The sequence below is a fragment of the Lichenostomus cassidix genome, chromosome 1Aa (assembly GCF_008360975.1).
Source record: "Lichenostomus cassidix isolate B80296 chromosome 1Aa, HeHo_3.0, whole genome shotgun sequence".
In the NCBI taxonomy this organism is placed as follows: domain Eukaryota; kingdom Metazoa; phylum Chordata; class Aves; order Passeriformes; family Meliphagidae; genus Lichenostomus; species Lichenostomus cassidix.
In genome coordinates, this window is record NC_139480.1 from 56,848,535 (window position 1) to 56,992,713 (window position 144,179).

Consider the following 144,179-nt stretch of genomic DNA (forward strand, 5'->3'; position numbering starts at 1 on the left):
ACTGTGCAAATGCAGTCAGGCTAGAAACTCACAAAATAAAACTGTTACTTCTTGATCATAAAATAACATAAAGCAAGGAATAAATGTAAAAGGTGGACTATGCAGTGGCGATGACAACATTCACTGAAAATTCATCACTCCCATATTGATTGCCAATTTGATCTCATGAGTAGTTTCACAAATCCAATTAATTTTAATTAATTGTGGGGCAAAATATATTCATGTGAGTCCCAGTGTCAGCATTTTGCCCCAAGGATGTGACGCAAAATACACAGAAGGCAGTGGAAAGATCACAGTTGACTTTAAGGGGCTTTGGCCTGGGTCCATAGCATGAAACTAATTCACCAAAATTAGCTCCAGTCAACTTTGTAAAGACTCTTTGGCTTTGAAGGAACTGCAGACCCAGCTCTAAAACTTGCTTTTGATTAATAACAAAGATGAAGACCTTACTGAAAAGCATGCCAAGAACATGCACACACACAAAAACCCTTGAAGAGGTTTGTCTCAGCTCCCCAGAGCGTGAGGAGCACTGCCAGGTTGCAGTGATAACTGCGGCACAATAAACGCATTTCACTCCAGCAATGCCGTGTGACACATGAACCTTCTCTTCCCACAGGTGTCCCCTGGAAACCAAGGAGTCCTTTTGACGTTTATTGACAGTCAGTCCAGCTTCTAAATGAAAATATGGGTTGTTAGGATTAATAAGTTTGCTCTGCCATAAATCTCCGGGTTATAGGTGAGAGAATGAAATGCCAAACAAACATTGAAAAGGTCAAAAGCCCAAACGGCTGAAACACATCTATCACTTACCTCTGGATTCACATTGTCAGCATCTCAGAGTAACTGTGGTAATCCTGTTAATATTTAGCAAAAAAATGGTATTTCGGTTTTCCTGTGTTGTAGCAAGAATTCTGTGAGTATTTACCTCCAGAACTGGCACTCCAGGCATTTTTGGGTTCTTTAGTTTCATTACTGCTTACCTTTTAAAAAACACAATGACCTTTCAGAAGCATGATTATGTCTTGCTCTAAGTCCAGGGACTTTTTTTTTTTTTTTTCTGGGGTACAGGAATACCTACAAAGCCCTTAATTAAACAACTCTTCTGCTATTGTATGGCACAAATACAGAAACCCTGTGGGCACTCACTTAAGAAAATGTGCACAATAGATTTCCTTGAAAGGAAAGTGATACTAGGAGCAGTCCTGCTTCCACTCAAATTTTTGTAAACAGGCAATTAAAGGCTGGATCAGGTATTTTGTTAGGAAATCCATGTTTTATTATATCCCAGTATGAATTTCATTTGGGAGAGTTCACATCCTGGAAAGGCACTCTTGACAGAATTCTTCAGAGTTCTCTTCCCCTTTACCTCTGCACAAGATTGTTCAAATTTTCATGTAACCAACCTTTACCCCGCTGTGTGAAGAAAAGTAATAGAGCAGCAAAGTGAAGCTTCTCTTTGGCATTGTAACATGGCTCTGTCACAGACAAATCTCTATTTTACAGTCACACACTTAATAGCTAACACATGTATCTTAGTGTCTTCCCATGTAACAAGTCACAAAGCAATTCAAAATTAGTAATTTGCCTAGTCCTGGCTGTCAGCTCTCTGTCCAGGTACTTGGTGTGCCATGTCTGAGCACCCCGCAAAGATTAATGAGGTCTTTCAACACCTCTGCTCAAGCGAGAGCTCATTTTCTAACTGCAGATGCAATCCAAGGAGAAGCAAATTGCTCACTCTGGGTCAAGACAGCTTGTCAGAGGTGAAAATTGAGCACAGGTCTCTGAGCTCCAGATGTGGTGCCTTGATGATTCTCTCTTGCTGGACATTTCTCTCAAACACATCCCTTTCCTTGTGTCAGCATGAAGGGTTGTGCTACATTCAACAAACAAACAAACAGAGAAACTAATTTAAAAATAAACACCTGCAGCCCCAACCAGTAAGTTCTGATCTAGGATTAGTACTTTCACATATTAATGCACTGTTAAATGTCTTGTCTTAGTTCTGAGTGCTACCATTGTCAATTATGTGGCTGTTAAATCACAGTGTAAACCATTTTTTCTATTTAGGAATGCCTTTGCCTTCCCCTAATCCCATCTCCTTCAAAAGTACCAGGTATTTAGAGAATTGATACCTTCACCTGTCCTGAGAATTCTCAGAATTGCCAGTTCAAACCTTCGCCATCCTAGATAACACTCAGGGAGAAGGAACTTACACTGATCAACTAAAAGGATGCATGACACAACACCCATGATGGTCAGACTCTGCTTTCATTAAAGAACGGAAGTTTCATTAAAATATCCAGTTTGATCCTTGGAGCAGTAGAGAAACAGCCCTCTCAGAAAGCTGTAATTCCTTACGGAGTCATTTCTTTTCTCCCAAAAGACACAAGAAGATAGGTTGTTGTGGTTGTGACGAGAAAAAATGGTGATGTATAGAAAACAGTAATATTGTGTTCTCACCACAGGTTTTCCAGAGCTGAACTTTTCAGGTGCCCATCCAGACTGCAGCTGCTGTGCTCATTCTGCACTACAATAAATTCTTTCTGGGATTTCAAGTAACACATCCTTGGGAGAAGCACATCTCTCCAGCGTGGAGCCCTCCAGCTAATCTAGGTTACCTGTGTGACTAATAGTGGGAGACGGAGAAATTTACCCCATCCCTATAATCTCCAAAATAATATGTGCAAGTTGCTCTCTGATAGGTTTTGGGTTTTTTTTCTTCTGCCTGGTCTTTTGACAAAGTTGAAATCATGGAGAGACACTCAGTTTAGACTGAGGCCTAATTTTAAGATGCCCAAAGTTAGGGATGGTAAAGCTGGTTCAAAGCCTTGGTATTTTGGAATTGCAGAAAAAATACCATCAAATTCAAGCTTCCAAGGCTTAGTGGGAATTGTGTCAGGGCTTAAGTGCCAGATTTGGGCTGGTTGAGAACATGGTGTAGGCAGGAGGAATGATCAACCTAGCCATGTTCACTGCACTGGGTATTTTACAGACATAACTAAGTGAAATCAGACTTGTTAAAATCTTCCTTCTGTCAGCTAAAACTGCTATAGCTAGGACATCCCACTAAAGCTGACCTCCCATGAATCATGACAGACAGAATGTGCTCCTTTTATCATGTCAGAATCACCATGTGTTCAAAGGTGACAGGAAAAATGAGACTTCATTACTACTTACTTAATTTTGTTAAAGATGCCAGTTCTCCTTATCCAGTCCCTATTTCTATAAATGTTTATTGGCACATCTTCTCAGGTAACATTTCATTCTGTGAGCATTTTAAGCACTAAAACTGTTTAGAGTTATAGAATGTGAATGACAAACCACTTAGCAGATAAGATGCACCTGTAAGTATTCTGGATTAATTAATTGTAGATCTTCATGTTTTTCTGCATCAGTTTGAAAGTAGGTTCTCCGTAAAATGCATCACAACCAGAATATGCTATACAGTTTTCAAGTCCCTCCTTTCCCAGGGGATTATTGCTTTTTGAGAAAACAGAATAATCTGCCATTTTCTATTACTCTCCTAAATTTTAAATGATTTGATGTTCTTTTAGAAGCCTAAAATTGATGGACTTGAAATTTAATTTTAGATTCAGCTCTGATCTAGTGATGACAATTATGTTCACTGGGACCTACAATACCATAACTTTTCCAAATACAATTTTTCTTTTTTTTATGAATACCAACTTTTTTTATTAAGTTCTAACACTGTACAATACATAAATAACATGTTCTTAATTCTGTCTATTATTTAAAGGAACAGAACAAGAATATAATATGCCTTACTGCACTTCTAGTTGTGCCTTTCAAGGTTTTCACAGATTCCCCTAGTGAAAATATGATGCATTACTTTTTAAATTTTTTCAAGTATTTCAGACCAGAAATAAGCAGGTAGAAAAGAGAAACTAAAGAATCTTTTGCTGATGAAGATCATTCTAAGCATTTTAGGATTCTTACATTGATAATTTCTGTCTCTCACATCAGCTCTTAGACACATTTTCCCTGCCCCTGGGCTTTGGTATGTTGAGATAAGCAAGAATAAATAGGAATGAAACTACATGAAAATGCACAAAATTTGTATGGTATGACTTAGCTGCCATTTGGGCAACTAATTCAATGCTTTTCTAAAGCCTGAGTTTACAAATAAATTTGTGATGGGAACAGTTTTATTGTTCCATCTCACCTCATACTCAAAAGCTGGTACCACATGGCAGCAAGAGGAAGATAGGAATTTAGAAGGCTTTTTGAAAATATAGGAATGGAATGGGCCTGCCCATGTCTCCCTTTCCCACTCTGCAATTAGAGGCAAACACACACATGATCCCTTCCATCAGCAGAAGCTCATGAAGCTCTGTGTTAACGAAATAAAATCCGTGCCTAACCAGATGAGTATTTTTGCTATTTCAATTGGAAACCTGTTCTGTTACGTTTTTCTTCACATTGCTACACATTGTCTTTTAATTTCCAGTTAAATTCTAATTATGGGCCACGTGCATTAATTTGTTTCTGTTATCACATTTCCTGGACTAGCAATTTTTCCTGGACAGACATTCCCAGTTACCAGCCCCAGTTCTAGTCCCACCAATGGCAGAATGCCTTGGACTTCAAATATCTGTCTTGTTGAAAGTTTTATTGAAACTGGAATAACATCTCAGAAAAAGAAAAAACTTGTGGTTCTGATGAGGTGCCACTTTCCAACACACATATAAACCATTTCAACAAATAATTCTTGACCACATTTATTACATAACTGAATTTTTAAAGGTACCTCAGAGAATAAGTTAAATAGAGTCCAGTTATGTTTCCTGAGAGATCTCCCAGTTTCCTGATTTTCCTGTGGTTATATTCCTAAGTAGTATGCAGTGTTATACGGGTTATGGTTTGCTAAGCAACTGAAAGCATTTTTGATTTCACTGTTATTTTTAGCCAGTTCATATGAGCAAGTTCAAACGTTTCTGCCATATTTTGACTGAAGTAGACTCAGTTCCCTAAGGGGCAGAGGAAACAGTGGGACCATAACCAAGAAACACATGCATTAGGAAAATGGAGAATAGCTCTGTAAGTAAAAGATCACATAGTTTTTTGGGTTTTTTTCATAAGAAAGAGCCAGAAGGTGGTGAAGACCCTATTAACTTTCCACACTAACTTCAACCAGACAGTGGGTTGGCTCTAGTGCCATATTTTGCTCCTCATCACTTTCAGTCACCAAGTAAAAAAACAAGAGTATCATGGCAATACTTCTACCTGGGAGGTTGGATTTGCTACCTGGGGAGAAAAAAAAACTTCCCCTTTCCCAGATGTGCTCACCGTTCCTTTTCTCAAGCCCAAGAGTGGTGCATCAGAAGAGCTGTGACCCCATGAGGTGAGGTCCAGTTCTCAAAAGTACAGTCCAGCCCCAAAAGGCCTGGTGAGTTACTAGAGAAGGGATGATGAATTTCTGCAGGAGTTCCTATGTGTTCAAGGGTTCAGGATTGTTACCTCCTTGCTAAAGGTCAGCTTTTTTCCCAAGCTGCTTGCACTGAGCTGCATTTGGAGCTGTGAGCAAGCGCAGCTCTCGTGCACCACAGGAGCAAACAGAAGTGTGCCCTCAGGGTGAGCACTTCACTGAGACAACAAGAAACCTTCAGCTAAACATTTACAAAGTTCCTATCCAGTAATTGCCTTTCAAAAAGATTTCACCATGAGCAGGGAACATCTAACCGGGGAGGAAGTTTGTTTTTACAAGCTGTTGAATGTGATAGGGTGTTTTTCTTTAAATCATAAATCTGCTGACTTTTGTGGAACCTTTTGGAAACTATGAAACATGCAATTGTTTCAGTGAGGGGTTTGTTGAAAAATGCCTGATGGTTATCTTTAAATTATTAGTTTAACTAAACAGGAGAAGTTGAATAGCTATAGATGGATAGGTACTTTACAGGGAAACACGGTTGTATCTGCACCATTCATCTACAGCTCTCAGATCTCCTCAAAGCCCAACAAATAAAGGTGCTCTGGGCATCACTAGTTAACAGCAAGGGATTTAAATGCATTTAAGAAACCATACTACGAGGAATCACTGCAAGTACAGGGTTAATATAAGCCCCTTGTCGGGTCCAAAACCTATGCAGTGAATAATAGCTTTGGCTTATCATTAGAAAAGCAATTCAGTGCTTGTCTCTGACTCCTAATATCCCTTAAATGGTGACAGCAAGACCACAAATGCCTTGAGCTTTTGATTGTTTAATAGCAGTCTTATGTAAAGGAAAAGTGGATACAGACTTAAGGAGAAAGGGACAGTGGATCTAAAGGGCATGCATGACTTTTTTCCCCCTGCATGTCATAAGAGTTTTCTTCAGTGTTACTGCTGGGATCAGGGGTTTTTTTCTCCTGAAGGATAAAATTCACATCATAAGAAAGATTCAGCAGAGGAACACATTACAGCCTCACAACTCTACATAAATCCAAAGCGTTAAATTTTATCTTCACCTTCAATTATTCCTATTATCAATTAAGCCAAAGAAATAACAATCACTAACCAGCCCTTATCTGACATTAGCATGTACCCAGCTTAACGTGCTTTATAAGCAGGAGCTTTGGCTCACAGCTGCTGAGGAACAGGCAGGCTGCATTTATGCTCCTTTTACTGACACAGAAGCTAAAGCAAAAGGGAAATTGTACCCCTGCTGATAATCCCCCTCAAACTCCAAAGGAACATTATCAGAGATCTGAGAAGGGAAGAAAAGCTGGGAAGGTGAAGGACAGTAAAGGTAAGACTGTGGGGTTTAATAAACCTCCCTGAAAGTGTGCAAAGGACTCTGAGATAAGCAGAGAAAAAGACACGTCACAAAGGGGTTATTCCTTTTTTTTTCAGAGAGCAGTCAGGTTGGGAAATCACACTTTGTGCTTTTCAGAAGAAAAAAATGAAGCTCAGTTCTGATTAAAGAAAATGAGTAGAAACTTGAATTTCATTTCAGAGTTGCCCCTTTTCTATGCAGATGAGCACAATGCTTATCTGTATTGTAAATTCATGCTAACAGATGAGAAAACTCAGGCTGAGCATGCCAAGGGCAGTTCCTGTAGGGAACAGCATGCAAAGGCCTCATAACTATCATCAGATCTGATCAATTTGAAGCCTCCAGCCCAACCACAGCAGGGTCATGTGAGGAGGCTGACAGTATCAGCCCAGGACAAGAACTGAATGGATGCCTCGGGATCTGCAGTGACAGCCTTTTGCCTGTTTGCTTGTCACACCTATAACATTCAGTTTCATCTCAATACAGATGGAAAATATCCTTCTCAAGACAAATAATCTGCCATTTCCCAGGCAACTCTTACCGTCAGTCACACACTGAAATAAACATTTATTAGTATCTACTAATGCTATTCCCAAATGACGTTTTATGAACTTTGGTATAAACTCTATTATTTTCAGCGTAGGCCAGCAATAAGTTCAAACTAGATGGATATTCAATGAATAATTTTATGATGTGACAAAAACAGTATGTTGTAATTAGTCAAATGAGTTCCTGTGAAGTGACCTGAAACTCTATCCAGGATTTATAATTTCTGTAAGTTGGCAGTGGTAGGAGTCAGCTGAAAAATATGAAACAATTGAATGCTTTTGTTAAAAACATTTAACACTATATTTTTCATTTCAATTAAACAATCTAGCTATAAATTTTCTACAGGAGGCATTATTTCCCACACAGTCCAGAAACAACCTCTGGGACTTAATTTCCCTCCAGACAAAGCATGAATTCTTTTGCAGTGTACGTGAATATCTGTGTGTGAGAGTGCTGTTTATAATGCAATAGATTGTTTAGCCTCCTGCAGTTTACAAATAATAGAAGGAAGTTCTTTTGCTTCACTACAATGGCATCTTTCTGCAGTAGAGAAATAAACCTATTTACAATTTGAAGTAGGGGCCAGCATTTCATTAACTACTTTCTCAGACCAGGACCAGGAACATTTACGGAGTTTTAAAAAATGGTGTCATGTCATGGAAGTGTCTTAATAATGAATCTAAATATTTCTAAATGGTAAAGAGATTGTGTCTGAGACAATGGTTTTATTCAATGTGGTGACCGTGAGTGTATTTCAGTATTAGTGCTACAGGTGGAAGGTGAAAATCATCATAAGGAAATAGACAGCCAATTGTTCAGTTTTTACTGCTTCTCACTTGCTGCCACCTATGGCAAAGCTCCTCAGTAAAAGAGGATATTATTGTGCTAAACGCAAGGACTGGGTCACAGGGTTCAGCTTCTGGCTCTGTCCCAGGGTTAATTGGTGACTTCAGAGTGTTTATCATAACTCCATTAGCAAAATGGTGACATTAACATTTCTACCCTTCTTTCTTTCTTTGTTTAGATTGCCAGCTCTTCCCAGCAGAGTGTTCCAGAGAAAAGACTTCTGTTAACATACCTAGAATTTCTTTTAAAAGCTGAGAGAAGTGGGAAAGGACTGGCTACAAAGTCAGGATGAAACTCCTCGTAAATACAATTTTTCCTAAATTTTCTTGCTCACCTATCAGAATACAGAAAAATTATGCAAAAACCTCTGCAAATCTTGCTAATGAAAAAACAATAATGACAATTTTAAAAGGATCACTTTCCCTGGGAGAAAGTATTAAAATTAACATGCCAATTCTGATACATTTTCAACAGGAAAAAATTTCAAATGAAACATTAGTTTCTTATGGCTTGGCATCCCCATTTCACTTTCCTAAAGAAAGCACATAGCTTAAACTCTGCAATTTTGATCCCTTTTATGCCACCACTCTTTAAAATACTATTATATTACATACAATACTATGTTTAAAAAAATATAATTTAAAAAAAACCATGATTTTTTTGTCATTTGGGGTATTTCTGCAATTTCACATTTCCCACCAGAAATTCTGTTTACTGGCCAAGATTTTAGCTTAACTTTGGCCCATGAGTACCAAACAATGGAAGACTTGAGGAACTGATAATTTGAGGACTGAAAAGTGAGAGAAGACTAACAAAACAATCCACAAAAAGATCCCAAACAAAAACTGCACTATAAATATATTGAGACATATGCAAATTTCCTGCATAACTGTCACTAATTCTTCTTGTTAAAGGCCTGCTGTGGATATTTGGGAATAGTGAAAGAGTATCCCTCAGTGTGAAGGTTCTTGGCAGAGAGCACAAACCCTGTGTGGAGGGAAAACAACAACGTTCAAGCCCTGTTAATGGTATGTGGACATCACCATTTTTTCACATTGGTGTGACCACTGTGTTATCACCTACCCATGTCAGATGAAAACTTTCCCAGGACATTGCTGCAACAAGGAATTACAGAAATGATGAAGGCACAGTCATAAATCCAGGCAGGGAACAACACTCTGCTCCTTTCCTAGCAGCTGTCAGAACCAACTGTTGGAGCAGATGAAATGTAAACTGCAGCTCTGTCACACATACTTTTGAGATGTGATGTCCTGACCAAAGAAAGATACAAATTTGTTTATCTTAAGAAAGAGACAAGAACACTGACCTTGAAGATCAGATCAAGTATAAAGTGGCCTAAAATAACAAACAAAATGTGTGTCATATCTCCAAGATTCATTCCTCAAGTTTACACACGAAATTCATAAGTGATTCTCGAGAGGCTGATCCTGTGAAATGCTCTTGAGAACTCAGAGGTCAAGAAACTGGCAGTGGAATTTTGGATGCTCAGCACCTTCCAGGATCACTCTGATGGGAAAAAAAAGAAAACCAAAATGCCCAGTTAGATTATAATCAAAGGGATTAATACTGATGGCAGGATGATGCTCTATCTTGCTTTTAATAGACTTATTTCTGGAAAAAGAAAGACTTGCCCTCAGTTGAGGAGGGCAAGGCTAGGAAACACTTAAACAAACTGGGCACACACAAATCCATGGGATCTGATGGGATGCAGCCATGAGAGCTGAGGGAGTTGGCTGACAGCCTCGTTTGATAATCTCCCAAAGGCCAATGGCAATTGGAAGAGCTTCCTTAGGAATGGAAGAAACCAAATGTCACCTCTATCTTCAAGAAGAGCAAGAAGGAGAATCTAAAGAACTATAAGTTGTTCAACTTTACCTCCTTCCCTGGGAAGCTGGAGAGACAAATAATCCTGGAATCCTTTTTCAGAACAATGAAGGATATAAAGGTTATCAGGAGCAGTCAAGATGAATTTCCACATCACGCCTGACCAAACTGATGTCCTGACCAGCTCGGTGGATGACAGGAGAGCAGAGGGTAGTATTTACCTGGCTGTAGCAAGGCCTTTGACACTCTCTCCCATAACATTCCCATGGATAAATAGTTTAAGGCTAGGTAAGCAACAGGGAGGGGGATTGAAAACCTGCTGAATGCTGAGCCCAGAAAAGTGCCATCAGCCCAGAAAGTCCAGCTGGAAGCCAGTCACAATGGTGCATCTCATGGGCTGATACCCTGTTCTTACCATCTAACCCCTTCTTTAATGTCCTGGAAAATGGGACAGAGTACATCTGCCATGAGTTTACAGATCACATGAAAATTAGAGGGGTGAGGTATATACAAGATAGTTACATTGGTGTTCAGAGGGACTTGAGCAGGTTTTGAATATATTGAAAACCTGACTACATCGGCATCAGGGTGGGCAACCTGCTCTAGGTGTCCCTTCTTGGCCTTTTCTAACTTTGCTGAGTCTGTGGCTCTTTAATCTGAGATAAGTTTGAATGTAAAATCCAGCTACAAACAAACAAACAAACAATCAACAACAAAATCCCAGATGACAGGGAAAGCAAAAAAATCAATGAGAATACCTTATTCTTCTAAATTGTCTGCAAGGTCCAGGCAAGTAATGTCTATTTGCTGAAGTATTTTCCTGGTGGGTTTTCTTTTAATGTATTTATTCCAGCCAGCTTGGTCATCCTGCCACATCCAGCTCCTAAGTAAAAGTGTGCATCTGCAATTCATTAGTGCAAATTTTAATCCCAAACTTAAACACTAATGCAAAACAAATTTTAAATCCTGCTTCCACAAGCAGTTTCTCTAGAAACATGGGACTAGAATTAAGTTTGCATAGTCATGGATATAACACCTTAGAGATTGTGATCAGTCGTAGACCATAAACACAGCTTGAATTCCAGAGCTTTAAGATTAAAACAGCTGACGTTGAGAAAATAGAATTCATCCCAAGTAGAGGTAGCTTTCTATGCCTTTAGGAAAAAACTCCATCAGAGCTGGTTTTGTCTATTACTTACACTTTATAAAGCTGTAGATGCAGTAACAAATAATAATTAATTACTAATATTACTTGATCTGCTGCCATACTAGGCACTAATATTTTTATGCATATTATTGTACATTTTCATACCTACAGAAGTTATGTGACTCAACTCAGCCTCACACAAACAATGGCAAATCTACACTAGCAGCAGCTCACGTCTAGTCTAAGAAGCCACATCTATTTTTTTTAACTTCTTTAACAAATCAGTGTCATGATCACTGGATAACAAAGACTGGATTATATCTGTACCTGCAGTGTTCTCTGCTTAATTGTAATTAAATTTGTAATGTAAATTAATTAAATTGTAATTAATTGTAATTAAAGTTCAGAGACCTTTCCAAACATCTGCACTCACTACAAGGTGTACCTTAAGTTAGGTAAAATGTATCCCTATAAAAAGAAAATTCATTTTTTCAAGATTTATGAGGCACTTACAGTCCTAAGGTTTGTGCTAAGCCCCTGCACAGGTGTGTGTTTGACCCTTGGTCTGCTTAAGGGTGGGTGTTATAATTCAGGAGCCACATGTCAGTGGTGAATTCAATTTAAGGCCTTATTTCCCTTGAAATCAATGGCAAAGTAAAATGAGCTATCTATTTTTTTTTAACTTATAGAAAAATCACATTTGGTCTTGTTGCAGACAAAGTGGAAGAAAAGATAAAGAATGCTTTTTTTCCATTGGAGGTTCCTTGGTATGATTATCAATGGCATAAGAAAGAGAGATGCACATGAAAAAAAACAGTGCATGGCAAGTTTTTGAGATTTTTAGATCAAGGAGTGCAAGCTCTGTATAAGTCATTCCATAGCCTCTGTTTTGAGGGGTACTAAACTTGCATATCTGCTTCACATTTCACATCCTATAATTCTACACTATAAGAATTCAGCACACAGGAAAGGAGTCACAATGAGAGAAGGGAACAGTGCTCAACGATTTCATTAGTATTGTGTTGATTTGATTTATGGAAGGCAATACAAAACCACATGTTCTGCTCATCAGTTCACAAAGGAAATAAGCAGTAAACCTGAACCACTGCTTTGTCAAAACCAAAAATCGAATGACAGAGGCACAAGAGTTTCGCAGTATAAAATGTTTGTAATGGAACTTGTGAATTTCCAAAGATATTAGTTTGCACATATTCCAAACAGAGACTCCACAGGAAGAGATACACCTTCCATCTTCAAAAATTTTCTATGATGAGACAAAAGCAACAGACTGCAAGGATCTATAGATTTCTGGGTAGAAAACATTCACTTGTAGCATTAAATCAGAATAATTAGCACAGAAATTCTTACTGAGACCAGTCTGGCAAACTGGGTTGTTGCAAATATATTTGTCCATTCATTCCCTAATAGCATAGAATTTGCCTCCTGAAATAATACCCTAAAAAGATTGAGTTTGAAAATGTAGCCTCTAATTCACTTATCACATTTTTCATTTAAAAAAAAAAAAAAGAAGGAAGTGGAAAACTGGACATGATTACTCGCTCTATCTTCTCTGGGTAATCAGGCTGACATATTACACAGCACAAAGGATCAGGAATTGCTTGTAGGGATTTAACTTTACACAGAAAGAAATAGTTAATCAGTATCATTTATCTTGTGGGAGAGAACAGTTAACTGTACACTTAATTCTAAACCAACACAAACCTCTATTGTGTTTTTATAACAAAGTGTACAAAAAACACACCACAAAGTTCAGGCAAAGACGTCAGCAGAACCACAGAGGTGTTATGTGCAATAGATCTGAAAATCAGGGAAGCTGAGAGCAGATTAAGCCTGTACTGAAGGAATTTTCTCAGAACTTATAGTCCAACTTTGAGTTGATCTAACAGTACAGCTGGTCAGAACTGATATAAAGTTCAAGGAAAACTGAGATATATTATAGAAAAGTTATTATTATGAATCCTATATTTTGAATGCATTTGTTGCTTCCAAAAGGAAACAAGTGATAGTTCAGGAACCATCCTAAAAAGTTTTGCTGGTAAGTATCTAAAGAGGCACCAAAAAAATCCTTACAGCACCTGGAAGAGTTGCAAGTGCTATTAGAACTGTGTGTCAGGTACAGTCAGTCCTACCGCTAATTTTTTTTCAAACCTTGAGTTAATGCTTAATTAATTTCAAACCTTGAGTTAATAAACCTTGCTTAATGCTTAATTTTTAATATATTTAGCCTTCTACTCCAAAAGATTCTAGTGTTTCTCTAATAATGTTTAACATCTCCTAGAAGGGAGTTCTACAGATGTAGGTAAGCTGTAATGAAGTAAAGACAGTGCCTTATTACAACAGAAAGCAGGGGCTGACTCCTACAAAAAAAAAAATGGACCCCAGGAACAAGACCTCTCAGTTCTAACACATTTATATTCAATGCTGGCGGTCTACAGAACATTTGTAAGGCACACAAAAGAGCCACAAATAATTCGTCTAAGTTCTGCACGTTTTTACCTCCACCATCAACTAAAATTTTAAAAGCTGACAATTGAAGAAGATTTAAAAATAGTTGGCTCCTTTTTGACTTTCTAAGTTATGGTGGCTTTTTTTTTAATGATCAATATTAAACTGCACAAAAAAGCTGATGTCTATCTGTTAAATCATTAGTTTAACTCCCAAATTTGGGGAAAAAAGTGTTTTATTTCTAGGACTTGATATAAAACTGAGCTAAATAAATATCTGCAAAGCACATAAAGGCAAATCTTTCAGACTGTTTAAGTTTACTGAGAGGAGAGAGAGACTTTCAGAATGAACCGTGACCAGCTGGCAAAAAACATATTCATTGTACTTGTGATTGGAAGATCTGGATTGAAGGCTATTTCTCTTCTCAGATGAGCAGAGACAAGATCAACTGCCTACTTGTAAGGAAAGAGAGAAGAGTCACAGTTCACAGCAGCTGTGAGCACAGACCTTGAAGACTTGTGCCTATTTAAGCTAAGAGCCTCATAAGTTTAAATGAGGTGCCTTAACATCTGACTACAGCAGACACAAGGGTATAGGGGGGAACCATAGCCTGTACAATTCAGTATGTTCAAAGACACCCAAAATCCCAAGGAAATGTACCGTGGTGTGTTTCATGGAAGTGTCACTGCTCTAGCAGTGTAGAAGCTTGTAAAAGAAAGTCTATACGTCAACAATCAGAAAAAAGCTCTACTCAAGTCAGCCTCAATGGTAAATCCTCCAGCTCAAAGCCCCACTGAAATCATGGACAAATGGTATTGTTAAATTGAAATTACTGTTGGACATGGTGGTCAATTATTCCCCAGCTTCACAGTAGATTAAAGCTTTCCAGTGAAACTGCTCTTTCTACAAAAGAGATGCTAGGAACATGCATTGTGCTGTTTAAATTCTATTGAAATTGATGCCAAGAAAAACAGTTGTGCCTGCCTGACATTGGAGATAATTTGGCAAGTTACCGAAAAGTTTTACTGTGTGCCCCAATTTATTGCTGTGTATACAAAGCCATCCCATAAGCCAAAAGCTATGTTAAACTAAAACAAGTTTGTATTTTCTGCAGAAGAATAAAAGGTGACAAGGAATGAGTACATTTTTCAGTATCAAAGCATATGATGAGAAACTATTTTCTACCAGAGTACAACCATCGGAATGCTTTTGTGGTAGAGAACTTTTGTTTTGGTAAGTTTTAAAGCCTGTAGGTCATCTGGAGACTGTTTCCAGCTCAGGAAGTTTTTGAGCATGTGGTTAGACCACAAAGTGATCTAAAACACTTTAAGAAAATGTGGTTTCTTTTTCCTCCTAAATTTCTTTATGTCACATTTGTCAACAAACACATCACGGCACAAATGGCATGTGATCCCACAGCAAACTGCCTTTCAGAGCTGAGATTCTGCCTGCTGAGTTTGTCTAAGACTCCCCTAAACCCCATAATCTTCTTGATGGCCAACACATACCTCATCATGAACCTACCTAAGATTGATTACCATACCACTCTGAAACAGTGTTATTAACCTAAGGGTCAAGGAAGCAAAAAAGGCAGGGCATTGTTTCATACAGTTCAAAATCATTGAATCCTTAACTCTCCCACCAGCAGAGAGATGCCAGGATTTTTTCATTAACACAAGGAAAAGTAGAATATTTGGTACTGCAGACAGTGTGAGGGGATTTTTTATTTATCCACTGACCAGAACACCTGAACTGCTCTAGGAAAAATTATCAGTGTTCTAAGCATCATAAGAAGCAGAAAGTGAGGAAACATATCCTCTGTTGTCAAAACAATTTGGACCTCAGAAATATTCTATAATCACTATCCCTGGTGAAAATCCATTTTGCTGAACTCAGCTATTCCCAAATTGCGATCAGGGCTTCAAAAAATTATGGGATTGAAAAATGGCAAGACTGCAAGAAAAGCAGCCCTGAATACTGAGGTCATGGAAGCTGGCATTACCGGTGTTGATGTATTGCTCTCAGTCTGAGGGAGGGCAGGCGGGATGAAGTCCCTGCTGCCGTGATCACCATCTGCTTCAGCTTGTGAGATCAAGTCTTCTCTACAATTAACTCCTCTATGAGAAGGAAAAAAGATTAAAAATGACTTGTCATTGAGCTGTAACATTAAAACTAGTGATGTTATATTTTGAAGCACAAATAAGATTTCTTTCCAATAATAGATAAACAGAACAATGTTAATTTGTCTTTGCATATCTATTTATACCTATAAGGTATATATGCATTATCTATTGCTTCTCATAAAGACTCAAATTAATGATAGATTTACTTTATACAATGCAACTTAATTTTCTCCATAAAAGAAATTTGCTTAGGATGATGGAAGTTACCAAACTCAGCTGTCCATACAATCCAAATATAGAGTATTAAAAATTTGCTTATTTGAAACAAAGAGAAAATAAAACACCATCAGTTCACAGAAACAGAAAACACAGGCACTGAATACACAAATGTATTTTACATCTAACCAGCTGTATAATAATTTGATGAATCCCAGATGGTGCAGTGAAGTAAGGCAAGAGCATAAGTATGCAACTTATTTGAAACAGATATATATTACTTAAATTAATTCCTGTAATAACAGTGAAATGGACAGGTTACAAGTTTCAGCCTGAATTTCCTACATACACCAGAAACCATAGCCCTGTCAGTAAGCCACCTCAGTGGTCAAAAATGAAAAGTGCTCTGATATTTACTGTGAGAAAGTAAGACTTTCCCAGATAGCTTACAAGAAAAGAAATACCTCTACTTTTCTTCTAAAGTACATCAGTCATAAAGGGTCCTGAAGGAGGAGCTGAACTCCTGTTTTCACTCAGGACACTGTGAGAACTTTCACAGAGTAATCTTCACATTGGAGGTATGTAAACAATCGAATCCATAAACCACTCCAGACCTGCCAGGACTACATGGCACAGCAAAAGGTATGGGTAAGGTTGGTCAGAGATTCACTCCCACTTAAAGCCTGGTCCAGCAGCAATAAGGCAGGGCAATGGTAAATAGGAAAACATGGAGAGTGGGAATGGGGAAGAAAGGACATCAGAATACTGAGAAGGGAAATGCTCCAGATTTTCTCCACGTGACAAAACTCAGAGACACCTGGCATGTTCTCCTCCAGATCATGAAATGGATTTACAGAAGGACCAGGTTTCCCTAATGTTTTGTGTTTACATGAAGTCATTTGTACTGCAATCTGCTTGCCTGTAGAAGGCCCAGCTATATGTAAAGTTCAGCAGCTTTATTAGAAAGGGGGGAAGGAGAGAGAAAGAAAAAAAGGCACTTTTTGTGTTACATTTCTCTCCAGATTCCATTGCTTTTTTTTTAAAAACTACACAGGAGAAAAGCATACAGCTAGGGAAAATCTTGTCAAGTCTGTCTTACCTTCAGTTTCGTGTATGAAAATGAGGGGGAGTCTTCTTTAGGTCACTTACCCTAGTTTTGGAATTGTGCTGGAAGCAGAGTTGGTAACACAGGGATGTTTTAGCTCTTGCTGAGCAGGACTCACACAGAGCCAAGGCCCTTCCCACCCCACCAGTGAGGAGGCTGGGGGTGCACAGGGAGCTGGGAGGGGACACACCCAGGACAGCTGACCCCAAGTGACCAAAGGGATGTCCCAGACCACAGGGATCATGCTCAGCATATAAAGCTGGGGGTAGAAAGAGGAAGAGGGGATGTTCAGAGTGATGCCTTTTGTCTCCCCAAGTAACCATTACACATGATGGAGTCCTGCTTTCCTGGAGGTTGCTGAACACCTGCCTGCCCTTGGGATATGGGGAAAGAATTCCGTGTACAGCATTTGCTTTAACTCTTAAATCCATGAATTTTCTCACTTTTACCCTTCCAATTCTCTCCTCTATCCCACTGGGAAGGAGTGAGCAAGCAGCCACGTGGTGTCTAGTGGCTGTCTGAGGTTAAACCATGATAGGTCTTTTCTCCTTTAGCCTATTTTATTAAATTAAATAATATCATATGACAAAAAAAACCTTAATACAGCACCTCCTTTAAGACTCCCTGGGGGAGCAATGCACTTTTAGTTGTGCTTCTTAGCAGATACCTGCAGAGTTGTCATTTCCTCAAGTGCAGCTCACAGATGTGCTCAAACCAACTTCAACCCCTTGCACCACATTTGGCATTGCGACAGACACAGAAGTCATCACTCCCAGCCTCCCACTTGCTCCTCTGCCAGAGGTTACCATAATCCCAGCAAGGATGGGGCTGAATAGGATGTGTTGTACTAGCAGAATCCAGGAATTATTAACTGAAAATCAAAAATCGTATCGATAAGTCAAAAAGCAAATTGCAGTCACACACCATGTGCTCCTGGCCAAAAATGCTGCGTAAGAACCCAAGCAGCTGGCACACACCAAGCCCTGCACCATCACCTCTGGATTGCTTGCTCTGCTCCAGGGTATAAAACAGCAACCAAATACCTCTGTGTACCTTCCCAAGAGCTGCTCAAACGATGTATTGCCCATTCAAAAAAAAAAAAAAAAAAAAGTGGGAAATTTAGGAGTAAAAATGTAGAGAACTGTAAAAAAATTAATTCAATTGAAATATAAATATTACAAATATATGGAAATGCCAGTGATTACTCATCATTGCTACATTTTCTGGTTTACTAGGTTTGCTAAAAAGTCTCTAGATAGTTGAAGAATTCATCTTCAAAAGATATAATACAAATCCTGCACATATATTTATAAGGTAATTTTGGTTGAGAATTTAAATCAAATTTGATTAAAAAGTCTAGAAATTCTCCCATAATCCAGGACTCAAAGATTCTTCTACTTTTTAGGTTTGGCATTTTAGATAGGAAACTCATATCATCCATTCTTGTCATAATTAATTAGACAGGTTCTTTAAATACTTTGTGTTGCTTCAATAAGTGGCCTATAAATAATTTCTAAACTAAACCATTTTAAATGCAAAGCCTTTACATACCTAAACCTGTCAATCTGCAGACTTACTCAGAGGCTGTCACAGGAGAGGCTGTGCCACAAGATCTGAAACCTCATTCGCTGTGCTTATCCCATCAGCAGGATTACCCCTTCTCAGGTGAGAATAACAAAAATTGATGGATTAGCTAAAAGGATCAGTGGCAGTCTACCATATATCCTACTGACCTAGTTTAAGAACTTATTCATGCTACCATTCCTCACAAAAAAAAAAAAAAAAAAAAAAAAAGTCACCTTTCCAGAAATGATTAATTTGGAGTCTTCAATGGAGAAGAAAATATTTGCATATCATTGGCCAATTTTACTGGAATTCTACCCATGAAATGTAAGATATTTTAATTCAGCCAGGGCACAGACACTAATCTTGCAGGGATTGATTAAGCTGTCAGTTTAAGAATACAATGTGAGGGTTTCACAGTTTTCTTTGCATTGTGGCATTTGGTTCAGTTCTGTATATGTGCAATTTTTAAAGACTTATATTGCTGACGAGTTGGATCTAGAATGTAAAGCACTGGTGGCTTTTATGAGCCTGCCTGGGCTATCCAAACAAAAAAATCCTTGTAGTAGGCAAGTTTAAGGCACTACTACTCATGAATTTTAATGAAAAGGCCAGCATGAATATATAACACAGCCCTGTGCTGAATGGACTCCTAAGTGTTTTAATGTGTTACCACTGGCTAAATTCTGAGCACAGACAGAGTGGTTGAGACATGTGCTTTAGATCAGAGTGACGTGCATTTTCTTCTCACATCTGCAGTAGCTTGCTCTGGCCACGCTATTGTGTGTGCAATACAGGGGACCAGGAAATCAAGATGGCCAAAAAATCTCACTATATGTAGAGACTTTATTTCACAGTCATTTTTCCCTTTTTTTATTTCCAGATTCCAAAATTCTAACTGAGCAGTGACTAATGAAAATATTCTTTTTGTGTGCTGCAGCCAAATTATCTCAAATGAAAATAAATGTCCATACACTGGATATCCCATTCATCTATTTCTTTCAAATACCAAGTCATCTCTTGTTCCAAAAAACAAACAAACAAAAAAAAATTAACCCACCCCCCCCCAAAAAAAAACTTCCAGCAAGACAAATAAGCTATAATCTGATAATTGTTTTTCAGGGTTTTCAAAAGTCCACAAGGGCATATTTCTAACATCTCCAAAAATACCATTTGTTATATATCCATTAAATCAGATATCTATGAAATACTGACTTCTGACTTAAACATGTGCTATATTGTTACAGAAAAAGTATTCCTTCCTTCCTTCCTTCCTTCCTTCCTTCCTTCCTTCCTTCCTTCCTTCCTTCCTTCCTTCCTTCCTTCCTTCCTTCCTTCCTTCCTTCCTTCCTTCCTTCCTTCCTTCCTCCTCCCTCCCTCCTTCCTTCCCTCCCTCCTTCCTTCCCTCCCTCCTTCCTTCCTTCCTTCCTTCCTTCCTTCTTCCTTCCCTCCTTCCTTCCTTCCCTCCTTCCTTCCTTCCTTCCCTCCTTCCCTTCTTCCCTCCTTCCCTTCTTCCTTCCCTCCTTCCCTTCTTCCCTCCTTCCCTTCTTCCTTCCCTCCTTCCCTTCTTCCCTCCTTCCCTTCTTCCCTCCTTCCCTTCTTCCCTCTTTCCTTCCCTCCTTCCTTCCCTCCCTCCCCCCTCTGCTGTCCTATTCTCTTCCCTAAAATGCTGCCTCACCTGTCACACATCTGGACTACTAAAGCTGTGCACATGCACATGCATTTTCATCACTCATAAAGGAATGATTTTCTTTATATGAAGAGGCCTGAGAATACAAGGCATGCCTCACAACTGACCCTGTGTCCTGTCTGTTGTGGTTTCTGAGCATGGTCACCAGCCAAACTTCTGAGTTTTAATTATGATCGTATCATAATTTTATGAGGTCAGTGCTGCTGACTGAGGGCTGGAACTCAGGAGTGCAGGCATGGGACCTCTCAGGAGTCAACATCATGCCATGCATGTGAAAGTCTCCTTCAGATCACTCTCCTTGAAACTCCAAAATTGTGTCTGCTGTCTTGACCATAGGGAAATGTGGACATGCAGCTGGGTGGAGGCTGTGGAAAGCTGGCCAAACGTGTGCACATCCTATGAACCTGTGTCCAAAGCTGGTTGTCCCAGAAATAGGCGAGGTGTTTCCTGAACTAGCTGTGAGTGAACGATCTTGGGTGTCATTAACAAACCAGTGACAACAGTACACAACAGAAGGTCATTTATCCTTTGAAGTCAATTCTTACACTGTTTCATCTCATCATTAACTGGTTTTGTTGCAGCTTTCCTCACTCCCTCATTTTCCTCTGGAAACAAAGTCAGGTACACATCTGACAGGTAAATTAGGCTTGCACAACTGTAGACATCATGGCAGAGATGTAAGTCAAGCTGAATATCTCAGGTGAGGGGGTACAAGAGAGAATATGTATCTTAGTAATTCATACATTGAACCCTAAGCACTGTATAATTTAGTCCACATGGCTCACTCCATCTCCCTGTGCCACTATCTGTCATGTTAATTAGTGGGGGAAGAAGACAAGAGAATGTATACAAAGGATGTCAGCAAAATGTATTTTTTTCCTGCTATCAGGTGGGAGCGTAGTGTGAGAAAAACTTCAGGGGATACAGACAAAGCTTCCTGGACAAACCCTCCAGGTTGCTGGTAAAATTGACTGAAAACAAGGCAGACATATGCTCACTAAACTGCCTACATTTTGTGATTAGGTTATTTTAAATCTCTCAGGAGATTCCATAGCACTTTAATGTAGCCTGATAGAGGACAATTACTGATTATCTGAGTGTCTGGAATAGAAAGCAACAATTGCTGTCATACTTATCTGGATACAGACCTCTGCTACAGAAGAAGGAAGAGAACCATACTTAGAAAAAGGAGGAATGACAAGTGGTTTTATTTCCCTTTGTCTCTGTGAAAGAGCGTATCTGCCCCAACCTAGGCTAGGAGAGCAATGTCAGGGGCATTACAGGGTTTCTGATGCTGGCAGGACTCCAAGGCATTATGCATGTACTGGACAAGATGAAGCTACAAAGCGTAGAGAACCATGAAACAAACTGTCCCTTAATAAATGAAAGCTTGCCCTGCAGATGCCTTGTCTGAGACATCTCAAAGTGTGGAGGAAGAGGTTGATGTTGAAGGAAAAGCATACAGGAAATGTGTGCCTAGAAATTCCTCAGTGTGCTTAGTTATAGAGGATGCCTCCAGCAGGTAGTATCCAGTTGCCTAGGTTGACTACAAGCTTTTTCAAAGAAAAAAAATTTGGTAGACAATCCAATCTACATGCATCCTTAACTGACTCAAATATTCTTTCCACCCTGCTGAACATTCAATATGTACTGAATTTAAGTCCTGCAATAAATCAAAGCAATTAAAAATAGTTAACAGTTGCGTTTACATGAGAACAAGAATTTTCATATAATTATTCTGAAAGTTGGAAGTGGAACCCAGCAATCTGTCTCATTAGCGCTAAACCTACTCCTGCTTTTTGGAGTCAGATCGGAAAGGATTTGAGGGATTTGAATTTCAGAAAGTGTTGCTCAAATACTCTAGCTTTAACGCTAGTCTGAAAGTTCAGTATGTGTCACAAACCACTGTAATAATAATGATGGTGATAATAAAACTTTGATATCAGCCATCTGCTCATTCCAGACAGCTGAATCATTTCCAGAGCTCCCTGAGAGCCAGCATTGACATGGATTTTTATACACTATATCACAGACAGTATATGCAGGGCTACAGCCGAGACCTTTCTGCAATGACGTCAAAGAGGCTGGGCAGCCAGCTTTTAAAATTGCTGCAGGCTCATCCTAATGACATTAGGATATAACAAATGGGGAAAGGAAGATATGTATATCAATGTTACAATAACAAGCAAGGACAGCACACTTAGCTCTGGAGGCAGCACTTAGGTTATCCTCCACAGAGCTGCTCTCCAAAGTTTGCGTCAGTGCAGGGGTTGGGGTGTGAATTCCATGACTAAGGGGCATAACTCAGCTGGAGAAGTGTGAGGTCTGGGAAAAAAATGAAAAGAAAAGTCATGGGAATTGTTAAGACAGAACTTAAACTAGAAACTAGAAAGAGAAGAGACTTTAGCAAGTCAGTTTAGTGGTCTGCTTGTAGATACAGGAATAAAGCAAACCATTTTAAATAGTCTATAAGACACAGCTAAGGAGTTTTCCCAAAAGCAAACAAAAAACCCATCAAAATAAATCAATGGAACAAAATATTCAATGATCACTCACAGGCTGCTGGCAGGGATGCACCATGAATCAGTTTGTTTCAGCCCTAGTGATAACCTACATAGAGCCAGGTTTGCATGTGACTATATCTGGGCTGGAGCATTGCTGATACATAAAAGAGGGACAAGATAGCCAGTTTTTTTCCCCTAGAATCTAAAACTGCATCTCCCCTGTGAGTCATCTGCACCTGTCAGCCCTATGGGTAAGCTGGGAAGCTCACATCAGGTATATTATAAAATGGCATGCTGAAGGCCTGTTTCTTAATCAGAGGGCAGAGAAATCTACCTGGACTTGTCACCTGTCTGGATTTCTGAAAAGCATTTGACACTGTCCCTCACAGCATCCTGGTCTCCATTCAGTAGGCAAGAAATTGGCTGGAGGGTAGTCCTCAAACAGGTTGTGCTGAACAGCTCAGCACAAATACAGGCTGGGCAGATCCAATGAAATAGTAGAGAGTGAGTCCAGCTGAATGTATTATAGGAATTAATTTAATACAGGATAGATTTTAGGAAGTTTTGATGGAAACCTTTTTATTTTTAAAGTTCAAATCAATAAGTGGTTGACAAACTTCTAAAAAAGAGTAAAAAGGTGAAAAACCCACAAAAATGTACTGAATCTCTACCAGTGCTTGAGAGGTAAGGTGCAGGTGAATTCCTAGTGCAAGGGGGTGCTCTGTTCATTGCATGAAATACAGTTTGTGGAATTTTGCTATTTACGCTCAATAGATATTCATATTTATGTAAATGAGACTACTGGTATTTGTATGGAACATGCTAATAAATCTATTTTCTTTACCTCTAAAATATCATGTGTTTTAGCCATTCATGCTAATAGCATACTGTGAACACTCCAAGTTTCTTTATGCTCTTGTTTAATTTTTCCTTCATATTTTCACTCCACTTAGCAGTACTTGTAGTATTCCAGCTGTACCTCTCAGAATAGGTATACAGTTCAGCATAATTACACTTGTCTATAATTATCACTATTCAAAAGCTTAAGTTTTACTCCCTGTACCTTTACTTCCATTCTATTCTCTAGAAGCCATTGAAGAGACCACCAATAGTTATATCTAATTGCATCATAAAAACACGCTTTTAAAAGTATTTTTACTTGCTGTGGATTATTAGTCTTGAAAGGAGCATTCTGGGGACTTTGAAAGGCTCTGGATCTTCAGATCTGAGGAAAAAAGAACAGAGGTATTACCACACTGGAAGGTACCAAGTGTCTCCAGATACTATATTCCAGTGTATGGTGCAATAAGACAGAAGTTTCAAAGGGATAGGGAATTATGAATATTCCCCTGAGATGAATTTAAGGGTGAAAAACTAAATAATCTGTCTTTTGAGGTAATTGCAGTAATCAAGGGCTATGATTACCTTTGATTTATTTCACTATAACAACTACGTTACCTGATGGAAAGATAATGTAAAAAGACCTGCAAAAATTCAGAAAATAAATAAGTAAATCAACCCAAAGGAAAACCTTCCTATGATCAAACTACTTCAGGTGTTTACCTGTCTCTTTCCAGTTATTACCAGCTGTTCTTTGCCTATAAAATCATCTCATTCAAACACTGCCATGCTGGTGGCAGGATTGTGTGCTACAAGACAAGCAGTAGAATGTCTTCCTTGCCTTGTGCTTTTTCTCTGTTTTGGCTGGGTTTAGTCATGATGTGCTAAAAGAGGCAATTCAGGAAAGGCTTAAACCCCCAGAGTCTGCTATTTTTTGTAAGGCAGTAAACTTAGGCTGATTTTTGAGATAGAGCAATGGCAAATTTACACTAAGCAAAGATTCTGATGGAAAACAATTTTACAAATCACATAAAGATGCAGAAGGATACAAACTAAAAGCATCGGACTTCAGATTTTATTTAGGCTTTTTTCTGGCAAGAGATTATGCCTACATAAGAACTAGCCCCAGAGCTGTGTGGGGCAATGAAGAGGAGCTGAGGATCAATGAACATATCCCACCTTTGGTGCCACTGCTGCCTCAGGCCTGGGGACAGAGTCACAGCCGGGCATGGCACAAACCAGAAAGTCTCCCTTGACAGCCTCTCCCTGAACCTCTTCCACTCCTTTTCTGAACTCTGCAAAGTGACCAAATGGATGAGCAAATGCTTCCATGATGATCCTTCTACCAATGCTCTTAAAAAGTGACTCACTCGGAATTGGTCTCCAAGGACAGAGAGAACTCAGCCATTGCAGTGCAGAGAACTCAGACAACAACTGCGGAGCTGCTGCACTCAACACCTCACTGCCAAGGTCCCAGATGCTCTCAGTGTGTCTGAAGCTTTTGCTCTCCCAACTGCCAGACATTTTTTCTCAAATAAAATAGGGAAAGGAACTGAAGGGATGAGGAATTCTGAACAGAGGAAACATCTGAGCAGGAATACAAACAGAGGGAGTGAATGGTGCAGTTGCTGACCTAAGGAACATTAGAAAAAAACATGATCACAGGCTTCAATTATATTGTTCACATGAAATGCCCTCAATTCGTTGCACAGAAGCCAAATATTATATCATGGGATATAACAGACTGGAAATACAGGGTAGGCACTATTTTCAAAATTTCCACAGGGGGGACAAAAAAAGAAAGAAAAATCTGATCTTTGAGATGCCCCAAACTAAGATTGAAAGGCTTATGCATTACTCAGAGGTCAATTTTTCCAAGTTAGAGAGAATGAGTTGAATATTTGACTACTCAGATCTTTGATCACTCAGTGGTCATATGGACACAGGTTACTCAAATGGATCAGGAGTAGTCTAAGTATCCCTTGAACCCAAAGTCTAATAAAAATGAAAGTGAGATAGTCTATGCAAGACTTTCAATTTTACAGAAGTTATCTGGCCTGTTAAGTGTTCATTCAGGGATACCTTGAGAATCATCTATAAATTTTTAAGAAATATGAATCAAGTTGTAAATTTTGTAACTAAAAGCTGCCTCTAATCATAATTGTCATAAATATTCATGTGATCAGTGTTCTTTCGTTTTTCTGCCCATTTAAGATTCTGATCTCTCTCCTGGAATCAACTACTTGCTGGAACGAATTCTAGAAAAGAAATCTGAAAACATTGATAATGTATAGGGATGGGATTGCTCAGATGACTTCATTCAGCACATTTCAATGTTACATGAGAAACATTTTTATGTTCACCCTTTTACTAAGTCCAAAAAAGTATGTTTTAATAAATGAAAGCTGATGAAAAACATAGCTAATTTCCAAATTTCAGAAAAACATTTATCATCTTCTATTATCCAAAAAAGTAATAAATACAAAAAAATGAAACTTCTATCAGATGGAGTTACAGCAATTCTTAAACAATCATTTATTTATGAACTTATATACCTCTTTTTACATGTTGCAACATTTTCCCATGAAAAACAACAGCCAAACCTCTCTTTTTTCACACATTTCCAATAAAAAACTCCTCTTTCTATTCAGTAACAACACCACATAACTGGCACAAATTTTTATGCTGAACCCATAATAGCAGGAATGATTCTAGTCTCATTATTTCTCCTTTTTTCAAGACCCATTTTCTTCTCCTTCTCCTGACCATCCATAAATCACTTCTGCTTGAATTTACTGTTTTCCCTGAGGAAAAAAAAAAAGGATATTGGATTGGATTTTTAAAAAGTACATTTCTGACACACACAGGACAGATTTCAACTCTTGCAAACAAACCGAACTTCTTAAAACTTAATTGCACTACAGTAACCTTGCTTTGGTGGGCTGAAGAATCCTGCAAAGGGAAAAGGAAACAAATGTCACCTAATATATTTTTTTCCAAACTTGTTCCAGCCAGGAGAGAGCCATATCATATTATTCCGTTAATTGGACACAAATTTTTGCATAGTAGAAGGCATGAGTTGTTTATTTTACTGGGAGGCTCTTCTGTACATTGCCATTTCACAGATCATTTCCAAAATCAAGACAAGTGTGAGTCCATTCAGTACCACCATTTAGGCTTTAAATACCCCCATGAAGTATAATTATCTAACTTTGCTTATGTATAAACCCAAATATAAGCCTATGCTAATCCTACCTAAAGGTAAGAGTTTCAATCTTAGTCATGTAGGCCCCTTCAATGCCCAAGAAAACAGAATAAGCTTATCCAGAGCAGAGTTTGTTCAGAAGTGACTGAGAAAGGACAGATGATCCTCTGGAGAGTTCCCTGGCTACAATGAGAATTTAGTCATGTAGCTGAAACTAGAGGCCCTTGGCTCCTGGGCAGCTGAACCCAGATGAAATGAGGAACGCCCACAGGAGAGCTGAAGCAGGAGGGAGAAAAGCTCCATTTCAGTTTAGGCACTCAGCTTGAGGCAGCCATGGTGCCAGTGGAGCCTCCCATGAGCTGAGCTCTCAGAATTAGCACTCAGGGCTCCACTCTCTGTGCAGATGTCACTAATGCAGACAGTATCTCGCACAACTAATGACAGTGTGGTGTCTCTTTTAATTAAGAGCTCTCTCTCCACTCCCAAAACCCAGAACAGGTCACATGCTAAGGCCTTCCAGAGGAGGCCTCTTGCCAAGATGTAATGCTTTGCATTACCAGCTCCCCAAAGGCTCAGCTGAACACCTACCTCACTTCTAGGATGTACAGAGATATATTCAGTTGCAATATTAAAAAGAAAATAAGGAGTGAATTCAAAAAAAGCCTTTCAAATTTTTGAACAAGGCTACAAAAAAAGGGGCATCATCATCTTCATCACCATAAGCAGCTGTAGAGTGATGGAGTACAAATTATTTCCAGAACAGGTTATCTTGAGAACTTCTGCCACTATGCTGGTGGAAAGGGCAGTTCAGAATGCCAAAGTGGAGAAATGAAGGTCTGAGAAGACAGGGTAATATTTCACAGGGTTTCACAGTTCCACACAAAATATTACACAGAGTTTTCATATTCTACATGACTCTTCTGCTGAAAAAGAGAACAGGAGGGAGGAAATGCTGGGTTCAACAGAGAAGACACAAAGGCTGTCCTTGCGCTTCCAGCTGCATGTCACCAGGGCACTCTGCTTTGAAACAGGAATGCAGTGTACCAAGGTGTGCAATCAGAGCAAAAGCACAATGACAATCCTTCTTCCCATGTTATTTAGCTACAGCAGCCTTTGTCCAGTGCTGAGCCCCACACTTCAAGAACAAAGTGGGCCAAGTGAGGAGGCTGTGGACAAAACACCAAATAAAAGCATAAGTGAAGAGAACATGTCATATGGGAAAAGGCTGAAGAAAATGTGTTTGCTCCACCTAACTAAAAAAAAAAATCCCCCAGGATTACTTTTTTCCATGGCTCTGATTTATTGGTTTGAATGATAGTGGAAAAAAATGGGAAAAATCAGGAAGTAGCATATAATTCTGTGTGGGGATTCCCACCTTCAGAGGTCTTTAAAGAACAAGTTATTTAACCTTGAGATGATAAAAAAGCCAGACAGATGAGACATATTTTGACAGCCCACCAAGTCCTTAAGATGCCTCTGCTTTCAAAATTTTGTAATATATAAGAGGAGCATCTGAAGTATGAGGATCAGGGATGGTGGGGTAAGGTCAGCACTAAACTGGACAGTGGGACAAAGTGGTTTTCTTTCCTTTACGTGTTGGTTTGGAGCTGACAGCAATGGGCTGACTGAAACTGCAGCTTTCAGGGCTCATTGCTTAGGGCTATTTTCCAGAATTACGGTACTGGAATATATCATATACCATGAAAATAATTAATTTTATCTTATCAAAGTCAATCTGTAGCTCATTTTTATCTCTTCACCAGCTAGTTATGAATAATTGGTTCTGGAAGTGCTTAAAAAACCCATTTAATATCTTGGCCCATATTATGATAAAACCGAGACGAATACCAACTTGTACTCAACTCCTTTACTCTTGGAGAAGGAGGAGAGGAAGAGAATGGTTGCTAATCCTGCTCCAGCTAACTTGGTAAAGCAAACAGTAGAACAAAAAAAAAAATTTATATAGAAATATCTTTCATTATAAGAAACTTTACATGACACACATCAAAATGAAAAAGGGTAAGAAGCTGGTTGTAACTCTAATTTCATTTTCTCATATAAAGACAAAATGAGTTCAGTGAACTTTCTGACATTATTATTTCTTTATTGCTTTCATATGGCCCAAATTCTATGGTCTGTTAAGAAGAAAAAACCACCATTTTATAATTAGAAGCAAAAATTTTAATAAGTTGTCTCCATGTTTGCAAAGGCAATAGGGATTTTCTAATATTTTCTGAGGACTTGTGGGCATGTAAGACTACATAAGCCAGATATTTACTATGGCATATGATATTCAGATGAAAATATTACACATTAATTTTCAAAACACTTCATAGATGAAGTTCTGTGAAAAGAAAAATATGATTAAGAGTTTTATTCTCTGTATACTGCATTCCCTGAAAGGCTACAGAGTGATACTTTTTCCCCCATCAAAAGAAATCACCAATATGAAATATCCTTTTATAAAAGCACATAATTATATCAGAAATAATTTTAAGTAGTTGCATTCTCTGTTTTTGATCAAGGGGCACTGAAGCAATAAGGATAAATTACCGATTACTGGGGCTGAATCATCAAGAATGAAACTGAGGGGATTTTCCTTCTAAAGAGGTAATACTAATTGTGGGCAGTTGATGGTAGAATTATGGGTTCATTTTGGTTTTATATAAAACTTTATTGAATTAATTGAACTGTGTGCACTGTGTCATCGATAAACTCTAAGGGAAATTTCATTTCATTTCTGCACTGAAGGTTGTTGTAAGAGCTCGTGTTATTCAGTCTAGATACAGCTGCACAGCACTTGGCTGTTTTGCCTGTGTTGTTAATCTTCTGCCAGGGAAAAGAGACCATAATCCGCTAACATTTTATAGGCTCTTTGTCTATATTCTAAAATACTCTGTGTCAAAAGTAATTTAGCACACTAAGTTCGGAGGGAGAAGAAGGTTAGTTCACAGTAGGAGCTGAGGAAGCCTCAGAAGTCTGTACAGGGCCAGGGACAATTGACAGGGGATTCTCAGAACCACCAAAATCATCCTCTTAGTGGGAACTGCTTCACTTCTGGGCTCTGGGCTGCTTCCCCCTTCCTGCAAGCCCTAGTAGGAGCCTGAACTGAAGAGTTCTGCTGATCCCGCCCTCTGCAAAACCTGTGGAAGGCATTAAATGATGAATTATATAATAATTGAATTATGGCAATATTTTCACATCATTACTTGTCCTGTTACATGCTCTCTCTCTTTCCCTATTGCACTTGAGCAATTTGACAGACTGAGGCAGTCCACAGCAAGTGAACATGGCCTTTGGAGCATCACCAACACAGCTCCAAAAACCTCCATGAATGAGGCCCTCCTGTACCTCGGGCTGCTGCAGCAGTAGAGATAGGGAAGAACACTCATTAGCTCATTAACCTTATCTTCATCAAGATAAAACACTCCTGCATGTATCAACAGAGCATCACAATTAGTCTCTTGTCCTGTGATCCCTCTATATGCATTTACCAAGAGATAACATAGCTATCTCTCAATGTGCACTCACTTCTGCTGTGATCTTTATAGTAATTGGCACTTTGAAAGTCTTCCTTCAGGTAAAGACTCCTCTAAGCTTGAACAAGGTTGTGTCTATAAGTGTCAAAGAAATTTCATTTGGCCCAGTTTCACAGATTCTTGCAAGTCTGAGTTGGTTTACTCTGCAAAGACAAAGGAAGTAAAATTATAGAGGTGACTCCACAGCTTATTTTTGTCTGTATCACAACCTTCAGGCAGAAAAGGTTGACAGAACTGTTGTTTGGCTTGACTTGTCCCAAGTTAACTCATCCGGGCTCACTCCAGTAATTGGACAAGAGTAACTACGCCAACAAATGAGGAGTAAGCCTATTGTAATCCTTTTTAAACATCTCTGACTGAGCCATTTGATCTAACTGTGTCCCTGGAAAGGGCATGATGCAGTAGGGACAGCTCAAACCACACTACTTTGGGGAAAGCCCTTTAACTTACCAGAAATTATGGCAGTTCTGGTATGAAATATAGCAGATTCAGTAGTTGTGACATGCAAATAGCTGTGAAAGTGCTGAGGCTCCTGAAATAAATATTTGTGGTGACAGTAAAAATCGGTTCAAGCCAATTTGTAACACTCAGAGATTCTTTCAAAAGGAGAGGCCAGTGAATTTGATTTGTGACCATATCGCAGGGAAACACTGTGCTTTTCAGTGGCTGACACATTCAGCTGTGACCATCAGCACTGATCCCAGAGCACCACATGCAACTTATAGGCAATATTTTCAGATGCACTTTTTCTGAATTTGCTACAGATTATGTAAGTAAAACAAAAATAAATGTTGATTTCCTGTAAGAACAGCAAAATAAAAGGCTTTCTTCATAAGCAGACAGATCAGATGGTTGGGATAAAAATTCCAGCTCTATTCATTCACTCTGTTGGCCAAACTCTTCCTCCCAACCCAGCCAAGGACTCATGCAAAGCTCTGGATAAAACGTTGGTGGCCATTTCCATGACATGGTTGGCTTGAAAAGGCCTGGGAAGAATTCCAGCACAGAGAATTCAGCTGCAGGTGGAGGACCACAATCTGGAATACACAGTGGCAGTCATCTCCACACACTGGCATTTGCAATCTATTTTTCTGGCTCACAAAAAGTTGTGCAATCATAAGCAGTTAGTGTAACACTCCATTACTGCTTACAAGCATCTCTGTCACTGCGTGCACAGCAATATGACTGAAGCTGTTGGCTTGACTTTGAAGTAAATCCTTAGAAGTGGCAAGCCCTTAATCAATTCATATTTTGTTCAGTTGGTGTCAGCATTCCTCAATAGAAAGAAAAAGGTTCTTCACTTCCATCTCTTAATGATCATCTGAGAATGGCTCCAAAACCACAAAAAGATGCATAGCTTGTAATCAGCAACAGCCTCTGTTCATTGTGATGGATGAATGTGGAGTTGGACAGCAGTTGCTCAATATTTTGGAATGTCTCTGTATGCTGGCAAACCCCTCTCCTAGGATCTTCCTTGCTAACAGGCAGCAAGGCATTTTAATGATTGCTGACTTTTCTAAAACAGCTTTTGCTGTAATAGTTGGAGCAAAAAGGGGAAGGCTCTCTCCCCTCAACCTGCTTCCACTCTGACCAATACAACCCAACCACAATGTATTTTACCTTTTTTGCAAGATTACACTGCTGATTCCTGTTCAGTTTTTTGTCTGCTAGGACCCACAGGGTTTGGTTTTTTTTGGTTTTAGGGTATTTTTGCAAAGCTCCACTGGCCTCCAACCTGTACAGCTGTGTGGAGCTATTCTATCTAGATGAAATCAGCATCTTTAAATCTGTAAAATCCTTGTTCCTCATGTCCTACACCATGATATTAAGCTCCTAATGTTCTAGTATGTTGGCAGATGGAGATCTTCCAGGTTTGAAAGGCAGCATTCATCTTTCTTCAGCGTGCATATCTTAATACATATTCAGGCTGATTCAGTGGTTAGGCCCTTTCCTCTGCAAACATAAACATCAGAGAACTGATTTAGCAAAGAGATGACACTGAAATGCTCTGTCTTGATTTTAGGCTCAAAGCACTTCAGTTAAAATGCTTAGCAAAAAAGGGAATGATGCTCCCTAATTTTCATTTGTGAAATGGAAAACTCTGGACAATGAAAAATGGTGTAAGCAATAAAGGAGCCTTCAGCAAGATTATGATTTTGTTCTTAAGCACAGCAGTATAATGGCAAATATATTGGCTTTATGGCTATTTTTTGTCTGGGATTGCCTTTTTTTGTTAGCTCCACGATAAAATGAGTGTCCTTATGGATAAGATTCCCACAATACTGGCTGACTTAAGGGACACTACTTAGCATGTCCCTGTCATTGCTACACGAACTGTCATTCAGATCACCCATGAGGGCTTTTTCCCAGAAATCTTACAGCTGCACTGAAGGTGATGACTTATGTCTAGAGTTCATCCACACACTTCCCATGACATGGAAACTGGGTGTTGAGTGTGTGCATCCAGCAGCAAAGGAGCCTGACTGTCTTATGACCACCAGTGTGATCAGTGGCATGGGACAGGGCCCTCCTGGGATGCCACAACTGCTGCTACCATGCAAAGAGACTGTGGGAGGACCTGGGTCTGCTCTGCTGTCCCCCCAGAGTGAGGCACAGCATCCTGAGGACACAGGGCTGCCTCCCCAGCAAGTTCATCCAGTGTGCACACCGAAAGCTCTCCAGTCCTTCGGCTCTTCTTTATTGAGGCTACAAACCAGCTGGGCTTCCCAAAGGAGCAGTAGCTCTGTTTCAGGCCTAGCTCTCTGAGGTGAAAGCCAAAATGTATCAGCTGGTTGTTCTGCAAAGCAAAAAATGTTTGCAGAAGGGCAAAAGTCTGCATTGGATCAAACCTTTCTGACCTTGGGTTTGTACTTGGGTTTGTACTCCCCATAGAAGCCCAGAAACCCAGCTGGTGAAGGAGTTGGTGGCGCATTTAGGTCTACATGGCCAAAAAGCCAAAGCCACTCGGTGGAAAAAGATCTAAACCCAGAAATCAGCCTTTATCATTAAGGTTTGTCTATATGAAAGAGGTCAGTGAGGAAAAAACTTGTCAGGTTGCTTCCCACCATCTCTAGCAGTGAGATTGTTGGGACAGAAATCATCAGCAGGGACCTGTCCTTGATTAGTCTCTACATGGAAACATAGTAGCAACAGTGGATGTTTTTCCTGTAGAAAAAGAAATGCTTGGGTTTATGTCTAGACAGATAGAAATACCTTAGAGTTTTTGGTTTTGTTTTTTTTTCCTGAATTTTAGAGGATTAAGATGTGTCGCTGTTAAGCCGCTAGCAGAGAAGAGATCCCGGATTCTCAGCGTGGCATAGAAAAAGCGCTTTATTATTTTGAATCCAACATATATATAGACTTTTCAGAGGTCACCCAGATGGGTCAGTCAGAAACCTCCCCCCAGGCCTGATTGGCCAGGCCTGAACCGTCCAAATCTCGAGACACTGTTTCAACGACATCCAAACTTTATCTTTGTTTATAAAACACAGCGGAATGTTCTCATGGGAAAGACCTGTGCTAGCCACAAAGATGGACTGTTTTCATGTCATTTTGGAAACAGCAAATCTCGTCAGATCTCATCTAGACTGCTGGCAAAATTTATAATGCTTGCTGTGCCTAATGTGTAACTTAAGAACTGAAAAAGGGGTATTAGTGTTTGAAAATGAATGCTAATCTAATAGTAAGGTAAAACTGAGTTAACATTAAACAATTTTCAAGTCTTACTAGCATCTCAGTCCTTAAAAAGTCTTTCAAATTAAAAGAAGTTTTCTTTCAAATTAAAAGAAGTTTAACTGCATTATGAAGTAAAATGCACAGGGATTTGCTTCTACAGTAAGAAAAGTAATTTTTAACTTTTAAAAGAAAATACCAAGACCTAGAAATTATATAGCAAAGAAAATATATTATCTCTGATAGGAAGAGCAATCCAAGAGAATGCCTTAGACACAGTTTATAATCACAACTAAAATAAGCAAAATAAAGGGAACATGAGAGATATAACAGTGCTTTTTCCTGCTATACATCCTACTCTGACACAAAATTGACATGACAGACTATAGTACAATTCACAAGAACTAAATCCTAGCTGCTAAAGAGTTATTATCTTTACAACAATTAATATTTTTATATCACCTGTTTGCCATAAACCATGACCTTAGCCCTTTTATTGCAATCTCTTACAATCTCCACCTGTGTATAAGTGATAATCATCTGCCTTCCCATGAAAAATGGACCCTGTCTTCTTAGGACCATGCAACAGAGGCCAAGGGACAGGTAGCAGTCAAAACACAAAGCAAAACCCCATATTCCTTGCCCCAGAGTGGGTCATGTATTTTTTGATTAGTTGTTATTTGTACTTCTCAAATATCTCATCAATGGAGAGAAATAAAACCAAGAAAACCAAGAAATAAAACCAAGTAAGTAGCTACAATAGGCCAAAACCAGAACTCCAAGAACAAATTCCCCCAGATTATTCAGATTCCAGTCCCTGAATCATAAAGCAGATTCATGGCTTTGGCCCTGGCCCCTAAGCAAACAATGTGGAGGCCCATCTTCCAGCGAAGTTCAGCTTTTGCCAAAATCTTTAAGGAACAGTATGTCACTTTCCTGAGACTGAGATGAGTGATGAAACTTTCACAAAGGAGCAGCTGACCCACATTGCTCAAGAGGAGCACTGTCCCTGGAGGAGATGGGCAGAGGAACGACACTGCATTTTGAATGAGAAATTTCTTCAAGAAATTTGCCAAGTTCTTTGACTCACACAAATCAGAATCTGTCCCTGGCCCTGACCTGGCCATCAAACCCACATTCCAACATATGTTTAATTCAGACCTGAGTGCTGCCCACTGGTTCTACCTTTATACAACACATTTATTGTTTCTGGTTAAACTATGGGAACATAGCTATGCTATTTCTTTCCCTTGTACATAAGGTAACAAACAAGGAGGATGGTGAGAAGAGTCAGAAATATGTTCTGGCTATAAATAGAACTCCTTAATTGCCTAGCATGCTTCAATTATTTCATTGCACAATTGCAGTTGTCAGCTCTTCTCTCCAAAGGATCCTTCTTAACTGCTAACTCAGAACTACAATTTAAACAACAGAGAACAAGAAATTTCTGCGTGCAGCAAAACACAACCAATTATAATCAACACTGGCAAATTCTAATTTGACATTAGGCATAATTACCTACATGAGAAATTACCCCTATAATAATATTTGACAGGAAGCAAAGGCGTCTTCAGTAACTCATGCTCAATATTAGGTGAAGTCACAAAGTTCCTGTTGGCTTCTTGATTAACTACCTGACACAGAGGCCCGGGATTTTTGGGTAGCCTAAGCATCTGTGGTACTAAATTCTTCCAAGTAAAAGACTTTTTCTCTTGTCTTCTACTGCTGCAGAGCCTAAGACAATCCAGAATATTCCTAGAATCCTCGGGAAAGACTGAAGAGAGCCTATGGCACAAAATAGACCTTTCATTCTGGACTCCTAAATCCTTGACATGAAAGAGAAAAGTTAATTGAAGTATGCTCTTGAAGTTCTGGTTGCCTTTTAGCTTAACATCAGGAATTGAGTGTTTTCTTAAGTTTTGAATATTCTTCTCCAATTTTAAGGCCATCTTGTGTCTTTCTTTACTTCTGGCAGAATGGTTTGATCTTGGCTATCTCTGCCTGAGGATGTGGTCACTCAGAGGCATCCTGTTAGAGCTGCTTGACAAATGGCAGCTTCTCAGCCTAGGCTGGTAAATGAGGAAATTGATTTTGCGGAGCAAATAGTTTCTCCTGTGTCTAGGTCTTCTCCCTGTTGTAATCTTAGCTATCCTTGCTACAGCAACATTAGGTTAGAGATCTTATTTGCGAAAAATATAGCATGAAACAGGAACTGTTCAATTGGTTCATGAAGCTTTGAAAATCAGATAACCCAAATCAAAGCTAATTGTTGTACTTTGTGGGTTATCCCAGCAAAACCAGAATAAGATGGAGAATTACATTAGAACAGGCAACAAAGAGGGAATGAGAAGGAATGCAAGTGGCAGTACTGAAACCTGATACACTAAATTTAGCAATTGTCATTGCTTCAAAGAGTTGAGTGTGACAGAGGAAATCACTCCCATGAGGGAAGTCTGGTGACAGTGGCTCTCAGTGACACATAGAAATTTTGTTCAATTTCATTAAATACACTGTAGTTCTTGGCACCCTTACTTTTGTATACCATGGATAATAGTATTTCCTCACACTTGCATTGTATAACTTGAAAAATATTATCAGAAACATTCAGGATGAAATCCTGGCCCCAGTGAAGGTAATTAAAGTTTGCCCATTCCATTTAGGAGAGCCAGAGTTCATATTTATAATCTTCTCATTTTTTATTATCATGCATTCTTTTTCAAACTTTCCTTTTTCCATTTAGAAAGTACTCTTAGGATAACAAAGCAAACACCCCGTGGATATAGAAACCTCACAAGGAACGAGCCTCTTGTACTAAAAGCAATCCAGACCACTAAATTTTTCATTAATTAGTATTTCTCAGAAAGTTCCTGATCAGCCTCCCAGCTGTTTCCAACACTTCAGTCTGAAGCGGCCCAATAAATACAAAAACAAGTTTTCACATTTTTAAAAGCTAATGGCTTACAGCTTCTAGCTTTTGCATAGGCCAACATGACCAGAAATAAACTGGGCAAAAAATGAGTAAGGAAAGCAAACGCAAGCTCCATGAGGAACTGCTTCAGAAACCACAAATGAGAAAAAATAAGATAAAAATTAAAGTGCTGTGAAACAGTGCCCATCACTTCTTGATGAAAGACTGCTTTTTACTGGCAGTGCTAATGCTTCTATGATTAAAGTGCTGTTAGTACCGTATATATACATATATATATATATATATATATATACATGTGATATCTTCAGTGTGGCTACTAAAGACAAAAGATAATCTATGACCCAAAAAGCATTTTGGACTCAGATAATCCACTAGTAATGCCACTAGTAAAGGCACTGACATGCCTTTCTATAAGAACAAATGTAGTAAAACAAAGCACTGACAGAAGCTGTAATAAAAACAAGTGACATCATATTACTCCTAAAAAATGATACCTTTATGTTAATTTTACTCACAACATTGTTATTTGTGAGAAAATGCATCACAAACAGTTTCATTTTTTAAGGTCCAAAAGTAAGGCCCATTTCCCTGACCTTGCCTTCATTAATAAATACACAGCAACGTTCATATTTAAAATAACAAATTACCAGGACACTTCACTGCACACACTTCCACCCCTGGGGAGAAGAAGAGAGTACAAACAACATGTGACAGATGTTAATCACATAACTTAATGCACTATTGGAAGTGGGTCAGCAATAGCAATGAAGAGTAGCCCATTGGAATCATAAAAGGAAGGAACAGAATCAGAATAAATTACAAAGACCTCTAATACAATTGAAATGTGAATAATGAATTTGGTTTATTTCTGATACATGAGAAAGTTTGTTTTGAACATGTGTTTGCAGTGGAAGGTAGCCTCTCTTATCTGGACAGCTAGTGTCAGAATCAATATTTAACTCTGGAGGAGGCAATTAACTAGACATATCTCACATGGAGATGTAGTTAAAATCAATTGAAGAGGGCAAGCAAATAAGATATTAATTGATCTTCTTAATTGCATTTTTTCAAACAAATGCCCTTTGCATGGTCATTTTCCTAAAGTCATAGACCAAAACCAGGCAGTATCTTTTGACAGGGTAAGGAAGACATTAACAAAGATACATCTAACTTTTTGTAATGATGATTTACATTTAGTTTGCTTCTCACTGAATCAGGATTCAAGGGACAGGAGTTCCTTCTTACTCATTATGAAAAGTCCCCTAAGCAGCACCAAACCCCTTTGCTAAGGTATTAGCCACAGTGGATGGTAGCAAGGATCAGAAGGATGATGTTTTTGTGTCAAGGAATTTTGGTCCGAGTAGAATTCTAGGCAGCACACTTTATACTTGCTAATCTCATCTCCATGATTGCAGCTACATTGAGACAACTTCGATTTTTGCTCCACTGGTTCACTAGAATTTTAATTTCAGGTATCAATCTTGCTTCAGGAACACTTTTTGTGCTGCCTTTTTGCAGTGAAGATAAAATTCAGTCTGTCTGTAAAAGACTGGATAAAATATTTTCTTTTCTTTTGTCTATTTGCTTTTCCTCCTAAATATAAGTTTGCTAAGCAAGAACTACTTCTGTGTATTAAACTAATGCCTAGAATAACATGACTATGATTTTGACTGGGGCCTCAGACAACTGCAACAGAAATAAGAAACAACCATAACAAGTTCTTTGGAAGAGCCCTTCCTTTTGCAATCTGTCCTAAAGGGAAAGGATTATGCAAGTAGAACGACATTTTATCCTTCATTTCTGTAGAAAGGAAGAAAAAAATTAATATTGACAGAAGCATTGGCCTCCTAAACTAATTTTGATCTGACTGCAATTTCTTGGTGTGTGTACAGTGCTAATATAACATGAAAGAGACAAGTAAATTCCTGTGAAATTTGACCAAATAAAAATTGCAATTGTTCCAAAGATCATCAAACAAATAGAAAAGAAAAAGGCAATAACCAGGTCTAACTGCAAGAGGACTAAAAAAGGAGCAGTCTAAATATATCAATTCAATAATGAAACACAAAAAAGAGAGGTGCATAACTTCGGAAATTAGGAATGCATTTTAGAAATTCTTTTATTTGGAGACTTGATCAACTGGAGACTTAATTAAAAAATTATTCTTTCCTCATATGGTGTCCCTTTAGTTAATATCTATACAAACTTCTGAGACTGAAGCCCAAGAAAAGGAAAGTAGGTGACAGTGGAGCTTATTCTATTGCTGATTCCTGCTTCAGTGAAAAGTACAACCATTTGCAATCACATGCCTAAATTCTTGTTCTCACAGCAATTCCTGCAGCAATAGGCTGTGTGCTGGGTTCCTTATTCATACTCTTAAAGTACCATTATTTAGGAGCAGTCTGACAATCACGTTGAAAATATCAGCAACAAAAAGCTGAGAGAATCAATGCATCATAGAATAATTTACGGCCAAGAGACCGGTGGAGGTCATCTGGTCCAACATTCTGCCCAAAATACAGTTGATGGCACTGTTTAAACTGCTCCAGTTTATCAGTATCTTTTTACAAAAATGGACTCTAAGCAGGACTTTAAGCTTCAGCTGTAACTGCACAAGAGCCAAGCTGAGGGTTTTAAGTACTTCCCAACATAATATCCAAGCAAGTTTCCTAAGACTTTAAATATTAAGAACTTTAAACAAGGGTTTAATTTTGCAAAAGGCTAAAATGCACTGAAGCAGTGTTGCCCACAAGCATCCATGCAGTCTTGCCTTGGAGCCACTTTCAAAGTCTGTCCGTCAGGGCATCTGGGCACAGCTCCCTGTCTTCCCACAGGAAAAGGTCTCCGAAGGGATGAGAAAACTGAGGGATTTTATCTGAGAATTGCTTGCACAGTCAACATTTTTAGTCTTAGTGGTGCAATACTGGAAAGTGTGTGCAGGTCTCAGACCTTGTGGAAGGCAAACCTGATGCTCATTGATTGCAGAGATAGACTGAAAAAGCAGATGCATTCCCATGGCCACTTTAGGGTGGCAGCTGTGTCCCACTGCCATATTTAAAGTGCCAGCCCTCCAAAGGCAGGGAATATGTGAGTCATGAAGAGAAAACAGCAAAGCTTGGGCTGGCTACATGGCAAGTGAGTCTATGTTTTACTGGAATGGTTTTGAAAGATTAAGCAAAAAAAAGAAGCCTGGGGGAGGGAGATGTTGAGGGGAGTGGAAGTTAAAAAATAGTGGTTCATCTTGTAAAATGACCAGTTGTTTCAGACAGCTTTTCACTACCAGGGATGCTGCTGGTCTTCCCCAGAGTAAACATGGTGAGAGTGCTTTCAGCTTGAAGCCTGAAGAGAGCTGAATGTGTTGGGATCTCCCACACAGGCTGCCACCTGGAGAAGAAAGGGGCTGTGCCACAACAGCGCTGCTAGAAGAGCACAGCCCCAACTTGCTCTGCTAGAGGAGCTCTTGCAGGAGGGTGGCCCATCAAAAGATGGGCCACCCTCCTGCAAAAAAAGCTCCAGTTTGTTTGTTATATTGGCTAAGTATCGAAATAAAGCACTTAAGGATGCCTTGTGCATTCAGTGCTTTATGCTTCATGGCCCAGAATCATAACTAATTTGACTAAATACATTATAACATGTAGTGAAGATGGAGACCACTCCATTTCGAAACTGTCTCTAAGCTCTCCTGCCCTGACATGGTTAAGTATTCACTACATAGCTGCTTATATCATTTAAATCTTTAGTGTATTTTATTTTGTATCACAGTTCTGGAGTAGATTGAAACTACTCATATTAGTCTTGGTAACTCTTGAGAAAAATGTCAAAACAAAATGCGCTGGAATTCAAGAGGGATTATAAATATACAGAGGGATAAGAACAAGTTTAAGCTTTAACTATCATATGTCAAAAGTTATTTTATAGTGGGTTTGAAATATGCTACTTATTTTTTCCTTTTTTTCTTTCTAGTTTTTAGTCCAGTATTGAGACAAGGAAAGTGTCAGAGTGCAGGAACAGCTCAGGTTGTTCAGTGGCAGTTCTCTTCAAGGTTCCTAGAGGGAGAGAATACATCCTCTAGCAAAAAGCCTGAACACAAAACCTCAGATGATAACAGGCTGAATTTTGGAGAGCAGGTATGAAATTTAAAACAAAATTTGTCTCCAAGCATAGCACCAACACTGCAAACTTCAAAGAGAAGGATTTTTAATGTTTTGTGTACCAAATACCTCATCTACCAGTATCAGTGGGGATGCAAGCTATGAAGTGCCAAGCTGAGAAGGTATTAAATTACTATTGTTCAAAACATAAAATGTTGTCTCTCTTGAGATTGTGAGAGAAGGTGCTCTGAGTGCTAAGGCTGATGCATGCTTTTTCTGCTGGTATTCACCTACACCAATCCTAGACAGAAGTCAGCTCCCACACAAAATTCCCTGAGTAAAAATCCCTGAAAAGATTGTCAGTGGCTCCAACAATTCAAGTTATGTTATGAGAAAGGCTGAGTCTCTTGCAATAAGGCACAAACAAGTCTTGCAATAAAGCACATTTTCATGACTTTAGCAGGGCAATCTCAAAAATTGATTTCTTTAAAAAGATATCCAAAAGAAAACCCCTGTGGGAGACTAATTGTGATTCGAGATGAGTAATTTGGAAGAAGGAGGTCTTAATGGTGAGAGAAACACTCCAAGAAACTATAATAGCCTCAATTTGCCTCTAAATTAATTGCAAGAAAAGATTCACTCAAGAAGAAATAACTGCTATTGTTATTTCACTCTATGCTAAAGAAGCAGTTTGGTAAATCATGTGGTTCTAGAAGACAACAAATGTTTTTACTGATTCGGATATTGAATTTCAAAAGATACTATCTTCTGTCTTTCTTACTCTAGCATTCTTATGAGTCTTGTTGGTAGAGTCTTCAGTAAGTGGTTTTCTGCCAACAGTCTCAAGCAGTTCAAGGAAAAATGCTCAGAAAAGAAATAGCATTAGAGGTTGAAGAGAGAAACATGGCTGTGAGAGTTCAACATGGAAATAAGCTAAAAAACAACCTCAAAACAATATGTCTGAGGTGACAGCCTGGGATTTGTTCATAGGTCTTGGCTCTCTGTTTGCAACAAGAAAGCATGGTGGGAGGGAATTGATAAAGTAAGAGGCAAACTGAGCTGGGAATCATGAACTTGGTTGTAAAAACATGTAGTGGTTATACTTGAGCACATTCAAATCTCTTCTGTTCTCAAAACAACAAAAAAATTGTGGAAACAGTGAAAATATGTTTTTATTTAAGTTGCCAATATATAAGAACCCATGTGAACCACAGTTTCTCATTTTACATATTAACAGGCAATATTTCTACCATACCTTTAGCAATTTTTTGCCTCAAATATCATGTAAATTTACTGACCACCTAATAATGAATATTACCTGAGCTAACTTTGTTAAGTGTTGTGAGCAATTCTCTTTCCCTTCTCTTATCACATGATCATCTTTCTTATTATATATGAAAATATTTGTTCTTAAGAATTCTTTTCCAGTTCCCCCTCAAAAAAGAAAAGATCCAGGGACTTGTCTGCAGCTCAGGTAGGCCAGACTGCTGTAACTTTAAACAAACTAGCTCCAGTGCCGTAAATGAAAATTCTTGGTAGAAAAGAATCATCAGTAGTGCCTGCACATTAATGCTTACCCAAAGTTTCAAACGAAGGAACTATTAAATAAAAATAATACAGTTTATAAACATGCTTCAAATTAAAAGAAAAAAAAAATCAAAATATGTGGCTGCTCTATGACAACAATGAATGCAATACAAACTTACCTAGATAGCCTAGATGAAGGCACCAGTCCAGGTTTATGAAAGCATCTGAGTTGGCAATCTAACACATCATGAGGCAACAGGATTTTGGAAATAAAAATATAAGCACAGAATTTCTCCACCATTCTGTCTAATTACCTGACATTAAAGAAACAAGAGATCAGCTGTATTCTGTGGTTGTCTAGTTTCCATTTTCATAAAATGAAGCTTCCACAAGTTTTCTTCATAAATCAAAACACCATGGAAACACAGAGTAGCATGTAGGAAAAACTGATGACTGGATCCCATCAGACATATGATCAGTACCAACCCCACCAGCCTGCTTTCTTTTTCTTGATCTTGTTTTTTTTTTAAAAATGGAGTATTTTTGCTCTTTCCTCCACTATATGCTCTGAGGACAGAAGCTCCTCTACCAAACCAAAACACTTCACAATATATCTCTTAATAGCTAAAAAATAAAATTAGGAGTCCAAATTCTCCTAATCTCACTTATGTGACAATACCCAGTGGCTTCTGTAGGTCTGCCATTGTAACTGCAAATTGAACATGCTCTGAAGACACACCATACTTTTAGTTCTACATAAGATTATTTCTTGACCAGTTTTCTCTACCTGTAGGTACTCTTTACTTGCTCATACTGTGTTTTAATTCATGCAAAGCCCTTAATTCAAGTCACTGGGTCAAATTCTGCAGAAGAAACTAAAGGCTACCAGCACTAGTCTGCAAAGATACACAGAATACTCACAGGAGAAGCCCTTCAAATGAAGATCTCAAGCTTGTAGGGCCTTTGTTCCATCCAACTCTGAAATTTGTCTTGAGTCCTGACCTGCAGACTCCTTGCTCAGTTTCCATATCTGAGTCCAGCTTTTGCCCAGCTGAAAACTGGACTCATTTTGCTGTTTTCTAAAAGGTATTGGATCCTGACTCTTCGGAATGCAGAGGAGTTCCTAGTGAAACATATAGAAGGCTTATGAATTACAATCATGCATAATTTGGCTTTACATTTTTAATTAACTCAATAATGAAAAATTATACATTACCAGTTTAAATTGTCCTGCTTGGCTAACTCTGCTTCTGACCTTTTATCTTTTCTTCTGTAGGGAGACTTTACTGACCATCTCCATGGAGAAGCTGAATGACAGAGATAAGCATCACATAAATGAAAGGCAAATGTCTAGACTTTGACCCAATTTGTTTTATTTTAATACAGTTATTACATAATTGCTTGCAAGTATCTTTTCAGTTCTCACAGCTCTAAGATTTATATCACCCTGGTTATCTGGCATTCATGACATACACAATGCTCATAAAAACTGATAACAATATGAAAAAATAAAATGCTAGGGGAAAGATAATTTGCAGACACTATGTGATACTACTGATTAATAACTCTGTATTGATAACCTAATAGTCAAGATATATGCAAATTTTTCATGAGCAGGAAATGGCAGGTTTATTTTTAAAACAAGAGTAGTTTCTGTAAAGGGATTCAAAGCTCTTTCTCACAACTCACAAGTGAGCTTCTTTACATGAATCCCAGGTGGGGACTAGTACAGTTTAGTGATGCTGAACAAAGTGTACTTTACCTCCTTTCCAGATACAAGATATTTGCTGCCCTTCATCCTCTCTACCTGCTAATACAAAAAGCACTGGCTGCATTTCAGTTCATGCAGAAGTACTGACTCTTCTTTTGGATGTTAGGCATGAAGTGTGTGCACCTTGCACTCTCTTGGAAGAGTTGGATGCCTGAGGCTTTTTGAGCAAATCCCTCTGTAGACTTGTGTTTGAATGTGTAACAAACTCTTCTGAAGATAAGACCTCAAATAAACAACTTGAATCTTTTGGCACCGGCAATGGCAATGTCCGCTTAGTATGGCCTTTTGAAAGCAAGAGAGTTTCTCCATGTTGGGCTTTTGATCAAATTCTGTAACTGTTTTATGCAAAATAAAACCATTAAACCTGTTACTCTGGACTAATGCTAGAAGATTCCAGCTTTCACCTATGTCCATTTACGACATAATTTATAGAGGTGAAAGCCATCGGGGTGAAATTAATTTTAGAAAAAGCCTAATAAAGTTACAACCACATATTTAACCAAGCTCAGATGGCCTAATGGCAATAAAATAAAATAAAAATGTGCTGTGATTGAAAAGCTCTGCTTTAATTTTAAGAACACCAGAGTGGGGAAATCTGAGATGCATCTTCCACAGCTGCAGGAACTCAGCTCTATTGCACATGTGACAAGGGAGCACAACTCCCACTGAATTTAACTGTGCTACATTTTCCATCTCTGTCTGCAATAGGTCAGATTCCGGACTGGTATAAATCAGCCAATTCCATTAAAGTCCATGACAAGCTGGGCTGATTTACACCAGCAGAATACTTGGTCTGACCTCTTTCCTGTCCTGCAGCAACTGCATGGCCAACTTATAATGGCTCTTGGAAACCAGTTGCCTTTGTGCCTTCCAGGCGATTGTGGGTCCCTCTGCCCAGGGAGGCAATGAAGCAACAGATCTGCTTGGAAGGGAAATAGAGGCAATTTGTGGCCCAGGTCTCTTTGCTCAGAACCAAGAGAAGGTCCTTTTCTCCCATGGAGAGTGTAGGAGCTCCTCATCAAAGAGCAAGGGCACTGCAAGTGAACAAGCAAACATATGATTCCCTATACTCTCTCTACAGCTCTGTTTTCTGGTATTCAGATAAACAAATGGCTGCAAGAAAAGTGAAGCCATCTTTGCTTTTTGCATTTTGCAGCTCCATAAATACAGTGCATAGCCATTTGTAATGCACAAGCTGTTTTGGGTAATGAATCATTAATTGACAAAGTAAACACAGCATTATTATAAGTATGCGGGAAATGTTTTTGTTCATGTTCAGCATCCTTTGGGAACTTCTTGTACTTTGCTCAAGATTGCATCTCAAGAGAATTTTTTTCCCCCTTAAAAAATTGGAAAAAAACAGTCATTTATTTTGAAAGCTACACTTCATTATGCAGCTACTAGAAAAAAGAATGCTGTCCCTTTTCCTTCTTTCCTGTTTCTTTCATGTAAAGAGCAAACAACAGCATGAGCATCAGAAATGTGACCACAATTAATTCCATCCCTGAGCACGAGTCACGGCCACTGGTGATGTTTGATGGGAGCTCACATCCCTTGACATCACACAGGGATAAAGAAGATGCTGAGAGGGCTGCACTGGAAATGTGAATACCCAAAGCCTGATAATGGGGCACTGACTCCACTTTCAAGGCAGCCATTTCTTGTTACTTGAAAAAATTTTACATGTAGAAGACAGATGTGTTCCTCCCCAGTCATCTTTGCGTGGTCTCTTATTACAAAAGCGACTTTACCTGTGCAACAAATCAATTGTGCGAAAAAATATTCACAATGTGACCAATATTTTCATGACAATACCCTACAGAGGCATCTTTTACTGGCCATGTTCATCCTGCTCTTTCCCCTAGCAGTCCCCAGTGTTTCTTTGCCTGCTGCCCAATGCATGTGTTTTTCCAGATGTATCATGACACAAAAAAGCATATCATGACCTGTCTCTGCTCTCAACACAGCCCTCTCCTCCTGCCAAAGAAAGCTTCTGAGCTGTGACATTGAAGGTTATAGAGGGAGGCAAGGAAAAACAGAAAGGAAATTAAGCCCAGCAATCTTGCTCAGAATGTGTCATACAATTTTAAACACTATTTTTTATCAGAGGAGGTTGTTTAAGTGAAGGGCTGGAAGAAGAGAGAGGGAAGAGAAGGGAAGTGTGGTGTTGTTTCGGTGAAAGTTGCCGAAGCACTCTCTCTCTTTCACCTTGCAGAACAACATTCTTCACAACTGTACTGCAAAATACATTATTTCCACTTTTATATGGGAATGTGACAAGTGAATTTAAAAAATCCACCTGAAATTGCTCATATCCTCTTACAAATCAGATTGCTTTTTTTTAATGTGATAGACTTATCAGATGCAGTCATTTAAAAATGTGTCAAAATTTCCTTTGTATCATAATTTTTTTACTTTTTTAAGATTAACTGAAATGTTTTCATTTAAAGCACTCTACTTTCAGAAGGAATGGGATTAATTGCAAAATGTTTTTAGAAATAATCTTGAGATTTACAAAAATCTAATTACAATACCTACAGTGAAAAACAAATTACACACCTTTCTTACAATTCATTACACTGCTATTCTCCTTTTTGTGAAACTTTTAGAAGTTAAAATTTGTATCTCCATACTGAAGTTTTAAACTTCATTACCAGCCCAAGTTAAAAATCTATCACTTTGAAAAATATTTGCCTTACTATATGGAAATGTCACAAGGGAGCTTAAAAACCTAAAGCAATATAAAGCAAAAACCGGAAAATCACACACTGACATTCAATTTAGGAAAAACTGCTTTACCATTTTTGCTGTTTCTAATAAAAAGGATGCTTCTGGGTTAGGCTAATTTCAGTGTTGAATAAAAAAGAGCAAAAAGTAAAATCATGCTGATTTTTGTAGAACCTCACTATTTATGATTGTATTCTGTACGTATTGGAGGACTATACAGTATTGCACTGCACACATATTAAAATGGCTAACATTTTACATGAAGTTTCATGAAATCTGGTAGTTTTGTAGGCTTTGAAAACATCGTTAGTAGAACTACAGGGCACAGCCTTGAGAGAACATTGTTATTACAGGTACCATAACCTCCCAATTCTTCATGTGGTATGTCTTCAACAAAACAGTGTATACCATATATCACCCTACTTAAATAAACACAACATTTTTGTAAACAAAGTGCCTACTGCTTTACAGTTTTCCCAGTTCTAAGGAGGTCTCTTGGATAAAACTGCTCCTAGATTTCAATTTCTTTTCTTTTTGTTTTGCTTTTTACAAATACTTGATAATTGTGAGTGAAAATTCATGTATTTAGCTGTATTGTTATGGCCTTTTACCAGAGGCCTATTTCATTGCTTAAAATTTGCAGAGCTGCTTAGATTTTGAAGAGGAGGTACCCAAACTAGTACCTGAAACCACATTAATTTTATAATCTCAGTGAAGGCAAACCAGGCACCAACGTGGGATGCTGTGTTTCCAGGTCTTGAAAAGAGCTGAGTACGTGGTGTCTGCCCAGAAAAGCAGAACTAAGAGAATCTTTCCATATAAGAACTAGTCACTGAAGCACTTTAAAAGTGCAGATACCCCACTCTGTGTTCCTCATGCTGTTAAGCTATGGCACATCTGTCTCATTCTTACAATACTGTCAATAATACTGCCAGTTTGCTCAGTTTCATTATAGTAAACCTCACAACTGAGAATAAAATGGGACGTTCATATCTCTAAAACAGCATTAAAAGAGAGACAAAACCCATGGAAGTAACAGTTATATATCACTATATTTGTTAAAATATATTTAGTCCAAACAACTGCTGCCACACTCTGTCTCATAACCTCCCCCTCAAATAGCACAGATGCTTTTCTCTGATGTTTCTGATAGACACAACAGAAGGCTTGCACAGAACACTAAAATCAGTCTATGGAGAAAAAGTGTAACCTAAAAAACATATTAGATTTGCTACTTCGGTGCTAACAAGGGGCAAATCTAAGTTGTATTCACGTGAAGCTTGTAAATAGAAGTACCCAACACACAGCCCTGTTAGCAGTGGGTCTGCACAAGGAATAAATATAGGAGGCTTCTTTAATTATAAAAGAGTTTAAAATTGTGTCTTATCTGTTCTTTGCAATCGGCATCAATACAGCAGCAGCCTAAGAGCTAATGTCCATAATTTTAGAGGTAATTTCAGAAAACAATTGAAGTGTTAACAGGCAGTTCAGCTGCAGATTCATGAAGATGCACCAGCAGTATTTGTTCTTTGTTGAAAGATTAATATACATTTGCCTTTCTCTTTGGTTGGTTCTTGGGGAGGGGATTATTGTCTGGGTTTTGGGCTGTTTGATTTTTATTTTTTTTTTAATGAAGTCTAAATTTTCTACAGAAAAATTACCTAACAAGTTACCTGAACAGTACTGGCAGCGATACCACTCAAAGACAGAAAGCAATTACAGACAGACCTTCATTTCAAGAATATTTCAATAAGAATTTCCTTAACTGGGCCTCCCATCCATCTCTTGTTTAGGGACATTTAGCACACACTCCAAAGAATAACCTGAATGTCAAAGCTCTGCAGGGAACCAGGGCCATCTACTTAGACACCATCTGGAGCCCAAGTTCTGTTTATTAGGATACATCCCATGGAAACATGCTATCACAATATCTCATCTAACTTACCTTGCACAAGTATTTGCCTTTAGATTGTTAAATTAGGAATTATTTACTTCCCTTCAAAACCACCACAAGCCAGGAAAGAGTTACTAGAGTGCTTTCTTTCACTGTAAAAAAAAAAAAAAAAAAAAATTTGGGATTACTTTTAGCAGAGAATCGGTTCCAGTAAATTGGACTCCAAAAATAAGAGGTATCTGCAGCTGGCCTGCTTCTTCCTCTCAGTTTGTGCCTGAACCAGAAAACCTGTAACCAGCAGCAGTAATGTGGCATTCAAGCCTTTTGAAGAGGTGCTGAGCAGAGCACAGCTGTGCTGGGCTAAGGACTCACCCAAAAATTGCCTGCAGAACACAGTGAAGGATGCAGAATTAGAGCTCAGAGCTACCAGAAGCACCTGTGATTTTGCAGATGTTTAAGCAGACCAACAGTACTGGGCAAGAGGAATTCTGTGGATATTCAGAAGCTTCTCTAAATCGGATGAAACTGTGAAGTCTGAATCTTCCCCATCCTGACTTTTTAAAGAAAGTCTGGGCTAAGAAGATGCTCTACCCTTGCCATGTCATAGAAAAACTTTTAGATCTCAATCTACAGAAGTTATCACTTCTTATCAGACTACCTTACTGAAAGAAAGCACTCGTGGTGCACTAACCAAGGAGCACAGTATTCACTAAAATAGAGAAGACATTACTTTGCTCTTTGTATGAAAGTTGTGAGATCTTGGGAGGAGAGATGTGCAGACTCTGCTGCTCAGTCAGCTAATAGAAAATAGGATTTCTGCCCTGGAATCAGCATTCAGCACTTACAGGAACACAACAATACAAAACAATGACAAAGACATTCAAATAATTGTACAACAGTAAAAATAATTATGGAAAGTACAAGATTGGTTAACATTTGGCAACAGCAAATTAATGTTATTGCTTTAATTAGTTTCCTTTTCAGTTCATGAGTTGACTTCATAAAGCTGTTACTCTGCCATGCTCACAAATGCTCACATTCTGCAAAAGCAACAGAACATTAAAAGTCTTCTCTCTTAAAAAAGATGGGTTTATTCATCTAGCTATAAACCAGCATATTAGTTTAAAAATAACCTAGGAAACTATGTCTTTCTGAACTGTGATTTTGCCAACACAAAGAAATAGCTCATATATTTATCTATCATTACAGCCTGGTTATGGGAACTAGAAAAAGGAATGCAATGATAGGAACATTAACCTTTAACAATGGTTGAGCTATAAGCAATCCTTTTTCCAAGACTCCAGTTGGACAATGGGCCTTTTTATGATAGTTTAAAATGTCTTTTCTGATAGCAGTGTTTATAGAATTAGCTTGAGATGACATCTTCTTTTCTATTTCTCAGGGCCCTAGTAAAGCAGGGGAAAGAATGCCTCTGCATAGGGAGAACTAGACAGGAGCAAGCTCCATGATTGTCAGAAAAATGGGTAGAGCAGACATTTGGCCAAGGTTTCCACTGAACAAGTCAGCATTCCCTGCCATCTCCTTTCTGAACCCAAACACTCACTGCAGAGCATTTTCTTCCCCACTCCTTGAGGCAGATAGAAGCTTAGATATTTTTCCATCCCACTTCCCGCTGCACTTTCCCCATTTGGTTCTTTGTGAACTTTGCCCTTCACACTTTCATCTCACTCCCTTTCCACACCTACTAAGAATTACCCAGCAAGCTCTGATTAGCCATCTTCATACTACATACATGCTATCTACATACTACATACATGTTATCACTCATGGCAACATGAAGAACTCGTTGAAGTAACAGTACTTCATTTCCAAAAAGCTGAGTTGCAACCATTTCAGAAGAAAAAAATCTCTACTTGTTGCAATGGGAAATGAAGTAAGTTACATGCAGTTAAATGAAAGAAATCATATCAGTTATGCCAATTAAAATATTTCCTTGCGTGTATAATCATTTGCATACAGAAAATAAAAACAAAGATATTTGAAGACATGTAAATTTTTCATGTTTAGGCAGGTCTCCTGACTGTGTTTACATATGAAGGCACATTTGAGGTAAATTGCAAAAGTTTTCTTTTCCTTTTTTAATGTTTTTTGATCCCAGGATTTAGCTGGGAAAACCTGATGCATTCAAAGTCAGATAGGATTCATCTGTCTCATGTGAGTCAACAAAATTAAATTCTGGTTTTCAAATTAGCTATGCAATATTGCCTGAAAAAAATTCTATTTTATTTCTGAACCCAGAACTTCTTTACCAAGTTACCAATGCCAAGTTCAACAAAGAAGAGAAGATCTGACATGACATTTGTTTTGGTTCAGAGCTGTGCTGCAGTTCTGAGTTAAATTCCCCAGTCATGGCCACTTGCTGGGTATTAGTTGGATTCACAGAGCTATTTCACCACACATGGACTAAATTCCTTAGGAGGAAACTGCACATGGTCCCAGATGTGCACCAAATGTACACCACTTCTACCAGGCCCTGGCAGAGGTTGGTCCTGTGAACTTCTTCAAATGGCACTGAGCTGCTTTCCGCGTAAAATTTTGAGATGTTCTTCCTTCTTACAAAACAACACTGTGATACAAAACAGCACCAACATGCTGGAGAGCTTTTTTCTCAGGATCAAGTCTCTAAACAGAGGGGGTTAATCACCTTGATTACAGACAGTCACTGAGTTCTGTGGACAAGCATTACTGACAATCATAACCTCCTAGCTTACAAAGTGGTGTTATAAAAAACAAATCGTGGGTTTTATATACAGTAGCTAATATTCTAGGACTAATTTACTGGACTCAGGTTGCTAATTTGGAGCAAGGATAGATGCTAACAAATCCAGAAAAAAATACACTACAATGATTTTGTCATTAATTCTGTGACTTTTGTACTAGATAAGCTAGCCAAGAAATGTCAAGCAGAAACACAAGTTCCCTTTAAACATCACCATGCTTTCACTGGTAATATCTCAAATAAGTTGCATTTAGAAAAGTAAATTACAAAATCATGTTCTACTTCTACACACCCCACGGTCTCTTGCTCTCTTCTTCGATTCAGCTGTCATGGCTTGGGATTTCTCACAGAAAGTCAGCTTGTGAAATAAACCACACTCAAGTATTTCTTGATTTTTTTGGCAACAAGAGCCATCTCTTTTGGTACTGTGTTAAATTTTACCAGGGGACATTCGACTACCTGGTCATATTTTAACTAACTTGTATATTAAGGTTCATATTTGATCTGGATTGAAAGTACATCCACACTCCAAATATGAGTCTAAAAAAAATTTATATATTTGCATGTTTATAACCTGTCAAGCAATTCACCAGAAAATCGGCCCAGTTTCCAAGGTGATTTCTGCCTGTCAGTGTTTTAAACACATGCTAAGATAAAAATGCACTCAAATTATTGAGCATAATATCAATACACATTAACAGAGAGTAAAACATTACTATGTCTTGAGTTTTTCCTCCATGCAAATTTGTTTGAATAAATTTTAAAAAGAAAAACTTTAATATCCACTTCACATTAATATCATTCATGTTTCTCCTTGGGGACACACTGATACAGAACTGTCACCTCAGACTGTTTATCATCTGGTTTATGCGTGCTGGAAGGTGCTGTAGCACTAACAAAGCATGAAACTACACAAAATAAAGTAAACTATACATCAGAATCCTTCCTGCTGGTGGGGTTTGGCTATAGCTATGCTTGAAGTCTTCTGAAATAAAAGGTAATCCACTATATCCTTCAACTGGGGCTATTTACTGTGGCAGCAATATATTTTGAGCATAGCCCTTATTCTACATCTGTTTTATAACGATGTATGTTTTTTACTTCTTAGTGTTTTCCTACCTCATTAGTGAAATAATATGAGGTCTCTCTACTGTGTAAAATTATAGATATAATCCATATGTGTAGATGTTAAACCCAAATGGTCAGATATTTAAATTGTTTAAGAAAATGGTAGCTTTCAGGATCAAGGCCTTTAGGTTTGTCATTGTATTTTAACCTTAACAAACTCAGTCCTTCCAGGACAGCTCTTGGTCCTGACCAGGACAGTTCCGGTGGTCAACAGCACCATGAAATCTTTGACAAGCTGAAGATCTTGAATCATTTTTTCCCCCTATAAGTAGCATCCCAGTCCACATTTTCAGGTATAAACTTTGGCCCCATGAAATACCAAATGACTCACAAGAAAAATATGTCTTTTAAATACATACTGAGAAATTAAATAGCTCAAGAGTCCCTTTTTTGTCATTTCCTACATTCATCTTTTTCTTGGTGGCTGGACTTTTCCAGTGGAATGTGTCCTGCTGTGGAATATAAGCTACCTAATGCTCTTTGTTGTCGCTACATTCATCACAGAGCATAGAAATGAATGACATTCATAACCATGTTGAGGTCTGTTAGTAGTAGCAAATATGGAAATTCATTTGGTGGTATGTGATTCTTGTCTAACTAGGTGGGACAAAAACAACTTTGCAGTTGCTGGAAATCTGCATTTAAATATTTCAAACAAAGTACTGTGTTGATTTTATGGGTTGAAAAAACAGTTACAATCAGCAAAAAATGTTCATAATAGATCACAAGTTATATTTTGTCAAACCATAACATAGGTTTGACAAAGTGTTCAGCAGTATCTTGTATTTAATTTATGCCATTATGCAGAATAGCTGTATTCAAAGACATTGGAGATCACGCTGTAACTCGAATGGTACATCAAGTTATCATTTCGGGTATTCTATTCTGACTGTGCAATCAAACTTGCTCTTAGTTTTGACAACATTTAACTGGACTCATTTTGAAATACATCACTCACTTCTCACCCCTATGGTGAAGGAAAGCTGTGCTGAAAGAAAGTAACCCACTTCCAAGCATAAATAAACAACCAACCTGAGCTCCTCCTCACATGGGTCTAAATAAAGGATGTTGTGGTATTAGAAGATGCTGCTGTGTGAGCCAGGAAAAGCCTGAAATAGTAAAGAGGGAGCCATACCATCCATTACACAAGCAGCCAAGCAAATGGAAACTTCCTGGTGCTAAATCTTTCCCCAGTGAAACTCTGAAAGCAAGCCCAGTCCCATAACCAGTGCCAGTCCCGGTGACAGCTGCTTGGACAAGGCTCCAGTTGTCCTGCTGAAGTCAAAGTCAGCTTTATAAGTTTGATGTATAATGCATTGAACCAAACTGCTGGTTCCCATCCCCTCAGAGTGCTACCTCATCCCATATCCTGTGACACAGTCTCACTTTTCCTAGACGACTCTTTCCAAAGTTAATTGTCAAGTTATTTTATGGGAAGAACAGACATATAATCTGTCTGATGACCTGAGGTGAAGCAGGCAGAAAACAAGGTTTTAATCAGCTAAAATACATTTCTGTTTCATTTTGTTTGCAGTAAATTTGTTTCTCCTAATTTTATCTCAAAGCTTCAGGCAAATAAAATAATTCGATTATTTTATATACAAAATTATATCTTTTTTCTCATTTAAAGAGCATCAAAACAGATTTTTGACTGCCTTCGAGATCTTCTTCCTTATAGTCCAAGGATGATTATATTGGTTTATGTCTTACATTCTGAGAGATAAAAACAGAGGCAGAAAAGGAGCAATGGCCAAGCAAACCCAAACTTGTAAATCTCCCTATGTCTGCCGACTTTAAAAGTACCGGGGAAAAAGATAGTAGTAGGCTCTGAGCTAAGTTAAAACACTGTAATACAAATTTTTGTGACATTTTCTGACATGTCCAAAATAAAATTTAAGAAGCAGGGCATATTTCAAAGCTCCATCAGGCAAAATGGTAACAATGTCTTAAGTTATTCTAAAAGGATTTGATGTGGAGTTTCAGTGGATTGGCCAGCACAACCATAGACTTAGTGAGGCAGAAGGCTTAGCAGGATTGCCTCACCATCCTAAACAAATATCAAACAGAATGAATTTAAGTAGCCTATGCATCTGCCAGACTGATCCAAGATCTGTGAAATTGATGAGTTGGGCATAATTTCATTTTGATATTTGCATCATGATGCTTATCCAGAAAATCAGTTGAAAGAATGTTGCTTTTGATGGTGCAGGTGGCACAATACCTGTGGCAGGATGATGGCTGGCTGTTTCCACACCAGGCTTTTTGCAAAAAAACCCTTGATCTCTTCCAGGCTCTTCCACATGGTTTTCCTGATGTAACATGCACCAAGAGAAAACGTTTGAAATGCAAGTTTCTGGTTTTGCTCTCTATAGGCTCCCACATAATAACACCCAGCAAAGCCCAGATGTTTGATTACTTGATCATGTGCTGCTAAGGAAATATCAAGCACTCCTCCCCATATATTTAATGGCAGAAGCCCCAAAACTGTTTGGGGTTTAGAGCTGCCCATAAAAAATTTGGATGCAGAGCATCAAGCTTTCTTATCCCATCATTACATATAGAGCAAAGTCACTTGCAGAACTGAAGTCTAGGTCCAGGTGTATCTCACCTACCAGCCAAACAACAGAAAGTTCAAGAATGTTTGAACTCTGGATCTTTGCATAAGATGATCTCAGAGAATGTAGCCATTGCTCAAAATTATGGAAATGTAAATTTCATCAGATAAAATGGTTTTCCCATTCAACACATAGAAAAGGCCTGAAGGAACAAAACAAAAGCTTAATAAAGAGCATAAAGAAAATTAACAGGAATTCCTCTAGGCTGAATGTTAGAATTCAGCCAAAACTATTGAAATGTCTGGAACCCAGGCAGCACCCAACTAGTTCACAAGTTCATTTAGGGTAGGGAAAGGGGGAAATGTGGTCAGATGCTTCTGTCAGTTTGAAAAATATCTGTGGGACTTTGACAAACAAGATGAATGTTCTCATTCAAATGCACCACCAGTTATTTAACTTACTTCCTCTGAATGTCTGGACTTCAAATGCCTGAAAGACTGAAATATTTTGTCCCACAAGCATTTCTGGTTTACTGATTTATTTGTATTCCGTCCTGACCCCTTCTCAAAGAAAGATTGCGGTTTTGAGCTACCAAATCTATAAGCAAAACAGGCTCAGAGCATGGTTTTTTTCAGAGCCCTTGCTGTCAGGTACTCCTCTATGTCACCAGGCTGGTTTACGTTGTTCACAGGGGTGTTGATGCTCTTTGGGGAAGTTTTGAACTGTGGCCTTTGCAGAAGAGCAACCTAAGTAAACTTCCACTAGGCTGTCTCTCCTCTCTGATTTTAGCTGTTAAACATCTAACACATCTAAAAAGAACCTCAATGTTTTCCTAGCATTAATGTGTAATGCACTGTCTTTTACTGACACAAAGACAATGGAATAGAGAAAGAAACAAAAGAAATATATAGAAAGATTCAGAAAGAAACATTTCTAATAACCGATGTCTCATTATAAGACTAAGCCCCTAACTTTTTAGGGATATAAAATATTTATATTCTCATCTAGTAGCAATTTTACTAACACAAGATTCTGGAAAATGGCAATTCACGTCCATTTTACAATGCATCCTTCTCCTAGGAAGGAGTGTCCTGCATGGATCTAGATTCAAGGCTCATTTTTAAGTATCAGTCACATCCCAGACCAGTGAATTCACTTGGAAAGATAGATTGACAGACCAAGTTATACCATTATTCCACAACACACTTTTGCAGACAGCATTACACAGCCAACAATGGGATAGAAAACAGGCTCCCTGGCTTAACTTAGCCATGGAGCTGGGCTTGGCACAGCAAATCTTCTGGTTTTAATCTCCACAGAGGAAAGCCGACACCATCTTTCACATGGGCTCACTGTTGTGAGAGTTCTCTTTTTATAAATGCCCCAAGTCACTTCAGGGTTGGTGCTAAATAAAGCAGGCAGAAAAATGTAAGCTTCTGGCTGATGTTTTGTTTTGCTCCATATAGCCACCAGGAAAAGTGAAATATTTCAGGATCCCCAGAGTGCAAGTGGAAAAGAGTCTGCACTATAGCTCTGCCTTATTTTGGCTATGAAATAAAGAGAAACATTAACCATTCTCAGAGTGCACATCAGCACTCCCCAGCCAGTAGCTGTGTGACCTGGCATCAATGTCATCTCTGAACTTACTACGATGTTCAGAATTTTCCAGGGAACTGAGAGAACAGGAAAAGCTCAGCAGACGCATCATTCCATTTCCTGAGGAAAGCCACTAGCTGTACTTATTTGCTGCAATTCCTGTCTAAACTTTAGCGATATTACGGTCAAACATTTTCTGGCTTTGATTGTAAAGAGAAAGTGTGAGGGATGAGAAATTCCCTCCCTTTTCCGTGTCATGTATTAGCCACAGCAAACCTGAAGCTCCAGTGGCTGTTATGATCCTGCCACACAGTTGCCAAATCTTCCAGTTCTAGAGGCTTCCTTGCACTCTGAGTTCATTACTTCAAGTCTCCTCTCCAACAAACAGGGTCAAACTCTCCCCTCATTCCCAGTGACATTAGTCTGCAGCTACTTCATAAATCTCCGTGACATTCTGACAAGCTCCTACCATGTTGACCAAGAAGAAAAAGCTCCCTCCTGTAAATGATATGAAAACACAAGTCACAGAGAAACAGAGCACTAATTCCAGGTTCTCTTGAGGTCAATTGGAGTTCTGTTGAAAATCCTGGTTTCAACAAAAACAGGATTTGGTCCCCACGTACTGAGTAAGCCCAGTAAAGTGAGTATACATCCAGTTGGCAGGAGAACAAACCAACATCTGCTTCCAGCTACTGCTACACAAATCCTTTTATTTCAATGTTATCACACACTCCCTAATTCATTCTCAGGAGGTCTCCTACACAAGAACTTTTTAGAAGGCAGTGCTCAGTGGTACCTTGTGCTCATGACTGGAATACACTAATACTTTCATCTTTTTCAACATTAGATTCACCTACTGTGTTTGAGGAGAGTAAGGATAAATAATTTTAAATAGCCATCCTCTCCTCTTTTCAGATGTAAGTGCTTGCAAACCTAAATGGAAACAGTAATGTATTTAACATACTTCTGTGCTGTAAACAGAATAATGTGAAATTTTTATGTCAACTGATATGTGGGGACAAAGACAGCTTTAATGGTAGAAGAAGATATTATCCACAAAGAGCCATTTACTGGAGAAATTCATTCTCTTTCTTGTTGAAAAGTCCCAAAATTACTAGTTTTATGTTCCCTACAATGAACCTAAAATTCATCTTGGGCTCTGAAATTTAACATCTTTAACTATTCTGATAAAGCAACATTCTTCAACTCTGCTGGGAAAAGTATATTCATGGACAAAATCATTTGTCAAAAAGTGCTCAACTAGTCACTAATTGATTATTCTGTTTCCCTAGAACAGCTCTTGTTCTATTTGACAGCTGAACTTCTCCTGAAAGGAAATGAACCTTGAAGGAGCACTGCAAATTTAATTGTGCCACTTAGTGACTCCTGGCAAAATCCTAGTCGCAAATTGTTAATATTACTGAGTTCCCAGTTTTAAGAGGTGCCCATAGCACAGTGTTAAATGATCTCTTAGCTACACAAATACTTATTTGCACATGCTGCAAATTTAAGGGCAGTAGATAACAAGAAAACATTTTTTTCTTTTGTATTCTACTGGCGCTACCACTTACACTGTGATCTGTATCATGCTCCTGAGACCAAGAGCAGCATGATGAGAGCTCCCTCCTTGACACCACATGCAACATTTCATATACTTATTTTACAGAGAGACAAACTGATTTATGTACTTAAGGCAAAATGGATATAACAAGAAATGGAAAATTGAGTTATCTACTGAGTTAAAGGATCAGTTCAATCTACTCTGGGAAAAATTTGAATATGATCACATAAAAACTATTCTAATTCTTTATGCTACCTTTTTTCCCCTTTACATATCTACTTGAATTTCATAATGAGACACTAACATCTCTGAGGGGAGACAGACTATTTTAAAAGAGCCTAATGTTATGGCTGTAGAGCCTGAGTTTACTAATATCCATCATATTGGGATCTGAATCTCTCTGGGCTCAAGTCATCAAGTCCTGACTTAAGTTTAAGTACTTCATATAAGCATATTAACTTTTATTCTCTGTATGCAGTATTCTTTGCATAGAATGCAAAGGTAACTGAGCTAAGCTCAATTCCAAGCACAAGAAGGTACCCATATATTGAAATGGTCTAGAAGGGTTTGGTCTTTTCAGTAATGGGAAATATCAATGAGAGAGAATAAAAACTTTATTTGAAATCTCTTAATGGAGATAATGCAAGCTGTATATGCATTCAGTCCAAGTTTATCAAAATACAAGTCTTTATGTGTTGAAGGGGAATTCTGAGGAGGAAAAAAAGCATTGAAATGCTAGAAAGCAACTGAAATTATTAGATCAATATGCTGTCAAAATTGATTCTGTCACAGAAAACCCAAAACAGTTCACTGCATGCTACAGTAATTCTGCAGACAAAAGGATAAGCTTTAAATTGTAGTTTAGTGCTTTTCTGAGGAAAAAAGTGCTGTTTCAGCTTGTGCTTGATGATGATTAATACCTACCATATATTTGGCAGGCTAATCTTGATCATTTTTTCCTCCAGCAGCTCACAATCATCTCCCTCAGGGATGTGTATGTCAGCACATTACCTAATGATAATCTGATAATTGAATCTGCTGTTAAATAAAATCTGTAACATGACAAAGTGCCCACTTTTTATATGTTTATGCATCTGTAAGTGGTACAGGGGACAGATCTCCAAGTTCAGAAAAGGGAGGAGCTAAAGAATGCTGTGATGAGTAGAAATAAAATTGACACGTCAGTGAATAATGGAATTAAACAACGTGGGAGATTTGTCCTCATAAGCTGGTCCTTCCAAGAAGCAGAGGGGGAGGGGGGCGGAGATCATGAGGACATCGGAAAAGTTAACTTCCAAATGGTCTTGGATGCTTCTCAAGGGAAATAAGGAACTGCAAATAGATGTGAGGACAAATGGCCACAAGCCTGCAGGATGTTTTTTCCCCCTCAGGAAGTGATGGAACATTATTTTTGGGCAGCAGGCCAGAACAGTTCTTATCACAGCTAGTTCTAATCAACTGAGCTATCAGGTTGGGAGTGTAAATGTGGAGATGTCAGAAAAACTAAGAAAATTACAGAATTGCAAGTCAGTCTCCTTTTCTGAATATCCAGGAATCAACAAGGGAAGATGGTCTGCTGGACCTCATACTTACAAACAAGGAAGAACTGGCCAGGATGTGAAGGACAGGGTCAGCCTTGCTGCAGTGACCACAGGATGGTGGAGTTCAAGATCCTGTAAGAAGGAAACAAGAGAAAAAGCAGGACTTCAGATGAGCACACAATTTTCTTCCAGGATCTGCCTGAGAGAATCCTATGGCAGACAGTCCTGGAAAGAGGGAAGACTGGGACCAACCCCTCCAAATTTTGGTCTCTCCTGACAAGAGAACAATCAAGCATGGATCCTGAATGGATGCAGTTGATGACTTCAACATGAAAATAAAACATTCAAGAGGTAGAAACAGGGATATGTTACTCCGATGGAATAAAGAGGCTGTCTGAGTGTGCAGAGACAGGGTAAGGAAAGTCAAAATACCAAGCTGACCATGTGCCAGCAGTGTGCCCTTGCTGCAAAGAAAGCCAACAATATCCTGGGTTACATCAGCAAGAGTGTTGCCAACAAGACTCAGAGAAGTGATCCTTCCCTTCCATTGAGCAGTGGTGAGGCCACATCTGCAGTGCTGTACCCAGTTCTGGGCTTATTGGCAAGGGAGAGACATACTGAGTTCATCAAAATCAATGACAAAAACAGAGCATCTGTTATACAAAAAGGATGAGATAACTGAAACCGTGCAGCCTGGAAAAAAAATAATGTCTCAGGAGGCTATTGCCAATATGGGAGAATCATACCTAATGAGAGACAGTAAAGAAGACTGGTCTGACTCTCTCACACAGAGTATTCCATTTAAATATAAGTTAAAAGATTTTTACTGTAAGAGCAATCACTCACTGGTTGCCCAGAGACGTTGAGTTTCTTTCCTTGAAGATACTCAAAGCTCTACTAGAAATAACCCTGAACAACGTAGCTGACCTTACCTTGAACAGTGAGGGTGGACTGGATGATCTCCAGAAGTGCCTTCCAGCCTCAACTACTCTGTGATTCTGTGAATATTCTTCTGTTGTGTGATTCTGCTGTAGCAAACATTTAATTTCTTTTTCAAGTTTAAATCCATGTTTACGCAGGTACTGCAACACAGGTACTGCAAAAGAGATACAGATACAGAGAAAATAAGCAAGAAATTATGCAGTAACCTGTTTCTCTTAAAAAAACAGAATAGATTTACATTTAATACTGAAAGGAAGAAGCACCAACCTCTGAAGCAAATTTAAGTGATTTGTAACACACAATGCAAATTAAGGAGAAAAATCTAGAGTATTCAAAATCAAAATCAGGTTTTTGATTCAAAAAAACCTTTCAAATGTAATTTCTGGAGCCTGATCTACAAAATTCTGAAAATGAAACATATCTTGTACAAATGGGTGTAAAGGGAGAGAGAGATTAGAAGGGAATGAGGCATCTCTAGTTGCGCAGAGAGTGTTCATGAACAACTTGCAGATCCAAATGAATCTCAGTGAAGGAGAGGAGCCAAGCAGTTGGAAGAGTGATGCACATCCTCTGGCAAAAGAAACATTCCATAGAAAGCACTTGCTTCTAAAGTTGCCTGATGAGAATGGACAATCAGAGCATCACTCAGCACACTGAGAACAGCCCCATGGCATTAATCATCACCAGGAAAATCCAAGCTCTTGTCACCATGCACAAAGGCATGGGGAGAGTTTGCAGAAAGATTTTATGTAGCTAAACAAAACATGGCCTGACGCAACATTAATCAACCACTGAATGTCATCACCAACGGAAAAATACAACCCAAAAGAAAATGGGTTCCTTTGATTGTTTGGTTTGAGGGTATTCCTTTCTTCTTCCTTTTCAGTATTTATGAAGCAATTTTTCATACAACATCAGTTTGTCTTACATTTTGCTTTCAAATTAGTGGGAAAAGATGTTTTTCTATTCGGCTATAATAATCCAGATCCTCCTGACAAAAACATTGAAGCAAAACAAAATTGCAATCAGAAGAGAAACTCTTTTTGATCTCCTTCCAAAACACAACTCTTCAGATAAAATCTTTGTTCTCTATACCATATTCACCGAAATTATATAAAGTGCTGCTAGATACTGTTTGCTTATAGCTGAACAGGTTTGGCAGTTGTAAGTTCAATGTTTGGAAAACTACTTAAGCATTTTAGAAGCTATTTCTTTCAGAAGCAAAAAGATACTGATCCACCTACCCATAAAATCTAATATTAGAAAAGGCTTGGACAGTTTGAAGCCATTTTTTTATCCTGAAATGGCTTAGGAAGTTAAAAACTCTAAAGCATTTCTTCAGAACACACCCCAAAACATTAAAGCTTCTCACAGAAATGTAGAGCACCTCATACTGGGATAGCTCCAAATGGACAGAACATTCCCCTAGATGGAAAGTTCTGCCATTTGAGGTTAAATCAGGAATGTCATTTAAAAAGAGACTGTGCCACAATACTTCGGTGTTTCTTCCTCTTTCCAGAACCAAGAGATGCTTGGGAATACAAATATATGAGTTACTATCAAATAAATTATTTGAACTTTCTAGAATTTCCTGAACAGTTATTGCTTGGAGTCCTCTGGGGAAAAAAAAAAAAAAAAAAAAAAAAAAAATTTAAATATTTTGGCCATTGTTTATCTACCGGTAAAAGAAGGTAAAGAGCAGAGAGGGGGAAAGAGTGAAAAAACTATAGACATTCCATGATTTTCACAGCTATTCTAACATATTCATCACTGTGGTATTTGTCTGGACCAGAAAAAGGGAAAAAAGAAAAAAATATAAAAACCAGCAGAGACCTCAGTGGAGGGAAAGAAGGCAGTGGTAGACCTCCTAATGAAAATAAGGGTTGCAGTATGGGTGGTTTTACCATGCATCTTCCATTACAAATCATGGAAAATTTTAAGGCAAAACCTTTTAGCTTTCACTTAAAACCTTCATTACTGAATAATGCCTTCCACGTAGTCATTCTTATTTGCTCATTTCTGCTTTGCAAAGCATCCAGCCCTAAGAAATTGCAAAGGTATTTCTCTAGGCATGCGAACAGACTCAGATGTTAAACCATTACTGGATTTACACATCAAGAAAAATATTTAGAAGTTTATTTTTTTTAAATACAGATTTCTGTGTTACAGTGTGCAACAAACATTTGCTCTTTCTCAGCAGCTGTAAATTTTCTGAATGAAACATGCAGTTTATTCAGACAATCTTATATATAAAAGGGGCTTTCTTTAGAGAATCTCAAACCCCCTTAAAATCCTCACTTTCTTCTCTGCAAACTAAACACTGGATTAATTTACCAAGCAATGAATCCATATTGTCACCAATAAGGGGTGACAAGCCATTTATTGGCATCCGGGTAAGTTTTGCAAATCAACAATAATCTTGTTTAGAACTTGACAAGAGCATCAGAAACAATAACATTATTTTTGTGAAACACCTTGAAGTTTTCCTGATGATCAATGTGGGGTTTCACTGCAGGATAAGACTCAACTCTAATTATAACCCAGTGCACAGCCAGGCAAACCATTCAACTGAGTTTAGAGAGCTCTCACCAAAATGGCTCATTAATCTCAGCCAATCTCCAACTAGACATCTAGGGCTCAAACTAGACATCCATGCAAAAGTTTTAGAGCAGTGGTTTTCTCTCTTCCTCGTTGTGCGGAAGTTTAAACAGTTCCATATCAAATTATATCAGTTTTACACATCTCCCAAGGTCATTTGGAATGGTGTTTGTGCCAGGGATAGAATTGAATAGAGCAAAAATCAAGTGACATTTTCTAAAATGCAATATCAAAGAAAGTGCAGACAAATATTTTTGAGGACAGAAAATTATTAGACTGGAAATAAAAATAGTATATAAAAATCAAATTTAAGAATCCACTATTTTGTAATGTGATACAAAAACAGATGCAGGAACATTTGTATATATCTAAGTCCCAAACAAACCCCTCAGACTCCCTAGAGTGCTTTTCCCAGGTGTTTAATCTAGGAATGCTCTTTCCACTTTAACAAAATGCTTAAATTATTGAATAAATGCAACTGAACCAGGAATTTTGTTCAGACCATGGAACACAGAGATTTCCACACTGAGAAGAGAAGGGACTGATAATACAACACATTAACAGGTGCTGCTATGGAGGAGGGAGGTTTTGTGTCCTGGATCTCAGAACCACCATGCAAAGAAATGGAAGAAAAATTGTTGCTTCCTCTCCAAATAGGATATGCACTTCACCAAGAAATGGAGGTGGCAGAGTTTTCCTATCCAACAGCCTCTCCCTCAGATGAGTTTTCTTACGGAAAATGCCAAATTCTCTCCAAAAACAGAGGGCTCAGTCTGAAACAACAAACTGCTCCTGATGCCTTCCTGGATCAGCCCTTGGGCCTCTCTCCTGAACAATTTCACAGCAAGTATCTCTGAGAATTGTGGAAAGAAGGGGACCTTTGCTGAATGGCTCCTTCCCTTATAACTTAAGCCAGAAGGGAGTACAGAGCTGATTATTAATTGCCTGATGTGTTGAAAACACATTTTTAAACCTCTTCCATAAGTACATTTGCAAACTTACAGGGACAAAAAAAGCCTCTGCTTTCCCACAGCAGGTCATATTTTAGGTGAAAGGGAGTTTCCAAGGCTCTGAATGAGTCAGAGAAACAGCCAGGGACTATGAGACTGTGCATGTGCCTCATACCCGCTGTGTTTCTTTCCCCTTCAGAAAAAGATGCCTGTATTTTCACAGGCTAAGGAATTCTAAGGAGTATGAGAGAAGGGAAAGGCACAGCAGTTTATCTCCCAAAACCTTGTACTTTCCCAGTATTCAGGGGAGGGTTCCAGACAAGCACTGCATTGATTGATTGTAATTTTTAGGCACATTAGTGTATGTTAGCCTTGGTTAGAGGCATCAACATTGAGCAAAATGAATATGTTATTTATCAGAAAGCCTTATTCTTCCTGTTACATGCACTCAAGAGAACAGCAGCACAACTATTAAATCTTCCTCTGAACACGTGCTCTGATCAAGCTTTCCTACCTACCCACAGCAGGAGATCAATTTGTGCCCTTAAAAAACAAGTTACCTTCCTTATCTTAGCTTGAATATCCTACAGCATTATGAATGATCTTAATTACACAGCTCTCTTTACAGAGAGGTTCATGAATATGAAATACTCTGATTAAAGCAGCACTGAATTTCCATACACATTCATCTCTGGAGGTAGCTCCATCTGAGTTAATGGACTTGCAACAGGGCTCAGCTCTGCCTGCTGTGCCAGAGCAGTGCCTCACATGATGCACACAACCAACAATTAGGAGATGAAGTGACATGGTAAAAAGCAGATTTAGCCTTCTGGGGTGAAGCAGGGTGAGCGTTGTGCTGCAGCTACAAAGAGCCATCCATGCGGTAGCTGGAGGGAAAGCAGTGACACTGGAACAGAACAGCTCTGCTTTCACCGAGCCTGCAGCCCCTGCTACTTTTTATTCTGTGTTTCCTACTTAAGCAGCTCCGTGATGATCCTGCACATCTTGCCATGACATTCCCAGTCTCAGAGCAGAGCCTGCCAGGGCCCCATCCAGCGTGGCATGAGGGCTCCTCTGGGCTGTGAGTCACAGCCTGCTGCTGGCAGCATCTGCTGCTTCCATTGTCCCCAAAAAACCCTTCTGGCTGATGGTACCATGCCTGCCTTCCCAGTGCTGCAGCAAGTGAGAAAGAGCAGAGCAGAGGTGGCACATCACCACCTCTGGCCAAAAGGTAACGTTTTTGACATGGAAATAATCGATCCCTTAAGAGGTGAGAAATATAAGAGCCATCCTTCTGCCAGCAAGCTGCCAGGGAGCAGCTGTGGTGGGACAAATGAGAATTTGATGGGAGCTACAGACAACTCAAAAAGGAAGGCAAAAGTTCAGACTATCATTTTTGGTGGCAGCAGCTTCACAGTGAACAAGAGTCAGAATGGTCTTTCTTAGTCAGAGCAACTAGATGAGGGCCTTAAACCCTCTCACAGGACAACAAAAATGGCTTTGTTGAGTATGGGAAGAAGCAAACCTAACTAGGAACACAATATTCTGTTACTGAGTGACAGAAAAAGGAAAGGCAGATGTCTGAGGATCAAGTGTTAGATCTTCCAGCAAATCTGGCAAGTTTGTTAAATGGATTGTTGTGACTCTTGATTTTGGCAGCCAATTTTATCTGATTTATACAGTAAGCCAGAGACCTCCCAAGTGCAAAAGCTGAGCAAGAGATCAGATATGAAATGTTTTTTTTCCCCAAACTAAGCTTCAACACCAATCAGTTTTATATGTTCTACTTTCACATGCCAAAAAAATTTTAACACACCAGTAAGTCAGGGCTCCAACAGCAAGCTCAGCTCTGGGTCTTGAAATGTGGAATTTCTTATATGAAAAAGGAACCCTTGGACATTCTGAACTGGGACTTTTTCTGATTTCTATGGAAGAATTATATTACAATATTCTTCATTTATGTTATAGATAACAGCTACTTAACAATGTCAAAATGGAAAATAAATCGAGTTATGATACTCTGGGTCCTAAAGAGGAAATACAGAGACATGTATTTTACATGTACCCAAACTGCAGCTGACCTGAAAGAGAAGAATTTTCATCTTGGTCTTCATGGTATGTTCATGGCTTTTAACGTCTGGGAAAGTGACGAACCATATCTAAAAAAACCCAAAAACTGTTATGAAAGTAGACACCAAATCTTTGGTAATAAAATCTGTCTCTGGAAAGAGCAGAGCAACTTTTTATGAATTATTGTTTCCCTGCTTCTTTATAATTATGGATCATGTGAATTCTGTTCTAATTCCACCAAAAGTTTTATCTGTTTGGATAAAAGGGATGGGGAGAAAATTGTATTACGCATGCCTCAAAAATCTGAAACTGCCATGCTCAATAAATCACAGCATTTCTGAAATTGATTACCATTGTTCCAAACATATCCCCATTCTCCCTTCTGTGATGAGAAATGTACTTGTACTTTGTATTTTCATAGCTGAGCAAGGGCCCTGGGGGCATGTACAACTTTCCTATTTATTTATTTATATTAACACCACAAAAAGTTAATCATCTTTTGACAGAACAATGACCTGCCATAACATTACTGGGAAGGGCTCAGGTCCAGGCCTTATGAAGGACTTATATTTTTACTGGCCCTGGAATCAATTGTTTACTTTTGAAGGGAAGAAAGTAAAACCTGCTTCCAAAGGTTAAAACAAATGCAACAAAATAAAATGGATAAAATCAAATATGATATGAACATGCTTGGAGCACCCAAAATTCCCTGACACCCTTCTGAACACTTCCAAAGAGAGGATGGAGAAAGGTGCACTTATATTTTACTGCCAGCTTGTAGGGCTGGGCACTGTGCCACGTCCATCCCAGGTACTGATCCAAGGAGCAGCTCCCCACTGACCTCTGAAAGTCCAGAAACATTTCCCATGGGGGAATCCTCAAACACTACACTCTCAAGGAGCATGCAGCTGCCACAGAGCAAGCAGAGACAACGTAAGACGGACAAAGAGAAGGGCAAGAAACTGTGAGAAGAAAAAGGGAACACAGTGTTTGGATACAAGTTCAGGATCTGTCCAGATGTACAGAACTGACAGTGGATTGGGATCTGCAGCTAGTTTGCATTCCCACAGAAAGTGAATAAATCAGCTCCAGCACTCAAAGAACTCATCCTTCCTCCTCCCAGAACTCCTTTCACAGTTGTCACGTTTCCGTGCTCCTTTTGCTTCACCAGCCTGACTTTCCTCTTCTCTCTCAACCCATCTGGTGCCAGACTCTTCCCTCTCTGCTGGCGTGGGTAGCTTGCATCCATCTCCTGACTTATCCTTCAGCCCCTCTCTGTCCCACTGCGGCGTACAGAGCTCGAGACATCCCTCACAAACACGAACACAAACATGAAACAGAAACTTGAGCTCTGTGGAGGCCTGTTTGTTTTGGCTGTCGCTGTAGTTTTTATTAATAAATGCCTCCTGGTAGACTAGACTCCATTTACCATGACATATGTTATCTAGCTTATGTTCTTATACAGTATTTATTACAAAATTTAAGTTGAGCGCAAAACTATTCCTCTCTCTTCCCAGGCAGTGGGAAGAGTGGTTATGTTATTTTAATGAATTTGCTTGTCTTGTGTTATTATTGAGAAGCCTTGGTTAAGGAAGTGATCCTTGTGTTTCATTTTGAAAATGTGAATTTTGTGGTTGCTGTGGTCCTTTCCCATAGGAGAAGAATTTCTAATCCATCTGCACATTAATAATTCCCCAACTTTTTTTTTGCTGAGATCTCCCCATTGTGAATTTTTCCCAGACCTCTTTAGCTACTTCCCTTTCCAGCCTTGCCTATCTGATTGGTTTGATGCTTGTTTTCACACACCATATGCTGTAATCAAGAGAGTTGCTAGACTACCCCAGCCAAAAAAAGGAAACATCCATTTCCATAGCTTGCCAGCACCTCCTCCAATATTGCAACTGACCCATAACTCTTGAGAAATCCTGTTTAGGATTACAGTGAAATCTTGGGAGAAAACACAAATCTAATCTATTTTGAGGGCATGAAAAATCAGACTAGTTTCAGAAGGAGGAGCCAAATATAGTGGTAGTTTTCCAAATAAAGCCTTTGCTTCTAAATAAAATAGGATGCATTTCTTAGATGGGGTCTGATATCTCACAAGGTCTGTATCAAGCAGACAAGTGAACTGATCAGTACAAAGCCCAGATTTCTGCACAACTTTACTGGCTAAAATGCATAAGAAGTACAAACACATCTAATGATTACCTATTGATAACAGAATGAAGAAGAATGTGAATTTTGTAGTCTCAGAAAGACCTGCATTTATAGAATAGCAAGGCCTAGATTTGGTTAGAATGGGACAATTTTATAGATGTTACATATAAAGCATATGGCAGATTTTCCTAAAATGATGCACTGTGCCCCTTGCTCTTTTCCCATCTTGAGAGAGCTTTAGTAAAGGTATTGTGCATAATATTGTCTTGAATAAGTTCTATTGTGCTGAGCCAGCTTGATAATTTTAGTGTTTACTGTCTCTCTTCACAGGTCCTTACATTCACAGTGATTTATACAACGTGTTCTGGTTTGTATCTCTCACAAACTGTTTTAATACTGTGCGAGGTAAACAGAATGTCATCAGATTTCCAGTCCTTCCTGGGTAATTTTACCCAGTTATGTAAATGTTTATCTTAATTCGACTTCTTCCTTTGCACTTTTAAAAAATGTTTTTGCTCCTTCTCTGTGCTGAGGCAATGTGATAACCACGATGCAGAATCAAGACAAAAGAATACCAGGGCTGGATGCCAAGGAGCAAGGCTGCAAGTACCCAGCCAACTGCACAGTCTTTGATTGCCAGTTCTCCAAGAAGGCATAAAGCAGTGCAGAGACCCTGTTTCAGCATTATTACCCAAAACTTCCAAATGCATCCATTAGAAAGCTTCAGTGAGGTAATTCAGCAGCCCAGCTCCTTGTGTTTATGTAGTAAAACTACTTGCTCCTGTAAACATGTTCACAGGTGTGCCAATGCCAAGCATGTACATGGCAGCAGAAGTTTAGATCAAGACTCGATTCCCCTGATTATTTTTCCCACCATGTTTCCTGTGGTTGTATTTGGCAAACCATCTTCTGGGGAAAGGGAACCGCATGTAAAGTGCTGGCAACAGCATTCTGTTTGATATGCATAAGTTAATTAATAGAAAACAGCTCACATCAACAGTGTTTACATTTCTCATGCTTTCTCTCTTTAACCACTTGAACTGAACTATACAAAAAGCACTTTAGACTCTACTGTATGTATAAAAAATCAGTACTCTTTAATAAATTTAAGTTTGTCAGTGTTGTTGATAGGTTGGGAATCCTTTCCACAGCCAAAAAGTGAATCTAACTCAGTAGAAGACAGTGAAACTTGAGTACAAGCTTCCTTCCAGACAAGCCCTGCTTCCTTTCAGCTCCCAAAAAAATATAAGATATGGGACCAGATAGCTATAAAAATCCACAGATTACTGTGGGCGGAATTCTAGAGATAAGCATCTCCTTTCAGCAGACTTAAAAAATGAGCACAAAATAAAGTATTCATCTTGTTGGAGGTTGACACATTCATTTTTCTGCTTGGAAAATCAAAATTCTACTTGCTCCTACTCCAAGTGATCCTTGTATCGTCCCTTTGTTTGGGCACACATCTGCTGCCACTTTCAAACTTGGTCAGCGCAATGCACTTAGCTAAATGGGCATGTGTTTTAGTAGCACAGATAAATTTCTCCTTAATTGCTCACACTTTCTATGTTAAGTCTCTAAATATGGATATGTAAGCCAGAAGCCTTCTCTGATTTGGTAGGATTTCATGGTTTGTTTCTTCAAACAGGCAAAACATGAACTTACCTCTCCTATGACTATATAAGGAGCATAAAGAAAAAAGGACCAATTCTTAAGCTAAGCTTCTACACAGCTCAGATGTTTTAATTTAATTTTGTGAATACTCAGACCCACTTAATCATCCAAAAGTTAGAGCAGGTATTATAGCACTTAATGCTGGCTCATCAAGCAGCAGCTGTGAGAGATAACTCAGTGCTGTGTTTACTATGGAGCCTGGAATCAGCGACTCTCTGTGCTGTCGTAAAGCAAATGAACTGTTCAGCCTGGATGAGCTTCACATCCCTGTGGTTTAGTTTACACAGAGGTAAACCAGAACTAACAATAGCCAAGCACAGCCAAGTCAGACAGCAAGGTTTTGTGGGCCAGAACAATTCACAGACATCTCAAGCTGGAAGGCAGCATGTGGTACCACATCCCTCACCCAGGACAGAGCTACACCCAGAGCAGCAGCTGCTTCTCCATGACAAGTGCCCTCAGTAATGCAGTCATGCATAGAAAGAAGCAAATATAAACCATAATAAGAGAGGGCACATCCCTCTGTAGTTTTTCTGCACATCCAGGCACTCTCAAGGATTGCTGTAGTCCAACTTTGTTTTAGTCCAACTTTGTTTTAGTCCAACTGTTTTGTTTTTGTCTTCTACTAGTTACAACCATAGAAAATGGGAAATGAGGTATGGAGTTTACCTTCCCAGGTAAAATGCTGTCTGAAGCAGAAGCCAAAGGTTATTTATTACCTCCTCCATAAGGCCAAGAAAAAGTTTTCTGAAAATGCAGGGTTGAAGTTATTCTATATTTTGCTTCCCCCAGCTGCAAGAGGATTGCCATGCTTTTATCATAAAACAGACTTTAGCCAAGGGAGAAATGGCAAGAAGCACTGGCAAGGTCAAGGACAGAGAGGCAGAAGGAAACAGGTTAAATTTCACACCAGGTCATTTCTACAAATTGTAGAAACAGTTGTAACGAAAACATGAAGAGTATTTCCACTGAGTATGACGTGGAACTCTTTTGGACTATATCTTAGAAGGGAAAATATCCAAAACAACTTTAAGGCTGAGCAGAGCAAGTTCATTGAAAGTTAATGGGAGTCATTTTCCTAAAGCCCTTAGGCACTTACGAAAACAAACATACAATATGCATGTTTTCTACTTGTTGCCAAAAGGAATCAGCTGCTCCTAAAGACTAAGAATACACAAAAATTTAGCTTAGTTTCAAATCCCAGCCTGACTGCTTCTGCTCCTGCACCTGGCACAATCACTTCTAGGAATAGTAGATTTTAATTCTCCCATTTTATCCAGTACCACTCTGATCTCTGGTATTCATGGGCACAAAGGTGGGTTAATAGTGCTTGAAATAAACAGAGCCAACATCTGGGTCTGTCAGCTGAACTTGCTTCTCCTTTCTTCTTACAGAAGCATTTACAGCCTTTCTGGATCACACAAGGAAACTTCTAAGCCTTCTGCTTCAGGTTAAACCTCCTGATTAAGGTTAAAAGGTCACTGTCTCCTTGAAGGGAAGGTGCATTGCGATGCTTTACACATGAAAGAAAAATTGTTGCGTTTTGCATGGGTTTATATCCACCAAAAACAGAGGTGAACATCACCCTGAGGATGCATTTTTCTCCCCAGGATACCAACTTCTAAATCAAGCACACCTTGGATTATGCTCTGTAGCAAAGGACCAAGTAGAATTTCTCTCTCAATGCTCCTGTGATGCAGACTATAAATGATGCTTGAAGAAACACTCGTTCATTGATGCAACTAGTTGGAAATAGAAGAAAAAACAGGCAGATCACCATCTATAGTTTTTCACTAATGGTTTCCCCCAACAAAATCAAAGCAATTAGCACCAGCATCCCTCTTTCACAAGAGCAAAAGTAAGTAATTTCATTTATTCAGAGCAACCCCTTATGCTGAAAATCAGTGCACTACTCCATGAAGTCCTACTTAGTTTAGGGTTTAAAAGGTTAAGAGAGTAAGCAGAAATGTTTATCTGGACCCCTGCCACCTCTTCCTCCACCCTTGCTCAAGTGGCTTACCATCGGGGAATGTTTTAGGGAAAAGGAGTTTATCTCTTAAATTAAATTACTTGATTCTTTGTGGGTTTTTTCCTTACAATTGCCTGTAAGTGGCTTATCTGAAACTGTTGTTCTTTCATGCATAAAAAGGGAAGTCAGAACAAATAAACTAAAACCAAAATGAAATAGCTTATTATAGGTATGTACTTTACTTATTTCCAAGCATCAGGTTTTAGAATCGAAATGGCAATTATTACATTCTTCACAGTTTGTTTTTTAAATAAGCCACATGCTTTCTTTCATTTATAAACCTAATCACTTCTTCATATGCAAAATGCTTTTGACTGGGTAGTTCTTTTTACCTCCAGTTTTAGGAAAAAAGGGATCTCAAATGGATTTTAGCCTAACCGTGGCTAGATAAATTGTAGGAAAAGGTATCAAATTTACATTCTTCTACCTTTGTCCAGCTTAAAATAAATCTTTTGCCTCTGGACTCCTCACTGTTCTCAGTCCTGACACGGGCAACCTATTGAAAAGCAGCTCCTGAGCGTGTCACACGCTGGCCCTGCCTGGTGGTGTACATCATTGGTGTCAGCTGGGAGGAGGAGGAGGAGGAGGGAACAGCAAGGGCACTGCTGGTGCCACTGGCTTCCCTGGCAGCGTGGGACCTTTCCAGCAGCTCAGTGCCTCTCCTGCTCCGTTCTCAGTGTGGGAGAGGGTGAGGGAATGTGGCCAGAGAGTTGCTCTGTTTCAGCTATTCTTGGCCCCCCTGTCAGCCTCTCGGGGCCATAGGGAGTGTAATGTAATGCTGGTCTAAATTTATGTCCCAGGCTGGACCAAGGTTAGGGGAAATTTTTAGGTCTCCCACTGTGTTTTCAGCTCTGTTTCCCGGGGCAGGGGAAAGGAGAAATACTGACTAGAGAGTTAAATTACTTTAAACTGAAGAAGGCAGGAAATTTAGATCTCCCCAGAAGCATGTTTAAAGACTGATTCTTAACAAGATGCCTTTCCTTTTATTGGGAGTTTCAGCATTGCCACTTTAATCCCTTTCTAAAAGACACCTCTCTCCCACCTTGCTCCTTCTGCTGCTGAATGCATGAGAACCAAGAGGACATGCAACTCTGAAAAACTAACAGAGGATGAGTTACAGTGACATAATTTCAAAAGAAATTATGTGTGTTCACAAGATCAGCTCAAATATATATTGATTCAATGAGTCTTTATCTCCCCACAGCCCTAAGTATAAAAACTTTACACTCAAGGTGAAGCAGCTGTCAATGGCATGCTGCTTGGAAAACTTAATTGTGAGAAAATATTATTTATGACCAACAGGCAACCTCTCAACATTTATGCTGTTGAAGTCAACAGGAATTGCTTCAAGCTGGGATCTGGAGAATCCCTATGAAAAAAAGTGCTTACACAGTGTGGATTTACCCATAAAATTGTCCCTGATCAGGCTCTGGAACCTGAATATTCACAACATACTTGGATGAGGTAATATGTGCCAGGCTTTATACAGCCCTAGAGAGAATCTAGACATGTATGTTTAATAATATAATGAAGTTTGAAATTTACTGTTACTTTAATATTGAAAGATTTTAAAAGCAATTAAACTGCTTTAAAATAGCAGAGAGCGTGTGGGAATGCAATATGAATTGGAACAAACAGGCCTAAATCAACACTGGTTTGGAAGTCTAGTAAGGGCTAAAACTATGGGAGGTAATTCAGGAACAGATGCATCAAATTAATTCCAGTAATACTGGAGTGTTAAAAATGGCAACAGAAGCCAGCTTTGTTACACAGAATGGAAAAATAATCATCCTTTCTCTCCCTCTCCACCCCTAAGGAGCTGGATTTTCCCGGCACAGCCAACCATTGGTGGCAGCAGAGGCACCAAAATGTTTGGCACCAGCAAACTGAAGGCAAATAGAAAACATACATGGGGGAAGCAGAGACAAAACCCCAACAACATAAAAACCCCAAGAGTGCACATAATGCAGAGGTGAAGCTGCAAACACGCAGCAAAACTATGAAGCTGCTTGGGAGCAAATGAAAGAGAACCACGTCTCTGAGCTTCCTGTGGAAAGCACACCAGTTATTCATGGTAATTTCTAGTCACAACTGGAAGTGGATGGGCAAGTCATAGTTTTTTCAGGAAATTTATCACTTTTCTCAAGAATTGTCTGTGAACAGACTGACTTTTATTAATTTGTCTCCAGTTGGCAAGGGTACACCAAATATTTTCTGTAAATGAATCCTGGCCAATGGATTGCTCACAGACTCAGGGCTGTTCTAATTGCTTCAATATTCCTGCTTTGACGTTCAGGCTGAGGAGGCTCTGATCAAGTCCCATTTAAAACAGATAGAGTTTCATTCCCAAAGTAATGAGACGTTTACCTTTTAGACAGAAGATAGCCATAGAAATCTTCCTCTCATTTAAAACAAAGCAGAGCAAATCAGAAACAGATCTCTGGCACTGACAGAAAGGCAGGGAGGAAATAGAGAAAATATTGATTAACGAGATTTATTTGTGCTGTGGATGACGATCAAAGGGGAGTGAATGCAATGTGTAGCACTCACCATTTCTTTTAAAACCAAAATTCCTTTGATGTGAAGCGCAGTATCCGGCCATTGTGGGAATTAAAAGAAAAAGCCATGGGAACATTATTAATAAAGGTTTAAACTGAACAGCTTCAGGCACCAGGCTCATACTACCAAGGTTTTTGCTTTTTAAATGACCAGCTGGTGCATAATTATAATAAATAATGTTTCATGACTATTTGGTTTAGTAAACAAAGCCTCTTGATGCGAACAGTAGTACAGTTTCCATACAGAGCAGCCTGCATGTTTGCAGTGGATAAGCATTAAAGTACAGAGAAAAACACCTCTAGAGCAAAGAAAAGGCTCATAAGAGTGAGTGGCTTTGGGATGTTCCCAGCAGTCCCAGGGAAGCCACATCACATTCAGCAAGGAAGCAGAAATGTCACACCACTGTGGGTGTGGGAAGGATTTACAGCTTTGCAGCCTCCTCTCTTCATCCCTCCTTGCACATCCCTGCTGGGCTCTATTCTCAGCCTCTGTGTGAAGCTCTGACTGGAGGCTGGGCTCCCCTTTGAGGGCTTCTTACCCCCCAAACCCAGCCTCAGTCCCTAGGCTAGGTGTCACCTAACCTGTCCCACTGCAGGCAGTGCTGGCAAGATGGATTTCTGAAAGATGTGAAAGGTTAAATTTTAAAACATCTTTGTGTTTTTAACATACTTATCTAAGAAACAGGAGTGTAAAGTGAACACTGTTGGAAGATAAAAGTTTAAGACTGACAGGCATTTTCCCAACTGTAAAATTACTAGATACCGCCTTAAGTTTTGCCTCCTTGACTGTTAATCAGAGGTAATTCTTTGCCTACAGAAAAAGAAGCTCCTTTTTACGCTACTTCTCTTGCAAAACATCAAACTTCATCTTAAAAAAATAAAAAGTGGAAGGTTTTGAAGAAGACTCATCCTACTTGTCTGACAATATCACATCTTTCCCTCATATACGTCTTTTATTGCAAAAAAAAAAAAATAGAATTAAAAAACCAAGTAAATAGTAGGAACTCTTGTAAACTGAATCCACTTTAATTTTCTTTTTTTTATAAATATGATCTCGCAGATAATTTGACAGATTGATTTGGTCAATACTGGTACAATGGCAATGCATTATGTTAGGAATAATGTTAATTGCAGCACTGAGACTAAGATGATTGTAAGTAGAAGGGGACTAATAATGAACTAAGTAAAATGCATTATAGCTCATTGCACTGCATGGTAAAATGTAGAGAGAGCATCCAAAAGCTACAAAATCAGTTCTTTGACTAAAAAAAACAAAAAAAAGCTATTAAACCACCAGTTTAATCCAAACTAATATTTTGAATATATCATGCAGGGTGGCACAAATTCTTTTTTTTCAGCATTTGAATAAAAAATGCATTCTTGATAAACATAGTCATGATGAAACTGCAGAAAACACTAAAAGTATCTTAAGAGGTTGGGTGGGGGAGGGTTGGTGGGGAGAGAGACAGAGAGACAGAAATCTGGTTTGTGTCAAATGAAACATTCCGTACAGTTGAAAAAGAAACTTTTTATTTGAGAACCAAGAAATTCAAAGCAAATTAAGAGTTAGATTTAAGTGTTAGAATTAGAGTTAGATTATTTTGCTGTCACATGAGAACAGAGGTTCTGTAGGATACTGAAGACTGAGGTTAATGCCTCTGTTTTCCTAACCAAGTTTGAATGCTATCTTTAAGCATAGAATACTACTGCATGGACTTTTGCTTCTCCCAGGAACATAATTTTGTTTTGCCTAATTAATTAAATGCTTAGTGTGGAAAGAGAATTATATCATAAATGGAATACATGTGCAGGGAAGCTCTGCCACTCAGTGAATATATAATATTGAAATGGGATGTCTCTAGCAGGATGACCTACCACGCAAAAGTTGGGGACACAACATTAAGGGCAGAAACCCCATGAATTAGAGCTGTAACTGAGAGGAGACCTCCCCACACAATTTACTTCTGTCTCCAGGTTAGGGGTAAAACCGTTGCCACCCTAGGTTTCTTCCCCTGCCAAGATTAATTTCAAAGAGGTAGAAAAGGTGCATAATTTTCTTCTATGATTTAATTACTTCTTGTCCTTTCCCTCAGAAAACAGACTCTGATGTCAATAATCCTAATGTAAACTCATTACTTCCTTCAGAGAAGTCAGTGCTAATTTTCCACAGAGCCATCAGAGGCAGGTAAATAAGACAGTGAGGGAGTGTCTTCTCCTCATGAGGTGCTGGTTCATGCATGAGCAAGGTACCCTGAATCCCCACAGCAATCAAGACACTTTCTTTCCTTTGGAAAAGCATGACCATGGGGCAGCCTGCCCCTCACACAGGGCTGAGGAACAAGGCCCTGCTCTCTTAGCCGTGGCTTTTACAACACAAGAGATCCCTCAGCAGCCTGGGCAACCAGAAAAGGCCCTAGATCATGTCACTGTTTGAAAGAGCCTGGGGAGGCAGCAGGAAATTACACACACATTAGCTGAAGCTGATTTTAAAACAAAACAAGCTATTCGAACAGCTTGATTGATGATGGCCAACCAGGCTTCAGGAAAAGGAGTTCACGTCTCGCTGACTGGCCGGAGTTCTTATGGGGGCCGTCAGCCAGGGTACATACACGGGGGGAGAGCATTTCCTGAGAGACTCACAAGACATTTACCAAACTTTGCAGGAGATTTGTGTCTCAGACGCAGCAAACGGCTTGAGCAGTGGGGACAAGAGAAGGAAGTATTTCTCCATCCACTGAAAACTGGCTACGGCACAGAAAAGGGAGTCATGCTAAGGCAGATAATGACTGGCATCAAAAAAAAGGCAGAGTAGCTGGTTGCGCTGGGGCTGCCATTTCATTAGTCTCACTGGAATGCCTTCAAAGCAGCTGATAGCTGTTACTGCCAGACAGAGCTGTGGAAAAGGTCAATGTGTCAGGCCTTGATTATTTTAGTTCAGGAACACTCTATTAGTCTGTGTAAAGTATCTGTGACATATTCTTCCCTCTCACTCTCCCTCATGGACAGAAACAAATGGGAAAGCCATTTCAGTGCAAGGCATAGGTGGTAGTACAGAAAAGGCAAAAACACAAGCCTGCAAGCAGGATAGTCTGGGGAGAGGGAAAAAGACAGGCAAAAGAGACAACAGCCTAACTGGCCTGCTCAAAATTATCAGTGAGAGGATGAGTGGTAGATTGAAATAGTTGAAGAAAACGGGACAAAGTTACTTTCATATGGTGGGCTAACTCCTGCTGCTGCTCATCACACACACACACACACACACACACATGTGTTTGCCAAGAAACACTTCTATCTGCTCTTCCCAGTCTTGTCATCTGCTCCTGGTCTGACTCTCAGAGGGTGATGAAGATTCCCTAACCCTGGGGAATTCCCAAATATTGTATGGAGAGGTGCCAACCTGCCTGGCTTAAACCCTTTTCAGCAGCAAATCCTGTGGAGCAGGACAGCTGAGCACTGGTGTGTGATCCCAGGCATCTGCTCCTACCCAGCCGAAGTGAGGACAAGGGTCAGAAACAGCTTCACATTATTATTGTCTTGCTCCCTGTCATCCAGCTGTGTATTTAGCTATGACTGTGGGAAAACATTTTTGAAGTGCTAAATGAGCATGCTCATCCTCCAGTTCAGTTCTTTGCTGATACTGTATATCCCTTCCATTTCACACTGAAATCACAAATAATGTATTTTGGCTTTCTAGTGGGAGCCTGACTCAGCAGGCACAGATTAATTTTTCTTCTCTCCCTCTTAGTTCATCTTATTTCAATCACCATTAAGTGGAATTTCTCCTTTTATTTCAGAACCTCAGCCCAGTCTTCACACTTTGCTAACTATCCTGTCTTTCTAGCCTTAACCAATTCCCTGTCTATTAGGATATTTTTCAGCTTTTTGCACCATTTCATCCAAACAAGTACCTGAATAATTTGACAATTTCATCTCTGGCATTCACAGAGGTCAAACTTACCTATTATAAGCTATTGTAACCTTAGAAACAGGTTACTTGACTGAATCTAACACAACCATTTTCTCTTTCTTACATTTTTTAAATGTCATCAAAGCTCACCACTACTTCACTCAACAGCTTCCTTGGGCTTAGAATCAGCTCCTCCTGGAATGAAAGAAGTAACAACATGATCATTACAACTACAAGCACCGAATGAAGAATATAAACTGTAGTTCCTTTGAAGCACTGTGATGTTTTGGGTTGCTTGTGTATTTGTATAATATAATTAGTAGCCTGTACGCCCCTCATAATGTGTTACTGTCAGGAAAAAAGTTGAGAGTTACAAAAGAGCTGCACCACAGAAATAAATAAAGCAAAGGTTCACATTACTCCAGTGATCACTGCATGTTAAAATTATTTTTTCAGTTTACAAGACACATTTGGTCTGTCTTATAAATTAATCACTGAAATAACAAACAAGTGGCTTTTCTATTCCTAACGGGCTTTAAAAACCCATCCGTTCTTTCTGAAACAAAGTTATCCCTAAATTATGCTAATGGCATCCTTTTGTTGATCTCCCATATTGCATTTATCCTGCAATTTCTTTATTCACATATCTTACTGCAGAGAAATAATTGCCATCCTGCTCAGCATGAGAATCATTTTGTTTAAGTTCCTTAAAACAACAGCAGCCCTTCACAGCTTCTCACATTTCTGAAACTATTTGTCTTAACCCAGTGCCAGCCACCCTTGAAATGGTTCATTTTGCCACATAAGATGTACAAAAGAACCTTAGGAAACATCCACAGGCACTTAGGGCTTGATTTAAAATCAGTTGAAACTGAGTGAATGACTTCATTATCTGTCAAGCCAATATTCTGCACATAACACTGTTACATTTGAATACCTTCAAAAATTATGGCTCAGAGCTCAGTGGAGATACTTTATTGAACTATTTTCTAACTAAACTGTCCAAGTGTCACTATTTCTAAGCATTTTTCAACTTTTTAATTGCAAAGTTACCTTTCATTACAAAGTTTTAGTATTCTAGCATTTGTACTGGTTTTGTTTTGTTTTATCTTGTTTTCATTTAGGATGTATAGCTTTATATTTGTTCAAGTTGCTAAATTATTAAATTAATTGCCAGTAATAACAATAACAAATGACTGGTCTAAACATGAAGTGAGCACAGGAACTATTTATTTACCAATTACAAGACTGTGCATTTCCTGGCTGACAAGACCAATGCAGCAGATGTTCTGCAAAGGTAGCTAATTTTCACTGCCAAATCCAGGAAAAATTATGATGAAAATTACTATTTTTTTTCAAATAATGTAAAATTAAAGAAGTTTCAAGCAGATAGAAAATATTCCATTTTAGAACATTTTGAGAGTGAACACTGAGTTCTTTCTCACTTCATTCAAACCCCTTCTCTTCATTCTTATCCCAGAGAAAAACAGACCAAAATCGCAGAGTCAAATAATTGCTAACTTATGTCAGAAATCTGATCCAAGTTTTGCAAAAGATCTCTCTGTCTTTCAAGGAGAGTCCCAGTCTTAAATTCTGACACCCTCAGTTTAGTGATATTTGCCACATCTCAGGAAAGTCTCTCTAGGGATGTGAATCTTGTCTTTTCTGGCTTTTGCACCGCCTTTCTCTGCCGGGGGCTCACAGCTGCCCAGCTGACCCCAAAGAAAGCATGTCAGCCAAGAAGCTGGTGTGGGCCTGTGAGGTGGAGGTGGAAAAAGTGATAAAATTCATCCTGTGGGCAAGTTACAGCTCCTATTTAAAGATGCTCACCTTGGCATAAACCCTCAAGGGAAGGTGATCACTCAAGCTGTATTTCCCAACCACCATTGTTCCGGGAAAACACAGCTGAATGAGCAACTTAGGCCCAACATGAGCACACTGAGAGGAGTTTCCTTTTGTAAGTTTTGCAGTCTAAGAGAAAAGATACAACAATTTACATCCTCATTTTCATTTGGGACCAGGCCAGTTTACAAAGCAGAATTGAAGGCACGTGTAATTTCCTGCTTTCTTTTCCCTTTCTCTCCAACTTCTACCTCCCCCTCCCTGATCATAAGAGTTTGCATGTGTTTTCAGGCTCTCCTTTTGTTCTACTACAATAAAGTCTCCAAACAACTGCCAGGTCAAATGGGCTCCCATTAGTGTAGCAGCTGGTGCTTGCCTCTTAAAATTCTTTTACTGTCAGCTAACACATGCCATCCCAATTGAAGAATTTCTAATGTGACTCTCAGTTCCAGCCTTTTACTGCTCCCAATCTTACTTTAAAGGCTTGATGGGTCCACAAAAAAGACAGAGATTCAAATGTTGTCAGATGATGGTCAGATCTGGAAAAAAGCCTCATTAGACTCCCTCTCCTGATGGGTGAAAAGAAAACATGAATTTGAGAAAGAAAGAAAACCCCTCCAAACCAACAAAACCGATGCCTGCTTTTCCTTGCAGAAATTTAGATGCTGACTCATATCTCCTTTCCAGTAGAAAATCTATATTGCTCAAAAAAACCTTCAAGCAAACAACCCCACAACATCTCTATACTTACTTGGTATTTTTCAGATCCAGCAAAGGACTTGAATTCATGCCAGCTTCTCAGCAGGCAAATAATAATACCTGTTAACCTTTTTATATATCTTGGAAGACAGAGCCATTGTCACCTGCTGGTCAAAAGTGGCACAAGTTTAGACGTTTTCCAAACATGTAATTTTCTAGAAGGACTGATTGTTCAACATAGGTCACACTTCTTAACAAGATGTCTAAAAGCAGCACAGAATAAAGGCAAACAAGCACTAAAACGGTTATAAAACTATAAAAAAGCTATAAAACTATCAAATTGAGACAAAGAATCTACAACTAATTCCTGTCAGTTAATATAGATGCAGCTTAGGTAGATCATCCAAAATAGTAAAGGGCACGTCTTCAATTGTAACTTCATTTTTAGGGTTAGAACTGAAGTCTTTCATCACTCTGATAAAATTACAGAGCAAATTTGAGCTCAACAGGTGCGAAGAAAACAAGGAACAAGTTTCCTCACTGCCCTCCTGGGAGGTGGAGCACAGCACCAAGGATAGAGACCAAAGGAAGCTTTCAAACACCCCAGCTCAGCATAATTTAGACAGCCCAAAACCTAAGTTAGAACTTTTCTCCACTCTGCCCTGTTGCAGGCTCTACTGCTGTTGAAGTCAGCCTGCACTGGAACACTCCTTTCTTGCCTTCCTAAGCACATGAATTCAGGCTCTTCCAGAGGTTCTCCACAGTGTCTTTGTCCAGTCCAGCAGCAGACTTTTGGTAGCCACTTTATACTATGTCAGTCTTTTCACACAGTAAAGGGACAAAACATGTCTCAGTTGGTCTTTAAAAGCTGCTTTGGAGTATATTCAGATGGGATAAAAACTCATAGGATCCAAAGTCATTATTTACCATGGGTTAACCCCAAACCCACTGAGACACGTGGAATAGCAGAATTCCCTGACTTTGGTGAGCTTTGGTTCAGGCTCCACACACCCCTTTAATGATATTTTCTATTTCAAAGTATTACAGCTATTTCAGCAGATGCCCAGCATCTGTGGGCTTGATGGGGTGCTAATCCTATTACAAGGTGATGATTGGAAGCCTATAGCTGATACTTCCAGATGGTTTCAGGATTCTGAGCCCACATATGCTCAAAGAGAGAAGGAATGTTTGGAGAGCTGTCTGGGTGTGAGAGTTTCAGAAGGTATTTGCAGAGTTTTGAGAGTTTCCGGATAGCTGGGGACCACAAATCTCACATACATTAAACAGCAGATATTCACAGCACTCTTGGAAGCTTGGAAGAGTTTTCCCAGACCTGTTAATATTCCCACTGGAATGCGTTGGAGATCCAACAACTCTTGGCATGGTACACTTGGCAATCAGCCACTCGGACTTCTTTGCCTGTAGCGAAGTATGGAGGCCTTGTACTCATTTTCACAGCCTTTCACTGGACGGAAAGGTTCAGGTGATTTCATTCGTTCCGCTCTGGCACTGTGGATGTGGTGATCCGTGGAGGCCACAGTAGGGATGTTGCTAATTTCCTGGTCCTGGTTAACTAGAATTTGTTAATCATAATCCACACTGACTTCCAAAAATTGCACAACTTCATAGCTCAAAGTCCTCACAAAATATTCCTAATAAAACAAAGGAACAACTGCTAATCACCATTCCTGCAAGTTATTGTGAAATTTCACAAGATTTGATAACTGTCAAGGCTCCAGATGTTGAAGTCTGTGCAAGAATCTCAGCTTCAGATGGACTCAGTGCCTGCCTCCAGGAGCAAGGGAAAGGTGTGGACTAGAGGATCAGAATATATTCCAATGTTAGCAAACCAGAATGCAAACATTTACAAGCAGTGGCTCTTAGCAGCGCAGATCACAGTCAGAAGTTTGTTTGCTCACACCTGTTCAGTCTTTTGTAATGCTCAAACACTAGCAGCTAGAAGAGACAAAGTAAAACAAACACAATATTTAAGCAAGTTATCAGTAGTTTTACTCTTTATTTATCAGTCTCACACCTCTTTCAACTTACCTGTATCAACAACGTTTCATAACTAGATGGTCAGTCAAATATATCCTTACCTGACAGGAAAAATACCCACACTGGAAACATGCAAAAAGAGCCTGGAAACCATTTTCAATCAAAAAACTCTTACAGTAACTCAGTAGGGTTCAGTTGATGCTTGCTACGAGTAGATGTAAAGGTTTTGAAATTGGATGTGTGAAAGTAATGAACTGCTCAATTAAGTGAGATTCATTTTCCACCACAGGGGTCCTTTACTGAAAGGGACATTATACTGCTGTCCTTTCACTGAAGTATCACATATCAGCTCTAGTGGCTGAAATAATACCATTTTTCTAAGAATACCTCTGAAACATTTCTCCATTCCACACTTTTTTCATAACCAAGCTGGAGAAAGAATATTTATGTTCTTGAATAAACAACAAAGCCTAGACAAGTAGTTTAAAATAGCCTTTGAATGTTGTCTCCTGCATTGCTTTTAGAGATGCTGCCATATATATCAACTGAGAGAGATACCAGAAATACCTTGTTCTCTAGTGAGGGTGTTCAGTGTGTTACAGAATAACCAAAAAGTTATGGTCGGCAAAAATACAGAGAAGAGAGAAAAGGTAGAGAAAACCACCTCTGACATTATTATGCCATACATGTTGTATGAGAGCTGATATTTTTCAAGAGAAGGGAGTAGTAGATTCTTGGTTGGTACTATTGACCTTTGAGTCTTAGTAAACAGTCACAAAAAAATATTTCCCTGCTCGTAGTCAGTTACATGTTTTGTTTTGTGTGCATCAGGGTTACCACACTGATGCTCGTTCCCTCAGATGAGACTGCAGTTTTATAAGAATAGGTCTCAGCCTTGAGACTAAACTCATTCATTCAGACCCCTGAGAATATTTAATTTTGAGAAATGCTATGGTATTATAAAGGTATCCATGCCACCAAGCCTGTTGCAGAATCAGTCCCATTGGGAACAGGCTGAAACAAACTTTATCCTGCTGCATTATGCCAAGAATCCCACTTTTTATAAGTCTTAAAATTTTGTGGTCTATAAAGCAGCTCTTCATTACTGGTGCATTATAAAACATCTTGAGCTCTGCTTCTGCCAATAGGAGCCTTCCATTACTGATCACTGCTTACCAATTGTTCCAAGATGGTTCAGGGCACGGATTTTTCTGTTGCCATTGTGGTTTTTCTCTTCTGTCATGCCAAGTCTCAAAACATCCTCCAGATTCATCAGTATTTTAAGTGTCAAAGTATCTGGTAGAAACAGTTCCGGATTTAGTTGATGGAGAAATTAATGGAATTAATTTCTGGCAGTTTCAGCAGGAGTGAATCAGACTTCTCTGATGCATGAGAAACTGTCAACAACCTAGGTAACGTGTGGGCTCCATTTCTAACCAAATTTGTAGAGCACAAAGAAGGGCAAAACATTTCTTCACAGATTTGGACAGTAACAGGACTGGCTGGATGAGGACTGTACACCATTCTTCCAATATGCTGTAAAGGGAATGAAGTTTTATCCTTCATTCCCATCTCACCCCATCTACTGAGGCTGAAATCTCCCTAGAAGTACATGGTTAAAAGGTACAAGAGACTGAAAGAGGATTTGCACTCAGCTTTTGGATTGCTGCTCCTCTGAGCAGTTTTAAAAGTCTCTCAGGACAGGACTGGAAGTGCCAGTGATGTTATCAACAGCAAATCTGTTAAAACTAATGAAAAAAGCCTGCTGAAGGCGAGTATAACAGGAAAACAGATGGATAAACCAATAAAAGCCTTATACCTCTCCCATCAGAGTGGTCTGAATCTAAATATATAGATTTTAGTTGCCAACTCTCGTCTGCTCTTTGTTGGAGATATGCACTCATAGTGTGAGGGACTGAAAGGGTATTTGTATTTACCTGCAACACAGAAAAGCAGGTTAAAGGCTTGATTTTCTCAGTGTGTTTGGGGAGAAACTTGGGGCAAAATATGTTGTTAGACCCTCTGCCACCCAGACTTAGACTGTCATGATAGCCAGCATGTGCTTAGTGAGGATTACACTGATCATTCAGGAAAAGCAACAACTTTCATTGCAGGAAAACTATCTGCCTGCCTCAAGCAACAGTGTCCTGGTTTGGAAGCAATGACTTTGAGATTCATGGCCAGAACAAATACACAAGGGAAAAATCTGCCCTATTTTAAGACATAACTATGTAGCTGCAAGTTTGTAGAGACTATAGAGTATGTGGACAGATGGATGGATACATTTATTGTCATGACACTGGGGTATTCACTATGGAGCAAAGCAGAGCCTTTCAAACTTTTAACTGTTATAAAAGCAAAGCCACACCATCATCCATTTGCATTTCTTGTTGTCAAATAGTAATAAAAGATACTGCTCTGAAAGCATTTAGGTATTCCATAAGGTGCGTTCCTTTTAAAGGATCCCACAAAATTTTATGTCCATGGTAAACAAACACTCCTCAAGTAGCTGCCATTTTCTACCAGGTTCTTTATATAAGAGAACAATACCTATCAGCCTAATTATTTTTTTTTTTGTAACCACAGTGAGAGGTTGCCATACCTATTTACAGCCTTGGGGAGTAAAGTGCAGCATTTGTTTACACACAGGCATTTTATCTCCATGTAGCTGGAGCTCAAGAGCTCCAAGAGATTTGCCATTTACAGTATAGGATTGTAGTCCTGGGAAAAAAATCTCTGTTCCTTCACGGTATAGGTGGTGTTCCTGTAAACATAGGACCAAGCAGAGCCTTTATTATGCTGCTGCAGTCCCTGAGGCAATGAGGTTCTGCAAACAGCTCATACAAAGCATCCCCGAGATGTCCTCAGACAGCAAACCCCACTGTTGTATAATTGAACAGTTGGTCTGAATCTTTCTCAGTAGACCAAATAATTTCAAATGTTCAAATAATGTTGCAAATAAAAGTTTTGCAGGAATGCTATTTTAATTTCCCATAGGTACTTAAAATTAATTTGCATGTACTTCTGGAAAACAAAATCCAATTGCTGTTGGAGTCATGGGAAGTATTGAGGGCTGGAACAGAACAGTGCAAGCAGTGACTGAATTTACAATGTATTTGCCATAACTGTGTGTTCTCACAAGCTTGTGAGAGACAAGTATGAAGCTCAGGTATCAGTTAGACTTCTTTAAATTCTCAAAGCACAACCTAGTGGAGGATACAGAGACTTCAGTAGCAGGGAGCACATTTGAACAAAACATGGAGCTCCAAGTTGGAAGTTAAGTTTGTAAAATACTTCTGGCAGGGATCTTGAGTTGTATTTTGTGACAGCACCCAGTACAGGAAAATCAAACTGTGAGATTCTAGTTGTTATAATATGACATATATTACAATAGGATGGAATCTTAGGGCATTCTTTATCAGGCAGTGCTTGGGATGACAGCATAGATTTTACTATATATGCTGTATATGCTGTAATCATTTATAAAATTACCAGTGATGTACTGAACTTCTGGACACAAATTTAGAGGTACTGGTACTAGGCTCCTAAGAAAGTAATTCTCAAGAATCAGATGTAGTGGCTACGGAGTACAAGTGGCTCCAGAGAGCGTGGGATGCATAACTATGGCAACAGTTTTCCAATCAGCCTCTTCACAAGCAGTCTTATTTCAGCCTTGTACTTTGATCCAAACAAAGCAAAAGCAACAATTCTCATGCACAAAGAGAGAAAGAGATGTTTCACCTAAACACAAGGCACTTCCAGTGACTCTCAGCACAAAATTCTGCCTTGAGTCTATTGTAGCACTCAGTTTTTCAGAGTCACTCTCATTGCACTGACATACAGGTCACACACTCCATTTTTTCAGATGAGCAGGATTGAATCAGTTTTCCAGACCAAAGAGTCATCATTATGAGCTTAAAATTTCCTTCCCACAAATATTCTCTTTAGTTGCTTTCAGTGACCATTGCAGTCAATCCCTATAATTCCACTTAAAATGTAAGGGAAATTTAATGAATATATTACTTTGTTCACTCCACACAAATCCCAGATAGAGCTAGAGTTAATTTTTAGCTGTAAAAGTCTAGTCTAGTAACTTTCTTTGCCAGCTATGAGAACATAAACTTCATAAAATCAGACGTACAACAGTTACTCAAAAGTCAATTTTAACAACAGTTACCACAACACAGAATCCATGAAAAACAAGGCTTTTGGATTTCTAAATGTGACATGGAGAAATGCATGTAAGGAGAGGATTTTAAAGTTTAAACTTCAAACAATGCCTTTAACCAAACATGTGTTTGTGTCCCTTGGAAAATACATGCAGTTTCTTTCTTCACATTATAAAACTCATTTTTGCATAAAATAGCTATATTTCACAAATAATGTTTCTCCAAAATGTTATTTCAGATGTTTTAATGGTTCCCCCATGAAGTCAGATGTGGAAGATCATTTAGATCTGATACCTAATAAATTGAAGCTACAGCCAACTATTCTCTTTTTCAACTGCAGTTTGTGAAGTACCGATTACTTGAAAACAGAAAGTCTTGTTACAAAGTTTCCTATACTCCATGAGTCTAAAAAAACATTGTAGGTAAAGTCTACATGGAATGAATTCACTCCAGTGCATCAGTCATATGTTTTACGGCAAAACAAGCTTAAAGGATGTAGTTTGGGATAGCTCCATACCACAAATTATAGGATTTAAAAACAGCAAACTCTGACAGGTAATTTAATCAGCAAGGAGCTGATTAAATCTCACCTGGTTTATTTTAAATGCTTTTTCACTACTCATCATGGCTTCTAAACTCTACTGCTCCACCAGGGATAAAAGCTATCCAAATTGAAATTGAGGAGTAATTTGATAGCTGCTCTGAAATTGTAAAGAAAACTCTAAATAAATACTTGGCATCAAATATGGTGCAGAAGTACTACCTTTTTTTTCACCATTTGTGTATTCTCCTAATCCTAGTAAATTTTCTGCTTTTCCCAGAAATATTGGCTGCTGCTTTCTGGCCAGTACAAATTCCACTGAGGTTGGATCAGTATATTGTGTCACGCAACCTCATAGGATTCTGTTTCCCAACCTATTTGCCACTTCAAAGTACAAAACTGAGATTTTTCCCAAATTGTTGTAAGAATTATTGATGTTTGGTGGTTGAGTCAATGTTTTGCTTGAAGACAGATCACTTTCTCAGACCACTATTTAACACTTGAAGATTATGGTAATAATTATTACAATTCACTTTAGCCTAAGATGGAATCTCAGCTGAGAAGATCCAGATCTCCATTTATCGTGCTCCTGAACCTCTTCGCTATAAACAAGCCATTCAGTAAGCAAACACTGCAATAAGAGCAGGGAAACCCATTGTCAGGAGGGTTTAGGAGCATCTGGAAGACTCCACACCACTTATCTGATATTTTTCAGAAATACTAAATACACCAAAAGAACAGGTGGTGACAAACAAGAGAGCATTAATGAAAAGGTTTTGACAGCATTGGTGCTTCACCTGTGTCCTTACTCAATTCATAAATTAACAGCATGCAGTATGAGTATGTAAGCAGTACAAGCCAACAGGATGTGCGTGCTGAGCTGGAGAGGTACCACAGGCTGCAAACAAGCGCCTGTTTTGAACCAAAACATGGTGAGAAATTTTGTGTCTGGCTTCTAACAGGCCAGTGATTCTAATGGGATGGTCTTCCATAATATCCAGAAAGTAAATTGAAAGGACATATTATTCTGGACAGCACAGAGGTGGGCACTGATGCAGTCATAAACACTGTTAACCACAAAAAGTAAGAGATAAAATAAGGAACATAAAACCTCACTATATGATAAGGATATGGAGGAGTTCACATCATAACTGAAGAAAAGCATGTCTTGAGGGACCAGTTTTGGGATGCCAAGCAGTAGACATAAAAAATGGATTGTCTTGATCTCCCAGGTAGACTCCTGAACACTTCCAGACACTAACTAGTCCACATAGGCTTAGAAATTACAGCTGGGGGAAAAAAATCCTCTTAAAAATCCTCATAAATGATATGGTATTTAATGGTCAAAAAACACCTGTGAAATTAGACAGTGTTGAATTTTATGGTACAGAAGACAAGGTATTATATTCTGTCTTCATTTCGTTATAAAAGAAAAAATAAAACCGTGAAAGAAGCAAATTATATCAACATATATGTTCTATGATTTTTATACAGATCCACTTACATGCTTCAGTTCTGGTGGTTCCAATTCTGTAGGTAATCATTCCCTTTTTTTGTTTTAAACACTCACCAGCTGATAAAACTGGCAGCACATTGTGCAGTTTAGAGGTCTCACTCTCCACAGTTAACTTTACTGAACCTTCTCTTTTCATCTCATTTCATCCACTCAGATACCAGTTAAGAAAGCACTCACATCTGTGCAAGGATGTTTTACCCAGGCCTAAGCATTGCTTGTTTATCCTCAGATCTCAGACTCTGTATTATTTAAGCCTGGATACTGTAAGAGGTAAAAGTAGCTTAATCACAGAGCTGAGAAGCAGAAAAAAAATGGTACTGAGGGTCTAAAAGAATTCAAGTCACTCATAAGAGGGTGAGGAGAGATGGGCAGAAAAGGTTTTGTGGCAGAATAAAAAGCCAAAATCAAACGGTGTGAGTTAAGAACTACAGCAAAAAAGCAAGGAAACCTGGCTTCCCTAAAACACAGGACACTTTCCCAGTTGGGACAGTAACAGTGGTGATCTCCATGAACTGCTCTGAGGTCAGCAGATAAACAGCATATACAGCTAACTATTACTGACAATTAATTACAGTTATTATTGCAGCATGACAGATGGCATCTTTAGTATGCATTTTTGAGAACCTGAGTGTGCAATAACATGCAAAATAATTACTGAGCTACATTCCAGGAATCTGTCAGGTTCCTAAATATAGGTCTTTAGTTGCTATTCTCAGCATGTAAGATTCCCTCCCTAGGACATTCTTGAGCTCCCTTATCAAAATCCATCTTTTCGTACAGCCAGAAACTTCATCTCTTCTCTCTCATGCTGTAGTACCAGGGATGCTTATTATACTTCCTATGTCTCTATCCTCAGTATTTCTACCACATGCAGGTCAATTCATTAAGGACCAAGAGGATCTCAAGACATTTCAGACTTAACCAGATAGTGACATGTGGTATTCATATGAATCCCAATTCTCTAAAGACCAAGCTTTGCAAGGGTTTTTGGACAACCAAATCCCATTTGAGTATCTAGAGAATGTTGTGCTTGCAGCCAAAAGTATCTGTATCTACCACTACAAAATTCATTTTGCTATTAAATTTGCCTTGATGTAACCTCAAACTACTAGGTTACAGCAAAGAATCAATCACCTTCCTGAAATTGGGAGCTATTCACTTTTGTGGAGCCCCTGCTCATAAAATGCTTGCCAGTAAAGTTGTTACCCTTTAAGGAAAAAGATGACTGTCATAGGAAATAATAGACAATCACTCAGTTGCCATTTTCCAGGATTCACAGGTAAATAGTTCCCATACATTGGATAAGCTCAGGATATTTTCAGAACTACAAGAAAGAGAAACTCATTTTGCTATCTGAATTTGACACTTCTACAGTTGTACAAAAGCATGGAAAACCCCACTTTGACTAACACTTACCAGTTAGGAAATTTTGCACATACACAAAGCCTCACACAGCAAGTTACTAGAAGAACTGAAAAACTGACAGGATAAAATGTGTGACTTCCACGTGTTACACCAGGCAAAACTATTTTGATTATTCTTCCCTTTTTGAACAAAGAATTCAGCACTTCAACATCAGTTGAGACCGCAGGTCAAAAGAACATTATACCCCTGCATTTCCTCTGAAAATGTTCCTCAAACACCTTTTGCAGAAATGCAAACCTTACAATTTTTCACATGGCATTTATGGTGTTTTATCCCTTTCCACTCATTTGTCTTCCTATTTTTAATGGAAAGGCTGAGGAATGCAAAAGTCTGAAATAGAAATTAGTAGTGAAGGAAAAAATGAAAAATCCATTTTTCTTTACATATTTTTTCCTTGAAAAAAAGAAATAGAAAAATAGTTTTTCTCTCTCCCATCTCACTCTTCAAAACCATTTTTGAAAGGTGTTTAGAAGCAACATGAAAAGTTTGTTTTGATGTGTTTTAATATTTCTGATGGGAAAAAGGCCACAATCTTTTTCTCTGATAGATATTCTGGGCAGCCATTTAAGAGTAAATGGCTTCCCCATCAGCTACAGTTACTTGTGATTACTCTGTAAGATTCGATTTCTCATAGTTTTTAGACCTACAGTATAAACAAGTTCTTTATCTACCTAAAATTCTGATGTGCCATATTCAGGATGAATGTTACATAATTATGTTGCAATAAGAGGAACTCTTCCTCCTAAATGGATGTTTGAGCAGCGTGAAGGTTTAGACCACATGTTTCATCAGGGCTTTTAGATCATCACTTTCAGTTCATAATCAAAAAAATAAAACATTTTTAGCAACACCAGTAATTAATAGAATTAAAGGGCCTGATTGACAGTCCCAGTGATCCATGTGCTTTATCATTCTCAGGAGAGGGGCTGTATAAACACCTGTAAGAGCTTGTCAAATATTAGGAAATGGCTGTAAGGAGTAGTTTGGCTGTAGCTCACCATATGGACATTCTTATTGCACACTAAATCTGCCTCCACACTATTTAATTGAATCTGTATCCAAAACTACCATGAGATAAAATGTAAGCCAAGAATCTACATGAAATTTATTACAGAACAGTGATTCTGAACGGCCATCATACCTTGGCTTATTTTAAAAATCATTTCCTCCAAGGACAAGTCCGAATATGAGATCCATCCCTGTATTTTCCAGGTGACACCAAGCCAAGCCAGCTGTAGACCCAAAAAAAGGAATTGTGCCTCAAAAGCCCTTTAAGGTCCACTGCTAAAAATGCCAGTGATTGTCCTGATTATCATCTCACCCCTCTCTCCCCAGATGCTGAGGAGCTGCATATCCCTCCATCAGCTCTCCTGCTGATTTCAAAGGGACTACCTGTATTCCACACTGAATCCAAGGGAAGCTACAAAGAGCAGCCAATCTGCGCTGAAGCCTCATGGAAGCTAAAAAGGTCCCTATTTCACCCAAACCTTGCTGTCAGGTGGTGGGAAAGGGGCAAAACCCTGTCTGTGCTTCACATCACGCATCAGTTTGGAGATCTGAGCCCATGAAAATATCTTCTCCGGACTAATTACTCCACAAGAAGCACAGTTTTTCCACTGCAGTTTTTAGGGATGGTGTGGCAAGGTTATGACCTAGATGATGCCTTGCACTGCAGCCTGTGCAACCTCTTAAATACTAATCAGAAATTAGGGAAACTCACCACAGGACTTTTAGGTTTTTGTAAAAGAGACAATTGGGACCATTTTTCTTGAGTACAGCTCTAAGAGTGTGTGGGAAAAGGTGCTATTTTACGAAGCAAGTGTTCCACATAATTCACCACTCTTGGCAATTCATTCATTGTAACTACATACACTTAAGAAATACCTTTGATGCAATGCCTCATTATCCATGTACCAGAACACCTCTTTTCCTGGCAGCATTTTAGAAAAAAAGAAAGGAAAAAAATAAAAACAAAACAAACCCAACCCCTAACAAAGACCTATGATAACTTCAGGGAGATGGCATGCTCTCATAAATAACCCTCTCTTCATACAACAGTCTAATGATTATGCACAAAGACTTGGCGTCTCTGTTTTCTCCTTTTTAATTCACATTCACCACAAGGCAGCAATGTGTTCAGCTGTAACTGGAAGAAGTGCTGTGGTCCAATATCCATGATACCTCCTAGGACTACAGGAAATTCATCTGTTCTCTGCTTCACACATTGCCAGAACATTTCACAACATAAAATCAACGAGCAGCACAGAAAAAGTTCATCCAAGAACATGTCCTTGACGTGTGTTTGATGCTCTTTGCTGGGTACTATTTATTTGTGGCCTACTGGAACATTTTTTCTCACAAATCAAATTTTTACAATAGAAATAACACTTTAATTTCTAAATGCACATAAACACACATGGTTATTATATATACAAAATTTTAAAATAAAAACATAATGATCATACTGAAGAGAGAAAATTGTCTCTCTAGTGACGTGGTTCTTGCAAATTAAAACAAGTATCTTGCCAGCATTAAACAAGACATTTAGCCTCATTGATGCCTTAAATCACTGGTAAAAATTTTGAGATGCAGACACACAGACACCTTAAAACGAACCCTATCTAGTGAAAATTCAGGTCATAGCAGCTCATGAGCCAAATTCATTCTTCCAAATATTATTTAAACCAAGTAACCTTCATACCTTATTCACAACAGCTCATTAGTCTTCATTGTGTTATACTGCAAAGTTTTGCAACCACAATAATAATAACAGTAAAAACCAACTAAACTATGATTAATTAAAAAAATAGTGACCCAGGAGGCAACCAAAATCACTGTAAAGTGGTATATAATAAAAACAAAACTTAATAAGGGCATTGAAGTCATTATTTGAGCTTATTTCTCTTTCACAAACCACAATTATCTGAATTCTTTCACTGCAAGGCAAAATATGAATCATGGCAGAGATCTTCCCATCTCCAGCCTTTTTATCCCCATGTCTTGTCCAGGCAGTGGGAACTTGCATGTGACAGAAACATCTTTGAAGAAACACAACATTTTTTAACTTCCCAACTTGGGAAAAAGTTTTTATCATTCAAGTCCATCTTTTCCTTCAATATACCCTTTTGAAATCCTGCAACAGCTAAAGATGTGATTTTTTGTTTCTGTGCTCCAGTATTCAAACTCAGCTGAGAGAAAGGTGTAGTTTCTGTATTCTTAACTCAGCAGAATTTAGGAGCGTCAGGGTTTTGGCTTCTCTGTTGAGCTTGGATGCTATTGGATTCTTCCTCCATTCTCTATAAAGAAACATAAACAAAAACTCAGGAAAGCTATCCACTCAGATCTACAGGTATTTTTCACTGGCTTCATGAAGACATGAGCTGATGCAAATTTTCATCCTTCCTCCCTTGATTATCTCAGTTTTCTTTAATTTTTTGATCAGCAGTAAAATAGTTAATGTTGACATTTAAACCAGATATTTGCCTTTATTCCAGATGAGGTGTTTTGTTCATTTCCAGACCAACTGACTTACCCTACCTTCATTTGCATGCAGATGTGAGCACTTCTGTCAGTTTTTTCAAAGTTTTTCTTATGATAAAATTACTAAAGACTTTCAGCTAGGGAGGGGAGAAAAAAAGGAGAATATAGAAAGCAAAATGGCAATTCTTGTAAGAAACCAAATCCCACTATTTCAAATATTTTCTTTTCATTTTCAAAGGAAAATATTAGATCTCACTTATATCTGCTTCACTTCCTTTTTTTCCTCTAAATAAACTGGCAGACAATAGATGACTCTGGCATGGCCTGCCATATCCATCATCCTCAGGACTGCATCAGGGACAGACCTGGAGACCATATGCTGAGTTCCTGCCTTTCCAGTTCTGGGAAAATTCCCACCACAAATTAGATTCTGCATCTTCAGTTCACATTTCACTCATCTGTTTCCAATGCAATTGTGTTCCCAACAAGGTCCTGTTTGCTTGGCAGTCTATTTTCTCTTAATCTGAAGCCATAATTTTCAGGTATATGAAATCATACTAATTTTCAAAGTGACAGCATCCCATGGCAAAAACATGAGCTTATAAATTTCACTGAATAAACAAACAGAAGAAAATAACCTGGCCAGGGGATGGAGGAGATGCCAGTTTTGGAAATATCCCATGCGAAAATTCTACCTCTTAATCCATATTGTAACAATCTAGGAGTTCAGATTTGAGTTGTAAGGCTTAGCACCATGCCTAAAGGAGTAATGAGAGAACAGAAGTACTGGGGAAAAGAAATAAGGAATATTCTAGATCAACATTATGCCTGTATCATTACTCCACTGTGAAAATTTTCCTTGAAGTCAAGCAATTGGCCTCTGTGATCCCCTAAAGATACATTTTCAGTGACACAAAAACAACCTGTTTTTCCTTCCCACTACGCACAGCCAACAGATTTCTTTTTAAATTTATTTTTTAAATCATCAGCAGATGTTCCAAAGCAGGGGAGAATAGTCCACCTATGATAAGCACATTCAGTCATATCTCACAGCCTTCCTGAACAGCTCCATCTCTTTAAGCCCAAGACAGTAGAGTGTAAATGCTGTCTGGGAAAGTTTCCATGTTCCTAAAACAGTGACTCATTCAACAGTTGTTTTAAACAGGATCTGAAAGGGTGCCACCAGCAACACTAAGGCCAGCTTTGAGTGCTCGCTGACAAAACACACGCAGAAAAAAGCAGAGATGTTTGCAGCAGAAAGTTTCATATTTCTTGACATCTCAGTACTTACATGTCCCTCACAACCTTAATATGAAGACCCAAAATAATTAATGGATTTTACCCCCACATCACCACTGCAAACAGGGTTATCTCCGTTTTATAAACAGAGAAACCAAACTAAGAAGTTAAAAAGAAAAAGGTTTTTTATAGCTACAGAAAGGATATGATTAATTAAAATGTGATTGAAAATCTCTGGAGTCTTGTGTTTATTAGCTTTATGAAAACATGAAAAAAGGGCTAGATAATGTTTTTCTGAAAATATCAAACTTCCAAAATGAAAAAAAAATATTTTAATCCCTCTGCACTTTCTGTGTATATTGATGGCCTTTATATAATATAAAGCTCCGTATATTGATCAAAATTGTTCTGTGTCTCACCCAGGACAAGATAACCGTGATGCTGTTGAGCTGGAGAGCATACCAGGTAACTATGTGGTTTGCTATTGATCTTGCTAGTTACAAGATCACAAACAGTCCCAGCACTGTTGGGTTTCCTGCGGTGATATCCAAAACACTACAGAGCACAAGGAAAGACAGGCTCTGCCCAGGGAACTCACAAGCTAGGTGTAGAAGGTTTAGTGCCAATCCTGCCTTCAGGCCATGGAGTATATTCACTATTTTCTCGACCTCTGTGCTGTGTTTCTGCAGCCTTATCATAGCCTCAAAGTTTAGCTTCCTGTTTCTGAAATTATGATGTCTCCCATAGCTTTAAAATCACTACCAGGTTTTGTTCAAAAACTTCTAGCAACAGAAAAAAGTATCAGAAAATGTAACAGCAGGTGTCTTATTCACAATGTACGACTTATTCCTTTGTTGGGACCCATTCTGTTACATAACAAGTAACTGAAAACTATATTTTTACTAAAGAGAGTCCCAGAATTAAAATATTAAATGGTATCAGACAAATAAATATCTTTTCTCAGAGATTTCATGGTCTACCTGCTGAACATGGCATGAGAAGTTCAGTAAGGTTAAGGAGACAAAAATATCTTAGATTCTCTTCCCCTACCTATTGGTACTGTGTTGTAGTCCTCTGGTTTAGTATGCATCTTGGCCAGCTAAGCCATCTAAAAAACAGTCCTCTAAGGGTTTTTTTCTATCATTCCCTGTGGGGTAAAAAAATCCCAAACTCAAAACCCAAAAAAAAAAAAAACCAAAAAAACCCACCACCAACAACAAAAAAAAGGCATAAAAAATTCCCAAAAAACAGTAAGAATATTAAAGAAGCAATTCTTCCTGTTGCTAATACTATTTCAACCAGACAGAAAGAAAGCATCTGGAACACCAATGCTGCAAAGATTGTGAGAGAGTTGGGGCTGTTCAGCTTTGAGAAGAGAAGGCTCTGGGGAAACCTTACAGCACCTTTGAATACCTAAAAGGGGCCTGCAGGAGAGCTGGAGAGGGACTTTTCAAAAGGGAATGTGGTGATAAGATATGAAGGAATGGCTTTAAGCTGAAACGGGATAAGTTTAGATCAGATATAAGGAAGAAATTCTTTACTCTGAGGGTGGGGAGACCCTGGCACAGGTTGTACAGGGAAGCTGCAGCTTCCCCATCCCTGGAAGTGCTCAAGGCCAGCTTGGACGAAGCTCTTAGCAGTCTGGAAGAGGGGAAGGTGTCCCTGCCCTGGGCAGGGGATTCAGAACAAGATGATCTTTAAGATATCTTTCAACCCAAACCATTCTACAGCTCTTTATCCAGGCATTTCTTTCTGGGACAGTTTGACAGCAGATTGATAACTAATTAAGATTGTAGTCTTTAGGCAGCTAATCTAAGGTTTCATCAATCCCTTCCCAAGAAATTAGGGGGAGCTGGCAGAAGTATATTCTAATCTGGCTAATCTTTCTGATTTCTTTCTGGTTCCAGCAGTAGTGTTTTTCAAACACAGATAGAGGGGGGAAAAAGCCAAACCAAAAGCAGAGGACTGGAATTATTTGATATACATCTTCTTGTGAGAGATGTCTGAATCTGTAATTTGTATCTATTTTCTGAAAATGTATTACCCAAACTCAAAGTTACAGAGCGATTGCCATAATCAGTGGCATGTATGACAGAACCACCTGGCAAATCCTTAAAGTTTGCCTGATAAAATGAGAATAAAAGTAATTTAATTTAGAAATTCAAAGAGATTCTGTCTTGTTTCTTTTTTAGCATTAGCAAGCTTGAATACTCCTCTGACCTCCCTGGCTCCACTAGAAAACTGTTGCTCTCAGGCTGTGACATGCACAAGAACGGGCTGTTGCTATGGGGTGGCCTGTTCAGTTTTGCTTGCCTACCAAGGAACCACGGATTTTAGCAGGCAGAGGTGCAGGTGAGCAGGCACACGGTTCTTCCTCCCCTGGGGAAGGATGGGATGAAGCAGCTGCAGCTCTCCGCCCCTCGGAGCCCAAGTGACCCTGGCCAGCTGCGTGGGGCTGCCCGGGCTGGGAGCAGCGTGTCCCGGGTGCCCTCTCGTGGGGCCGCCTGGAACAGGGTGAAAACCCCGCTCAAACTGCAAGAAAAACACAAGGAATTGTTAAGCGGTCGTCCTAGAGGTGTGTAAAAGTAGGTCTGAAAATGCGCTTTGCTGAGCTTACAGTGAGTGATGTTAAGGCACCAGAGTGGCTTCCACTAAAATTAAATGCAAAACTTGGTTTGATAGTAGTCTCTGCAGGTTGAAGCCTCATATATCTTCCCAACATTATGATGCAGACTCTGTGCAATGTATTATCAAATGAATTCGCTTGAAAAAAGCCAAGATCTTACATAGGCGCTCACCAAGCACACTCTTGTGCCATCAGAAACAATTAGGATTACTTCTCCCAGGAAAAGTGAGAAGCACAGGTGTGCTGCAAAGATGAAAGGTCCCTGCCTCCCCTACATGCCTCAGCAGAATACCTCACCCTGGACAGGCTCAATCCTGGAGACCATGCCTGCAAATTTCTCTTGGAACCAAAAAACACATTACAACCATTCAGCACTGGGGATCTGGAGGGAAAACTGATCTTTCCAAAATAAGAAATGAGGACATGGCAACTATTAGTCATGACTGCCAATCATGGAATTTGGAGCTCAGTGTTTCAATCAACAGGATCAGAATACTCCTATCTCAACCATACTATTGTTTCTCAAAAACTGTGTTTTAATTCACATGTGGTCCAAGGCTGTCGTTTTTGTGTCCATAGGAACACACTCATTAAGTCACAGAATTGCTTGACTCACTAAAGCAAATCAGATGAATTAGAGCAGAAGAGCCCTCCTGAACAAGCTGCAGGCTCAACGAGAGTATATGGTTTGCAAATGCTGTGCTGGTTTTCTCTTATTCCTCTAGAAAACATGATGCTTTCACTTGATTTAATTACCTCCTCACAAAGTCCCTTGCATTGAACCCAAGAAGAAGGGGAACAGGGTTTGTATGGCCAGCAAACCTCAAATGCCTCACATCACTTGTCGTAGTGCTGCAAAGGGCACCCTGAAAAAAAACAGTACTCCCATCTTCAGGGCATCAGGGCAGCAACTTGACCCTGGCTTGCTCAGAAAAGGTAGACCTGGATCATATGACTATCCATATCCACGAAATTGTGTGAACAGATCTGGAATGACAGTTCCCTCTCTTGGAATCTCTCACACCATAGCACCCCTCAGTTAAAAGCTGCCTGGTACCAAAGTGTCACATGATATTAGGTGGTCATTTTTCTCTACAATTTCTGCTGTGAAGTTGTGAGGATGGGGAAAAAACATAAATACCCTTCTGCAGCAGCATCCTAGGGGTGTTGAGGATGCTGAAGGACAGCTGCAGGGCTGCTTTTCCACCAGGTTATCTCAGATACCCTCCCAGCTACCGAGCGCACATTTTTAGTGATGTGTAGCCAACGGTGCATGCCTATATTATACAGAAAATTTCAACCCTTCCGACCCTATCTTGCTCATTAACCAAATACACAAAAGCCACAGGATGATTCCCATCACCAAAGGTGTCACAATGTCTGCCCTGGAACCTGTAGACTATTCCTCCTTAACATCCTAGTCATTGTATTTTCTCTTTTCTCTTTGTAATCATAGTAAAATATATCTGTCCACTCCTTTCACCCTTCCTGTAAAAAGCTTCATATGATTTTTCTGGCATCACAGATGTGGGAACAAGAGTCTGTCCACAACTCTGCCTTAAATTCACCTAGAGATTATAAAAATTTGCATTCTCATGAGATATAAGTGACATCTTGACCCAGTGAAATGATGTTTGACAAGAGAAAATTATGTAATTAGGATTAGGTCTGTATGTGGCTTGGTCCAAGAGAGGCCTCAGGAGAATTAACACTGATTCTCTGTTTGACACATCCCTGGAGGGGAAGGACTCCAACAAACAGGGTCTGCCCAGGGTTCCTGGCAGACTGAGGTGAGAGGATGAAAGGGGTTAGGACTTGCAGAGGGAGCTCCTTCTGCCACCCCTGCGTTCTGCCACTGTCTAGACAAACAGCAGGATAAGATTTTTAAGGACCAGGCTGACTTCAGGGAGTTTGAGTTGGATCTCAGAAAGCATGAGACAGCACTGCACAGTACACTCCAGATATTTTGTGCTGCTCATTCAACATCTGTTCCTCCCATTATGGAGCTAATTCACAGATTCAGTGTGTTCTCTAAATGTAAAATTAATTTTAACATGTTAGAGCCCCTATACGTGCACACTATTGGGTACAAAGTAGTGGCTTTTCTAATGCCCCCACAAATGAATGATATTGTAGATATTATGTGAGGTTATTAGTACCTGCGTAAGCATGGACTTTCTGTATTCAGATAACATTAAATGCTTGATATGCTCAGTTACCAATCTGTTCTCCTTATGTCCCTATTTTACAGGAATTACATTTGGTTAGTGCATCTCTTCTGTTTCCTCCATGCTCCAATTGCATGATACTGGGGCAGATGTTTAAGGAATTGGGAGGATGCTTATTTTGGGAGTTTAAAATAAAGTCTCAAATCATGGGGGAATACAACATTCAGCAGCTTATTCAGTTTTTGATCATTTAATGACTTATGACCATAGAGATGGTGGCCACTGCAAAATCAGAGTTCCACAATTGTTATCCCTTATTAGCCCAGTTCTCAATATACCAGTGAAAGTCTTGCAATGTTATTTTTCTTTCCTCAGAATCACAGGTCCTGAAAAGAGTTTTGTATTTGCTTAATGAAAGGTTAGTTTTCAAGCCTTTTTATTTGTAGAGAGGAGCTTGAAAATGGGACTTGAGGGAATTTTAAAGGCTGTATAAAAATACCCTCAAAATTCAAGTTAAAAGAAACAAAAGAATTTATTATTATTATTGTGGTTTTGGTTTTTTAAGCCTTAAAATTGAGCACCAAAGCACCTCAGCAAAAAGAAATAAAGTGTTAAAACTACAAATGATAACAGGAAGCTCATGATTAAGATTTTAATTCTACATAGGATCAAATTATTAATAGTCATCAATTATGGACTGGATAGAAATGCTTTTCAAAGGAAACTATTTTTCTCACAACTGCATCTTCACACAAAGGATCCAAACCCCTCCCAAGCTGTAACTGTAAACTTGGTGCTCTTGCACTTTACCCACAAGGGTTGTGCTCTTACCCACAAGCTCTTCTATGGGATATTTTCTCTTTTTGAAGGCATCACAGCTACTACAGCTCCCTGACTGCTCTCCTGCCATCTCCAACAGGAGATACTGATGGATGAAGCAGACTGATTAATGAAGCCTGGAGCAACAAATAAAAGAGGTCATAAAAAACAAGTCTTAAGTAGTACCCTGAAACAATGCAACAACTTTGAGCTATTTAACCAGCTGACCTAAAATAAACCATGGATTTCAAGATGACTTGACAAAAAATAAAAGCATTTTTGGGTTTTTTTCCCTTGGCAAAAGTGATGCATTTCCACAGAAAATATCAATTCTGCTGTAACCACAAATGTCTGTCAAATCATTGCAATGGAAAAGTTTCCAACCAGCACTAATCATTAGTCATTTGAAAATGTACACTAAAACAAAGGACATTTTGGTGTACATCTGTAGCCAATCAACAGATTAATTTGAAACAAAAGAAGCCCATATACAGTTGGAAAAACAAAAAAATCAGCCAAACTATGCAGCTGCCAAGAATGCAGCCTCGAGAGAGCATCAGAATGACACCAAGATATGTTGTTCTACACTGATCTTGGGAGAACCTCGTTTGACTGCAATGAATTTCTGCTCTGTATCTTACTTTTATACTCTATCACAGTTTTGCAACGTTTAGGGCTACCTAAACCTGTGACCACCCAACTCCATCTATCTTATTCCTCAGTGGTTTTGATAAAGCAAGATTCATTTCAACATATGAATCCTGAAAAAAACCAAAGGAAAGGGGGGGTGGGGGGCAGGGGGGCAGGGGGGAAGGAAAATAAAACAAGGAAAGAAAACTAGAGCAATTTTTATGGTCCTCGAGGATACAGCAAGTGCACACTGTAAATGGCACCACCTTGTAGTTCTTTAAATGATAGCTTTTTACTTGAAAAGTTAAATTCAACATCCTAAAATGCTAGTTATGAAAATGTAAATGGCTTCCAAAAAAAGAGTCCATTGTTTGAAAAAAACCAAACAACAGAAAATATCCCTCCTGGGAGTTCAAAATTTCTTCCTTGCACTTGTCATTCTAATAAAACAGAGATCAGCTTAACCGATAACTAAAACAATTGGAAGCCTCTTTGCTTTCTCAAATTCACCAGAGATATGAAAACCAATGGGAAAGCTTTAACCAGCCCAGATAGTAAGAAGGAAGATGTGAATATGTGAAATATTCATCTAAAAGCTACAGCTGCATCTCAGGTTGAATGTTTTTCAAAACCCAGCACTCTGCACACAGGGAGGTCTGTAACAATTTCAAGTTTGAACATGCAGTGCACATCCATCTACAAGAGTCTGGTAATATTTTATTTATGCACTGAGGAAACAATAGGATATGTGGGTACCATCAGAAATGGAGACTGAACATCAGAATAGATGTTATTTTCCAGAAGACAACCATCATTAAAGCATGCAATAACAAAGCCTCAAAAGTCATGCAGTTTCTAAAACAGATCCTGTGAACTGAAAGATGATACTGAAAAATGTGGCTCCTATTGAAATGGGAATTATCCATACCAGCCCAGGATTCCTATGGGATGTTTGGTAGTGCAACACACAATTTCATTCCCTGGAATGAGGAAGAGGCATCATAGGAGCATTACAAACTTCACTTTCCTGATCTGGGTGATGACATGTTAATTTTGAGAGTTAATTCAAACTTGTCCTTCAGTTTAACAGCTTTAGAGTAGCCAGTCATGAGGCTCAGTTTGTCAAGATCTCAAGTTAGGCCACACTCCCGTGCTGGTGGAGATGTCTGAAATAAAAACCACTATGTGGTTTGGTTTTGTGGAGGTTTGGTCCGTGGGTGCCACACCACCCAGGAGTTCGCGGAAGGGAGAGACTGCGAGAGTTGGCAGTCGGGGCTCCGAGGGAGCTCAAGGCTGTCAGTGGGTCACAGAAGAAAGCAAGAGATACAGTCCACTTTGTCGGTGCTCCAAGGAGGGTTTATTGAAGAAGGGTGAGGGGAGTTGGAGAGGGCTTGGAGGCAGCAACAAAATGGCCCTGAGCACACTCATGTAGCAGCAATTATAGTGGGAGGGGAAAGGGAAGGAGGAGGCTAGGGGAGCCAATAGGGAAAGGGGGATTTTTGAACGACAACACTTTTGACCAAAGGGATAACAACACCATATATAGAACACCAATCAAATATTTGCTTTAACAAGAACAAAGGAGAATATTCTGGAACTCAAGCCATATTTGTAATCAGGGGAGGGGGAGATGAGTAGCTGTCAAACTTGGTCCATACCAAATGGCCTGGAGGGCAGGGGGTCATGGGACCGTACTTCTCTATCACCCTAACCTAGGGAGCGTACCATGCCCATGAGCCATCCCCATCTCCCTCCCATGGGGCTGGGGCACTCAGGTGTGCCATTGCCACCACGACACTATGTTATGAAACATGCCAGGCCTGGTTTTTAACTCCTCTTCCAAGAGCTGCTCTTGTCTCTTCCCTTCCATTCTTCCCCCCCTCAAAACATGGTGATTCCCCACCTCCCAAGTGGCATCCCTCCATGGGACCTGGCAGGATTTATCCCGTACTGAACTTTGCTCTCCAGAGTCCAGTGGCCGCACAGGAGTAGCAAGGGGGGAGCACAGGCAAGAGATCTGATGATGCTCTGCCCATCAGCACCATCTGAATCACAAATCAGCTTGGGGCTCAAATCAGCCAGGCTCTGCCACTTATCCAGGTCTGGAAAGGAAGAGAAGGGTTTGGAAATAGAATACATTTACAAGAACACCTTCCAAGTGAGCGGCTCCAAAATAGCATTTTCCTTTATAACCTGATTGAAATAATCATCACACAGTCAAGCACAGTTTGTTGGTTGCACTCAAAGCAAAACATGCTTCCAGCTGTGAGAGATAATTACTGTTTATTGACTGGCTTTTGAGGACTTTTATGCTATATTTAGTTTTAGGGCTGTTTGGAGTTTTTATTTGCATCAGAGGCATTGATGAAAAAGGCTGTTGCTTAGAGCAGTCAGCTGCCTTCTCATGATTAACCTCTTATTTCACTTCAGAGTATGTTTCACCTGCAAATGTGCTGGGAAATCAGGATTAATCCTGGGCAAACTCCCACAAGTGCTCAGTTGAACCAGTAACTGCATTCATCAGCATTACCCACTGATAGCCCTTTGTTCTTGTCTAGTGGTGGGGGTTTTATTTGAGTATCTCCACAAATACCAGAAAGGACAGTTAATTATAACCATCCTTTTACAGAGGGGTGATTTTAGAAGTGGCTGTACCAGCTGGAACCAGTATTCTATCCAGTTAAGTGCTCCTGCTGCCTTCAGTGACCAGAACAGTTGCTCCAGAGGCAGAATCAGAAACTAAATAATAAGCACAGATGAGTTTTAACCCCTTCATCTCCATAGTTACAGTAGGGCTACATTCTTAAGCCAGGAATTTCTAAATCTCTTCCAGGACATTTTTCCTGAACGTAATTTCTGTTAGCCTTTATCCCATTTGGAAGTGGCTTCAAATGGGACTCAACCTCTGTGAAAGCACTGAATGAAACTCTGACTGTCCATGCTCTGCTTTCAATGCTGTCTTCCACTCCGGTGTGATGTGAGGAGAGTGCAACTGGAACTTTGAAAAAAATGCAGTGGCAAGCAGGAAAGGTCAGCTACAGCTCCAGTGCCACAACTTTGACAGCTGCAGACACACTAAAGGCAAAGGCACAAAGAATGAGCAATGGATCAAAATAATTTAAATGTTTGCTAAAATATTCTTTCTTAAATCAAGATGTTTTCCTTTGAAAGTGGGCCTGAAGTTTAAGTCACCTAAAACTGAATCATTTCATTTTGAAGCAAACAGTGTTGCAACTGAAGCACTGAAAACAGTTTTCTTTTTCCTTATTGTGTTTTGTTTCACTGAATGGCTCCAAAGTTATCTTCAGATCAATCCAAAACAGTTCTCATCTCCCCCAGCCTGTTTAATATATTCATTAGGGTCCCAAATGGTCTTATCACCACATGCCAATTGCAAAACTCATCCCCTATCTTTACAGAGAAGTTGTGGAGCATGCATGACTAATTTCAGAATTAAAATAGTCAGAAAGCAACAGCAAGATCAAGCAGTGATAATGTTAACTGTTTGTAAAAGGTACAGGACCACTGGGTACCAAAGAGCATTAAAAAGCTAAGATTGCCCATGATTTTGAGGATTATTGGAATCTATGGGAAGAGTCAGAATTAATTTTGTTCTCCTTAGGAATTAGGGTGTGGCTTCAGGGAATATACTGTAGAAATATATCTTTAGAGTAATATTGCTATCAGCAGGGTAACCTCACAGCAGTCCACTACATATTCTACATTCCCATCTCTGTATTCAGCCAGGAAAACACAGAGAAATAATGAAGAATTAATTTTGGACTCATATAAGAAGTCTGGAGTCATTGTATAGGGCTGAATGCAAAAATGGGGCCAATAAAGAGAAGAAAGTGTTACAAGACAGCCTTCTGGCTCTTAAAAGTGACAAATAATTTCATTTTGCATAAAATTTAAGCATCAGAGAAGTAGGGACCAGAACTGCCCTTACTGTTAAGGCTGAGATACAGACTGTCATCTGGGTTACTGTAGAAAAAGGGGTTTATTATCAAAATAAAATCTCAATTGTAATTTCCCATTCCAGATCGCACAGAGCGTCCAGGTAGCACAGAGGTCTACAAATCAGGTACTTTTGGAAAAGGATTAAATTAGGCTGAATTCTGCCTCCCCTTGAATTTAATGGGAACCTTTTTGTTAACTTCAGAGGGAGAAGAACTAGACCAATGATGAAAATCATATCCTAAGGCAGAGTGAGATCAAAAGATTCTTAATATGATGAAAGTTAACACATTATTAAAATCACTAGAGAGTTCAAAACCAGATTCAAGTTGATTTGCAGGGTAAGGATGTTTGTAGGGCAATGCATCCTAATATTTGAAATGAAGGAGAATAAGCAGTCAATAATTTTAAGGCAGAACAATCCATGCAAATAACCACCTTGTCTGAATTCAACCATGCTTGCACAAGACACTGCCACCAAAGTAAATAAGATGAAACTTGAAGCCACTGGGAAGTTATGACTGTTTTAGTGGAGCAACATGTGTCCCCTTCCAATAGCATTGCCAACAGCAGAAAGGGGCAAAAGCCTGAAGGCATATTCTTAAAGAATCTCCAAAATAATTGATTCCAATTAGTTCCATCCCTCCTCAGCAAAATTTAAAAGAGTAAGAGCAAAAGAGATAGGCGGGGGTTGGGTTTTCTTCCCTCTGGTGTCACAGCATTGTTCAGGACTGATTTTGTAACCACAACTGGTGGCATAAAAAGAAATAAGTTCTTATTAGCTGTGGCCCAACAGGGTATGTCAGGTGTCAGTATGCCACCCTTCTCCACTCAGATAATCTGCTGTCTACTGACAAGATGCACTGCAGTACTGATAATAAAATGCTGTGTTATAACAGATTCATCCCACTGGCTCTTCATTTTCAATCACAGTCTATGTTTTGCTCCCCAGCTCTAAAATCGACAGGGCAGACATGACCAAAAGGAAGTCATTTAACATTATTACAGTGGTGGACTTGGCAGTGCTGGATGGACTCAATGATCTTAGGGGTCTTTTCCAACTTAAATCATTATCGTTTTCTATAATTATGAACATCACACCATATAACTGCTTCAAACCAGAAAAAAAATCTAAATACTCCATGATATGCTTTGGTTTTTATTTGATAAAATGTGTAAGAAGAATTCATTATATTAATCCACTTTTCAGTAGGAAGGTGAGCATATCATCACCAGTAGCCTCCTCCCAGATCACCATGAAATGAAAAGGTCTGGAGAACAATCTGTTTTTGTGATTAGAGGTCACAGCTGAAATTAAAAGTTAGAGTGCCTGTGTGTCTCTGTAGGGGGAACAAGAAAAGGGAGAGTTGACTTTACTGCTTGTTTGTGCTGTATCTTGCCTTTAAATAAATGACATCTTCTAATTCACAGTGAAGTCAACTCAACAACTCCCATTGTCTTAAATAATTAATCTAGTCCAGGAAATAATTTCAGAACTTTTCAGCACCACTACATTAATTCAGAAAGATGAAGAAAGAAGATAGATTATCCAAGAAAAACATTAAAACTGAATTCCATCTTCTGTTTTCAATATGAATGCATAAGATGCTAGCCTGTGACTTTGAAAAACTGGATTCAGTCCTCTGGGCTCTTTAATTTAACACTTTTAAAGGAGAAATAGAAATTTTCAATGCATCAACTATGAGCTGGGGCAGTTTTTTCAGGAAAAGCACATCTACAGCACATGGGCTATAATCCCATGAGGAAGAGACTGCATCCCATCACCATCAAAGGCTGTGAACCACGAGACCATTGTGTAAACTGGAGTAGTATCACCATCCACTCCTTCTCCACACCTTTTTCTCATGAATGCTGAGGCTGTCGCTGCCCTCCACACAGAGCATATTCCAGTAGATAACCCTGACTGAATCCTCGTCGGAGTCAGGCCACAGAGGGAATGCACAAAAAGCAGATTGCTCTACCATAACATACCAGAAGTCACTCAGGACATGGATTACTTCATGTGAGCAGAAAAACTTCACTTGCAAATCTGTCTGTAGGGCTAGAAGTGCAGGTAAGAGGTTAGTCTTGAGTTTGAGCATCTAAATCTCCCCCCTGCCTTTTGAATTTATTAGGCCAGAGCTCAGTTTTCCCCATGAGTGGAGATATTACAATTTCAAAACCTAACAAAAGTGACACAAAGACAAACATACCAAAACCACTCCAAGATCCTGAAGTCCTGACATGCAAACAGGCGTTAAATTTATATCAGAGAGAGAAATAAACTTTAAAGGCGCACATCCCTGTTTCTGTGTGAACCTCCATGAACTTCCCCCTTGGATTATGCCTTTCTTGCTGTGTTTACAGCAAACTGAAACTGATTGTATGGGAACTGACTGTATGGAAGAATACTACGGAAGAATACTATTTCTTAAGGGCTTCCGTTTGCAGTTGTTATAATGAATAGTGTAACACATATTTTAATGCCTCTCTGACTAGTGCTGTATTTCCTAGTAAATGTATAAATATATCATTGTTAAATAAACAGTCCTCTAACTTCTTGTAGTTACACACAGCTGCAAAAACCTGTTTGCTTTAATGTCAGGAAGCAACACAGAACTTTTTTGACTTTTCAGATTTTCCTTTAACCCCAGACAATTTATCCTGAATCTGAAGATGATATATTTTTCTTCTTTTTTTTTTTTTTCATAATTAGGAATCAATTGCTATTTGTAAGCTTTTATGGTGCATTCACTAAAAACTATACTGATGTTTTGGCTTTTTCTTGGAGATAGTCGACTAGGCAAAGCTTTTCACAAAGATTTTACTTAAAGCAAAGATGGTGAAAGGTCAAGGTTGACAGTCACAGGTGTCAGCTTCCCATGATACCCACAAGTTCATTACCTGCAAACAACTCTGCTAAACTTTGCCAATTTAAATCATTGTGCTGCCTAAAGTGTCTGAAATGTAATGAGTTTCAAATGAAAAATAAACCAACCAAGTAGGGTCATAAACCCACAGAAGCCATTCAGAAGGAAAGATGGCCCTAAATTAAAGACTTGACTGCAGCAGCTGAAATGGCGGTCCAAACCTATTCACTCAGAAAATAGTGATGAGAGGATGCAAATATTTTAATATATCTAAAATATTTCTATACATATAACTTCTTGTCTGGCTTCTTTCCTTGGAATGAACGAAATTAAAATCCCAAGTTCAAGCTTTCTATAAAATCTGGGAAATGTTTTATCCATCTCCAGACTCTGACAGTGTTACCCCCATTTGAATTCTATGCCAAATAAGAAATAAAACTTCTGTTTTCCAAGCAGTCCAGGATTTAAATACTGCAATATCACTGGAAGGAAAAAGAAATAAAGGAAAACCTAAGATCATAACCAAATTCCCCACTTCTTTAAACTCATTTCAATGTGTAGGAGTTGCTGCTTATCTATTTGTTGAAGTTTTATTTCTTACTACTGTGCAAGACAGATTCCATCATTAAAAATTGGTTCATTTTGTTAAATTCTGATAGCTTCTTTATGAGCATAAAAATTAGGAACAACAAAATGTAAAGACAAGTTTTGTTCTCATCTGTTGTAGATAAGATGATGTCTGGGCCAAAAGGATAAACCCATAAATATTTTTAGGTTGAGCTGCAGAGTTGTAATCTCACCTGATCAGGGCAAAGCTGTGAATTTTGTTTCAGAAGACACTCATATTTCAACTACACAATCTCGTCATTTCCTGTCTCCAAAGTAACATCTCTGCCACAGAAACTCAGGTCAGACCTGGAAAGGGTCTGAAGGGAAAAGGAAGGAAAGCCTGTGTGACTGCTTGAGATTCTAATCCTGGAGCATTCACTAGCTCCAAAAGTTCATGCAGAATACTATCTCTGCACAGACCAAGAGGATATGACTGACAAATTCCAGGCGCAATGAAAACCTTTGGAAAGCATCTCCAAAAAAATGCAAATCCTTCCACAAACTCAGATCCTTGACCTTGGTCTTTGCATGAGAAAGCTGAGCAATCACAGTAAGTACCCAAGAAAAATTAATTAGGACTCATTCTCCTGGTGTAAATAATGAGCAATAAGAAAATTACAATGGTTTCCAGCAGCTGAAGTACATTTTGATCACAGGAGTTTTCTGTAATAGATAAACCAAGCTCTGTTTTTGTCAGATGCATAGAGAACACAGTGGCTGAAACCAGCTCCAGCTTGCAATATCCACTAATATATTTCAACAAAATTCTTTCTTCTCTTTGTATGTTGTTTTCAAGAGAAAGATGAACAGCACCTTTGTGCTAATATCTACATTGTCAAACAGAGTTTTAAACAGAGCAGGGCGCTTCGAGCTGGATTCTAAAGCAGATGGGAGTCAACATAATTGTGAGAGAACGAGGTTGACACTCATGATTCCTGACACACACATACTTGGGCAGACTGCAGCATTCTGCTCCTGCTGAAGAGCTGGGGTTTGGGCCAGGGAGCTGCAAGAGTCAGGTTGAGAGGACGGACAGGCAAAATGATGCTGCACAAGAGGAATATTGTGTGACTTCCACGACCTGGTGCAAACACAGGAACAAGGCTACTTCATTGCTATTTTTCACCAGAAAAGGAATCCGGGCTTCTTTCCTCAGATGCTGAACTTTTAGACTTTCCTCTCTGCTTATCAAAGCCCCAGAGACCCAGGACTGCCTACAACTAGTGAAAGGTCTACTATTTGCAATCCAGCAGCAGCAGGATTTGAAGCTCAATGCAATAATGAGTCTGGTGAAATACAGAACATTTTAACAATGGAAGTCCAAGTCCTTTTCCTTCATTCATTATTTTAATCACAACCACTTTCTTGAACAAGCTGGAGAAAAGGCTAAGGTTTTCTGTTCCAGGCCCAGTGTTTCAGTCCCAATTATCCCTTGCGGAAAATAACGTCAGAGCCATTATGTGTTTCTGTGGATATCCATGCCAGCTATCTCATCAAGGCAGGACAAAAACAAGCTACCTCAAAAGTCTATTTTGTTCAGATACAGTTTGCCTGAGGAAACAATTTATTGGGCAGAAAGTTCCTGCAGCTAACATGGCCTGCAGTGTTCAGAAACCAACTCTGACACAATTCCGTTAGCCAGGGACTCCCAGAGGAGCTTTTCTACCATCACACTTCTTGCCATCTGCCTTAAAGCCACATGAGCAATGCATTCTTCTCATCAACCAAAACCCCTCTCTGTGCTCAAAGGCTTTATGAGCACCACATGTTCTTGGGCCTCAGTAAACCTCAGCCCTACAGGCACAGCTGGCAGTGTTCTGATTAGGCATGAACACATCTCAACTTCCTTTCAACAACCATTCATCTCACGACCAGCTGGTACATTCAGACACCTCACAACTTTCAACTGGCTACTTAACTTGCTTTGGAGTCAAGAAGAAGGTGGTGCATATGTCAAAATCTCTCCATTCTGTAGGTCTCTCCTAAAGCAACCCATGTGTACACCAACTGCTCCAAATTCAGCTTGGAGCTAAATTACCCTATTACAGTTTTATCTCAGCATTGTCTTACTATGAACACTACAAACATATAGACTAACTTACAGAAGGTTTATCTGCTGATTCAATTTCAGTGGAAAACATCTTTCCTGTTTTTTTTTCCCATTGCTCTTTGCTTAATTCCTTTCCTTTGAGTCCTCCTTCCATTCCACAGGCACTACTACCACTTCACAAAAACACTTCTGTTCAGTCTGTGTGATATCCCTTCTGATTGCCATGATTCTGACATGGAGACAAAACCACGTGAACTGAAGGATGTAGGAACATTGCTTTGGTCAGGACAGGAGCAAGCTGCACCTCATCCTCTGAGCACACGGCTGGGGATGGGGCACTGTCATGTATTTCAGCAGGCCTGGACAAAGGCAGAGAACAGCTCTATCAACTATTGCTGAGGAAATGAGCAAGATGCTTTTGCAGAGCTCTGTGTTTTACAGAGAGCAGGATTCTAGGGACTCCCATCAGTCTACAGGATCTGGGATTTTGATGTACCTTATCACTGCTGCTGCACTTCTGGGCACCAATTGTGGCATTGAATTATTTATGCTGTGTTAGAATGACCTGGAGAGTGCACCCTTTCCCTGAGCAGAGCAGTCCTTGCCGCTGGTTATTCAAATTTTATTATTTTCAAGATGACTTGACATGACCCACTTCCATTTGAAGAGGTCTCTGAACTCCACCAGAAGTCTTAACAACTGCAGACCTCAGCCCTTCAGGTGAGGCAAGCAGCCATGAGCGCATAAAACATAAACTGATCCCCTTGCACAGGGTCATCTTAACCGAAACAATTTTGTTGAAGCACTACCTTGTTTAAAATGCTAATTATATCACTTCAGCTGCATTTCAGGGAGAAATGAAGGCCCAGTTAATTTCCTGTCACAAATAAGAGGATGCAAACTGCCTAAGCTCCCAGGAACAGCTCTGGAAATGTATCACCAACCAGCCATGGGAGCAGTTTTGACATAACTGTTAGTAGAGGATGTGTGGCCAGAGCCACAAGTTGCTGCTAAAAAATCTCTAATTATTCTAAATTGGCATGTTCGGCTCGATTTTTGCACGGTGGAGAATCAGAGCATGAGCTTCCTAAGATGACAGAAAACCTTCCTTAAATTTCAGAGCACCTGAGGACAGAGAGAGGAGGGTAACTGCTCTCCTGCATTAGCCTGATCAGCTGAGTTCAGCTGACTGCACAACTCAGGCTGTCCTGCCATTCCCTCCTGACATCTCAAGCTTTTGAACAAACCCATCACAACTCTTGGCACATGGTACTCACCATAGGTACCTGCAAACCAAACCATCTGTCAGCAGGTGCAATCCTTGATTTTCCTCTCTGGGATGGATTTTCAAAAATCCAACATACTTTATTCCAACATACTTTGTTCCCCTAACAAGTGAATAGAATCTAGAAACCAGACAGACAGAAGATTGAATAGATCTTGACTTTTGAAAATAAATCACACCTTGGTTTCCATTGCATCCCATCCCTCCTAGGCATTTATTCCATTGCTTTTACTGTTCTACTATTATTTATATTGGGGGAAAATACAAAGAAAGGCATAAAAACAAAAAAGCAAAGCCCGTTAAACCCACTCCCAACAGGTGTAAATGCCTGGATGAAATTTAAGGAACTGAAGAATGAGGACTGGAGTGCTCAAGTCCTAAATAAAACAGGAATCCAAGCTGCCTGGATGATGTTCCAGCACTACATTTTTCCACTGGGAAATGGCTCTCACTGAAATGTTCCCCTGGAATGAATTAGTTCACAGAGAAATCAGCTTGAAAGTTGATTCCTTCCTTACCCTTAATCCCCAAAGTCTTCCTCACCATGTGACAGGGAGCTGAAATCCTGTAAGCAGCCACAGACCTGCCTTCAGCTTCTCCACAGGTTGGCTTCAGTGCTGCCTCCCAAAGTGATCTGGCACCCCAGGCTTCACTGTGGATCAGCGTAGGCTCTGCCAGATGCCTTGGCAGAAGGCTATGGACCTGGTGATCCTCGAAGAAGGAGCCTCCCCACATAGCTTCTCCTTTGCCTTTTATTCCCAAAGGTAGAGGGGTGGCTGAAGGAGGAGGTCTTCAAAAACAGACAGGTCATCTCAGCTGCACGCAGGTGCCATTTCAAAACCTCTGAATTTTTATCAAAACAGAAAACTCCATTGCTCAACTCCAGCAGGAAAAAAACCTCCAAGCCCCTTTCTCTGTCACAAACACAGAGACATCAATTTTTCAACGGATGAGTACACAGGAAATACCTTTTCCTGTAGATGCTCCATAACTGGGGAGACTTCTTACCTGTTGCAAGACATATTTCAACCATGGCAATAAGAGAGGTTGGGTGTAGGACACAGGCAATTTGCCTGCTCATGGGTTGGCAGCTGTGGATTTTCATCAGTGACCTGATGCTCAGCCTACCCAAATCCTCTCTAGCAGGATGAGAGCCAGTGCTGCTTGAGCTTTTAAGATGTGGTGAGAAAGCAGGACACAAAACACCAAAATCATTCAGCCTTCTGTAGGTGAGGCTGACGAGTAACCCTGAACTCCAAAAAAATTCACTTGTCAAGTGAAAAAGGCTTCTATTGTGTTAATTCAAACTTTGCAGGTAATTGCAGGCAATCTGAACTCCGTGTCAAGGTTAGCAGAGCTTGCATAAATGATTCCTCTGTAAGAGAGATCAGAATAAACATCATTTATAGAGGTTACCTATTTATGATTGGAAAGAAGCCTGTTTGTTAATTGTTAACTGATGAACTGAATCTTGTGTCAGGTCACATTTTGAAATAAGATACGGAAAAGCATTAAAGGAGGCTTAGCAACCCTAGGATAAAACCTTCCTAAAATCTCAAAAGAGAAAGGAAAAAAAATATATGGAAATAACTTAGGTCAGGATTAGTGCATGGTGAGGACAAGTGGAATACAAAAGGTTTTTACAGTATGTTTTCCTTCCACGTTAAAATAATCACCTACTAATTAGCTACGTGATGGGCTATTACCATCATGTATGTCCACATCCCAGATTTATAGCTGGCAAAGAATTCTTCCTTCTGCTGTAACACTTGGAAAGTTGCATAAATCTTGACTAATATGAATATAGAATTGAAAGGGACTCCTGGGTAATGAGAGGGGCTTGGAGAGGGAAAAGTGCTTGCTTTGAATGATGTTTGGGGAGAAGAAAATACTCTCAAGCAAGCAAGAAATCCAAGCAATTAATTTGCTCCAGAGCCTCAAATATTCTTCTCTCTCCCTGCTGAAGACTTGGCTAACAGACACAACAAAGATTATGCTTCCCCTGCAAGACACAGAACAGATTATTCCATGATAAGAAATTGCACCAGCTGAGGACCTTGTGGAGAGAGATAAAACAAGAGAGCAGCAGAGCTGAGATCTTAAAACCAAGCCCCTCAATCTTTGGCTGAGTTGGTTCTAGTCCTTTTGAGGGGAACTAAAAAAACCAAGGAACAAACAAAAAACCCACACAAAAAACAAACTAACTAACAAAAAACAAAAAACAAAAAAAAAAGAAAAAAGAAACCAACCAAACAAAAAACAAACAAACAAAAAAAAGCCAACAACGAAAAAAACCAACCAAAACCTTGTAAGACCTTTCTGTGGTTACTGTTATTGCTTCAAATCAGGAGCAGAGGATGGAAACTGTGGCCCAAATCTGGGTGCCACTGGAAAGGAAATAGCTCACACATACTACAGAGGGTGCTACAGAGGAGGATACATGCATTTTATTCTTTAATTTTGTATGAATTCAGTTTTTGGCAATATCAAATATAGTTTACTTTCCCTTAATAAAAATTGTTTCCTATCTGTGTGTGCATGAGGCCCCAGGGAGGATGTGCTTATTTATTTCACATTTCTGTGCAAGGGCTCAGCCTGATTTAGAACACACATGGGAGGCAGCCTAAATATGTTGACTCTGACCATTTTTGCTGTCATTAACCACCTGAAAACTTATAATTATAATGACAGACATCTGTCCAAATCAGATGCTATTTCCTTTCAGGAAGTTGCCCTACCACCAGAGGGAATACATCTAAATCAACTGAAAACATGCCCACGCAATTGTGTACCAGTACAGACAGGACTCAACGTCATGGTCCTTCCCCATCCCTGGGGAATGCTGGAGCAGTAAACAGCAGCACTGCATTGCTTTTGCATCTTTCCCAGTCTTGCTTGGGCCTTGCCTTCCCTCTGGGTCCATGGGAACTGTGAAACCAAACGGAGTTCCAAATGGGAAGCCAACTCAGCGCAGGGCAGAGGCACCAGGAGGGCTCCCCGTGTGAGCTAGCATGGGAAGCAGGAGCTAGGCTGAGTCACAGCCAACATTTCTGCTTGGAAATGTCAGGTAATAATTCTGTAATAACTGTAATTCTGCATGGAACACTCAGCTGAGCTGCTGGTGGTCACTCCATGTCTCTGTGCTGTACTTCCTTGCTTTGTATGGACACGGAAAAGGAGAAGCCACCCTTCAAATGCTGTATTCCCAGAGAGGTATTCAAATGGCATTTCCACCCTCCAGCTGGTCCTTGAGGGGAGATTTCTGTGGAGCAGGAGAGCATGTCCTTGAAGAGGACATTACCCCAGGGCATCAAATGAATCCCAGCTTTCCTGCCCTGAGAAATCCCTCTCAGAAGGTATCATCTCGCAGGTTGGAAGCACTGGCAGCTGGTGGTGAATAAATCATACCTATAATCTCTTTAATTCAACCTTGCTCCTACCGCCTAATAAATGAAAACACTACGTTTCCTTTAATAAGAAATGTGTGAAAGTCTGCCATTCATAAAAAGATTCAATTAAACATATGAAGCATATCCTGCTGTGACCCACATTTCAGTAACAAGGTGATCTTTCTTTTGTGGCAGCAGGACTTGTTCAGGCAACTTTTGGGTTCGATTTTTTTATTCTATTTTTCTGCTTAAAACACACAGTTCACCTCATTCAGAAAACCTGCTCAAATCTTTAGGATTAATTTTGAAAACATAAAGTAATTCTCAGTGCAAAAGTAGTAAAAACAATTATTGATTTATTTGAATGGAGGCTGCCAAATTATTTTTTCTCCCTGAAGCAGAAAAATAAAGTCCTTTTTCTTCCTCTTAATGGAAAATATAGAGGAGTTTTGCTATAGGCAAATTAGATCAAGAGGAATAATGGGAAAATTTTTCACAAGAGAAAGATCTTTCTTCCCCAGGCTTTTATCTTCTAAATAATTATATTCAGGTCTGAATATAGAAGACTAAAATGTTCTTTTAAGAGCTGACTGTGCAGAAGTATTTTAAACACCTTTTGTCAACTTTGATTTTGACAGTCTGATACAGGAAATGAAGGAAATTATTCACCCCAGAAACAGAGTCCAAAATCATTATCCTGAGAGAAAAGTCCACAAACATGCTACCACACCTTCATGCTCATCTCTTGCACAGTTTGAAACCACAAAAGTAGTTATTGCACTGTCATGAAATGTGTTATCCTAAGTAAATAGATTTCACTGAAAATACTCAAAGCAATTACTGAACATTTATCTCTCTAATGCTTTTGCTGAAGAACAGGACCATTGAATTAGGAAACTAGATTGAATCCTGGCTCACCAAAGTCAATGAGAGTCTGCTGCTCACTCCACTGGTTTAATCTTCAGATTTCAAAAGAACTGCCTGTCAGCTGAAACTTAAACAAGTCCTTCAGTGTGCTGCTGCAGCAGGTCTTTAATCTCCAGTTTCTTTCTCAAGTATCAATTTTCTTTATGTAGAGCCAAAGTTCAGCTGTGCAGGATGCTGAGTTCTCTGGAAGGGTGGTCAAAAATCTCTCACAGAAGCTAAGACAAGTCTCACCACATCCCAACCTGTACTCAAACCAGCACCAAAGGCTTCTGTCCTTCCACTGCAAATTTAGCACCAAAAAAACCTGCACCTGGTGAAAGCAGTTTTTGATTAAAGCACACCAAAACTTAATGCCTGTGGGCATATGATTACTTGATATGCCTACAAGAAATATAATCATTTACAGAACTAAAGCATAGCAATTATGAAATATCTATAGCACAAATCTAGGTACTACTGGTGTTAAAATATGCAATAAAAATTGATCAATTTCTAACAAAATTAAACTAACATACTTGGAAAATATGCCACAATATTATTAAAAATGCATTAAATAGGGGTTTTTTTTAATCATCAAAACTCATGAAAGTGAACATTGGAAATGACATTTCAGTGTACATAGCCTAAAACTGAATAGCAGAAGATGAATGGCAATTTAGTGTCAAACCATTCTAATAACACCATACTGTTGACACTGACTGTTGCAAGCAAATCTCAGCATCACCTTAGTTTTGTTCAGTATTACTGTGAATTAAATGAAAACGTTAGCGCAAAAGGCTATGGCAACAACCTATTGCACATCTCAGTTGGACTAAGACACATGTGATATGCTTGCTGGAGTTTATTTTCAAAAAAATGAGCATTGTTAGAGTTAATGAGCAAGGTCTTGGAGAAAAATATAGTTTATTGCCCTCACAGGTCTGGGAAAATCTGCTGTAGGCAAACTGCATTGCCCAGCAGCAGCCCATGGCTAGCAGTTCTCCAAGAACATGACAACAGAGAAATGCTCTGCTGTTTGTGGAGCTCAGTGCAGCGCTACGAGAGCTGAGCAGGTAGAGGATGCTCTCAGAAGGAAAACTTGTCCTGCCACATGGACACCCCTGGTGCATGGTGGGCCCTGGAACAGAGAGAGACAGCTTGCCTTGCAATGGAAAACCTACCTGAGAGACTACTGAGGCTGCCCCAGAAATTACAGCACCATAGTTACACACTGGAAAATTTACTACCATAAATTTCAATTTCCAAAACCAGCTCGTTGAATTTTCATAGAATGGGAGAAATACTTTAGTTTTGTTTGTTTCTCTGGTGAGCTGACATTCACCTTAAACTATACAAACACAAGCAATCCATACTTACAGTCTTTTATAACGTTTTGATCATCTCTTTAAACACAAGCACTCACCATCAGCCAGTCCAGCTATATATGTATATGCAATTGCCACTCTGCTCTTTGCTAGTCAGTATTTTAAGATCATCTACAGCATTAATCCTGTTTCATATTTTATCAAACTACCATTTCCTTCCATCAAAAATGTTATGTTGATCTTCTAAACCCCTCTGGCTCCAGCTGTAATTCTCTTCCACCATGGATTTAGTCTGTTGCTCATCATTACAGCACTACTTGCTTTAATAAAAATAGGAATGAATTAGTCTTCAGCCAGCAATTGTACCAAAGGGCAAGGTAATGAATAACTAAACAGACATGAGTACATAATCATTCATGTAAAATGAATAGTGTGGACTACCTGTCTGAAATCCTTACTAAACTTTTAATTGTGCTATCTGGTACCAACAGAACAAGGCAGAGTAGTCAACTGAGCTTTTGTAGGATTGATTTCTACCACAGGGTCAATGCAGGCCCTTAGCATTTCAATAAAAAGCCACAATTGCAGTTTCAGACACACAAGGAATTGTATTTGACTTCTCTGGGTGAGGGTTTTACCTTGTGCCCAAGTGAAGGACAGCAGCACTGCAGTCTGAGCCATGGCAATGCACACAGAAGTGCAGCACTTTGCAGTCAATGACAAACACACCCTGGTGCCAATAGGCAGGATGAACCCAGAGCTGCTGTGCCACCTGCCAGACACTTTGCTTTTGATACCAAGACTCAGGAGCTATAACTTTGCCCTGTTCTTCTGTGCTGTCATTTATTGCCACTGCTGTTGATATCAGAGACAACACGCAGGACTGGATGGGTCTGGCCCAGTTATGTCATTCTTATTCAATATGAAGTTTCATTGGGAAACTTATAATGTAGAAGAAACCCTACTTTTCTATAAAATCATTAAAACAAGTCAGTGGCAACTCTCCCCATGTATATAGGGGTCTGCATCTTTATTCATTAGCTCTGTCTCCAGGGCTTGTCATGCTAAACCAAGAGTGATCATTTTGCCAATTAAGATTTTTCACTGTTGTATTGGGATTTTTACTGAGTCACACAGCACTGACACGAGAGCAGAGTGTCAGCCTAAACTCTGCATCATGAATGCTGGTTAATTAAGATATAAGGTTATTGCATCACTATTCCTAGCCATGAGCAAGCATGGAACAGTAAAAAATCCCCCATTGGAAAGGCTGAGCCTCAGTGAGCAAAGCAGCACAGCATCATTCAAAATATCTGCACTGGACAGGGGACAGTGGCAGGAACAGGCCTTTGAGAAGGTAGTGTGAGTCTTCTGTGTAATAATGTCAGTCCGATGCATTCCAAAGAATATTGTAACACTTAGATATCTGCCATGAAAGAGCTCGGTAAAGGTAGAGAAGGTGGCATTTTTTAAAGTTCACCTAAACGACACAGACCTATCATTGTACGACACAATGTTTAGATAACTGAAACATCTGCATTAAAAACAATTGCAGTATAAATCCATATTTAGATACATACTACAAGTTTTCTAGGAATGTTGAGTAACTGATGAGTTATATTTAGCAAGACAAACTCAGAAGAAGAGTATCTAAAATACAGGCTACAAACACAGCCCTCCTTTCTTCTTCCTAATTTCAGCTGCCATTTTATTTCCTGATTAGCCAGGCTTGTCAGATATTTTCTCTCTTTTCCACATCATGCCCATACATTTATTTCATATACATATTTTCCTCTCCTATGCTCAGTCAACAAGAATTAAACATATTTTATCAAAAGTGAAAAATCTATAATCAAGCACGAGGCCAACAAAATCCTCATCTTAATCTTTCTTTGATTCTCAGCAATTTCATGTTCCAGAATTTTTTTTATTCATCCAGCACAAAGCACAATGATCCTCATCTGTGTTCGTGTCTGAATCCATACATACATTTATGAAAATTAAAAGCAGCCCTACCATCAGAACTGAGTAGAAAAATGTTTCGGAAGCTTACAGATTCTTTGCAAATAATTGTGGTCTCTGAATGAAAGCTTATTTTCTCACCCATATCTAGGTGTTAGTGGTTTCCATGACCACTTTTTGTCAGTTTTCCACTACTTCCAGTAGGTTTTTGAATTGAAGTTTACATACATTATTATTCAAAGATTAGCTCTAGTATTTGAAGAACACTAAAGCCTTCTTAACAGAGGCTGTTTAAGAGTTCATTTTGACAAAAACGCCACATGCCTTCAGACAAAAGAAAAAAGCTAAACCAACAATGACAATTTCTGCAAACATACATTTGTTATCTTGCAGCCTCAGTAGCCTGATCAGAACATATCATGCTATCACTCAAACAGCGTAAGGGGAGAAATGGTTTGAACAAAATCTTCCAAGAGAGAGAAATCTCTGATGGCAATTTGAGCCATAGCAATCAAAATGAAAACTGCTGCAGTTTCTCTGGTTTGTAGTCAAAAGCCCATGGATACCTTAAGTTTCACAGGGTCTCCCTTTGAACCACAAAATCCACTTTGATTCACCCAGGTTCGTAAAGGGTTGGCTCACAAAACTACCTCAGCTTTCAATTCCATGGAGAAAAATATATATACAGAAAAGAGCTTCTGTACAGAACATTCAACATGGGCAAAGAATTCTGCCAATTCATTCATTATATGACAAGACAATTTTTTTCTATTTTCTGCAGAAGGAGGTTGGAAGAAATTTGTTATCATTAGGCATTTTAAACTTCCAGAGGTGATGACTGAGAAAAGAGTCCTGCATGGTGGAAAAGGGGAGATATTCCAGGAGAAAGAGTGCAACCCAACCCCTGAAATTCTCAGGAGAGGCCAAACTTGATGCCTGCTCAGATGCACCTCTTACCATGACAGACATGTCATTCTACAGTGGGATATTCCAGAGAGTTAAAGGCTGTGAGGCTGGCATTTGGGCAATAGGGTGGGTTTAGGTTTTGGGTGATTTTTTGGTGTGGTTTTTTTGTGGATATTTTTTTTTGGGGGGGTGGTTTTTTGGTTTTCTGAAGTCGAACATTTGATGTGATGTGCAATTCAGACTGGCTTGAATAAAAACATGACCCTGTAAACCATTTAAAATTGGCAAGCAGGCTGGGGTGAACATTCAGGCAGCACAGCTGGGTGCCTGAAAGGGAGAATCCAATCAGAAGTGATTGCACATAGATTATTCCTGTGAAGATGGGGACCAGAAAAAAAAAAAATTATACTGGCAATTTTCTATCCTTCTTAGAATAGGGAAATAAAAACCTTGTAGTGACCTCAGGGGGAACAGTAACATTTAGAGATTCAAACTTGAAAGGGCAAAATATTTCCTCTTGTATTTGGTGCTAGACTTCTCCCAAGAAGCATTTGGACATATGAAACTGGAGAAAGGAATGAAAGCAATTTGGGAAAGCCTCAGATCATGCCCAACTGTGCACATCTGTGACTATGCAAGCAGTTATGCAGTGTCTCCTTCAGCCAAACCTCTTTTTGAAACTGAACATGAAGATCAAGCAATACAAAGCCAGACCAAAGTGGAGAGTTTCAAGTTTTCTAAAATCCAAAATAACAAGAGTTTCAAACCCGAAATAACACCAGTGGGACAATCCTATTTGCTTGGTGTGCATTAGACACAGAATTAGAGGTACACAGACAAAGGGCTCTGAGCACACAAGAATCACAGGACCACAGCTCCTCCAGCCAGAACCATCCAACATTAAAAGTCTGTTTTAACATTACTTAGTTCTTTAATTCCTGTGCACTGGGAAACAAACAGAAAGACAGCATTGTCCAAATAATCCAGTGTCTTTATGCATCAGAGCTATGTAACTTCTTAGGGCCAAGGTCTGGAGAGAGATTTTTATTACCTGGCTGGAGTTGCACTTAGGCTGTTTCCAGGGAAAGTCCTTAACATTGAGTGTAAGGATGCTGTTCAGTGTGTGCAGGAGTTTCCCCCCAGTCCAAAGACAGAACACAGCTGTGGCAGCTCTGAGGGTCCTTCCTGCTACCTTTGCCATAGATGTTTTCCCATCTTTGTCAGACAGGCCATCCATCATGTTCTGCTTCTTCTGTTGTCTCCACTGTACTTGTATCCAAGCCAAGTTCTTTTCCAAATATTCTGAATACCTGTGTGCTATAATTTATATTTGGGGGCCTAAGCAGAGATCAAGTTACTCCTTTTTCAGCATCTAAGCAGTGAGTCAGACCATTTGACTCTGTAAGACAAGGTAGTTATCCTGGAAAGCAAAAAGATCTCAATGAACTATCCCAGCACTGCAAGGGGGAAGGCAATCGACCTGAACTCCCTCAACCATCATTTCTCCTCCTGACAACATCTAATTCTAATTGCAGATAACAGGCAGATGGTGAGAGATGGCATTTTTGATTCTCTTCTCCTCCCAGGTAAGGCTGTTCACAGGTGAGCACTGCCGTGAGGTTTTGTGGCTTTCTCTGGAGGGCATCAATTTCTGCCCCTTCTTTGGGGAAACAAAGAGCAACAAAAGAAGACCCCCTCTTCTGCAGAGCTTCCTCTCAGTAAGATCCTGGCTATGAATATTTAAAATAATTCTAGAGTAAAGAAAAGGTCACTGTTATATATAATTGATTGCTGATTCTGGTATTATTATACTGATTTTAAATGTCATGCAGTGAACTAGAAATTGGGCATTGAGTTCCCCTCTGCACTTTATACAGACTTCAAGGGAATTTTGTTCCTTTCTGTAACAGGAAAAGGGATTTTTAAAAGAGCCTAGTTCAGCTCATTATCCAACATGACATATATATTGTATATAAATTATACATATTATATATTATTTCATATGTATGTATGTATTATATTTGTATATATACATATTATATATGTATATATTATATTTTTATAAGTTATCATATATTGCATTATATGAGTTGCTCAAAGGGGTCTTGATCTGAACAAGCAAATGATTAAAGACAGATGCAGTAGATGGGCCTGTAGTAGGAAACACTTCAATTTGTAAGAATTTTTGAGTTTCTGCATATGACCAAGGTCTATGCCAAGGTGTCATCTATTGGCTTTTCTATTTATTCATACTGGCAAAACTATAAAACACTGCTCCCGTAAGCATCTCTGAAACTCTGAGCACATTATTTTCATACAGACAGCAAACCTGAACACAGAGGTGCAGCAGTGAACCTCCCTGGATAGTTGTAAACCAGAGCAAGAGATCACACTGCACACCTCAGGAAGCAGTTTGAAGTTCCTGCTGGGCAGCTCTTCAAGAACTCTGACAAAAACAGGCAGCGAAGAAATGTGATTTTGGGAAAGAAAATAAGCTATCCAGTAACTACAACAATGCAGTCATAAAATGAAGGCAAATATGTTTTATGATAACTCTTGCATTTATGCTCAATTGTATTGCCCAAAGTCATTTTTCAAGGTTAATTTCTATGCCTGGTTTTTTCTGGGCTTTCCCCTCCCACCAAAACTAAACCTAGAATACCATGAATTGTATGTGTTTTTGTTGGTTTCTACAACACTCCCTCTCTAATATGGGAAGCTGAACTTTCACATAACAGTACAATTCCCAGCTGCTGCTCTCTTTCTAAGTCAGCCCAAATGAGAGTGTCCAACAGAGGTTATTCCAGCATCATCCTAAACGATTTTTTGTTTTTGTTTTGCAGATTTTATTATCAGCACCTGGTGCAAAGCCACCTGCCTTAGCTGAAGATCAAATATCCTTCACATCTGTTTCAATCAAGGCTTTTGTTCTATACTGTTTACATCATCCCTGTGATGCCCATTTCACTTTCCCTATCTACAGCATAAATTTCTCCCTTTCTTTACTCACCTTCCTCAATGTTTGTATTCAGTCTTTTGCACTGTTTCACACCACCTACAGCCACACCAAAGAGGACTTGGAGGGACAGTCAACAAATCCCCCCTCCTGCCTGACCAGTGCGTGGCAAGAGCCCATTCCAGAGCATTTCTCTGATGTGGTTTAGTAAAGTTATGGAAAAGTTGGGTACTACTTCTTATCCATGGAGAGAAAAAAAAAGGTTCTCTTTTTCAAAACTACCAGAGCACAAAAATGTGAGATGGATGAAACTGTTGTCTTCCATTTCTTCATTAGCAAGCTCAGAAGAACAAACAGTCCCAATTCTTCTATTGACAGCAAGGGCTGCCACAGTGCTTTTGTATCACTATGGCAGTGAAATGTTAGATATTTGAAAGCCTTTGATGCAAAGAAGGCAGTCTTAGGTGAAACAGGAAGGTGCAGGTTCACATTTCAAACACCAATGGTGAGACACTGCCCCATTGGGTTTTACTAGAGAAACAACTTCAATTAAATATTCCAAGAAGAGCTTGTACTCTCGTGTGCAGCCAGAGGAGTAGTTCACTCCCACATAACACGGAAATTATCTGGGGGAGAGGAGATGCTTAATCAAGAGCCAAAGCAGGGAAATTCTTCCCCAAAACATCTTTCAGCCCTGACACCTTGCCATGTGACCAGAGTTGAATCACAGCTTTAGTTTTAAACAGATTTGTGTAAATCCTTTTTCTCAAACAAAAAGTTTTAAGTCGGTCAGTCAAATAAAAGACTGTTAAAAGACTTTTTCAACTGAAATTTAGGCTTTCTAATAAATGCTGGGGAGGAGGAGTAGAGAAAGAAGTTTAGATTTGCTACAGAAAAATACATATTGCCTCTCAAATTGGAAATCTCTTTTGATAACATGTTCAGGAACTTACTGTTGTTCACACAGTCTTAAGTGGGCTCCACAAACAGATTATATCTAACTATGAAACAATTTTGCAATTTTTATTCTGAAATCTGGCCAGACAGACTGGGAACATTAGAAAACTTAACTACAACTTCCAACAGTTTCTTTCCACAGTGTTTTCAAATGAAATTATTTAGTACACAGGCAAACCTGTTCAGTCTTTTCAGAAAAGACTGTTTTTCACCATATTTCCTGTAAAATATAATGACTTTCTATTAAAGACAAAAAGAAAAAAAGAGGATTTGCACATTAGTTTGTCTTAGAGATGCTCAGCTGAAATCTATGCATTACTGGCAGTAAAACTGAACAGGATTTTTAAAGGAAAGGCCTAAAGGTAGTCTGCCCCAGACTCAGCTCAGCCTAAGTTAATAATGTGTTTTTAAGTAATTTAATCATCCCTTTGCTGAAATTCAAGTGTACAGGCTAATCATCTACACAAAGTTGCTTATCAGGATGATCATTCATAATTTCAAGTATTTGGTATTTGCTGCTGAGATCAGTGTAAGAATGGGCAGAAGGACAGTAAGTTACTTACACTTAAAATGCAAGTTTACAAGAGGGTTTTTTGGGGGGTTGGGTTTTTTGTTGTTTGGAGGGGCTGCTGTTTGTGATTTTTTTAATAGCTCATCCACATTTACTAAGCTAGTAATATTTCAGAGGCAATATTTTCAACATTGGCTAACAACCTCCACAGCCTTTAAACTCATTTTATCATTCAATACACTAGAAATGTTTGCTCTCTACTTTTCAACAAAACCACTACATTTGATAAATATGGGCCAAATACCTTCTTTTCCCAAAATATCAATTAAGCCTGAACACATAAGCATGTAAATCTTTCATCCATTAGAGACAACCAGCTTTAAAATAAAAATAAACGTGGTTGTGGTAAGTCAAACCTTTTTGCAGAACTGTGTTTAAAGCTCATCTAGAGAAAACATTTCCCCTACCTAGGCTTGCTTAGATTTCACAAGCTTCCTGCCGCCATATATTGAAGCATGCATAATTAACATATGGAGGGTCTCAGAACATATTACCACATATTCTAAATATAATCAGTCATTGTGTATGATGTCATCTGAAACTAATTCAGTCCCCTCACAGCAAGCCGATGTTTCGAGCTCACACCACTCTGACTACGTGTGTCCAATCTGTCCCCATCTCCTGCCTCCTTCTCCAAAGGTGTCACCCCCCATGCCACCCCTCGTGCTCAGGGCACACAGCCCAGCTCCACCCATGGCTGCTTTCCATGCTGCCTGGAGGAGAGAGGACAGCTAAGGCACAGCATCACATCCAGCAGAGAAGCACACAGTGCCTCGAGCTGACAACAGGATCTTTCTTCTCCTGCCCTTGTTACCTTCCTGTCTGTAACGCACAGTTCTGGGGTTTTAAACTATTTTAGATCAGAGAGCTGGCTCATTTGGGCCAGAATCCACAGACTGAATACTTGGCTTGCTTCTGACCACAGGCACAGATTACCTTGAACAAAACCAGTTTAATGATTATGGCATCCATTCTTAGTCATTGCCTTTGCTACCAATTCCACTGGTATTAATAGCAGTTGGTGAGTACTTGACACTTTTAAAAAGCAATTGTCCTTATTAAATAAATAAATATTGCATGAGGAACTTATCTTTGGAACTCACTTTTTGTAAACCTTGGCCTTGCTCTGGCTGCTTTTGTTTTTCAAGCTAAATGAATTACAAGTATTATCCCACTGTTAATATCTACACCACTGAATGCCAGCATCAACAGATTCCATTGACAAGCTATGTTTGGGTTTCCCCCCTGCTTCTATCAAATGTACCAGTGCTATAAAAATGTCCCCAAGTAATTGGAATTACTCATTCAAAATAAAATTGCTATAAACTTCCCTCCATGTTGCAGATTATTAGCTCTGGACATCTTGTCCATTGTGCCTTTGGGCATTTTCTGCAGATGCCACCTAAAATTCCAGAAAATGTGCTTTTCAGTGAAGAATCACAGCAGTCATGCCAGGAGCAGTAACAAGCTTGCTGACAGCTACACAGCGCTTCTTCATTCAAAGCAGTCCCATGTTTTTTCAGTAGAGTTTTTTCTCCGAATACATTTCCCTTCCCACAAATAAGAGCTGTGGAGAACACAGCCTTGATAAACAAAACTGACACCCCGCTCAACAACATGTGGAAGAAATGTCGCCCCATCTCTAATGCTTTTCCCTCTCATTCTCAAAAAAAGTATTCTGATACAAATGAAAAGTAGTTTTATTACAGCAGCATTTTTTTCTTTTTTTTAATTTCCTACTTCTTCCCATTGCAGCAGGCAGCAATAAATGGAACACAAGAGCAGCTTTTTTGTTCTTATGCATGGAAGGATATTAAGTATTAAAGCTTTTTGGCACAACCAGAAAAGGCTGATTTAAAATAAATTCCATGTTACCCAGTCCAAGGTAATTCTCTACCTTGGAGAGGTACAGCAGAGAGGTACAGCTCCTCTACCAAGGAGCTACAGCATTTTATGACATCACAACAATCTCTGAAAACAAACTGTAGCAATAACTGGCTTTTGTGATGTTGCATTCTTACAGTGCCCAGGCTAAAAAAAAAAAAAAAACAAACCAAAACCAACAGGTATTTTCTATCTTATATAAAGTATCAGCCGTTTAGAGATGCCAGCAAAGGTTAGGGCTCCATCCTGTTAGGCACCACATACACACCAAGACATAGATTTTATCCCACCCAAGTTACATGCTGAAGTTACATAAGAGAAAATTTTTGAGAAAGAATACATAATTGTGATTTTACAGGCAAAAAAGTGACATGGGATCACCAAGTATGATCAGCAGTTGTAAACCTGCATGATTAGGCACAATTATATATATCTCGATATTAACGCAAAACTTTGGAAAATGCACCACCCTTTATTCACCTAAAAATTAATCTAGGTGCCACTCAAAGAAATTAAGTTACTTTCTCAGTGTACTAGATTTTGTCTGGAGCTGAAAGAGGGATGCTGGCCATTATTTTTGCTAGTGACACAAGCACAAAGTCATTTCTGCTCCCTACAGTGAGTTTATTAGGTTTCTTTGTGCTCAGACAAAAGCTCTTTAGCCTTCTACTAACAGCTCTTAAAACTCCTTTGCTTTGCTGTTCACAACTTGCATTCAGCATGAGTGGAGGGAAAATAAATTGATTTAGAATATAAAGTGTTGGCAGGAAACAAATCTATCTTTTATTGCACTAGTCCATTCTAGAATACACTGGAAGCAACCTAATCTGCCTTTCACCTGCAGATCCTAACCTGGAGACTCCCCCAGGAGCCAAGAATGGTTAAAAGGGTTCCTCTGACAAGACAGTGTTTTTGTTAGACAATGATTTGTTATCATGAAGAGGTTGTTGTTCCCCAGGAACAGACTTGTTAATGGAAAATGTGGAAAAACTCCTCTACTGGTCTGTATGGAGATCCCCTACAACAAACCAAATTTTAAAAAATCCCTCCAACCTTTCAAAAAAACCCCAAACACACAGAGGTCAGTTTAAAAAGCCAAATTTCAGACAAACCTGAATTTAAAAAAAAAAAAAATTAAAAAACCAAAAAGCCAAAACCAAGGGAAAAAAACCAAAATAAACAGAACAAACAAACACAAAACCAAAAACAAACAAACAAAAAAACCCCAGGCAAAAATACCAAAGAACACTCTAAATAGAAATGCAGATCAGGCAGAAGATACCACACCAAAGACCAAGCAAGAGCAGAACCATACAAACATAGGGAATCCTTTACTCTTACGAAATTTTACCAAGCCCAAACATTGACAATCTCTAAAACAATTTAAGTGATTAAAAAAATGGTGAAGAAAATTAGGCCACAGAAAGAAAATTAGGCCACTCTTAGAAAGAGTATCCAGATCAGTTATCTCTAGCAAATAATTTCTTATGTTATGGGAAGCCATAATGGAGAGCTAGCAGAGTGCTCTCATGGAATTCTGTCAAAACTATTCCACTAATAACGTTTATGGCATACAGTTAGTCATCAAGTCAAGGATACACACAATACAGAGTCCCAAACCACAACACACTGTCTGGAACAAAATGTCAGATGGAGAGATTGGTAAGATTCAGGACTGGCTTTAAAGACACATCTTGGCAACCCTGAATATGACTGGCAAGAGGGAAGCGCAGGAGGAAGGCCACTATTGTTCTAGTTCATTGAAATTTTAGCACTGATGCTTGAAATGTCTCAGAAGAGGCTTACAAGAATAGCAAGAGAAAAGGAAAAAGGCCCAGTTTCTTGCAGCTGAAGGATTTTTCCATAAAAGGCAGAAAGATGTATAAGAGAATGGGATGATGTTGCCACTAAAGACATGAAAAGGAGTGACAAGCTTTTGAGCCAAAGTGGCAAATAATTTAGATAGAACCTGAGGAGTAGTTACTTAAACTTGACATTGAGTTTGGAAGGAAATCCTGCAGCCTGTTTAGGGACATGGAGCTTGGCACAGTCAAACTGGGATCAATTTCCACAGTTCCTAAACCCAAAAAGGCTCTTGAACAACTCTGTAACACTATACACCTGCCTCAGCTTACTGCTACAGCTGTCCAGGCACACAGTGCTCACTGGAAATCTTTGCAGAGTGCTTTTTTTGGGAGCCACAGAAGGGAACTGAAAACAGACTCAGAAATTCTTTTTTTCTTTTTAATTTTTTTTTCTTCTTCATAATACTTGTTATTTTAGATTCAGGTTCAGTGAGAAGAGCAACAAGCAGAAATCAAGTTTCAAGGAAAGAGCCTGAAATGGGGAGAAAATACAACACAGCTTCCAAAGAAACTGTATCAACAACCTTTCCATTTCATACATTTGGATGAATTTCACTGAGAGCTGGAGCAGAAAGGCATTCTTCAAAAGCCTTAACCCAATTTTCTCCAAATTTGGTCCAAAAGGCTCTTTAATTGAATCACATTCAAACGAGGGGAAAAAAAGTAAATAGAAAAAAAACCCCACTCAATTATTACCACCACACATTTCAAAGTCAGCTATCTAGGCTGCATGTTAAATTTTTCATTTTGCAGCACAGTGGTATTTACGCTACCAAAACCAGAATCAACAGTGGTTGTTGTTGGTTGTTTTTTCTCCTCTTCCTCCCTCCCCTAAAAAAAGGGACAGGTCAAGGTTATCCTGGTCAAAGTCTGCAATACACTATAAATCAATTCTCCAAAGGCAGAAAGGATGAGGGGCACTGGAGGAAATGGAGCTGCCATTTCAAAACAAACCCAGGAAGACAAGACTGAAGTGCAGCCAGAACTGGGGGATGCTGCTGCTGCTGCAAACAGTGACTGTGCAAAGAGCTCCCTCTCCAGAGCCACAGGAGATGCTCATGTCCAGGAGAACTCCACAGGGATAGGTCAGGGAAAGTCGTACTTCTCCCAGGGGGGAGCAATCGATGGCACACATTTAAGGCAGCTCAGCACAGCAGGATTCTGTCACCACAGGATGAGGATTCAGAATATAGCTATGCTGTCTTATCTAGCAAGTCTCCTTTCTGGCTGACAGAGCTGTCCTTCAGGGTCTCCAAAGACGCAAATCCCAGGCTTCTTTGATTTGCAAAACTGTAAATGCTTGCTCTAATCTCAGCTTGTTTTAAAAATAAGCATATTTCTATCCCCAGTCTATCCTCTATCTTTCAAAATAATCTTCACAACACATGCTGCCTGATAGAGTTGAAAGTGTCATAAATGTTTTCTTACAATCGAGTTATTTTCACAGTCAGGACAAACAACTACTCAGAGCTGACCTCAAAGATCCCTTGCAAGTTTTTTTAAAGGATGTCTGCTCATTTCAGCTGTGAAGAATAGCTCTGCCCTGGCTGCCAGGGCCAAATGCAATTGCTCACAGCTGTAACAACTCCAGCGTGCAAGCGGTGTGAAAGCAAACCACTAATTCCAGGCCAGGGCTGTGGACTGAAAGCAGGGCATAGAGAGGGACCCTGGAGATGTCTCATTCCTCTGAAGAAAGTACTAATAACTTAACTTGGCCCAGCAGGAGCCAAAGAAAAGAAAGCACTGATCACAACTCCTGCTGCTGCTGCTTCTTTCCCTGTCTCCAAATCATGGGCAAATCCCTCATATTCTGCGAAAAACAGCACTCCTGTCTGGAGCTTTCCCAAGGAGTCTGCATGGTCAGCTATGCTGGAGCTCAGAAACAACTTCTGTTTAAAGTTGTGGATGCCAATAGAATGAAAAGAAAAATTGTCTCTAGCAAAACCTCCTTTATCTGTTCAGCTTTTCTGCCAATCAGGACTCAAGCACTGGCATTGCTGCTTCCCAGAGCCCCAGCCCCTCAGAGCCAGGACTACTGTGGGGAGCAATGAGGAGCAGGACTATTTTTAAGACTGATAATGAAAAAAATATCAAAGGCCCTAATGAACTGAAGAGTAAAGCACAGGCAGAGGAACTCATAAAGAGAACGATTGGATGCCCAGAAAGTGCTTCAATTTCACAATTTTCTAAGCTGAGCCATAAAAATTGACCCTGCTTCAGATTATGTGTATCTACCAAATTTAGTCTTGAACTAATCAGAACACTAACTGTTATTGCCTTTTCCTTGTTTCTGAATGTTAAGGCCATCTAGGTTAGCAGATTTATGTGCAAAGCAGGTCATTTTTTTTAAGTGCAAGCCCACGTTGCTGTTACAGGGGTGTACTATATAGAGCAGCCCTGATTTCAGCACCAGCACACACACACACAGAACAGGGCATGTGTGAAAGGGCACAAATTATGACAACAGCTGAAAAACCACCTCAGTCAGGTGTTTCTCTAGAGGATGGGAGGTATATTTTCCTCCATGATATCTTGCGGCAGTTGCAGCTACACAATTCTTCCAGAAAATGATTTTACTAACACATCAAACCCCCTCCATTTACCTCTGAACACTAGGAGAGCAAAAACAATCCTCTGAATGGACCAGCCCACCCACATCCCACCAATGCAGAGGACTTTACTCTCTGCCTTCAAGTCGCAAATCATCTGTTCCATAACCCAAACTCCACACTCACACCGCTTACAGTAAATCAGTTTTAATATTTACCTATTTGACCACTGTGATTACAGTATCCCTACATGCTCTTATCTACAGTGACAGTCTGACAGAGCTCTTTTTGTCTGTAGCTATTATTCTTATTTTATTTGCAATACGGGAGCACTGAAGGGCTGCTGTAATAGTTTCACATTATGTCAGCAAAGAACAGCAAAGAACAATAAAAACAGGCTCTGTCCTAAAGATTTCCCAGGTCAAAGTAATTTGCCAAATCCTTTCCTTGGGTTTAATTCCTGTCACTGGTGAAACCCACTTATTTTATTGTCTTCAGGTACTCAGATTTTTATTGTGATAATGGCTGCAAGTTCCCCACACCCCTTTCTTAACGACTGTACTTGTCACCTATTGTCCTACCTTCCCTACTCCACATAGTCCTAGCCACGCCCCCAGTTTTCCCTATTGGTTCCTGTACCCTAACCCCACGTGGCCTTGGCCACTCCCTCCAGTTTCCCCTATTGGTTCCTGTACTCCTAACCCCGCCCCTGTACCTCCCCTGTACCTCCCCTGTACCCAGAGGTCACTGGGCCTGTGTGCTGTCCCTGCCCCTCTCTGTTTCCCTATAAAACCCCTTACCCTCCGCCATCTTGCTGTCTATGCTCCACGTGTGTTTATGCTCCACATGTGGCTGAGCATGTGAGGCCTTCGCCCTCGAGGCATCTCTGCCTCGGGGAGGTCGTTGGCCTCTGCTGCACCATGGGAATAAACATCTTCCATGGACACAACGCATAGACCCTCCTCGCCTCCTTTATCACCGCCGGTTGTGGAAGCAGACGAACCAGAGCTAGCTTTATGGCTCCCCGGCCGGTGAGAGCGCAGTGTCCAGCCCTGGGACAGAGGGTTTGGAGCACTGAGGCGCTGAACCAGGCTGGGTAGAGAAGCTCTAGGGTAAAGTCTGCTGCACCATCCTTCAAACCGCAACAAATGGCGCCCAACGTGCGGCAGAAGCCGCCCTGGAAAGCGTCCCCCTGCAGCCGCAACTGCGGCAGGGGAGTAGTCGCATTTGGGAAGCCATTTCCCCGACGAGAAGCTTGCATTCAGCGAGAAGACCGAAGGGGCGACCGGTAGCCTCTGGAAAAAAGTCGCGCTTTTCAAGGAGGTCGGCCGAACGGCGGTGGACCATCCCGAGTGCTTTTTATTTTGATTCTCTGTGCTTGGTAAGCCCTCTGGAAAGCCCCTTGGGAGGGGAGCCGGTGAAGGCCTGGTCGGCTTGGTACGGGAGTCCCTTTTTTCTTTTTAGTTTGTTCTTTTTGCCTCGGTGTGGGTGGAGGGTTAGAGGTGGCGTCTTGTCGAGGTGAAGGGAGTCGCGCTCCATGCGAAATCTCGACAAGAAAAAACCCACTTCTAACAAGGGGAGACCTAAGTTTTGTGCCCCCATTTTGGGAGAAGTTTTTCTTATAAAATTAGACATATTTTATAAGGAATGGGGAATCAGCTGTTGTGTGGGAAGTTTTTGCACGCGAGAGATAAAGTAAACTAATCTTTGTATTGTTTTATTTAGTTATCTGGCAGTGAAAAACCCTTGTTCTCTCCCTAGTAAGCACCTTCCCCTGCATGTATCCCCCAACATGGTGCCGGCCATGTGTTGGTGGCACCCCCTCCTCCACCAGCTCGTGCTCCCCCTCTGTCCCTCAGGATACCGCTGATCGTACGTTTTTCAGCCTCTCCTGTCCCTTTCCCGGGTTAGAACTGATCACTCTAACTCGAGATCCCTGCAAACCTCCTTTCCTGTGCCGCAAACCTCAGCCGAGCTGACTCCATGTGTTTTCCAATATGGCGCCGGCCGCATGGTCAGGCACGCCATGTTGTCTTCTTCCCCTTGAAATTTTCCCGGGCTTGCCGGAGCTCCACCCCCTGCATCCCTCGTGTTCCGTTGTAGCCCCTCCCCCCGCGTCGGTGGGCGCTCCCTTCGGTTACAGATCCTTCCCCATCTGAGTGTTTCCCTTCGGTGTGGGCCCCTCCTCCCATCCTCTCAGGTGTTCCCTCTCAGCCAGAAGCAGCTATGGCCTGGCTGAGAGCGGAGCTGCACCTCCAGTTGCCCGCGGCAGGCTTGGAGGAGCCGGTGGGGCCGCACCTCTAGCTCCCCGCAGCAGACACTGCCCCCGGAGCCCGGTGGAGCTGCGCCAGAGCAGTCCCTGAAGCTGTGCTGCCATCTGGCCGTGCTGGGGCCTAGTGGAACTGTTCCAGACCCAGCAGAGCCACAGCAGGGAAGAGCTGTGTGTCACCCAGTGGAGCTGCGCTGCGTCCAAAGTTTTCTCCCTCTCCTAAGCTGAGAAAGACTTCGGTGACAACCCTGTTGCTGCTGCAAACCCTGCCTTCATCTTAGCAGCCCCAGCAAAAGAAAAACAGACTACAAACATGACTGCAGTCTGAAAATTCAGCCTGTACTGAACTCCAACATCAAAATCAGCCAGCTGCATCATCGTTTTCCCCATACTCACAGCAAAACTAATTTTGTCATTGCTTTACATTATGTTGTTTTACCATCTTCCTGTTTAAAAATTTGCTATGAAAGTTTTTAGGAAAAGCCTTTCCCTCTTTAATTTAGTAAAAAATGGGGAAATATTGTGATAATGGCTGCAAGTTCCCCACACCCCTTTCTTAACGACTGTACTTGTCACCTATTGTCCTACCTTCCCTACTCCACATAGTCCTAGCCACGCCCCCAGTTTTCCCTATTGGTTCCTATACCCTAACCCCACGTGGCCCTGGCCACTCCCTCGGGTTTCCCCTATTGGTTCCTGTACTCCTAACTCCGCCCCTGTACCTCCCCTGTACCCAGAGGTCACTGGGCCTGTGTGCTGTCCCTGCCCCTCTCTGTTTCCCTATAAAACCCCTTACCCTCCGCCATCTTGCTGTCTATGCTCCACGTGTGTTTATGCTCCACATGTGCTGAGCATGTGAGGCCTTCGCCCTCGAGGCATCTCTGCCTCGGGGAGGTCGTTGGCCTCTGCTGCACCATGGGAATAAACATCTTCCATGGACACAACGCATAGACCCTCCTCGCCTCCTTTATCACCGCCGGTTGTGGAAGCAGACGAACCAGAGCTAGCTTTATGGCTCCCCGGCCGGTGAGAGCGCAGTGTCCAGCCCTGGGACAGAGGGTTTGGAGCACTGAGGCGCTGAACCAGGCTGGGTAGAGAAGCTCTAGGGTAAAGTCTGCTGCACCATCCTTCAAACCGCAACAGATTTTTGCATCTTCCACCATAGTTTTATTCTTCTCTAGAAATGTACCTTTTGCAAATTGCCTATGAAAAGGCTTTGTGTCCCCTTTCTCCAAAACTCTCAGAGATATATAAAATTAAGTTCTCTAAACCATTTGGCTAAATAGGATGAGACAGGAGGTCCCCTTAGCTCAGTAACTGGTAACAGAAACCAAAGTATGTTCTTCATGAAGAATGGAAACCCTTAATCTCATCCCTTTTAAAACCATTAATGGTTTCAATATTTCCCCAGAAATTATCATTATTTTTGTACTGGTCAGAGAATGCCCATCATGATCATCTTTGCACACTTGCATGGTATTCTCAGGAAGGAATGAGCAAGATGGAGAGGGAGTTTTTGCCAGGAGATGAAGTCGTGGGACAAGGGGCAATGGCTTCACACTGACAGAGAGTAGGTTTAGATTAGACATTAGGAAGAAATTCCTCCCTATGAGGATGGGGAGGCCCTGGCACAGGTTGCCCAGAGAAGCTGTAACTGCCCCTGGATCCCTGGCAGTGTCCAAGGCCAGGCTGGATGGGGCTCTGAGAAACCTGGATAGTGGAAGGTGTCCCTGCCCACAGCACAGGGAAGGAACCAAATTATCTTTAAGGTACTTTTCAATCCAAACCACTCTGTGATTCTATGATTCATTCTATAATTCTGTGAACTTCTGGAACAGAACAGAATCTTCACTCCAGCAACAAGTAATTTGCTAAGATGAGAGCCAAGAGATCAGGTACAAGACTTTCTCATTGTTCTGAAAGACATTATTTGGTAAGGTATGTGAAGGAACCAATTAGTTTGTAATTGCCAGCAGAGCAAAATACCAGAACTGTGTCTCATAATAGAGAAATTCCAGTCCTAGTTTCTTAGGATTCTCAGAATTCAATATGTACAACAATCATGATGTACAAAAGAAAAGGGAGCCATCTCCCACATAGCACATGGGGTCACAACGCTTCTGTTTCAAGTGGTTCTGTTATAGGCAATCCTCAAAGAACCTTGATGACTCAGTCTTTAAGAGTGTATGAAAAATTCCTACTAATTAAAAGAAACATGCATAGGTACTGAGATATCTTGGGGCAGAATGCAGAAGGGCTGACAAACTGAAGGGATGTCTGCTCAGTGCTTGTTTATTACCTACTTGCTATTATCCACTGGATGACTAATTAATCCATGAGAAAGGGGGAAGAAAACTTCACAGACCAGCCAAGGGTTCAGGTTTTTAAGACACACTTAAAAAGTGTGAGTATGTAAAAAGTATGAGCAAGCTCTCCAAGTGGTTCAGAGATCCCGAATTAGAAGGCTGCTCAGATGAGTTTTCACTCTCAAGCACTGAGTCATTAAAGAAGGTGAACTGATGGGATTAGAACAGTAAAGCACACACTTCACATCTCTCAGGTACAGAAACCAGAACAAGAATGAAATGTACGGAAAATGGCTGATGTCATCACCCAAAATCTGAAAGGGCAAATGGCGTAAAACAGTGGCAATCATGGATGTGTCTGCAGTCCCTTTGCTTCTTTGAAAGCATCAGGAATGAATGGCAAAGCTCTGCACTTTAAAAGAGCCTCCATCAAAGGTCCAAACACAGATGATGACTAACTTCAGACTGTGAAAACAATCTTAGAAAGAAATAAAGAAACCAGAAAAAAAGAGAGAGAGAAAATAGCCAAAGGGCTTGAAAGGATACTAAGATGTGTAGATTTATCTAACCATTATAAAAGCAAAGATCAATAGGTCTGACAGAACTTCATGAAAATGAAGGTGAAATCTTCCTCAGATCTCAAGGACAGCAGAATGGAAAAATAGTGCAAAATTATACCAATGTTGTCAGCAAACCTACTACGTGTGGGAAGCCTCATCCAAAGCACAGGGTGCCTTCTCTGGTTCTGCCATGTTAAATCTTTGAGTTTGAGTGGCTGGTGATGTGTTTAGCATCACACTAAAATATGTTCCTTGTCACGCGTTCGCTGTTGTTTTGGTTTGGTTTTCTGAGGAATCCTGACACAGAAGCCCTGCAGAACTTGCCTGAGAGCACATCATGATGTAGAAAGAATCCCACACACCATTGATGAAGACAATCTCAGACAGATGTCCTCAGTTGTTACATTGATCACTCTGAGGATTTCAAAATGCTAAACTCAGGATGGCACCCATAAAAAGTCATTGCATATGTTGGAGTGCCAGCTATGTTTAGTGTAACCTAGAGACACATAAGGCAGGGAGATTACTTGATTGGAGCTGTAGGGAGTTTAGCAGTCTTTCAGGAGTTACACACATAGATTTTCTACTGAAAACATTATCACATAATCTACCTCTAACATTTTTAGAAATGCAGGATAAACACTTTCATACCAAATGCCTCAAGGACGTCTTTCATAGCAAATGCCACAGAATGCTTTAAAGGTGGATCTACTTGATTCCCTCAAGCACTGCAGTCAGGCACAGGAGCAAAAAAACATGTTAAAAAAAGCTTTTGCAGGAGCTTGATGTCTTCCGTCTGCTTTTTTTGGACATGGTCAAGGTCTATACAGGTGTATGCCAGATGGGCATGGTTACACTTCTTGTGTTGACAAGCACAATATTTCCAAGAGTCTTCTTGTTTTTCTTGGACAACCTTCTAGAGAATGCCTAAGATTTCTGCCATGTACTTTATTAAATTCTGGAAATTTTTAAACTTGCCTGTAGAAGCCAGGAGAAGATGAGAATACTGCAGCTGGGACTGGATGTTGTTCTGCTGTTGTTTGAGGAGTTTGAGGAGTTTGAGTTCTCCATTCTGACAGATAGCTGGGCTTGGAGAAACAGAGTTGTGTTAGAAGACTTAATGCATCCTTTGAGAGTGAAGAGCTGTTCTTTGGAAGCAGAGGGAATAGTTTGCTTTGGGGGCTAACAGGGAGCAGTGTAGCTGAGGGATGAGAGGAGATGGCAGCACAGCCAGGACCAGACACACAAGAAACTGCATGAGGAAACACACAGAAAGAGTGACAATTTCCTGCGCAGCTCTTGCTGCAGCTGCTGGGCTCTTTCCTGGAGGTTGGGCTGCAGGGAGAGAAGATTCTGGTAACAGGAAAGCCAAAAGTTGTATCCACAAGCAGAAGAGGAATAATTCTTTGTGTTGGGACCACCACCCTGAGGTCAATTCTCCATGATTCAAGAGCCCTTTTGACCCAGTTCTGCTCTGCCTTGCTGGTCTGTTTCCAGACACATAAATGAAGTGCAAGGTATTGAATTCAACATTCCTTATCCTTCTTGGTCTAGGTTTGGTGGCAGATTTCATGGGTAATATCCAGTACAGCCTTCACCGTTAGCTCTGTTTCCCAGACATCTAGCACTTGTTTGGGAGTTCTTTGTATATCATATTCTGTAAAAATAGATATACAAAAATAGATGTAGAGGCAAACAATTTGAATAAAAATAAAACCCCAGAGCCCTGGACCAGCAGTAAGATTGGTTAACTACAGAGAATGGTGCCACAGGAAGGATGGTACCACATGCTGTCTTGGTCATCAACACAGGCAGCCTGGACAGGAGCTTATTCCTTACAGCAGGAAAGGAGCCTGTTCTTGCCATGACCCTTCTATCTCTTTCCACACGTGGCAGAAACCACCCATGTCTATAACATGTTTGTTTATGCTCCAAACTGGCATTGTCACAGATGGATGAGCATCAGTTGCCTGTGCTTATTATAACTAAAGAGAACAGAGGCTGTTCAGAACACTGGCAGGACTGAGGCTCCCTAACCTGCAAAATGAAGTTATTTTAAAATTTCTACCAAATTCTCTAGCAAAATTTCATCCTTGTCTCTCAGCAAGGCACTGAGAATGTTGACAGGTGAGCAGCATTGTTCTGTACGTGAAACGGGTGGTTTATTTAAACGCCAGAGAAAAAACTTCCACTTATGCATTTAATCTTCAGTTCCCAGGATATCAGAGATGCATGGAATAGACTTTAGTTGTCATTGAGGTTTTGTGTATATGTTTTAAAAGAAATATCAACAATTTCTGTAAATGTAGATAACTATGTGCTTGCCAACTTTAAAATCCAGTGTATTAGATATTACTATTCATAAAGAAGTATTCACCAATTTTGTCTGTATTGAGCCTTTTTTCTCATGTCCCAGAGAGTATTTCTTCTACTTTCTGATAAGTACTTCTGGATGGATTCTAGGTTCCTTGGTCTGTTTTGCATAATTTGGCAATTACTCAATTACTTAGGCCTTTAAACACTCTTTCTCTACAGTTTTCTAACCCCTTCTCTTAGATACTTCTTCCAGCCTAAGGGGCTGTTGGCAGTTGCTGAATCTCTGCATTTCTTAGAAATTTATTGTAACAATTCACAGGTTTTGGATCTCCTTCTGCACTTTTCAAAGACCTACAACTTTCAAATACATTTATTAAAATAGAACACTGAAGACTCAGTGATTCACTTTAAACTGCAGATTTCCCAAAAACAAATCTTAAGCTGGCAAATCCAGCCCTGCCTTAGTCAGCCTCTGATGTTTTCATGAGGATATGACTGCCAAGATATGTAAATTGAGTCATTTTATTCTGTCTTTGTCTTCTAGAGTTCAGATTCTGATTTCTCATTAACTTATTTGTAGGGCTCTTCTCCAGAAAAAGAAAGAAAAAAAGATGACCAACTCCCTCTTTTTTTAGATGGTTCCCTTATGTTTACTTGTTCCTGACTGAACTAACTGTCACATCAAAGAGATTCATAAACTACATGCAATTATTCCAGTATCTCGTTATCAAAGCACGGAATGACTCAGTGTATATCTCTGAGTTTCCTCATAATGAAGTCAATAACAATGCTATTAACTGGAGGTGAGAGAATGCATTCAAGCTGGATGCTGGCATCTACAATGGATCAATTGTTGAAGTAGATAATTAAGACTAGCATCAGCCCTTTGTGCTATTTTTCTTGGCACATCACACTGCACAGCATTCCTCAGTGGATTATGGTAGAAGTTTCTAAAGAAAGAAAACCTGCAAGTGTATGACTGGCCTTCCTCTCCCCTCTGTTTGATGGCTGCTTTGATGCCTGTACAGGGATTCCTACAGAAGAAATTTTTGCAATTTATGTTCTTCTAGGGTGAAACTTATGTCAATTCTTCTTTGGAAGGTTGTGTAACATCATACAAGTATTTGCCATAGTTCACTTTGGTATGTGGGTGGTAACACTTACTTAACCACAGACTGCTCCTAGTCCCTTGCTTCTCTTAAGTCAGTGGTTTTATCACATATTTTGTCTTCAGGTGCTTCTGTCCTTTAAAGTTACCTGGCCTTCAGCTACAGCTTTCTCATGTGTTTAAGATCTGTCTCTCTTGTTGTGAAGTTGGACTCTTACCACTTCCTTTGTCAGTGTCCTGGAGAAATAACACACGTGCAACACCACCTGAATGCTTTGCTGCCCACTGCTTGTCATTCCTCCTCTGCATCCAGACCTTTCCTTGCTCACCCTTCACAAGCATTCCAACTCACACAGCTGTTGCAAAAGGGGATTTTTTCCAGCAGTGTGACATAAATATCACTGTCTCCAGCAGCAGTTTTGCCATCAGAGCTGGTTTGTTCCTGTGCTTCCTCCCAGCTCTTCCATGGTGTATTTCTGCAACAGCACAACCCCACAGCAATGTCACTGGCACAGCACAGCCCACCAGAAACCCAGCCAGGGGCTTTGCCTTGCAGTCAGAGCTGGTAAGAACCAACTCTGGGGTAGTTTGACAACTCTGCTTTTATGCCCTCAGGCAGGGCAGACACCTACAATGCTTAGCCAGCTCACACACACGAGGCACCTGCACTCCAGGTAATTTCCTTGGAATCCACTGGACTAAGTCAGAGAAAATTCAAATCATGCATTCCTTCTGTAGTTTTCACCTCCTCCCCAAGAGGAGAGCATTTTCCCCCCCCTCTCTTCAAGATCCATACTCCCTCAAGGTTTTTCTTTTCTGTTAAGAGATTTTTCCAATACTGTTTTTTTCTAAGCTGACTGGATAAAACAATCCAGACTTCCACAAGTCATTTGGAAAGCTAAATAGCATATTGATAAAATATATACATTGAACTTGAGTATTACCGACACATAAAATTTTCATGTATCTGCAAATAACATGCTTGCATTAAATTATTATCAAAATAAGGAAGATATGAGTATTTTTATCTTTACAGCATATTAATTTTATCCCTTGTAAGTCTCACGAAAATTTAACACACCTGGTATTTTTCTTGTTGTCTCAGACAGAATAACTGACTGGAGACAGTTTTGCATCTTCAAGCAGCCTGTACAGTATTCAGCCATGACTTAGTGCCTCCTCCAAAAGCTTTTTTAAGAAGCACGTAACATTTTCAGAGCACAGAAATGACACAGAAAGCTGTTTTCAGAAATGTGTTGAACATTCAGAGGCTGCTGGAAGACAGCAGTCCTTATTCACCTAAACAGCTTATGCACATTTGCAATGCTTTTGTGCTCAATACCTCATGCCAGACAACAGTTTTATCTGTGTCAAATTGTAACTGCCCATTGCTTTATTGTAATTATTACATTCACTCTGCATTTTAACCTCCACAGTGAATTGAGAGACACAGTTTCTGCTGAAAACTGATTGTGGTTTGACAATATCTGTCAATTCTGATGCCCTGGTTGTGCATTTCACGTGCTTGGAAGAAAGACAGCCGGATGAGAATCACTCAAGTCAACACTGAAGTCTCTTTCACTGCATCTACAAGCAATTAAAGTACTGCTGTTGATTTGAATAACTTTCTGCTGAGAAATTGGGTAAGGCTGGGTCAGGGAGTGGCAAGACATTGGCAGAGGTGAGACAAAGCTTATTTTCAAGAAATAACTGCTTTTGAGAGCACCAGCCCAGACCACCAGCAGAGCCCACATGACAAGGACAGCTGCCAGGCACAAGGATGCTGAACCAAGCCTCTGGGATGAGGTCAGGCAGGGGCAGAGCATTCAGATTATTTCTTGTTTTCCAAAGGGCTGTTGGGATGTCTAAAGCTTTCCAGGCTGCAGTTAAAAAAATTAATTTTGTTAATCCCATTGTCTTGCTCTCCAGCCCCACCATTACTAAGGATTTTTCCAGCCAACTCCCATAGTCCAGGTATTTTTCTCTGGTGAAAAGATAGGAAGGGCATCACACTTACTCCAGAATCTGCAGTTTTCCACTCTGGAGTCCACAGTCCAAGAAAAGGCCCAGACATAGGGTCAGCACCCAGGAGTCCCTCTGCCAGTGAAGCATGTTCTGGGGGAAGAGAAGGGGAGAGGGAAGTGTTGCACAGGTTCATCTTCAGCAGATTCACACAGTGATTAAACAGCTTCTGTAAACAGGGCCAGGTTAAAACAGTTCCCAAACTCTACCTAAGAGAGACCGACATTCATTCCTGTTTGCTCTTATGTGGCCCAGGAGACAGAACTCAAAGCCTAAGTGATTTATCAAAGCCAGGGTTTATCAGGGTCTTTGGGACTTAGCCTGGCCTGTCACGTTTGACATACATTCTGTTCCTTGTTTCCAATTTTTTTTATCTTGGGCTGCCTGGATTTTTTTTTCTCTTGCTTATTACATGACCATTCTACTATTGAGCTCATTGGTGAGTGAGATTTTTCAAGGCACTGCTGCACAGGGGTGTAAGTTCTCAGTGTCATCTCTATTGCTAGCACAGCCTAACCCCAGAAATCCAAGTGCTACAAGGTCCCTCACAATTGCTCTGCTTTACACCTCTTTACATAGACACCTTGCAGGTTTGCATTATCACTGCTCCTGCCTCACACTTTGATTTAGAATCTTAGGGCGAATCTTTACACTCATTCAGAAAAAGCAGAAGTATGGGTTTGGTTTTTTCCCCCCAGAAGTGCACAGCCTCAACTCTCACCGTGGCACTGCCTTCTGTCTATACCTTATTCTGCATTCAGATTTTACCATCTGCCCATTGCTAACCTATGTCTACTCTGTGCATCATCACCACTCGCTCAGCTGAAAAATACAAAATATTTGCTTGAATTCATTTAATTAGGAGCTGCACCATTCAGGGAGCTATACCAAAAATAGCTTGATTTATGAGCTGGCAGTTTAAGTAGCCCCTTAGCAGCACCTAACAACTGCTGCTGATGCAAGATGTCTCTGTTGATTCAGGGCCATTCAGGTTTGAAGTGAGTCAGGTAGCTCCAGCTCACATGCATCAGAGTGGCAGCTCATGTTTCAGGAATAAATCGGAAACATTGTTTTGTGGGAAAATCCAGTTGACAGATATAGCAAAAATTTACTGTCAAATATTTTTCTGGAAAAACCCCCACCCCATATCCACAGTTCTGTTACCATTTTTGTGTTAAATGCCAAGCAAAGGTAGGAAAGAAAACATCTTCACTCTGTACACTTTGTACTTACTTTTCCCTGTTTATATACTGAAGTATAGGTGTTTTAGGTTGCAATATTGATGTAGTTAAGTATTCTATTATCACCAGCTGTGGGCTATTAGTTGCTATCACTCACTCCGGATGACAGGCAATAGGCTATCTGTTAGCTATTATCACT

At 39.7% G+C, this 144,179-nt stretch overlaps 3 long non-coding RNA genes across 8 annotated transcripts; 2 read left to right on the forward strand and 1 right to left on the reverse strand.

Moving 5' to 3' along the window:
• Positions 1–6,512: 6,512 nt before the first annotated feature.
• Positions 6,513–11,805, forward strand: LOC146443954 (uncharacterized). Its single transcript, XR_014849381.1, has 4 exons — positions 6,513–6,746; positions 8,347–8,468; positions 9,083–11,526; positions 11,570–11,805. It is a non-coding gene; the product is annotated as an uncharacterized LOC146443954 (long non-coding RNA).
• Positions 11,806–17,877: 6,072 nt separating this feature from the next.
• Positions 17,878–19,644, forward strand: LOC146443955 (uncharacterized). Its single transcript, XR_014856122.1, has 4 exons — positions 17,878–18,091; positions 18,306–18,384; positions 18,642–18,735; positions 19,517–19,644. It is a non-coding gene; the product is annotated as an uncharacterized LOC146443955 (long non-coding RNA).
• Positions 19,645–26,178: 6,534 nt separating this feature from the next.
• Positions 26,179–118,882, reverse strand: LOC146443956 (uncharacterized). Of its 6 annotated transcripts, none has more exons than XR_014849388.1 (15): positions 118,667–118,882; positions 113,957–114,323; positions 112,941–113,862; positions 111,716–111,892; positions 82,900–83,218; positions 81,343–81,436; positions 79,176–79,220; positions 61,076–61,239; positions 60,196–60,275; positions 49,074–49,174; positions 43,847–43,937; positions 43,552–43,753; positions 42,810–42,944; positions 30,862–32,364; positions 26,179–30,554 (listed from the first exon to the last, which is right to left on the reverse strand). It is a non-coding gene; the product is annotated as an uncharacterized LOC146443956 (long non-coding RNA). The 6 variants fall into 6 exon arrangements; XR_014849383.1 differs by adding an exon at positions 59,527–59,624 and having other exon boundaries at positions 26,179–32,364; XR_014849382.1 differs by having other exon boundaries at positions 26,179–32,364.
• Between the last annotated feature and the right edge of the window lie 25,297 nt (positions 118,883–144,179).